This window comes from Brachyistius frenatus, unplaced genomic scaffold (genome assembly GCF_029030835.1).
Source record: "Brachyistius frenatus isolate BFR_SWC_R1_liver_20210118 unplaced genomic scaffold, ASM2903083v1 Contig_21, whole genome shotgun sequence".
NCBI classification, from domain to species: Eukaryota; Metazoa; Chordata; class Actinopteri; family Embiotocidae; genus Brachyistius; species Brachyistius frenatus.
Window position 1 is genome coordinate 3,613,134 of NW_027210620.1, and position 122,859 is coordinate 3,735,992.

The following is a 122,859-nucleotide window of genomic DNA, read 5'->3' on the forward strand; positions in this document are numbered from 1 at the left end:
TACTATCAAACGCAGAGCAACAAAAGGTAGCTTTCGAGGAGGGAGGAGGACACTAATGAATAATTTGACTGTCAAATTCAGGGACTTTCTCAAGGACGTGTCTGCAGGCTATAGAGGGGGTGGGGGTGGGGAGGGAAGGGTGGTGCAACTCAAAAGTCTTTCCAAATGAGCGAATGTAAATGTGAAACAGGTGCATCAACATGTGAAGGAGCTCATGAATTTTCAAGAAAGGGAAAGGAGACGGATAAATGGTTGGAGGGAGCAGAGCGGAGGAAATGATCCTCGGTGGAGGAGTCATTAAGTTTTCCTCACACAGCAGCAGAGGTGTGTAGGTACCCCCCCTCCACACACACACGTTTTCTCTTGTCTCTTCATCACACACACACACACACACACACGTCCTGGTTAAATATCTTCTGAGAATACCCCCCCCCCCCACCTCCTCCGTATCTGCATGATGCTATCGCTCCACAGGGAAATACACCGTACACGTGCGCGCGCGGAGCCACCCACAGGGCGCGTGCACGAATTAATCATATCTGGAGAGAGAGAGAGAGGGAGGGAGGGAGGGAAAGAGAGAGAGAGAGAGAGAGAGAGAGAGATGCTACCGGGTGTTAAGTCCGGTGTGACTTATCTATCCTACACTGCTGCTGTCGGTACCGGAGCGGCTGCGCACACACCTACACACACTCACTCCTCTCTATCACACACACACATTCACCGGGAGCACAGGACCGGACTTGGTGCACTGGGAGGAAGGGAGGGAAGAAACACACACACAGAGAGAGAGAGAGAGAGAGAGGGGAGGGGCGACACATGTCAGACCAGCTCGAGCAGGGGAATGTACCGGATCCGCTGCGCACACGCCCGGGCTGTCCCGCTCCTGAAGGCTCCGCTGCGTTAACGGGACTCGACACCGGGCTGAGACAGAGGCGGGAGCAGGACCGGACCGGGATAGTGTAAAAAAAAAAAAAAAAAAAAGAAAAGAAAAGAAAAAAGGAGTCACCTGGCTGCGGAGGGAGGGAGGGAGGAGGGCGGGAGGGTCCGGGTGGGGGAGGAGGAGGAGAGCTTTGTTTTGGTTTTTTGGGGGGTGTTTTTTGGGGAGGGGGGGGGGGGGGTGGGCAGTAACGACACTGCTTGCGCGCAGTGGAGACTCAGCGCAAAGTTTCCTCGATGGCGCTGGTGATGGAGCCGGTGAGCAAATGGAGCACGAGCCAGGTGGTGGACTGGATGAAAGGTAGGCTTGTGCAAACACAGACGCGCGCGCGCGCGCACGCACGCGCACACGACCCGTGCACACATTTCACAGACAACAATCTAATCAATTACACACACAGACAGACACGCACACTGATCATGGGTTGAACATTAATGCAGGGGAGACAGAGGCTGACAAGATGATGCTGCGTGGGAGGTGTGTGTGTGTGTGTGTGTGTGTGTGTGTGTGTGTGTGTGTGTATTTTTGTGCGTTTGTGTGTGTCCATGCATCATCCTGGCACCTGATGATCGGTGTGATGATGTAATGTGTGAGTGACAGCAGAGTAACCAGCCAAAACTTTACTGCTGAGAGCAGGGGCGGGTTAAAAAGTTTTCACGTTTTTTTTTGTGTTAATTTTATCCATTTGTAGTTGTTTTGCATCAACTATTTAGCATCTCTGCTACATTTCGTGCCTCTACATCACTTTGTGTTTTGTTTTTTGCATCATTTCGACTTTGTTTTGTGTTTCTCTGTTGATTATTTGGCTCATTTTGTGGTTGTTTTGAACGTAGACTGCAGAGAAAGATGGACAACATGACTAAATCTCCATCGCCCCCTGGTGGCTGGTCGCAGTATCAGTCATAAACACAACCCACCCCAAATCAAAGTCCAATTCAAATATGATTTCTTTCGTTTCAAGTAACTCTCATCACGTTGCTGCTTTTCAAGTTGGAGTTTTTCTGATCAGTTTGTTTTCAATTAGTTATTTGATGGTGTATGTTGTTATGATTGAAAGCTGTTTCATACCAAGTAATCGTAGAGGCACCTGTAGACCTGTACAGGAGTTGTAGATAAGGGCGTAGAGTGGGTGTTAGTTCCCTGAACCGTGAGATTTATTATCATATCGTGTGTTTCAAACCACAAAATTCGTTCTTCTGTCGTAAACTGATGTTCTGAAGAATCTGGGGGAACGCTGCAGTTTAAGTCTGCGTCTTTAAGGCCAACTTAATTCATAAAATAATGCTAGCCTTATAAGATGTACTTAATGACTTGGCTTCGTGAAGTTGAAAAAGAAATGTGCTCACGTTTGGGCAGGAGGCAGTATCACAATACCATCTTTATATATAATAACAGATGAAGCTTCCGGGTCCTGAAAGAGAACCCAGTGCGAAGGTGCCTTAATGCGCATTACCATGGAGGACCACTAGGGGCTGGCTCTAAAAAAAACAAAAACAACTCTGGCTCCTATAAACTCCCGGTCAAAAAAGTCATCACCTTCTCTCATGAAATACAAAGTCACAGAATTTTTTTCCCCCCGTAAGTCGTCATGGTGTCGTTCGATAAATTCACCGACGGGACTGGTTGCGACACCAGCGCGAGACAGCGGCTCGCATTTCCGAGATATTTTTGGCTTCACTTTTTTGCAGCGGGAGGAAGCGGCGACGCGTCCTCCGAATCTTTCAATACGGTCGACGGGATGCACCGCTTGTTTAAAACCAGCTACGGTTTTGGTGTTGTCAGCGGTCGATCGCTACGCTTCAGAGACTCCATTCACCCGTCCCTTTTTCAACACGGCTGCGTTAAAGACGTGAATTCCTGCCATTTTTCAGAGCCGTTAAAAAAAAACGAGATGGGGAATTAAGCAGAACAGGATCTCTAAGAAAATAACATCAATTAAACACGGGCACAAACCTAAACCCAAGTATTTACCCGAAAATGGAATTGAGTTTTGTTTACGCGAGTGCCGCTGATACCGTGCAGTGATTGGACCGGAGATTATTGTCATGCATAATTCAGCGGCCGGGCTGATTAGGTCTGTGCCCCGCGGGCCTCTGTGAACATTGTAAAACTCTTTTACTTATAAAGAAATGTCTGTAATGTGCTTTCCAGATTCCACACTTTTTTAATTTCATACATTTCCCGCACAGGCAAAATCACACGAAAAGCTTCCAAGCACGAGGGATAAACACTACGTTTCACTGCCAGTCCCCCTGCAGCAACTTCCCTTTTTTGTTTTTATGTTTTTGTACCAAACATAATTCATTTAACTCTCATATAACACAGTCAGAAACATCCTATGCATTGGTCACGACTCATTTTAGCTCCACGTGCAGTGCCAATATCAGCCGGGCCTCCCCAAAATCACCTGTCAAAAGAAGACCTGCCGCACTGAAACACTGAAGACCAGTCCATTTATCACATTTATTATCTCCACTAATTTACCATAAGTTAACAGCCGCCTTTTAGACGGGATGCCAACGCTTTAAGCTACATTTAGAGAATGACGTATGTTCAATTTGACAAAAAATAAAGTACAAAAAAAAAAAAAAAAAATGTGAATGTGAATGTTGTTCAGGACTTTACAAACAGGCCAGTTGGTAAAAGCGTTTTGGGCTCAAAGTGGGCCGTGAGTCTCGAGTTTGGTCGACCGTGTCGTCATTTGGCAGAACGTTTTAACGCTTCGTACAGTTCGCACCTGAGTTTCGGGGAGGTTTGTAGGATTTGCGGGTGTTTCTGGGCCCTAAAACGAAATGAGAGATGTTATCCTACTCCACCCAAAATCTCTATTTTTAGTATCAGTCAATAAAGGAGGCTGTAAAAAGTGTGCAGTTTGCTTCTCTGGCAACGGGGGGCTGTAACATGGACTCGAACAGTGGCGCGTTACCTGAACCCCATTATTTGAGCATAAGTAACAAGAACCCTCGACTCATAGTTGAATAGTAGAATTTTCTTAACTCCTTCCATCCTGGAGGTCGAATGCCGTATCGTTTTGTTAAGACGCAGCCTGACACTGTTTTTCAAGGGTTACTGAATGCGACACGTTTACTGAAGACGTTGCCTGCTACTACTTGGATTAAAATAGTTGGAACATTTGTTGTGCTTCTTTTTTTTTTAAATTTTCTTGGAGTTGCAACTGAGAATTTTCAGAAAAGGTTAAATAACATCAGTTGTTTCCTGACTCATTGTTATAAGGCTTTCATTTACTCTCTAATTTAATGTTGAATTTCTAATTAAAGTCTAATTTAGAGACTGCATTGTGGTCTGGTAATGGGGACAGACAGACTTGTTATTGTTATTATTATTATTATTATTATTATTATTATTAATATCCAAAGATCTCAAGTCTGTTCATTTTGTCCTCACAGCTGTGGAGCTGTTACTGGCTGAATTTCAGGGTGTTTTTTTTGTTTTTTTTCTTGGCTTCGTGGAGTTAAAGATGACATTTTCGACTTGCAGTTTTCCTTGCAGAAGTGGACTACCTTTCCTTCAAACGAAAAACAGTTATGATCGTATGATAAGACACCGAAAAAAAAAAAACAACTCTCGTTATCATCACCTGGATCTTCTGTTTGAGATGATGAAATAAGTTTCGTTGCGGTGACTCACGTTTCCTCACGTTGATTACGTTGTGTTTTTTTTGAAGATGTGAGCTGATCACATCAGTCGTGCAGTCACGAAACAGATATGTTAAGACGGCAATTTATTAACATTACAATATGATCGTTTTTGTGTCACGTTTTGAGCAGTCGAAGCTCAAATTTAAAACTTTTTTTTTTTTATGGATGCCACAACTATTTTGTGTATCAAATTATACTTTAAAAATAAATATATTTCCTTAAATTTTTTTATTATCTATAAATAGTGGTAGAATATAATGAAGAAAGAAAAAGGTTCAGTGAATTTTGAAAAGTTGACAAGTTTTTTTTGAAACTAAAAGCCTTTTTAAAATTCAGATTTTCGCCCGGGATGACGGTACCTACTGTATGAACTTCAAAACTGACCTTTTGACCTTTAACCGCAGCTTCTTCAAGCCGATCTGTGACATTTCTCTCCTGCTTAAATGCCACGATGCATCATCTTGCTCCTCGTTTCATCAGGCTTACATTGAAAAAAACTGAACTGTGGTAGCTAACATGAGCAAATACTTGTCATTCATCATGTCTGTTTAAGGCATAAAAAGCAGGTCAGCGAGTCTTGAAATGGCGACAATGATTTATTTACATGATGCACCGAGTCGGTTTCTTGGAGGAATCATCTTTGGATGTGTTATCGGTTGGTCATGTGCATATGGCATGTGTTTATATGTGCCCCTGTGTGTTGTGTGTTGTGTGTGTGTGTGTGTGTGTGTGTGTGTGTGTGTGTGTGTGTGTGGGGGTGGATGGATGGTGACTTGTTCGTCTCAGACCGTCTGTGCTCAACAGCTGACAGTCGCACACACCCGCTCTGAACAGAAGGCTCCACCCGAGTCCTCGGACATTTGCACGCACACGCACACGCACACACGCACACGCACACGCGCACACGCACACACACACACACACCACACACACACACACACACGGCATGCCTTCGTGTGGTATTCGGTTCTCGGGGTCCCTCGGGTGAGTCTGGCGACAAAAGGGAAACATGATAGGCTATAGTGTGTGTGTGTGTGCGTGCGTGTGCGTGTGCGTCCAAAAACATGTACCGATCACATATGCCAGAGGCGTTTGGGGCCAAAAGGTCCGGGTATTGTTGACTTGGCAAGAGTGCAGCAATTGGCACGGCCGATGCTAAAACAATATGGGAGCGGTGCACGTCAATCGTAATGTGAGCACTTACTGCACGTTGGTGGGGAATGCTGGGAGTTTCGTTTGCCCCACGTCGTGTCGTGTTATCATCTGCTCGCGCACACACACACACACACACACACACACACACACACACACACACACACACACACACACACACACACACACACACACACACACACACACACACACAGAGAGAGAGCCGGGCAGAATCTCACCTCGTTTCCCTCGCATGAATTTGATTGCCAGACTTGAAAATCAGCAGTGAAATTGCCGTGACAGCATGCGAGCTCATCTGATGACACCACTTGCCACAAGAAAAAAAAAAAAAAAAAAACCCGCCAGAGTGATAGTCGCAGCCTTCAGGATCAGAGGATCAGAGGATCAGAGGATCAGGGGATCAGGGCTTGATCTGTTTTAGGTTTTAAAGTGTGACACATGAAGATTTGGAAAAGCATTCACCAGGTCGTATCAGAAAACGTCAAAACTCTCGTGTTTATGGGTTCAGTTTCTGCGTTACTGAGTGAACATGTGGAGCTCGGATAAATCGTAATTTCAAGTGTTTTGTTCACTCGGAGGCCGATGAGTACAGGAAGGCCAAAAAACACCAACCTTGATTCAGCTCGGGTTACATGCTGAAAGCGATGACGAATCTTGATTGGTTTTTTTTGTTTTTTTTTAAGCATCAATTAATGTTTCATTCAAATATTTTCTTATTGTCATTTATTGGGATATATAAAGCTGAATGAGAGTTAAAAAGACAAAAACTAGACATTTAGAAAGCCACTTTTAATGGCCGCAAATTCATGCTTTTACAAATGCATTTTACCACTAATGCACAAATGTAACATTTGGAGGTGGAGGCTCATCATAGCGCAAAACTGCAATTAGGTTAGGTTAGGGTTAGGGTTAGGTTAGGGTTAGGGTTAGGTTAGGTTAGGGTTAGTTTAGGTTAGGGTTAGGGTTAGTTTAGGTTAGGTTAGGTTAGGTTAGGGTTAGGTTAGGTTAGGGTTAGTTTAGGTTAGGGTTAGGTTAGGGTTAGTTTAGGTTAGGGTTAGGTTAGGGTTAGGTTAGGTTAGGTTAGGTTAGTTTAGGTTAGGTTAGGTTAGGTTAGGTTAGGTTAGGTTAGGGTTAGGGTTAGTTTAGGTTAGGTTAGGTTAGGTTAGGTTAGGGTTAGGTTAGGTTAGGTTAGGTTAGATTAGGATTAGGTAGTTACTTTATTAATCCCCAAGGGGACATTTTTTTCCCCGCTACAGCAGCATACAGGAAAGCAATAAAAAGCAATAAAATAACAGTTAAAAAAATATTAAATATAAAATGCACAGTATATACAAGAACCATCAACTGGGACCCAACTTTCCTTGGCATTAATTTGTAGAGCTAATTCTAGCTTAGTTAGCCAGCTTGTTACAGTAGCAGCTGGCAAAACTAATTGCTGCTTTTGTGTTCCTCTGTCCTGAAATCAAAGGGGAACTGTGTATTAGCAAGTCAGATTTATGTTCAATATTTACTTCCCCGTTTTTGCAGTCATTGGACAGTTTTTTTTTTCCATTACAAACTGAAATGCCTTTGTTTTGAACTTAAATGCTTCATTTTTACAAACTATAAACCAGCTGCATTTTAAGTTTTCAGACGAATGTACTTTCCCCTTAAAAAAAAAAAAATGGTCATCTGCATATTCATAGTTTTGTCTCATCAAAGCCTCATTGTGTTGGTTGACACTTTGCCAGGAATAATTACAAGATGGAACAGAAATTTACAGACATCTAATGTCATGCTGCTTGACTCTAATTGGTGTTCTGTTTTTAAAATTATAATTTTTTTTAATAAGAAATATCTGACTTAAGCAGAGTTTTATCCTCCGGGCTTCACTTGACTCCTTCTCCAGACTTTTTTTTTTTTTTCACACTTTTTGTGTCGTTTTTGTTCGCAGCATAATTATATGAACGCAAGACCGGTTACGATCGAGAAGTCCCGCAGTCGACATTTCTTTAAGCTCGTCTCCAACCAGAAAAATCCAGAGATAAAACACCGACGGTAAAACGCCGACATCGTCACTCGGTCAAGTCAAGAAAATGCACGGCGAGTGCGGCAAAACCGGTTGTTTAACGGAGGAATAGAGTTTCCCCGGTTTATCCTCACTCCTCCTCCCCCTCTACCCTCCCGTGCAAAAAAAAAAAAAAAAAAAAAATATTCCCAGACGACATGGGATTCAAACTGGCAGCTTTACGGTCATAAACTCGCTTCTAACAGCCGTCGGGTTTCCTCACATCCCGAAGTTACAACATCCCGGGGACGGAGCGGGCGCTCCTCTTAACTTTTTTTAAATTTTTTTTTATTGTTACCGAAGCTTCAGAGCGCTTTGGAACAGATGACACACAGCCCGACTGGGAGGGCCAACTCTTTTATAGGACTCTCGAACATCCCAGAAGTCGGTGAAGAAAAAAAAAAAAAAAAAAAAAGTAGTTTTATTAGACGTGTGCGTGTATGACACAGAGAAAAGAGGGAGTTTGTGGGAGTTTGGCTCGCCTGCTCTTGTGAAAAGTGTGCCTCTGTAGGAGTTAAGTGTGTGAGTCAGCTATGAATCACACTTCTTTTTTTCTTCTTTTTTTTTTTGTACCAGTCAAATCACAAGCACACGCACGATCCCGCACATGGACGCACACTTGTACGCATGCGCAGGTACGAGTGCACGACTGTACAGATCGACGCCGTTGTACGACAAAACCCACGCAGACGTTTACACCGAACATGCAGCTGGCAATTTATAATAATAGATCATTATAAATAATTAAAAAAAACTTTTAAAAAACTGACGAAGTAAATTTACATTCAGATTTGAATTATATATATATATATATATATTTTTTTTTAAATCCAATTTGACTTACAAGTGGAAACATACACACATGGATTCAGCTGTAACAGCTGTGCAGTTGAAAAGTTTGTGAATAGTAGTTCTGACGAAGGACGACCTTAAAAAAGTCGTGCAATGCGTTAATGCTAAAAAGATGCCGTTGGTAATTAAGAGAGTCGATTTGTTTAATTTGTGTTTGTTGTTCCCGGTAAGGGAACCTAGAATTGATGTGGTGTAGTTTGTTAATCATGTGCGACATGTTGCTGTTCATTTAAAGCGACGGGAAAACTAGTGAGAATATACGGTCCACTCTATTCAGTGTAACGGCAGTATTTGGAAATAGCGAGCTGAAAAAGTAATGGACATGCGGTTGAAATAGTTGGGTAAAAAAAAAAAAATTGTCTAACGGTTGAATTGATTAGCTAAAAGTAATGATTATCAGCCGTGCTGCTTCGCTAATAACTGAGGATAATGGCTAAAAAGTTCAAAATTGTTCACTAACAGTAAAAAAAAAAAATGAACGGTTGAATATTTATATCAAAGTAACGAGGAAATGGACAACATTTTTTGCCAAAAAGTATCGGCCGGGCGGTTCAAATGAAAGAAATTATTGAAATGGTTGGCTTAAAAGTAATGAAATGTGTGGTTAATAATTCATCAAAAGTTATGAATAAACCTAATGTACGTATAAGCGGTTACCGAAAAGTAACGGTTGACGGTCGACGTGATTTGCTAAAAGTAACATAACCGTTTCATGGCGAGCCAAAAAGTAATCAGTTCAAACAGCGACAGCGTTATTATTTATTTATTTAAAATGAACGCTTGAGATGGTTAACGAGAAGTGATACGTAAGCTGAAATATTTTGCTGAAAGCCGGATGGTCAAAAAGTGGACTTTAGACTTTATTCATCTCACGGTGGGGAAATGTAGTCGTCACAGCAGCGTAGAAACAACAACAACAACAACAACAAAAAGTGCACACAATAAGAAAAAAATTACAAATACGTATCCAACAAAATAAGATATATATATATATTCACTTTCTGTTTGGTGCCGCGTGGGCGTCTGTGCTCGCCGATGCCGCTCACGATCTGACTCATCAGAGTTCGGGGCGTTCACGCTCTCCCTCGCTGCCAGCGATGAGCGATGCTGATCATCAAGTGAACTTTTTTTTGCCACACAGTTCATCTCTTCCCCTTCTGCTGCTGTGCGTTCTTGCTCTCTCTCTCTCTCTCTCTCTCTCTCTCTCTCTCTCTCTCTCTCAGCCATAGTAACACTCGGTCGGCGTGAGCCAACATTGTTTTAATCAGCATCGACGTTTATTAGGAATCGGCTCTGATTAACACTCTATAAAAAAAATAAAAAAAAACACACAAAATCTCTCCTTGGGTGGAGACGGCGCTTCAGGTGCCTTAAGTGAGTAAAAAAAAAAAAAAAAAAAAATTCTAACATCAAATTTAAAGTAAGGCGCTTAACTCTGTATATTTTGCAGCTTCGTCAGTTGAAGCTGATATTAACTACATGCTGTTTGCTAATAATTGCTGTCTTGTTGAGAAAAGAGAAGATTGATGAAACTCTTCAGTAAACCTCCAAGACCCGTCTGAAGCTAACAAATGAATTCAAGACAGTCATTTAATTATGTGAAGTTAAAATACCAACACAGACAATTATTATTGTTTTTTTTTTTTTATTTTTTATTATCTCTGCATTTATTTATTTATTTATTTATTTGTGCTTCAGCCATTTTTCGTCCGTCCTCCGTGTTACTGAACATCAAACTATCCTAATAACTAGTTATTAGAAGTTGAATGCAGTTAGAAAGGACAACATTTAACCTTGAAACGGAAGCATTTCGGAAGAGTTTGTGGCTAATTTACCAATTTACTTTGCACCACTGGACCCGTTTTAATCGTGCGCCACCACCTGAACATATAGACTCTCCCTCTTTCTGGAAGTTTTCATTTAAAGTTTCTCCACGAGCCTCAACTGTACCCCGAGTGATCCGAACCCGGCATTATAGCACGAATCCCATCCGAGCAGTGTGATGTCTTTATTCTTATCGAGTCTTTTCATGCTTGTCAGCGGAGGCTGCTCGTCGAGATATCGCTCGTCGACTTGAAGTGTTTTGGGTGTTTAGATAGTGGAATCAATTTGTGGAGTTTTCTCCCAAAATGAGATAATGGTGGAAAAAAAAAACGTTTTTTTTTTTAGTCTTATCTTCAAAACAGACTCCTTCCATTTTATTTGAAGGCCACAAAACCTGCATGTATTTAAATCTTTTTTTTTTTTAAGAAATAAAATCTTGATAGACTTCAGGCTTATATTCCTTTTTTTTTTTCTTCTTTTTTTTTGTTTCCCGAACTTGACACATGTACATTTTGGGACTGAATGCTTCATTTAGATTTCAGATTTAGCAGCTGAGGCGTGGAGGGGTGCAGGAGCAGGCAAATGCAGTTTGCTCGTCGCTGATGAGAGAAGGAATGTGTGTTGTGTGTGTGTGTGTGTGTGTGTGTGTGTGTGTGTGTGTGTGTGTGTGTGTGTGTGTGTGTGTGTGTGTGTGTGTGTGTGTGTGTGTGTGTGTGAGAAATAGTTTGCATGCAATTTAGCAGCTGGCTTATGAGTTTTTTTTTTTTTTTTTTTCCTCTTTTCCTTTTTTAAATTTTTTTTATCCTTCTCTTCCACCCCATCTTTGTTAGTGCGGTTATGATAGATGAGTATATTATAAAGTGGGGACTTGAAGCGGGGGAAATCAATGCTCATTCCTCTGAGGTGTGTGTGTGTGTGTGTGTGTGTGTGTGTGTGTGTGTGTGTGTGTGTGTGTGTGTGTGTGTGTGTGTGTGTGTGTGTGTGTGTGTGTGTGTGTGTGTTTTCCAGCTGGCTGTTTGTTAAGAGGTTAGAAGCTTGATGCATTCATTGTTTTGGGAGCCAGGGGCTGCAGCTGAACTGCTCTGTCTTGATCTGCTTTCCTTTGACTCAGCAAACGCACTACAGCCAGACAAACACACACACACACGCACGCACGCACGCACGCACACACACACACACACACACACACACACACACACACACACACACACACACACACACACACACACACACACACACGCGCGCGCGCTGAAACAATGCACGCATCCGCCCACTTGAACACTCGCGCACTAGCAGATCTGGAGAGACCGTCCCACACATAGTCACAACACAGACGTTACACAATCCAACACAGAGTCCAGTCGTACCTGGATCGCTGCCTGATTGCCCATCCATTACTCCCTTTGTTCCAGTCTCTTCACTCTTTTATTCAGGTACATCGTTAAGAGACTCCGAGCTGGACATGAACCCATAAATAGGACTGACCTGAAGCCACTTTGTTTCCCAGAACTATAGTTAAACTTAAAAGGCCGATACTTCTGCTGGCATTTTTGGACACAGAGACACATGAAGAGTTCATTTTTAAATTTTTGATGCCAGTACCAATACCTTGACTTTTATGGTGGTTCCTTGACGACACTTTGTTTTTGATACCAATTTTATTCAAATCCATTTTAAGAGAAAGAAAATTAAGTCAAGCGTTACGGTAAACATCTTTAGTTTTCATGCAGTTTAGAGGGGGAGAGTGTGTCTCAGGTTGTTTTCTGTAGTTCTGGAGGACATTGACCACCACTAACCTGCAATGAACAATCAGCTTTTCTTGTAAAAACAAACCATAATCAAACCCTAACATAAACTATGCGTTCTAACAGCTGACCCAAACCATATTTTATTTGACACTATCATGCCCTGATGATCCAATAAAAATAAAAAAATCTGTAATCCAAGTAACATTCAGGCTATAAGACAAAAGGAAGCTATGACATAACAATTTCTGATCCAACTCCAATTGTTGCCATTTTGTTAAACGTATAAACACATTCGAATTGTCATATGTCCTCTGTGGATTTAACCATACTGAGACTCTAATTTGTAGTTATGTAAGAGAATGGAAAATAGACATTTCAAATCATTCTTTTGTTTAATGGATGCAACAAAAGTTTAATTTGGGGAAAATAAATACTGTAATTCAGGCTTGTTTAGCTTCTTGGATTAATTTCACTCTGTTATGATTTAGAGTTATTTAAAATAATGAAAACCAAATGTTTCGGATGATGTTTGAAACTGTATCGTGGTTCAAATGTAAACATGTATAACCTGCATTTGAAATTAATGTGGAAAAATATGAAGTATGACTTCCAGTTCGGGAACTAAAACTAAAAAGTACACCGGATCGGGTCGATTTTCTTCAGCAATGTAGGAGAAAAAGAAAAACTCCTTTTTTTCCTTTCTCTTTCCATTCGCTCTCATTGCGCAATAAATCAGGTCTCAAAGTAACACATTTACAAACCGAGTGCTAAAATGCCTTTTGTGGCCCTCGGTTGTCTATTAAAAACAAGCTGTATTTCATACTTTACCGTACGCTGTTCTGGGTTTAAAAGACCCAATTGCAAACAAGCTGAAAACTTCTCAAAAACATGACACAGCAGCTGTTGTATTATCTGAATCAAACTGGAACAAGCAGCAGTATAAAACCGCCATTTTTCTCTGCAGCCTAAAACAAATCCGTGGCTCCCTGCAGGCGGACTTTTAAAGAGGGAAACTGCTGGAGAAACTGCCTGAAACCTATCATTTTAAAGTGGGCGTGCGTGTGGTCATCGATCATGTTTCGCAGCGTCTGAGCTGTTGGACGGGTCGTGAAGAATGATGGCGGTGTTGGAACGAGAGTCCCCCTCCAGGGACGAGGGCCCCATCACTTCTAGCAACCGTTAACGTGAACTCTCATAAGTGCCGTAAATATATTTATATAGTTACAGGCAGAATACAGTAGTAGAAGTGAGAACTAACAGACTAGCCACGTTAAAGCGGTATAAAAGAGTAAATCGCAGTGGAGTATCAGGGCCATGTTAAGGAGGGGGGAAAAAATAGAGTGGGATTTTGAGAATGAAGTCCAAATGTGGAGGTTAAAGTCGAAAATCAGGTCCACGTTTCTCGATTTTTAAAGTTGGACTTTTTGAGAATAAATGAGACGATAACTTTATCTCATGCGGCTGCAGCAGCGATGAGCTAAATACGAACACCAGAGTGCTAACATTTTCATGCTAAAAAAAAAAGGTCGAAGGGAAGAACGCGTATTTTTATCCCCTGCTCTCGATCCATGAACGGAATTGGAAATGAGTTTAATGTGCGTCACGTCGATACTGCGTGTTTGGTTTCAGGTCTGGACGATTGCTTGCAGCAGTACGTGTGCGTCTTTGAGCGCGGAGGCGTGTGCGGCGATCGGCTGCTGAGGATCAGCCACGCCGAGCTGGAGGAGCTGGGAGTCTCTCGCATCGGACACCAGGAGCTCATCCTGGAGGCCGTCGACTTGCTCTGCGCTCTGGTGAGTTTTCTTTTTTTTTAGGCTTTCGATAGCAGAGCTGGACTCTCATTAAGAACTTCTTTTTCCATCTGCAGCTTTAACGTACGCCGCTCCGCTCGCACGCACGGCGTAATAACACCGAAGTAAATTGCCCTGGATTAAATCCGGGCATCTCCTCGTCACCGTCACAAATTAAGAATATTTTCGCAGTGGGAAAATGTTGGAGTTTGAAAAGATTGCTTTTGTTTTTTATTATTTTTTTTTATTTCACCTTTAATTCACCTGATAGGGACCCAAACTTAGACATGAAAATATAACAGCGCTTAAAAAAAACAAAAAAACATTTAAATTTGGAAAGCTGATAGCTAAAAACCATTGACTTTTACAAACAACTCAATACCAAGTGGAATATATAAAATGCCTAAAGAGGGACTGGGACTGTTTTATTGACAATTATTGAATCAAATGTAAGAATGCAATATGAAAAACACCAAACAGAAGAAACGAGTAAACTCACCTTCCTTCTGTGAGCAGCTTTTTGTCACTATTATATTGTTTATGTTGTTTCTGTGAAGTCAACACGTCCGACTCCAAAAGTCGTGATGCCTCAAATAGATTGAAACATGAATATTCACATCGTCACGTACTCATTCAAATAATGTCTCCTAAAAAGAAAAGAAATACTAGGAAAATGGATAAATGTCATCATCATCATCATCATCATCATCATCATCCCCCACACACACACACTGCATTCTTTAAATAGATTAAACGACAACTTCAGTCACTGTGACTCATTCATATCCACCATGTCGGCCGCGTCATTCAAATCAAACCAAAGTTTCCAGAGTAAAAGACGATAAAAACCCAAATGATGCCGTCTTCTTCTTTTTCTTTCTTTTTTTCAGCGTTAAATTATTAATACGCGACGGACTCGTGATAAATATTTCACGTTCAAGGTGCTTCCCTGTTTGGCGCTAACCCGTGGTTGTGTCTGTGTTTACGCGTAGAACTCGGGTCTGGAGACGGAGAGCGTCAGGACTCTGGCTCACAAACTCGGCGCCTCGGCCAAGAACCTGCAGAACTTCATTTCCGGGCGCCGCCGGAGCAGCCAATCGGAGAGCAGGAGCTCGCGGCGGCTCCCCAATGATCTGCTGACCTCCGTGGTGGACCTCATCACCGCCGCCAAGAGCCTGCTGGCCTGGCTGGACAGGTGATACCTTCTCCAAATATACTCTGAGTCTATCTCGTGCTCGTGGATCTGTTGCTACTTTTTTTTTTTTTTTTTGGGGGGGGGGGGGGCTTTCTTGCCACAGAGTTAGATGAGGAGATTAAAATATAAATGAAAGTGATTTTCTTCATACATCAGGGAGCTTTTGTCACCTGGCTGGTTCCACCTGTTTCCAGTCTTTGTGCTAAGCTAAGCTAACTGCCTTCATCTCAACTCTCAGCAATTAACTAAAAGTTTCAGATATTAATTTATTTGAATGAATTTATCCATCTTTCTTTCCTGTCCTAAAGGGGGGGGGATGCTTTGCCGCCAGGTGACATCAGTTAGTCCTGAATTAGAGGAAAATACTGTGAAGTAACTTAATTGTCGAGGATTTGACAGGACTTGTGTTTGCATTTCATTCCCCATCTCTCTTCTCCTCATTTTCTGTCTATATCTCCACTAATAACCATCCAAACAGTGAAGCTCTACGAATACAAATTAGAGTCTTATTTATAACTGACACCAACAAATCCTAAAGCAAAAAAAAAAAAATCATCCAAAGCTTGAAAAATTCTCCCGTCCAGTTTCAGAGATCGCACATAATCGTACTAAAGCTTTCACATGCTGTGACACTAACGGCAACATTGAGCCGGGATTTTTCTAGTGGACTGGCATGGATATATCACAGCTGAATTGTTTATTCTGGAAACTGGTTAATCAATTAACAACAACAAAGAAAAGCCCAATCCACAACAATTCAATTAGATTTTTAATGAATGTTTTTATAACCAAAAAAAAAAGGACAAAAACCCATATTAATGTTTCAGTTTTTCTCTGTGATGTAAACTGCGTATCTTTGTGTCACGTGCAACTGAGGACATGACGCTGACGCCGGTTTTCCATATTTTGTGACATTTTAAAGACCAAAAAAGTAGTAAACTAATCAAAAACTAACATATTTATGCCTAATGTGGAAACACGAGTTATAAATCTTCCCTCAATTCTCCTCTTTTTCTTTTTACATGTTACAGCTCCAGTCACCAGAACATAAGCTCGTCTCCTGAAGCTGGTTTATATGGTTGTTGTTTTTTTTTCCCCATACAATGTCAGACCTTTTTCTCACCACGTTTCTCTACTCTCGTCTCTGGAGCTTAATTTATTCATGACTCGACACGATCTCCGGCGCGCGCGCACACACACACACACACACACACACACACACACACACACACACACACACACACACACACACACACACACACACACACACACACACACACACACACACACACACACACACACACACACACACACACACACACGTCAGATGCAGAACTAAAGTCCTTTGACATCGCTTCTCCAAATGCCAGGCACCCACACCTGTCCTCGGGACATCCAAGACCACAAATGCGCTTAAACGCACCGAGCCTCAGACCCATAGAAACACCCACGCGCCCGGACAAAAACGCACACTCGCAGACCACACACACACACACACACACACACACACACACACACACACACACACACACACACACACACACACACACACACACACACACACAGAGAGAGAGTTATGCAGGCGCACACGCGGCCGCCCACGCACAATAATCCACCTGTAAATGGCAAAGCGACATTGAGGAAAGGGGATCGAGCTCTCTGTTCTTCATTCCTGACACACAGTGTTCAGCCGTTTGTCAAAGACATCTTTTTTTTTTTAAATTTATTTTTTAACGTTTTTATTCTCAATATTATACAAAAGAAAAAAAAGGAACATTTTCCCTATGTATGTTAATGCGCGCCGATAGATTCAACATCCCACCAGAGCTTTTTTTTTTTTTTTTTTTTTTTTTTTTTTTGTCTTTAGAAGAAATCCCATCTTCAAAAATGGATTTCTGCAGCCCGGGGAACAAGAAATGAGCGAGTAAAACAGGGTGAATTTAAATTTGAATTATTATTGAAATCAGAGCTGCGCGTTGGACGGTACGAGTGGATTCATTAAGGGGCCCTGACAATGTGGAAAAGGTTAGCATGTTGGGCTCAGGAGCTGTCTTGAATTCGCACCCTCAGGACGACTCCCGTCTTAAAAGCTGTACAACGGAAGCAAATTATCATAGCGAGCGTGTTAAAACTGAACTTTCATCCGCCTCGTGATTGCTGGCCATTAGAGCCTAGTCATTAGAGGGAAAGTGCAGCAGCAAACGTATAACATCTTCTTGTTCCTTAAAAAAAAAAGAAAAAGAAAGAAGACGTTTTGCCACCTTTTCGTGTAGAAAAGAACAACATGGCTGCATTGCAGATGATTTTAATTTTCTGTACTGCCTCTAAAACACTGATATATATGTGTACTTTAAATGTTTTGTCCGATCAATGAAATTTCTCGCCATGTTTCTGTTTCTTTGAAGTCCTCATTTCCTCTTGGTGTGCCCGTTTTGAAACCCACCTACCGATGATTTAATGACACGGTCGCAGACACTCCAGTTTATGCGTGATGGATTTTGCTGATAGCTTCAAAATGCAGTCGCAAGGAAAAAACTTCTTTTTTTTTTTTCTTTCTATTTCTAGCCGCTGTGGTGAAGGCTGTAAAAATATGGAGGATATTACTGGGTTTGTTATTGAGAGAATTGCTCATAACCGCCTTTTTAATTTCACATTTAAGCCCATTCGGCCCAATTAAATCAATCCCGAATTACCTATTCGCGGGTGCTGTTGGCGGCGCACTTATAAATGTGCAGACATTTTATCAGCGGATTAATGTGACATGAAAGAAAACTTAAAAAAAAAAAAAAAAAAAACACGTTACGATTCTCAGGCAACTTCTGGAGTTGCAAAGACTGTTTTAACAGACGGTTTCTTCGCAGATTTATTTTGATGTCAGAGTCGGTAATATCCCTGGAAAGCGCGAGTCACACCGAATCTAAAAGAAACGTGTCTGATATCACGTCTGTGTGTTCAGACTTCACTGAGTTATGACTCTGGAGAAAAAGGAGCAATGAATAATGGATCTGAGGAGTTGTAGTATCTTGAAGTCGGCCGACGTCACGGCGTCGTCGGGAACACACACACACACACACACACACACAAAAAAGAACAAAAAAAAAGTGTTGTTTGAGGGCGGGAGCCTGGTGGTTAGCAAACAGTCTGCGTAGCCTTAGGTGCTGCATGTATATATAGCGCTCAGCCTCGATACTGATGACCCAAATCACACACACCACAGATAAATCATACACTAGAGGCTGCGGCCGGATTTCAATCTGGGTCTTTAGAACAAAAGAAGCGAGTGCGCGTCTCTCTGTTCATTTCACTACATCGTATTGATAATGTATGCGATGAACGCGCGGCAACTTTTCTCTCTGACACGGTATGTGAATTGGTTTCGTCCCTTTGTGTGTGTGTGTGTGTGTGTGTGTGTGTGTGTGTGTGTGTGTGTGCGTGCGCAGTGATTAGCGCCCCATTAGCTGCAGTACGTTCCTTATCGTTAACACTTTGTTCACACCTGAATAGTCTATTATGCTCCAGCACGCCCAGGGCTTCATTTAGAAGCATTGTGTTTGAGCAATAAAATAAAAAAAAAATTTAAACCGCTTTAAAGACCCTCTTCTCACTGGAAAATAGGTTTTTATTAAAAAAAAAACAAAAAAAAACAACAAAAAACTTGACATCAGAATGTTTCACACGAAAGTGGAAACTCTGACCGAGCACACAAACATGTGGGAGACGTTGGCGACTTGGACGATGCCAGGAAGCAAAACAGCGTAATAAATGCAAAGTGGTCTTAATAACCCCTCTCACACAGTTTATCTCAGCCAGACAAAAAGTTTTGTTTTGTCCGTTTTTTTTTTGTTTTTTTTAAAACACCCAGACCCAAACTGAGCTTTTTTTTGTTGTTGTTGTTTGTTTCCAAAAAAACCTGGATTGAAATGACAAATAGTCGGCATGAAGTGTGTAAAATTGGCGCACTCAGAACAGGGTGGCCTATTTACCTGCTTCACTAAATGCATCCTTCTTTCATCCGTCCACCGGAGCTGTGTCCCCCGGTCCTCTGAGGAGGACTGTTGACGCTCTGCTTTAAGGAGCCGACTGTCCCCTAAACCTACCTGGAAACCAGGAGCACGTTGCAGCCTCTTTTAAAGCCTCTTTTTTTTTTTTTTTTTTAAACCTTTTGCCGCTTTTACTCGGCAGTAAAATCTCATCAGCGTCAGTGACATCCTGCATTCATCCCTTGGAGCCTCCGCTCGGGAGGTAGATAAAGAAAATCATTTGAACATTTTATTTCACTCTTCTCATACACACGGTTTTGAGTCGCAGTAAACTGGAGGCTTCTCTCAGCATCCACTGATAGCGCGTGAGGCGTTTAGGGGACATTTGTAAATTGCAGCAACAGTAAACAAACCTGTGTTACACTGTCCACCTTCAAACTGCATTGAAACTGAATATTTGTACCAGGAACTGGTATCAAAAAAAAAAATGTTTAAATGATGCGCAGCCCTGATCTTAAGTGAATATCTGTTGGGTTTTGGGCTGAGAAACTATAAAGTTAATTTTAATTAACTTTCTGTCGTTTAACAGACCAAACAACTATTAATTAAACCCCCCAAAAATAATGCTTGGGTGATGAATAAGTAATGTAAATAATCATTCGTTGCAGCTTCACACCGATGTAAGCGCCTTTTTAGGTCATGCCAGCTACACGTTGCCACTTGAGTGATTTGTTTACAGTGCGCGTACAACCTCACGGTTTCATTTACATATGAAGGGTCGTAAAGCTTCTCCCTCTCTCTCTTTGTCTGTGTTTTGCATACGCTCGATGTCTGTGGCGTTTTTTTTTTTTTTTTTTTTTTTCCCCTCACTACAATACTCCTGTCCGTCTTCTGTGCACATCACCTAATGTAGGCGGAAACACGCTGAGACATGCTGCTGTGTTATCTGTTCCTCCCAGGTCTCCTTTTGCTGCAGTGGCAGACTACTCAGTAACCCGAAATAATGTCATTCAGCTCTGCCTGGAGCTCACCACCATTGTACAGCAGGTGTGTGCAATTGTTTGTGCGTCTCTCTGTGTGTGTGTGTGTGTGTGTGTGTGTGTGTGTGTGTGTGTGTGTGTGCGTGTGCGCGTGTGTGTTTTTGAAGGCTGATAGCTGTTATTCTCCTCTACTTGAAGTGCGAGGCCGAGGGGAGCTGCTGTGGGTTTGTCATAACCCCCCACCCCCACCCCCCTCTCAGAGCAGTGTGTGTGTGTGTGTGTGTGTGTGTGTGTGTGTGTGTGTGTGTGTGTGTGTGTGTGTGTGTGTGTGCGCGTGCGTGTGTGCGTGGGCGTGATGCAGCAGCCTCCGACTCTCGCAATCCCCCAGCGAGACTCGATTCTTTGCTATTTATGTCCTTTACAGTCTTTCTTCGGTGTGACTGATGTGTGTTATAAATACGTGTGTCTTGTTTGTGTGGGCGTCTTCATCTCAGGAAGGGTATAGATGAGCGTGCAGGTGGCGGGGTTCAGTTAATGCGAGGAGGCCTAGACACAAGTATACAGCGGTTACCGTAGCAGCGTGAACGGCATGAGATGGTTGAGTGTTTTTACTTTTTATTTTTTTTTATTTTGCGAGACAGGATGTTCTGCTCGCGCTACATTAAATTTTTCTCGTCCCCCAGGACTGTACAGTGTTTGAGACGGAGAACAAAATCCTTCATGTGGTGAGTCCTGCTTCCTGAGCCAGCTGTCTCTTACTTGCTCTCTGATGATGGGTATATAACGTCCACCCCCCACCCCCTCTACCCCACATCCCCCCCCTCATACATACTGATAAAATACTCCACAAAAAAACATAAACTCAAAAACTTTGGCTGCAGTGTACTTTAATGCCGCTTCCAGGAAGTGATGCTGCTTTTTTCCCTTTATTTATTTATTTATTTATTTATTTAGTACTTTTTTTTTGCCCTCCCAAGAAGATCAACACCACCGGAGCGATGACCAGGAGGCGATTAGCTTAGCTTAGCATAAAGACTGGAAGCAGGGGGAAACAGCTAGCCTAACTCTCTCCTGGACTTCAGACCAATGAGTCCCGAGGAGATGAAACTGTTTTAAACAATTTTAAACATTTCAGGGGAAAAGTTTCTGTTTATTAGAGGAGACGCCGACTAAAAGACGGAACAAAATTTAAAATTAAAAAAAAAAAAAACCAGGTTAGATATCTGGTCTCAGGTTCACCCTCTGGGTGTTCTGTTGAAGCACTGATGGGCGCAAATGAAAATTTAGACATATGAGATTTAAAGAAATGTTAGTTATGAGCCTCAGAGGTGCCGTGTAGTTATATTTTTTTGTAACTTTTGTTGAGCTAAGCTAACTGCCTCCTGACTCCTGCTTCATCCGTACCGTTAGCTTTGCAAGTCACACAATTTGAATACTCCACAGTTTGCAGGGTTATGTATATATATATATTTTTTAAAGTGAAACCAGATACAAATTCCTGATATCTCAGTCTCATTGTCGCCATTATCGATTTTCTCATCTTCTTCTCGGCAAGACAGCAGACACACACATTTCCTATAATGTTATATTGATAAATGACAAAAACACATTTTGTTTTGTTGTGTCCTGCTGAGCGACGAGGTTTGGAGTGTTTTTTTTTTTGCCCGGAGGTATCGTCTCCACCCCTTCATCGAGTCTGCGGCGCTCGCAGCATTACAAATGACATTTGAAAGATTGAACAGAAACATTAACTTTCACAAAAGCGTCCCAATTACCGTACTTAGATCGGTGGTTCCCAAACTTGGATGGCAGCTAAAGTTTAATTAACCTTTTTCACAGCGGACGCTGTGATTTGTCAAACGCAGGTGTAACTAATGGCGTCGCTAATCGCTGGAACGGAGCCATCGTTATGTTATTAGTTTCACTTGGGGCTTTCCCTGTTGTGACAAATCGACGTGCCTGCTGTGAAGGAGACCTACGAGTCGGATCCATTTGGGAATAATTACAAAACAGCGGGTGCTCTGACGCGAGAAACGCTGTCGAGATTCAGGTTCAATTTATTTGACAAAATGACAACAAGTTACAAGATGGAACGGCTTTTTTTTTTAAATTTTTTTTTTTTTTAAAGCAAAAAAAATCTATTATATGTCAATACAGTAGGAAACGTTGTCTTTTTTTAATTTTTTTTTTTTTTTTTTTTTTTAAATGTTCTTGCAAAAGTTTGGGAGCCACTGCTGCAGATTATCCATGAAAAACCCAGTCAGCACTTTTTCTTCCAGCTACTTTCTAGCAGGGAAATGATCCCTGAAACTGTTGACAGCATATTGAATGGAGTCTGGTGTCTGCCAAGAAAAAAAACAAAATTAAATCTACCTCCCTTATATTTGAGGGGAAACAATTATTTCACAGATAATGAAACACAAAATCAAGCCAAGAACAGTGGCTGTTTGCCCGAAATCAAACTTCAATCTGACTCGAAATCAAATGGCCACCTTTGGGATTTAATACAAAGGGGGCAGATTTAGTCATTCATTGCAGGCTTACAAAGAAAATATTGTAGATATAATAGCTCCCGCAGTAAATACACCCAAATGCACGCTTTTTAATTATCAAAAGAAAATACTAGTGACGACTGTATTTGTGTTATCACCTCAGTGAAGCCAAAAGAAAAAGCAGCAGCAGCCTTTTTTTTTTTTTTGTCGCAGGTGGCGGAGAGGTCTCTTAGAAAAACAAGTTCTCTGTTGTCTTAATAAAATCCCCGTTTGTTTTGCCGTCCTCCCTTTCCTCTCCTCTGCAGTGTAAGACTCTGTCGGAGGTGTGTGAGCACATCGTGTGCGTGTCGTCGGACCCGCTGGTTTCCCAGTCGGCCCACCTCGAGCTGGTTCACCTCACCAACATCAAAACCTCCGAAGGCCTGGTAATGACTCCGTTTATCTGACGTGGGTTTTGTCCTCCCTTTCAGTTTGTCCCCAGACAGATGAAGAAGAAACGCTGCAGCTATATTAAACGCTGTGTGTTACTGTCCCTTTAAACTATGAGGTCACACAATATTTATGGCAATAACATACATACTGTAAAATCGATGTGCTTTTCTGCATTTGAATGACTTTCTGAGGGGGAAAAAAGAGACAAGAAAACTGTTCGATGTCTTGATTCATTTGAACAAATATGGATGAAAAACATTTCCACGACGGAACGTTTTCATACTTGAGCAAGAGCACTGGATGTCTTATTAGTACTTCAGCGACTTAAAAAAAAAAAAAAAAAAAAAGTTAAGTTTGTGGCTGTGGATTGAATTATACCTAAATCTTGAGAAATCCTATTGTCAGTCCTTCGCATTCGGCCAAACATCCTGCAGAGACACACCATCTGGTTTGAGCTCAGTGGGGCACTCGTTCGTTTTTCAACAGGACAAAGACCCCGGAACAGTTTGTTGTTTAACATGTTAAAAAAAAAAAAAAAAAAAAATCTTGAATGAGTCGATCTCTTCAAACTTTTGACCGTCTTTTTTGTGAAACACTTTTCTGTCCATCAGGGAATGTACATCAAGTCGACCTACGACGGCCTCCACGTGATCACCGGAACCACCGAAGGGGTGAGAGACTCTTATAATCCCATTTTTCACACCTTGAGCTGCAGCAGGCGGTTCACTTTATCTGCAGATTTCCCAGCATGCCCGGAGTGAGTGTGCATGTGTGTGTGTGTGTGTGGAGAGCAGATTCTTCCTCAGAACAAATCTGACACTTATATCCATAACAGCATATCTGATTCTGTATGGATGACTCTGACTCTGCAAGGCTTCCCCTCCCTGTTCTACAGTATCTTGTTTAAAATACAGTTTGTTGTGAAACTTCTCCACAGCCGGCGTACAGCGATCGATACGCTCAGATCAATTCATAGTCTCTCTCTCTCTCTCTCTCTCTCCCACTTCTGTCTTCTGTGTCTCTGTAGTCTCCGGCTGACCGCTGTAAGAAGATCCATGCAGGAGATGAAGTCATTCAAGTCAATCACCAGACAGTGGTGGGTTTCTTATATCCTTGAAATACATGTTTTTGTGTTTGTTTGCGGGTTTAGCGTGCTTAGATCTTACTAACGTAAAACACGTGAATCTAAATATATTATCTGAATTGGATGATATGCGTATTACAGTGCCGTTCTGTCTGTTTTGATCCGTTTTTACCCACATATAGTGCATAACTAAAGAATTTCCTCTGCTGTTGATGAAAAATCTGCAGATTTTTTTTATGTTTCTCAAATTATCATAATTGAAAATATATGCCTGTTTTTTTTGTTTTTTTTTACAGCTTTTCAGATGTAAATATTCCTTTTAAAACCTGCTATAATCACTATTTTTTATAATATCGGTGGATCAAATACAAATGTTCAGCATGCGAGGGGGGGTCATCCGTAACCATAATTCAACAGATAATTAGCTCATATTTAGAGCATTTTATTGTCTTTTACGCTCATTGTTTTGGGTTTTTTTCGCAGCTTTACTGTTTTGGTCATTTTTGGCTGCAACTATTGTCTGTTTTCAGCAAAACATTCTCTAATAAACCTTCTTACACGCCACCTGCTCGACACCAACAGCAGATGGATACAGTTATCTGTTAGCTGTTGAACATGGTAGCTGATTTAGCATCTGAAGACAGGCTTGTTTTTCTTGGGAGTTGGTGGAGAACAAAAACAGCTTAGAGGGGAGTTCAAATAAAAAATAAATAGATTTTAAAAAAATTGTCAGCTGCTTCAAATAAACGCTAAGGTTGCTTAATGTGTAAATCCGAAACAGTTTGCAAACATGATTGTCACGTATTCGTAGTTTGTTCCTGCTGCCCCCAACTGGCAAAATATGGCATTACAGGTTAAATTTAATGGAAAACGATTTATATAAATAGTCATTTTACAGTAAGATTCACTTATTGTTTTTAAGCCTGTCGTGTTATCGAGTCCTTAAAAGGAAGTTCCAGGTCTGTGTTTTGTGTTTTTGTTGTGGGACGACCTCTTAAGTGTAATCAGATCATTCACTTTTTCTTCGCAGCCTCCTTTGGCATTATGATCAGATCTCAGGTCAGTCCAGTGAGTACAATTTTAAGATGAGGCCTACAAGCAGAAAGCATCGCATCCCGGTAGCCATTTTGTTTTTGTTTACAAAATCTCAGACGAGAGATTTCAGCAATGGATGTGAAAATAGTGGGTAAAAAATTTTTTTTTTTTTTTTTTAAATGTGAGAAGATATATGCTAAGATTGCATTTGTTTTCAAATTGAGGGCAGGTTACATCACACGAAAGCTCTATAGATAGAACTTACCACCTCCACACCCACTCGCCTTGCACAGAAGGCTCAACGAGCGAGATCCAACCACTACGTGGACACAATTCAAACTTTCAGGCTGCTTCTGAACGCTCGTTAGTGTATAAATCAGGGCGTGATTGTTTGCTGCGTTTTTCCAGGTAGATGATTTAATTTTTTTTTTTGTATTACTTTTTTATGCCCCTGACGCTCCCGTCCGTCTCCCGTCCGCAGGTGGGCTGGCAGTTGCGCAACCTGGTCGGCTCGCTGCGGGCCGATAAAGGCGTCGTGTCCCTGACCCTGAAGAAGCGCCCGCAGAGCACGCTCAGCTCCGCCCCGGCGCTGCTGAAGAACATGCGCTGGAAACCCCTGGCTCTGCAGGTGGGGACCGGCTCTACCTTTTATAGACTTTATTAAAGAAACCGTGCGCTGGCCCACATAATTCCCCCGCGGTGGTCCCTCTCCCCCGTACGGACGCAGCCAAAGCGTGTAATTAGGTCAGGGAGCTGTGGCTCGGCGTAGTTTTTTTTTTTTTTTTTTTTTTCTTCTTTTTGTTTGCCGGCCGAAACACCCTGGAAAAGTGAATGGGGGAAGGGAGAAGCGACGGCACCCTCCGCCCACATTCCCACAGCTCCCGCGAATTATGAAATGGTATCTCCCTAATTAGCACTGATCCTCTGCACAATCAGGAGGAAACACAAAGGAAGGACGTGTCAGTTTTATCACAGCTTGGGTGTTATTTTTGTGGCTTTGCCTTTGTCCCTATTGATTATAATAACATTTGTGTTCACCAGAGTGATTGCTGAGGTCTGGGTGAACGCTGACCACTTTATTTGTAAGGTAAAATTAAAAAAAAAACTCAGAGGTCTGGAACCAGGCTAAAAGTAACTGAAACTGTTGGTAATAAGTGTAATATGGCAAAATCTTTATCAGGAATTTTTGTCTACAATTCAATATGATGCTATATTAAATCATAGTGCAGAGTTGGTTAAGAATTTCATATTTTGCCTGCGCTTTCTTTCTCTAAAGAAGTTTTGTTTAACCTGTTTAAAACTTATTTTAATCCATTCCAATTTTTTTTTTTTTCTGATGTGTCAGATTAGAATACAATCGGGAGCCGTACAAGAGAAATTAATCCAGATAAGGATTTCCACTGGGTGTTGAGTTCAACTTTTTAGAAAGTGCTTTTACTATTTCGTTGTCATCGAACCTTTCAACGGTTGGAAACTCCACACACACACACACACACACACACACACACACACACACACACACACACACACACACACACACACACACACACACACACACACACTGATCCTCGTTAGCATCTACGTTACAGAAGTTGGGTTTACAACTAGAAAAATAAGATTCATAACAAACATTTAAGATACAAGAGACCTTTAAAAAAAAAAAAAAAAAAAAAAAAGATCTTCCTAATCACATCTACTTTCTTTAGCCAACCAGAAGCCCGGGCAGCAGTTCGGCCACGCCCTCAGGCACACCCACCAAGAGCTCCGCCCTCCAGGACCTCTTCATCCCCCCTCCGCCCGCTGAGCCGTACCTACCCAGGTGTGGTTTTTTTAAAAATTTTTTTTTATATAAACCATACAAAGAGCACAACTGGTGACAGTAAAAGATAAACTCGTGACTTTGATTTACATTTTGAAAATCTGCCTCTGCTGTTGCCATAGAGACGAGACAGGAGCCCTGTCTGGAGATGAGCCACCCCGTAACCATGGTGGCATCAGCGTCGCTAAGCGCTCTGAATCACCGAACTCCTTCCTGGATCAAGAGTCTCTCCGGCGAGAGGAGGAGGAGCCCGTGTACTGCACCACGCCCACATACGGTGCGCTCTCGTGATGATTGAGTGTGTGTGTTAATCTCATTCTGCTGAATTGAGCCACTTAGAGGGAAACGATTGTGAGAGTCAGTGTCCACCTGCAGCTCCGACAGAAAGAGACGAGGCCCGTTACATCGCAGGTAAAAACACATACAAGAATCCTGCAGGTTAAGTAGCTTTGAAGGTTATTTAAATCTGACAACATCAGCTCGATTCACGTCTTGGTTAAATCTGTAATATGTGAAACACTCAAAGCAACACACAGACACAGTTAGTGAGTTCGTGTTTTTTTTTTTTCATCCGTTCATTCACTCGACACAAACCACGCAAAGGTGGACATCTTTCTTTGGAAACTTTGGGATCTGCAGCAGAGGTTAAAACTCCTGGACGCCCAGCATAAGTTTGTGTCGACCGACCCATCTGGCGAGGCTGATATTAAGTTTTGTAATTGTGTGTGTGTGTGCGTGCGTGCGTGCGTGTGTGTGTGTGTGTGTGTGTGTGTGTGTGTGTGTGTGTGTGTACACACTTGTAGGCAGGCTGAGGCCCATCTCCATGCCCGTGGAGTGTAACTGGGTGGGCGACTACGAAGACCCAGCCAAGCTGAACAGAGAAAACCGCAGAGGTGAGCGCCGGCGTGTGGAGCGCATATGTGTCTCCTGAAGAGGCTGTTAGGTTATTTGTTTAAATGTTCCTGTCACTAAAGACATCAGTGTGTGTGTGTGTGTGTGTGTGTGTGTGTGTGTGTGTGTGTGTGTGTGTGTGTGTGTGTGCGTGTGTGCGTCTCCATCCCTTTCTCTTAATTCTCCCTGTGATTAGCATCACAGAGGAATGAAATAAGAGGGGATGATAAGAGAAGTAGTAAAAAAAACCAAACAGGGAAGATAAAAAAAAATAAAAAGAAGAAGGTAGAGGGTCGGCACAAAGGCAGAGAAAATGAAAGGCGGCCGTGAAGGGAGGAGGAATAAAGAGGGAGGGAGAGGAGAAAGAGAGAGAAAAGGAGGCGTGAGAGGAGGCATAAACGGAAAAAAAAAAAAAAAAAAAAAAAAAAGACTGTTCTCCCTGACCTCCACCTGAATCACTCTCAGTTGCCATGGCGACGCCGACAGCAGCTCTTCTCGGTGTCTCATTTTCCTCTCTGGCCGCTGCCTAGCAACCAGGGGGAGGACAAGAGGGTGGGAAACGTGGAGAGGCAGAGAGAGATGGAGAGAGAAACCTGGGTTTCCTCCCTCGGCGGAGAGGTGAAGAGAAGTTGAAGAGGTGGAACAGACGCCGGGAGTCGAAACGGATGAAGTCGCGCAAATAAGCGGCGTCATAGCGTCGGGGAATTGGACTGCCAGCACGGAAATAAAAAAAATTTAAAAAATGGCATCTCAAAAAACTAGGGGTTTCATTTCGATGTGACTTTAACAGCACTTAAAGCACACAGGAAACAACCGAAATGTTTCCCGACGAGCAACATTTTGTGACCGAAAGGTTTACTTTACCTTCTTCGGAGGCAAAGGCTGAAAGGCTCCGAGTCCTCCGAACAGACACGAGTCGGACTGTACTCTGTTGTTATTGTGAAAATCACATTGTTTACATTTACGTGCCAGCAGCACGGTTTCCAGGCGTACGTTAATATTTTTCTTCGTCCGATTATTTTTAGCCGTTTGTACGATCGATAATTCTACAAACCAGACTGACGTGTCTTAAGTTTTGACATAAGAGTTAAAGCCGATTTGAAACCAGCCCGCACAACAACAATTTGTCTCCGTTTCATTTTCCCCCGACGTAAGCGCTGACTTTCGTCTACTTGTTGACTTTGTAAACAAATGCATTCTGTCTAAAACGTTGGTTTTGTTTACTGTTGATTGAGATCTTTTGTCATTAGTTTTTTTCGCTAAATACCAATCAAAACGCCGGAGAAGCGGCGGATGGAGAGAGTGGTTTTTGTAACGGTCGTACGGGCGATGATCGGTGACCTGTTTTATCGATCGGGGGATTAAACGCGATGCACGATTCTGCCTCTGAAGTCTCCCTAAAACAACTTTAATGAAACCGATGGAGCTGCTAAAACTAAAGGGCCAACAAATCAGACCGATAGATTCGATCCCGTCTGAAGGCTCTGCAGCGCGTTCAAGATTGTTTTCGCGATAACTGATTCTCCCGGTGATGATGCTCTGACTAAAGGTCAAAAACTCACCTTTTATTTATTTTTTTATTTTTTTACTCAAACTGCCCTAATTTTTCAGAATCCGGATGATTTGACCTTTTACTGTTTTATTTATATATTTTATAGTCTCTTGTTAACCCAGAAAACCTCATCCTACGCACCAGTGACGAAGACGGGTACAAACAGAAGATCAATACCTCTGATTGATACTGCATGTTGGCGGGTTTATTTATTTATCTCCTGATCGTGTTTCGCAGAGGCGTCGCTGTTGCGTTACGTGGGACTGTCCTGCGCCGAAGAGCGGAACGCCTGCGACGACTACTCCTCCCACACGGCTCGTCCGGGCAAGCGGACCAATGACACGGCCAAGCGCGCCAAGAGGCGGAGCCACCACAGCCAAAGCCCCTCCCACTACGTCCTCCAGACCAATCAGAGAGACTCGCCCCCCAGAGACCCCGCCTCCATTTATCATGTAAGACAGTTACTTTGTTTGTTTAGGTTCTGTCTCTCGTTTGTTTATTTATTTTCAGTTAGTTCATTTCGACATGACTGAAACTCTCACCTTGAATTCTGTGTACAAATCCAGATGTCTTTCTTTTGGGTCCTTAAGAAAACTTATCCCAATCATCCGACTCAAAAGATGTCCATACACAACTACTGGTTTTTTTTTGTTTTTGGTTGGTTTGTTTGGGGGTTTTTTCCACACGTTGCGGTGGTTTTCCTGCACTTGTCAATACATGTTGTTGTTGTTATTGTCTAGAACCTGCAGTACATACAGCATCTACGGTACTACAGTCACTTTTCTGAATTTTGTCATCAACTTGATACTAAAGTCAGCTCCTCCAGGACTTCATGGAGTTTTTTTGTGTTGGATTTTGCTGTGGTTTTTCCTCAAAAAATTGCGATGTAATTTGAGGAGTTTTGAGGTTGTTGGTTTTTTTGCGGTAAAATTGGAGTAAATAGCAAAAATTGCCAGTCAAGGAAAGTTGTGATTAAAAAATATATATATATATTTTTTTTAAACTACTACTTAATAATAAGTCATATGTAATCACTTCCTACAATAATAAGCATGCTGCAGAACACAGAAATTTGTTGATCTAATGTTATTGTGTAAAAAAAAAAAAAAAAAGTTGAACTTGTAAACAAATTGCAAAAGTAATGGAGCTTTACAAAGCAGTCTGTGACTCTAATATAAAATACAAGGGCTTCATCTTCTGTAAAATGAGGCTTTTAATTACTTTTTAAATCATATGAATTCAACACGGACTGTACAAAACCAAAATGGAGTCTCTTACAACTGGAAGTGTGCTTCAAACTAATTTAGCATATTCCTCGTTGTCATGATAACCACTTTTAATTTTTGTCGGTGTAATTCAGGCGACAGAACAATCCGATATCAGCGGCGTGTCACCGCAAGGAATCGGCACACGTGGCTCCAGTTACCTGTTAACCGTGCAGACATGAACGTAGCGTCATGATTCTCGACACGAAGGACAAAAAAACAAAAACAAAAAACGCATCATTTTAACACGAAGTTAAAGGAATACAAAGTGTGATTGACAGGTGTTATCTTGGAAGTGTGGAGCAGGAAAGCACAACACTTGGCTCGTACCGTCAACGCAGCATCTGAAGTGTTAAAAAAAAAAAAAAAAAAATTGAAATTCAAAGCCGAGTTGCAGTTACTTTCTTCACGATTGCATAAAAACAGCTGCAGGCTGCGGATCAGAAACCAAACCGGAGAAGCAGGTTCTGAAACTCGTCTGACTTCCCTTCGGTTGCCTCCTCTTTCCGATTTGTTGTGATACTAATTCGACAGTCAGAGACTCAAGAGACTTTAGAGAAAGGAAAACACGGGCTTTTTTTTTTTACCCCTGGTGAGAAAGTGAAACGTGAATCTGAGCGAATGCTGACTCGTCATTATCCCCCCCTCCTCCTCCCCCCTATTCCTGTCCGCCCCGCCTGTCCATCTTAGTGCAGGGCGCTCTGCGCTCCGGGCAGTCGGTTCGCCCGGCGGTGACCTTTCGTACGTCTTTGGAAAATTAAAAGCGCTTTCGGTGTGTGTTTACAGCGCGCACGGGCGCTGCGGTGGCAGATGGCGTGTCAGTGGGAGTGGGCGGCGACCGTGTCATCCGTCCTGCCGAGCGCCGGGGCTGCGAGTGGCCGCGCTCCAGGCTCGGACACGTGTAATGTTGTGACATCAGAGCTGGTCTGTTGCCCCATCTGACCCGCCGAGAGAGGTCACGTCAGAGTTCGGCCGCTCCGGACGAGGCGACGGGTCTGAAAGGGAAAATAAACACGGACTGACTCTTCTGAGAGGCGTCACTCAAAGTCAAATCTGAGCACGACGACATGATGCACACCTCGTCGGACGTGAATAAATGTCCGAGAGAGTTTCGATGGAAATACGGTCAGATATATTTTACAACAGAAGTAGTTAGTAAGTCTAATGTGAGGCGGAGAACGTGCAGGAGAGCCTGTGGGATTGAGAAAGTGAATCACTGTGTTTTTTTTTTTGGTTTTTTTTTAGGATGATAATCAGAGATAGCGTGGAGAAGGTTTTTAGGTCACGTATTTGGGCGAAACGCCACGACGACTTCTCGGTTTCTCGCTAAATATAGAACCTCAGCGGCCGCCCGCGCTATCAGACCGTGTGTTGGAAAATTTGACATTTACTTCGCGAAACTGAGAATCTTCACATTTGTAGGTTTCCTTCAGTGTCAAAGTGACTCTCTGTAAATCTACATTGATGACTCGGCGTTATTAGCCCGTCGTGTCACACTTTGGAAACCTCTGTTTCACATGTTTGTCCTTCACATTTTTCCTGCAGAAGTTTCTGTTTTAATCCACGAGGCGACAGAGCTCTATCTTTCTCACACGTTACCTGCATGTCCTGTTGTGCCACCTGAACCCCCACCACCCCTTTCCCCCCCCCACACACACACACACACACACACACACACACACACACACACACACACACACACACACACACACACACACACACACACACACACTTCCCCCTCCCGTCGCTCCGTTCTATGTTTAGAGGTGTGAAAGGTGCTAACGTCCTCCGTGAGGTCGATTTTTCCATCCCTGTGTGTGTGTGTGTGTGTGTGTGTGTGTGTGTGTGTGTGTGTGTGTGTGTGTGTGTGTGTGTGTGTGTGTGTGTGTGTGTGTGTGTGTTCGTGCGAGCGAGATAATGAGAGAGGGGAGATTTGTCTTTGTGCCTCCTCTCATCGCTCCCTAAGAGCTGTCATCTTTTATATCCCAGGATTCATTGCAGCAAACAAAAGGCCACTGATTCATTCTGACAGCCTGTTCCCCTCTCTTCCTCTCTTCCTCTCTTCCTCTCTTCCTCTCTTCCTCTCTTCCTCTCTCAGACATACCAGCAGTCTTCATCTCTGCAGTCAAAGACCAGGAAGAAGAATAAAGGTAAGCGGGAACGCCACCTGTTCGGTGGGAGCACACGCTGCCAGTTGTGGTCACTTTTTCAGTCACTCGAGCTGATTCATGCTGCGAAAAATGGGAGAGCAGCTGCTGCTAACCTCAGGAACACTTCATTTTACACATCTGCAACTCGGGTCATTTTCCTTCAGACGTAATGGAGAAAAGTTGGGAGAATAAAGCACAGGTACAACCCTGGTTTAACACTATGGGGGGGGGGACAAGTGATGTAATGAATATTCATTTTCTTATTCATTCATTCGTTCATTGTCTTGTGTGATGACTTATTTTGAGAGTTATAATAAGTATAATAGTCTTTGAGCCGTAACGACAAACTATTTACATCATCAACTAATTAATGAATCAATCAATTTGGCTTCAGATTGTTTGTTTTGCTCCACTGACAGTTTAAACTCCACAAATATTAAGTTTGCAATCATTTATAGAAGAAAAGATTTTTTTTTTTGTATTTTTGCTTCATAAATTACTTAAATGTCTATTAATGACTTGATTAATTGAGTAATTGTTGGTGTCAGTGTCATTTTAATGCATTTTCCAAATGTATTTGATCTTGTATTGTTTATATGTAGGTGAAGGGACTTTGGTTGTTGGACGCTAAAGAAATCTTGACTTCTGGTTTGTTTTAATCAGTTAAAAAAAAAAAAACTGTTGTTTTTTTGATCCCATTAATAATATTAACAGAAAGAACAGAAGCAGTTTTTCCTCTTTGTAATCGTGTCGTGCTCTCGCTGTCTGTGCAGAGAGCTCCGTATTTGCATTTGAACACATCGTGCTCGTTTCACAGATTTTGATGAGCTGTGACTGGACCGCCGGCGACGCAGCCTTCGGTCTCTGTGCATACATCTCACAATGCAGTGTTTCATCATGTCAGACAGGCATCACTGTACAGATGAAAGCTACCGGTGTCTTGTTGAAATGAATGAGACCACGGTTCTTTTCTTTACTGTGGTTTTTTTGTTGTTGTTGTTGTTTTCTTTAGCTGATTTTACTCCCCGTCGTCAGTGTCGTTGCCTCTTTGACCAAATCGTTTTTCTTTTTTTTTTTTTTTCTTTTTCGATCGACATGATGGAAGTGATTTCTTGTTTTGTTTTTTTTCTCCACCGGCCTTTCACTCCGTTCACCATCTGCCATCTTGAGAAACTCTGAAAGCTTTCGCTCCATCTGCACGTTTCCTCGGCGGCTTTGTTTGTTTACAGCAATTACATCAAAGTTAAAAAAAAAAATGAATGTGATAATTGATGATTCACTGACCGACTGGCACTCTCATCAAACATGTAATGAAATGTTAGTTACTTTTTTTGGCTCCAGTGGTGAGAGAACAATAATCCTCTTTTTTAAAGCCAAATTCGTGATGGTATCAGTTTTATAGTCTGGAGCTGCTGCTGAGAAACATTATCACTCAAGAGCACTTTCAGGATGTGTAGTTTCTCCGGTATCAGGGTGTATAACTTATTAATCACCTGTAGACTACAAACCTTTCCACATTGCATGTTTGAGCTTTAGTCCTTTTCTTTTTTTTGTGTCCGGCACTGTGGAGGAAAAGTTGTTTCCTTTAGAGATACGCCGCCACAGAAGTAAAATGAAATATGGACTCACCGGCTTCGTTAAAAGACTTTTCATACAGCGCAATTTTCCTAAATTGGTAGCCAAGTTTTCTCGGTAATCTTTAACGAGAGGAGCCTGCTGTAAAAAAAAAAAAAATGTAACAGGGCTTTTATGCCAGAAAAGAAAAAAAGGTAATTTTTATGAAACACCTCTTACCTTCCGTCAAACGCTCAAAATCCAGACTGAATTCTCGCCAAGAATTACCGCTACATTAGGACGTGGCATTTTGTGACAAGCTATTTTTCACACTTCTATGAAAGACAAGGAGCGAGCACTTACAAGCAGCAGTTAGCACGACGCGTTACATTTTGAATGACACATTTTCCCCCTCTTTGAGTTCATGCTTTCTTCCAGTTTTTTCAAATTATTTTTTTTTTTAATTTTTTAATTTTTTTTTATAGTCTTTCTGTTTCGCGAACGTCGCCGCCTTCACGTTTCCTCCCGTGTTGTTTCCAGGACGAGCTTTGGCCTCGCTGAGTCGGAGGCGTGTTTCCTGCAAGGCGCTGGGCAGAGGAGACTGCGAGGGCTGGCTGTGGAGAAAGAGGGATGCGAAAGGTTACTTTTCTCAGAAGTGGAAGAAGTACTGGTTCGTTCTGAAGGACAACTGCCTGTACTGGTACATCAACGAGGAGGTACGTCTCCCAGCCTGAATTTGTCCTTTTTCCCCGACACAAAAAAAGTTTGAGTTTCCCAGAGTTTGGAACGTATTACAACACATTTTAGGAAGTAGGGATCTGAAAAGTGAGAAGTCATGATGAAATTTGTCAAAACGATGCTTGGTGTGATTTCAATGGAAGCTACGCAGGGTTTTGTTGCTGCCGGGTGACAAAGACAAAGAGAGAAGTTTCCATGAAGTCAGACTTGTTGCTAAGAATATTACACAGTCAGGATCAATAGTCAGGTAAAAGGATTTCAGCTTACATTTGTATAAAGTATACGTTTTGGGAATTTTTCTGGACATGTCGATGTACGTTTTTCTCTGTGAAATGGTCCAGATTGATATATCTCAACAGCTGAGATTTAGTAAAGATTCATGGTTCCCCCCCCTCCCCAAAAAAAATGTACGTACTATCTTACAACTATTGTTTAGACTCCTACGAATTTCAGTATTAACAGTCATGTTTCCCAAAAGATAAGTTGCACTCGTTATAATTTGGTGATCCTGACTTCTTTGGGGGTTTCTTCTGTTGTTGTTGTTGTTGTTGTTGTTGTTGTTTTTTGGAAATAGCTCAACAACTATTAGTCGAATTTTCATGAACCAACATTCTTGGTTCCAAGAGGATAGACCATACTGTGTTTGATGTACCCGCAGCTTTTGCTCTAGCACCACCATGAGATTGACATTTTTGTCATTTTTAACGATATATTTTAGCAACTGTTAGTCGAGTTGCAGTGAAATTTTGTACGAACATTTACGGTGCCCAGAGGATAAACCCTATTTAATTTGGTGATCAAAACCAATCAGAAGTCGTCAAATGGTTTGATTGACGCTTAACGAAAATGCATCCGCAGCCTGAGGCATTGAAAAAAAAAACGAACCGAAAGCTTTTGAAACGATCCCTGAAAGCGGCGCGTGTTCGGAAAGCCACACTGAAACAAACCGCTGTCCTTTTGGCCCTTTACTTCCCACGAGCTTCTTCCTCATGTCTCTCTCCCGTCCGCCGGTTCAGGACGAGAAGGCCGAGGGTTTCGTCAGTCTCCCGGAGTTCAAGATCGACCGGGCCAGCGAATGCCGCAAGAAGTAGTAAGTGCTCGAAGAAAACGCTTCTGTGTCGCAGTCGTGTGCATTTCCTTCGTGTGCAGTTCACGTACTGTCGTACGTATGAACGTGCGCCCGCAAAAATAAACCTGCCTGTGTCTCTCCAGTGCTTTCAAAGCCTGTCACCCCAAGGTCAAGAGTTTCTACTTCGCGGCAGATGGAGTGGATGACATGAACAGGTAACGCAGCGTGCGCTAAACACAGATGAAGGTTACGCAGCGGGGCAAAATCCCAGCTGGGTGTCAAAACACACAACTTCCTGTTTTTTTTTGTTTGTTTTGTTTTTCCCACCACAAAAATGTGTTAATTTTTACTTGGGGAAATGTTTCTGTTTATCAGTTGTCTGTGAAAATATCGGTGCCAACAGGTTCGTGAGTTTGTTCAAAACGGCTGAAAGACATAATTTCCCTCGTTTTCCAGTGACATTTAGAGGCAGCAAGGTATAATAACTGGACTCATTATGTAACTGTTGTTGTGGTTAAAAAAAAAAAAAGAAGAGATTGCACAACCTTAAATGCTAAAGAGAGGTTGTTACGTAACCGCAATTCACCTCAAATCTATCGCTGGTCTTCGTTCTCGCCGCTGAAGTGACATGTAGTTCTTTTTTCCCTTTTTTTTTTTTTTTTCACGCTAATTTTGTTTTGAGAACATCATATCCCTCTTTAAAAGCTTAACACTGGCTTATCAGCTGGAGTGCTTTTGGAAAATTGATGCGTTGACGGTGTTGACGTCCCTTTTTTTTTTTTTTTTTTTTTAATACAGCGCTGCCCACCCGAATACAAAATAAAAGTGCAACAGATGGAAGTTTGTTACATAATTTGACCCATAAAATAGACCCAGAATAGAATCTGCTCGTCGAGATACACATTTCACACGCAAGCCTAACGGGATAAAAAAAAAAAAAAACATGCGGCGATGACATTTTGTGTCCAAAAGGTCAAAAGTCCTGCTTCGCTCTGACATCAAAATGTTCTGCAAAAAAAAAAAAAAAAAAAAAAAAATGTTCCGTCCTAATTCAACGCCGTAACTCGGGAACAGAAGGCGAGACTGTGACCATATTTCACATTTGATTTGACACTGAATTAATGATGCTCATCTTTCGGCGATGCGCTCTGTGGTTATAAAGCTCCTCGGTGTTGGCAGGTTGAAGATGCGTGTGAAGCATCATCTTTTTAGAATTTGTAGTTTCTTCGCGGTGACGTTCATATTTGAAGCATCGTCTGTTGTCACGGCTACAAATTTGCGTTCGATCAGAATCAGCTTTATTGGACAAATTCCTTATATATATATATATATATGACATGAGTTTGAACACACATGAATGTAAACTGCAAAGAGTGTCTTCTTGGTAAAGAATAAGTAATATATTTTTACATAACGTATACATCCGTCTCTATTTCCTTATTTGGTGTACTCTCAGCTCACTTTGTGTCAATTTCAGGTCCTCTACTTTTATACCTTTTCACATATTGGGTTTTGATAAGGTAATAAAAAATGAAAACAGTTCAATTTGAAACCATTATTTGTTTTATAATAACAAAAAAAACCAAATCCTTCTTTCTGCTAGGTGGCTGAGTCGTCTCAACATGGCCGCCGTGGGCTACGCAGAGCGAGAGAGGATACGCCAGGAGCAAGGTGAGGGTTCATTCAGTGGCTTGCTGAAGGGCACGTCAGCAGATGGCTGCTGCAGGATGATGTCTTTACCCACCGAACACACCGATACTACTATTCTAATTGAACTTGCCTATATTTTCCACGACACGTGTCGGTTTCATTAAGTGTCCAGACACCAACCGCTATTATCTGACAGTAAATTCGAAATGTTGTGTTTTTAACTGTTTCCCTGCTTCATGGATGTAACAGACGGATGGCTGGATACATACAGTATATACCGTGGACGGATGCAACCTGTAGAAAGATGGATGTAACAGATGGATGGCTGGAAAAATAATCTGCAGATGGATGGATGAACACACGGATGTTGTATTTCTGACAGTATGCGTGTGGGTTCCCAGCAGATTACTGGAGTGAGAGCGAACACGAGGACGAAACCACCTCCAGCCCCAAACAGGACAGCCCTCCACCTCCCTACGATACCTACCCACGGCCTCCATCGGTGAGTCACACGCACATGACTGTATTCCTGCTCGTATAAACTACGTACTGTACTCGAAGGCACAAATCAGGCTCGCCTTTCCTCCACAGTACATTTGAACAGTTAAAGTTATTGCCAATTTTAGCCCACAGGGAGCGGTAGGGATGCATTTGGTGTAATTGTTGCTATAATTGAACCTGGAACTGGTTGCTCTACATTATGAGTCTTTTTTAATCCTGGTATAAAAAAGAAAAACTGAAACAACAACAGTGGCTTTTTAGTTCAGATAATCAGGGTCACCAGAAACAGAGCCTGCTGAGATAATAGTAATAAGTCTGTGTCTTCCCATCTCTTCCTTACCCTCTCACACACTTTTTCAATCATCACGCCGCCTCGCTGGGGGAAATCCTTTTCTTCTCTCTGTCAGATGAGCGCCTACTTGGAAGGCCGAACCACTCGACTGTCTTCCACGGAAACGTCTCGCTCTCGCTCGTCCCAGGAGGACTTCCTGTGCAGCGAGCCCCCCGTGGCGGCCGCGGAGCCGCAGTACCACCCCGGTCCTCTAGGGGGAGGCACCACACACAGCGGGAGAAAACCAGGGGGCAGCAGCAGCAGCGACGTGCAGTACAGATGTGATCCTGTAGAGGTGTGTGTGTGTGTGTGTGTGTGACGGTGTTTAACGCGGTTTTAACAGATCCTTTAAAAGTCTGAAAAAGAAACAATTGATCTTTTAACAATTAAGGTCATAAAATGTCATAAAGTCTTTTTTCAATTTTGTGAAGTCTGAAAGATTTTATCTGATCGTATTTTTATTGTGTCTCCATGAACAAAAAAGCGAGCTAGAATTAGTTAACTTGTCTCGAAGGTGAGAAGCAACAAGAATGGTTGTAAATATCAGTTTTAAGACGACTAGATGTGCTAAAAAGAACTTTTAAACTTGGGTTAATTGAAATGAAAGCAGTCGAGTCCCATATTAAGTTAGAAAACCACAGATGGTATGTGAAAAAAAATGTGCCGCCAATGAGCTCATAACCGTCCTGAAACACGCTTTAACAATCTGTTCGTCTCCGTGACTGGTTCCTGCAGTACCGCTCCAGTCCTGCGGGGGGCAGCAGCGAGACGGGGTCACCGGGCCGCTCTTCGTCGTCTCAAAGACGCTCCTGGCAGGACCTGATTGAGACGCCGCTGACTGAGGCGGGACTACACTACCTTCAAACTGGACCACTTGGTAACGCACGAATTTACCAGAAGCTTTGTCCAAAAAAAAGTTGTTTATTTATAATCGTGATAAAAAAAAAAAATCAAAATAAATCAAAATCAAAGAAGCCTCAAATAATTTGTCCCTGATGTGGTTTCTGTTACATTAATCGCTTCTTATCACCTTGATGTTTGTTCACGTGTTAATTTATCCGACGTTTGTTTTGAATTGGTGATTTAACGCTCTAAAAAAAATGATAAATTAAATATCCTGTAGCGTGTTGCACAGTTTGTCCTCCTGAAGAAATGAGTCACGCCGTATTGATTGCTGCAGCTCGATTGCTCTCGCATGAACGCGTTCCTTCTTCTCGACGTTGCAGAGGACGCCGTCTTCGCCGAGCCGGGCCCGGGCGGCGGGTCGATGACCGCCGGAGCCGTTTACACCCTTCCGGCGCAGAGGAATGTCCCGTTGCCCGTGGCGATGCAGAGGCTGATCCCCACGACAACCCAGGGAGGGAAACCCCGCAGCTTCACGCTGCCGCGAGACAGCAACCTACACGCGCTCCTCACGCCGCCGGCGAAAGAAGAACCGCAAACACACAACGGTGAGTTCAGGCCGGGAGCGTCACGCGCCGTGTGAAACACGAACAGCAGCTCAGAGGGATTCAAAGCTGATCCAGCCACGTTTTATTTATTCAGCAGGTCGGAAAACAAAAGAAAACCCTGCAATAACACCAAGAGGAGAAAGACGTCCGTATACTTTTAGGCACCAAAGTAAAACGAGGGTACCTTCAATAATAATGGTATTTAGTTGTTGTTTTTTTTTAGGTTGTACTCTAAACAGTAAACGTCTAAATCAAATCAATATTTGTCTTTAAAGCCATTTTTCTAAGCTGTTGTTCCCAATTAGGGGGAACTTTTGGATACGTGGAAAGATTTTAGGGTTATAAATTAGGATTTTATTTGGAAGTGTGTGCACTCATATTGACTCAGCTGTAACACCAGAACACTGCTGCTGCTGCGAAGGTGTAAAAACCAACAAGGCGAGCCGGTTCCCATACAGAGTTTAAAATAATGAAGAAAACCTTTTATATAATTGAATGGCGAAAAATAGCAGTTAAAGGAAATGTCTAAAATGATATAAGAAACAGCTCAATGTCACTGATTGATGATGGAAATATCCATCATCACAGCAAACTAGACAGACTAACTACCAAATCTATGTTTATTTGTGGTTTAAATGTTCACTTTGAGGGATTTAGTGGGATCTACCAGTGGGAATTTAATATCCATAATTATGTTTTCATTTGTGTATAATCAGCTGAAACTAAGAGTGTTTGTGTTGTTTTTTTTTTGTTCTTCATATCGACATAGTTTCTACAGTAGCCCAGAAAGGACAAAAATCAAACTGGAAATAAGGACGTGGTGAGGTGCGTTCAGGTGGTCGCGGTCTGCGTCCTCACCACTAGATGCCGCTAAATCCTACACAAGGCTCCTTTTAAAAGAACCTTTTCCAATCAATTCGAAAATGCTGACGCGGCAAGTGCGATGACTTTGGAACAGGTGTCACGTGAACTATTTTATTTCTGTCCTCTAATACGTTAACGCTCAGGTTGAAAATTCAGCCGTTTTTCTATATTTTCAACGAGATCGACTTCAAATATTCAACAGTAGCAAAACGGTAAAAGTCATTCGTACGGTCGCGTACTTGTTGAATCAGTATGTGCTGCACATACAAACAAGCGAAAGGCTTCGACGCTCGTAGTCCTTTCTAGTCAAAAAAAAAAAAAAAAAGGGTGGATGTTAAGAGTTTAAAAGCCTGAGCTGAATTCTGAACCAGCTGTAGCCTTCGATATCAAAAGAGAAGCAATAATTTAGTGTGGTAAAAAAAAAATAAAAGCCTGCATGACCTTCTTTGTGCCACTGAAAGACAGAAGAGGTTTTATTTTGGTAGATGTAATTGTGTGAAACAAGCTAGAGCATCTCTCTTTGTTGTATTTCTTGGTTAAGAGGGGAAAAAAAAAAAAAAAAAAAGTGTCTCTTATTGAATGACCGCCACCAGAGACTGGAAAAAAAAAAAAAAAAAAAAAAAAGAGGAAGATCTTTTAAGGTGAAGACGTCAGTACGTGTGCCAGATATAAAAACCGCTCTCAGGCAGACACTTATCCGTTTAAATCATCATCATTATCTGGTAACACACGCCGCAGTCATACGCCGATCTAATGAGGCTAATGAGAGCCGCTCCTGTTGCCGAGGTGAGACCGGCGGCGTGCCACAAAACGAGAGTGCCAGACGAAAATAGTAAGACGACGTGATTTGTGCAATCGGGTGATTTTCTTTTCTTTTTTTTTTTTTTTTTTCTTTTGAAGATTTGTTAGAGAGTTGATTGAACAATGAATAATGATGTGAAAGGAGGAAGTAAAGCTGCCAAAGTGGGGGACGGGGGACGGGAGGACGTCCCTGAGGCTGACAGAGAGAGAGAGAGAGAAGAGTGTTTTATCATTATTAATAATCTGTCTGCGACTAATACAAGTCATTGCGGTCCTCCGGCGGTCCGGCGGACGCGTGACTCGTCTCCTCTCGGCTTCAGGATCTCGAGAGCGAGTCGGAGAGTTTTCGGCTTAAACGTTTTGTGCTTTTCTGTGTGTTTTTTTTATTTTTTTTATTTTAAAGGCGGCAGTGAGGGCGCGTCCCTGGGCGACCTGTTTCGGGCGTGCGAGCAGGGCGGCGTCTGTCCTCTGGGTCGGGGGTCGGAGGCCAAAGGTCAGACAGAGTTCAGGCAGTCCTTCCTCCGCCGGGCGGCGGACCCTCAGCTCAACGACCGCCTGCACCGCCTGCGCATACTGACCTCAACGCTGAAGGTTGGTTTCGCACGTCACGAAACACCCGCCCACAAAAAAATGTGACCGTCCAATCAGAGCGCAGCAACCGTAACTAGGCGTAGCGGGCCCGTCTGGCTTTTGTAAGCTCGACTCGTAGCTAACTGCACTTCGAAGGCAGTTAGTTTTTTTTTTTTTTCTTTCTTTGTGAGATTACTTATAAATAAATACAAAAATAATTTTTTTTTAAAAAGCACCATATTTCAGTTTATCTTGACGGTCCAGTTTGGTCAGATTCCTCGGCAAGCTTTATCGAAACCTGTTTGTTTGTTTTGGTTCGCAAACCTTTTAAATTGTCAGCCTTATTTAGAAATAATAACAATAATAAGGGATTTATTTTATCGCAGTTCATATGAGGTCGTTTACTGAAATATCTCGCTTCAATTTGACCAACATTTTCTGCTTCTCAACACAGAAATATTGCTTATTTTTCTGTCCAGAATGACCTCTTATCACTCGCTGGCCGGCCGGATTACCTTAATCGAATTCCCACATGAAGGCGGCTCCCCGTTGATATAAACGTCTCTCTCTTAATTATTTTATAAAGATATAATTAAGATATTTATGGTAATTTCTGACCCTGCTGCCCACCCCCCCTCCCCCCACACACACACACACACGCTGGAAAGTGTCTGTCTCGTTGTTTTTTAGTGCCGTCCTCTTGTCTCAGTCTGTGTCCTCGGTTTTGGTTTGAGTCTCCGGCTGTGGATCGGCCGTCCGTGGCTTCGTGTCGTCCGAGGCGGCGGCGATGCCGCCTGCGACCGGCTCCTTTTTTGTTGTTGTTGTTGTTGTTGTTGCTGTGGCTTGTGTTTGTGTCTCTCTGGAGTTTGTATCTCTGTTGCTTTACCTCCGTGGTCGGCTGGCGAGGACACGGGGTCTTGATTTATTTAATTTTTGCGAGGATCTGTGGCGTTTGGCTGGAGGAGCTTACATGTTTGTTCCCTGTCTGGCGTCCCTTAAAGGAAACATACCAAAGCTTCTTTTGGGGGGAGGTGGGAGGTGGGGGGGGGGTGGAGGGGGGGTGGAGGGTTTTGGATTAAAAGTTTCTTTGTGCTGTAGAAACCAAGGTGACTCTGGTAGATCCTACACTTCAAAACTCTATTTACAAAGGATCAGGCTGGATTTGTTTGCGTTCAGGGAGCTTCAGTGTTCTCTGTGGAAACAACAAAGTCGTGCATATTATTCTTTTTATGCATTTAAAAACTGCACCGCAACAAAAGGAATACAGTCAAGAAGAGAAGATGAAAGCGATGCTGGATTTTTCTCTGTTGTGGCAAACAAAAATAACGACAGAGGAGATCCACGCATGCTGTGTTTAGTATTATTTATTATCATGTTATCTACAGAAATAAAGATGGTAAAGAACCTGAATCTGTTTTCTGGACACGAAGCACTTTACTCAAATCTAGTTTTGTAAGTACTTGTACTTCACTGGAGTATTTCTACTTACTATTTCCTTAATGGACTACTACAGTTTTAGTTGATTTAGAGTGTAATCAACGAATACTTTTGTGATGTATTTTTGATAAAGATTGAAGCTCAGCAGCAGTATGTAAAGTGATGTTTACACATTAATGCAACGCCATAATATACAGGAATATTCTTCATAATGAATATGCTGAATGGAGGAATGGTTTCGATGTCCACATCTCTTAAACGAGCAAAAAACGCTCTCCCCCTCCAAATCTTAGTGTATCCCCGTAAGTGTGTGTCTTGCCTTTCCGTGTGTCTGCGTTTTTTTTTTTTACAGAAATAGTGGCTTACGGATATTTTCTTTTCTTTTTTTTTTTTTTTAAAAGTGACTTCGCCCCTCCTGTGTTTCTGCATCCCCCCCATAGGACAGGGAGGGGGAGCTAGCGTTGATTGACAGGCTGCTGGCCAGTCCCCAGCTGTCGTCGGCCGAGTTCCAGGAGTGGAAGAGAACCTATCAGGAGCTGTTCACTCAGGACCCCGACTCGCCCGCCGAATCCGACCCCGGCCCGCCCCCCACCCCGTCGCTGTCGCACACGCACTCCTACATCGAGACGCACGTGTGACGCGCAGAAAAAACCCCCAAAAAAAACAACAACTTCGCACTTCACACACAAAAAAAAAAAAAAAACTTTAAAAAAAAAACCCCACACGCTTTAAAATTAAACCGCTGCCATCGCCTGATTTCCCGGGATCGAGTTGAACAAGACTGCAGCCGACGGGTTGTTTTTTTTCCCTTCCTGCGACCGAGCGTCGGTGCGGACCGCGACGGACGGACCGCGTCGACGGCCGACGGGGGGGCTCGGAAACGCTCTCAAGCAGCCGCAGCGTAAAACGAGTGCGACGACGACAGCTTGCCCAGGAAAAAAAAAAAAAAAACCTCAACGATCTACGAGCCGATCGGGTTGTGCCACCGCAGCCGGGGGGGGGAGGAAGAAGAGGAGGAGGAGGAGGAAGAGGAGGGGGGGGGGGACGCAGACGCACCGATTTCTTTAAGTATTACATGTTAGCTTTTTGTGCTCTGTAACCTTAAAAAAAATAAAAATAAGTCTCCATGGAAACGCCACGCGAAGAAGCGCCGACGCCGACCGTGGGACGACTTTCACCGTCTCCATGACTCCCCCGTCCGGAGGCCTCGTTCGTCCCGCTTCTGTTGTGCTCCTGATGTCTGTACCGACTGCACGGTGTCTTCGTAGACTTTTTAGCCAACAGGCGACATCACGTTTGTACTCGATCAAGCCTTCTACTTGATGTCTATGATGATATTTACCGTACAGTGAGTGTTACAGCTGGCGACGATAAGCAAAAGGTCTTTTTTTTTCTTTCTTTATTTTTTTTAAATCCACTCGTCTCGCTTTCTATCTAGTTTTAGAGACGTTTGTTTGTGCCGGTTCGGTAGATTGACGTACAGTGCTGGGCTGGACCTGAAGCATGCACACTTGTCTCGGAGTCGGACCCATTTAAAGGGAAAATAACCCGCCCTGAGATGCTTGAACTGATCTTACCCTTTTAGGAAGCCCGTCTTTTAGTGTGTTGGGTTTTGGAGTTTATTCCACCTGATTTGACCAACCTGCGTTTAACACTTCATAATTTCTCTCGTGTGCACGTCGCATGTCTTAACGGGATCGATTGGGAAAACACTTGTGCCGTTTAACGTCAAGAAGCTTTCGACTTGTTTCACATGTAAACAAACAGTAGACGCCGGTGTCTCTTCAACTGATAATAATAATAAAAGTGGGTTAAAAGCTTTTTATTGGGAATATATTCAGGATGAAAACTGGTTTTCCCCTTTGCTATAACGTCATAGTAGACGATTTCAAAGAGTTTTTAAGTGAGCGTTCGTTGTAATAAAGACCAGAAGCAGGTTTGAAATCGTTTTGTTATGAATTACAAAACAACGTCAGCCCCTATAAACCTGTAATTTTAGCACGTGCAGTCGTGGTTTTTAGTCGTCATCTTTTTGAAAGGCTGTAATCTTTGTTTGACGGTCGACTTGTTTCACATGTCTCGTCGCAGGTGGTGATTATTGATGCGTCGCCACGGATACCTTTCATTCACTCGAGGGATTTTTTTTTTTTTTAAACATTTTTTTATCTGACATCGATGACGAGTAATTTAGCGTTTGATCGACGGAGGCTCGAATGAAAGATGAATCGTGGAGCTGAACCCACGTCACTGAATTACTGCAACACTCGTTGATTTTGTCCTTTTAAAAGTATTTTCTGTTATCCGCATCCCAATAATTCGTTATGCTTGACGTTTATGTTTTTCGATGCACATGCAGCGCATTGCTACGTTAACGTTTCCAACTACTGGCTTTTATTTCAACGATGCCTTCAGGGCCCGTAAAGGCTTTTTAAGAAGAGGGTAAATCATGCCACTGAAAAGTGATTACTTATTCTGTTGATGAACAGAATCAAACCCCCTTTTTTTTTTTCAGGAATCTGGGTTCGCACAAATGTAGTGACGCAAATGTTTCTTGGCTTTTTAAGTCGTTAACACTTCTGGTGTTCAGACGGTCGGTCTATCACGTACAGAAGAAATGATCTTTCTGTTTCTGGACCTGTTTGCTCTTCTTTTTTTCTCTCCCTGTTTTCAGTGGCACCCTCCTCTTCAGTAATCACACCTGAGATACGATCGTAACGACTACAGGTGTATAAAAGTGGGAAATTTGTTCTGCTCGCCCAAGAAACACAAAAACATCTTAAATGTTTTTTTTTTTTTTTTTAATTTATTTTTTTTTTTTAAAGGCAAGCAAAGTACAAGAACATCACAGATTCATTCTGCTTTGTATAATCGTGTTAAAGTTTCCACGGGTGGATTTTTTGTTTTGTTTTGTTTCCCTCGGAGACCATTTTGGCTCTCCGCATCCTGCATGTAACAGAGAATATGAAGAAATATTTGCATAGGAAATGAAATATGGATCTAATAAAAAAAAAAATTATAGTTTGTTATTTGTACCGCTGCTGCCAAACGACTTAATACTCAGAGACACTGCACAAAAACTATGAAAGCAATCGTACGTACACACACACACACACACACACACACACACACACACACACACACACACACACACACACACACACACACACACACACGCGCACACTAATAAGCACACAGTACACTCAGTTTGAATGCTCTTTCTATGCTGCTGCCCGTGGTTGGTTGTAGTAGCATGTCTTTGTTGTAGATATATATAAAGAAAAAGAAAAAAAAGAAACACTATTCCTTTTTCTGTTTTTGTGTTTTGAAATCTCTAGATACAGTAGATCTCTATTTATAGAGCGCAAAACTAAGTGTCTCGGATGATGTTCTCGATTTCTATCAGGATTTGTTTTTTGGGTTGTTTTTTTTGGACAGACTGTCGTTGAGTAAAGATTGTTTAATGTTGAATCTATAAATTATAGTAAAACAAAACAGTATTTATTTACGTGATGACTCTACGTGTTCTGTTGGAAGATGAGGGTGGCTCAATAAAGTTTTGGTCATTTGGACGACGGGGTGTTGTTTCTTCATGGTGTGTTTTTGATTTGTGGGCGACGAGATGACGAGCTGCCGCTGACGGCTGCTGCAGGCTTGTGTTTCTGTCGAGGGGAGAGAGAGAAAGTCTTCAGACCCCTTACGTAGGTAAAAGCACGAATATCACACTTTCAAAACACTCACTGCAAGAAGCGGTACGCAGATTTAAAACGGCTCAAATTTATGCCAAAGGACCCGAAACATATTCATGAAGAATGAATTCCATTTCTGCCCTTTGATCGTACACACTGGACCTTTTAAGTAAAAGTACAGAAGTATTGTCGGCAAAGTATTCCTTTCATGAATTATTGCTGTGATCTCATATTGCAAAAATGCGAGCTGGAAATGAACATGAGATGCTGCTTTATTCAAAGCTACTCAAATGGAGACACGATAAACAGACACCAAAGCAAACGCATCACATTTCCAGTTCTTTTCTTTGCTCTTTATAATTGAATTCATACATTTTTATTGTTACCAATTGGAATGTTTAATTGTTCCATTCTTTAAAGAATTAAATTCTACCGTTTGACAGTAATGTGAAAATGATTTGAGTACACACCAAATGTCGTGATTTTTGCATGTAGAGTCTTTGATGACACTTTATGCACCGAGAGTTGAGCAAATTGTTTTTCAAACATACTTTCGTTGGAAACAGTTAATGCAGGATATATTGAGGCATTCAGTTAATCCAGAAGGCACCATGAAATACATTAAATAAATAATATTTATGTACACAGCACATTATGTTTTCAGGATTAGATGGAGGCGGATGCAAGCACAAAAAGAACATGAATAATGAACTCCAGGAGCCTACCTAGCTGGTACCCACAAATCATGCATATGATTTTTCACCAATGCTTTTTTTTTTTTCTTTTTCTACTCTACAGCAAAAAAACAACAACTACTTTGTCCATTTAGCTGTCGGTGCAGATGAAGTGGGCGAAACAAGAAAACTAAACGGGGAAAAGAGGGTCACGCCGTGTCCTTGGTTTGCTTCTATTTCTTTATCTATCATATAGAAAAACCTAAATTATTCAGCACTAGTAAAATAAACAGGAATGTCACACGCACTGAAACTTTTCTCTGCAACTTCTGTAAAATATTCAGCTTAGTATTGCTGTTGTTTTTTCTTTTTCTTTTTTCTTTTTGGAAGATGTCCTCCCGCACCTTCATCACCTTATCTCCGGTTTGGACTTCTCTGTTAACCTCCACTGCCGCCTTTTCTTGAAAACTCATCTGTTTAAGAATGACCTTCTTTCCAGCGAGATGTCTTCACCTCCACTTGTTCTGAAATAAATCCCCTTTATTACTCTCTTTAGCTTCCTTTTTTCTTTTTTTTTTTTTTTTTTACACGCAGTTTCCTCGCGCGCTTTTACGTTCGATCGTCGGTACGTAAGTGCGACACCTCTCATCGTTGGTCGTTTGACATTTTGCTTATTTCGCTGTTCTGCACGCTATAATTGGCTTTCACAAAACCGCATCAGCTTGATACTTGAAAGTGAAAAAAAATGAAACGACTGCAGGATTCGTCTTTTCCAACAATCTCAAATGCCCTCGAAAACCTCGAACAGGAAAAATTCCCAAATTCGTTCATCCCGCTCCCGGCTTCATATTCAATACGTGAACGTGCGAGCGGTATTTTCTCTTCCCGTCCAACTCTCTGCAAAACCGCCCGTTCCCCAAAATGTTCACGTAAGGCTGCGAGTAGCATTAAAAACTAGAAACGCGGAGAGAGAGGAAAAAAAGAAAAACGGCGCGCTTAAAAATGGAATACACTTTATCGCTCGTTTGGTTAACCTCGGGGAAACTTGTGTTTTATGCTTATAGCGAACTGTCTCCTGGTTCCAGCATCATATTCAACAGTCCGGATATGAAGATTATCTTTGGTATCTTCTTGTGTGACGTTCAGCAGTTATTATTATTATTATTATTATTATTTAGAAACGATGTGTATTTTCCTCTTTATGTCGAAATTTGGCCTCGTTTGAAATATTTTCCTCAATAACCTGGAATAATACACATCTTGTTTTTTCCTCCGGTCAGACGGGACTGAAAAAGAAAGCTTGAAATCCTCAGCGAGGTGGAAAGTAAATCCTTCGAGGCCGAGGAGGTCGTAAACATTTCCTAAACAGTTCCTAACATTCAACCGTGAGGGATAGTTTTCCTTTCTGTTGTTTTAGTCCCCTGAAATCTCTCCGCTGTAAATGAAAACGGTCGGATCGTGATTTTGTTGTTGTTGTTGACGTCGCTCTTCAAAGCGTTTTTTGGCGCCCGCGTCGCGCCTCCTCGACCTCGCCGACGGCGCTCGTCAAGTCTGTTCTCGCGTTTCGACGCCCTTCAGTCCGGCAGAGGCAGCAGCGTGCACTCGGTGCCCGTGAGCGGTCTGGGGAGCTGGCAGATCTCCCTCCAGCGGTCGTTCTTCGTGTCGTACTCCAGCACGCTCCTCACGACCTCCTCCCGCCCGTCGCTCCACCGCCTCCCTCCGAACACCAGCAGGTTGCCCGACGACGCCTCCGCCGCCGCCGGCGTCCCGTAGTCGAAGGAGCCGGCGAGCAGCGGCCGGAGGCGCGTCCAGTGATCCGAGCGCGGGTCGTACCGCTCGATGTCGCAGAAAGGTTCGTACTTCCCCAGCAGGGCGTAGATGAAGCCGCGGGCCGTCGCCAGGCGGTGGCCGAACCTGGCGACGGCCATGGACGCCCTCTTCTCCCAGACTCGGCCTTCGAGGTCCCAGAACAGGACCTCCCTGCTGATCTCGCCGTTTTCATCCCGGACGCCCCGGTGGCCCGGGACACCGCCCGGGACACCGCCCGGGACACCGCCCGACACGTAGACGCCGCCGTCGAGCGCGGCGGAGGCGTGGCCGTGGAGGGGGCGGGGCAGCGTCGCGCCTCTCCTCCACGCGCCGGCGGCCATGTCGTAGAACTCCACGGAGGCCGCGGAGGAGGCGTCGGCGTCCGGCCGCCCGCGTCGTCCCCCGACGGCGTAGATCACGTCCTCCGCCACGCAGCAGGCGAACTGCGCCCGCCGCTCCAGCATGGACGCCGCCCGCTCCCAGCGGTCGAAGCGAGGGTCGTACCGCCACACCCGGTCGGATGTCGCCGCGGCGACGGACGTCTTCCCGTCCCGATCTCCCCGTTGCGCTTCCTCTCCTCCGATCACGAAGAGGAAGCCCCCCACCGAGCACACGCCGGGGTTTCTCAGCCGCAGCGGGAGGGTGCAGCGCGGGGATGAAAACTTCCCGCTTCGGGGATCGAACGCCAGCACGTGCCGTTCCGGCCAATCGGCGCCGGAGCCGCCGCCCACGAGCAGCACGCGGCCGGGCGACGCTCTGAGCGTGGACTGTCGGCTCTGTCTGATCGGCTGAGCCGACCCCAGCCCGTGGTACTCCAGCGCCCGAGTCAGCTGACTTCTGATTAAAGGCGTGGCCGTGGCTTTGTGGGCGTGGCTGAAACGCGCGAGGTCGGAGGGGGCGACCAATCCGAAGCGCAGGCGGCTCAGCAGGAGATTTGATTTCAGCAGCGGGACAGGCCCGTTCGCATCCAGCCAATCCAGAGCCAGCTGCACGAGCTCCGCCTCCGCGACGCCGGGTATCTCGTCCGCGTCGAGGACCGCCACGAGCGATCGGACGTTCAACCCGAGAAGATCGTCCCTGCTCCGTAGCAGCAAATTCCCCATCTCCGTGGCGACGGTTCGATCGGCGGCCTCGAGCGCGTTCGAGAGGGCGTGGCGCTCGGCTAGGTTAGCGTAGCAGCAGCAGTTCTCAGCGTTTAAGCCGTCGGTCACGAAACGCTCACATATGGACACGGCCGGCTCCACCTGCAGGTACCGGGCCGCTTCCAGGACTACGGGAAGCGTGGAGGGTGACACGCTGAGCCAGCCTGAATACAGGAAGTCCAAGATGGCGTCCAAGCCCTCGGGGGTTAGCGCGGAGAGGCTAACGGTGCCCGCTAATCTCTCCGCGGTGGTCTCTCCGAAAAGGGCCCAGAAATAGTCGCTGGAGCTGGCGAGGAGGGCGCGATGACACGGGAAGGATACAGCGCCGGCCTCCAGCACGACGTCGCACATCTTCCTCTCGGAGCGCAGGCGCTGGAAGCCGGAGAGAAGTCCGGTCCGGTGGGAGGAACTGTAGAGGAGGGAGTAGCTATCCATCCAAAAAAAAGATAGGAGGCGAGGGGACAAGCAAAGGAAGCGAGGAAGGAAGGAGAGAAAGCTTGTTGGAAAGAAAGAAAGAAGAAAAAGCGTCGTAAGGAAGGAGCAGAGAAGAAACGTTAAGAGCAGAGAGAGCAGGGAAAGCAAGCAGGAAGTGAAGCTAAAAAAAAAAAAAAAAAGGTGTTTGCACAAAAGACATGAAGAAAATCAGAAGTTCGACGGGAGCAAGAAGCAGGAAAGAGAGGAAAGTGCATCTCCTTAGTCGAGCTGTCTCCATCTGTGGCTTTTGCCCTGTTCGGTCTGCAGCAGCCGGCCACGTGACACCATGATAGGAAGGTCAATGACTACACACACACACACACACACACACACACACACACACAAAACAACATGTCCCGCCCCCCCTCCCCCCTTCCCCTCCCCTCCCCCTCCCCCTCCTCTCTTTTGGCCCTCAAACTAGACCGTCTCTCTCGGTTGATACTCTGTTGGCTTCGTGTTTGTCCGCAACCCTTTCCCCCGGCGTCCGGAGGGGAGTCATCATCCAAATGCGTGCATCCGACGTACACACCGAACCGACAGGCGGGCAGATGCATGGATAAACACACTGTACACACACACACACACACACACACACACACACACACACACACACACACACACACACACACACGCACACACACACGGACGAGGGAGCCTGGCCAGGGCTTTAGTGTCTATCCCGGCAGGATGAACTCATCGGTAAATACAGCTGCTTGTAGTATGCGACCAAGATTCCGGGGCACGGTTGCCACGGCACCTATCGGCGCCCTCATCGCCATGGCGACAGGAATAGAAACACACACACACACACACACACACACACACACACAGACAACACGGCTCGACGGATTCGGAGCAAAGGTACACATCAAACCCGGGGAAGTTTTTTCCCCAAAGCTGTCAAAGATTATTTTTTTTTTTACAAACGTCAAAAGGAGCTCTTAGCTTTTGGTATTCGAGTGAACCGTGACCTTTGGAGGAGGCATTTAACCTCGTTATGACCGGCGGCGTTTTAAAAATCAGGGTGTCATGCTATTATTTCTGTGCAGTGCCAGGAGGAGGGTGGAGTTAAGGGGGGGAAGGAGGGAGGGAGGAATAGTGAAGGAACGGTATCAGGCTACAAGTTGTCGACGGTGTTTACGGTTGTCTGAGTGATGCTCGAGCTACTGTGTGTCGCTGCCGCCCAACCCGTCACACACACACACGCGCACACACACACACACACACGCGCACACGTGCGCGTCAATATGCAAACGACATGACTTTATTGCGAAACTTCTCGCGGGGCACATTTCTGCTGTGAGTTATGATCATCATCTCCGAACAGAAGCTGGCTCACTCACGCCGGAGACGAGCGTTCGCCGGTGTGTGTGGGTGTGTTTGTTTTATGGAAGGGGTTACAGTTGCACCGGTTCAGGATTCAGCGCGCGGGCTTCTCGCATGTACGTTGTAATTCTTTTCCTCTCACGATTTTGGATCGTCCCGTACGGCCGATTAAAACACCGGCGAAGTGTTTCGGCTGGATATTCCACCGTGACCCGATGGAGGCTAAACTTAGCTACAGCTGCTGTGTGTGTGTGCTTATCTGTGTGCAGGAGGACATGTGACGTGATGATGGACATGCGCTGTAATGGGTGGTCGGGTGGTGCTGGTGGTGGTGCTGCTGGTGGCGGTGGCGGTGGCATGCGTGTCTGGTAATGCGGCATTCCTCTGATGGATTTGAGGGCGTGGGTCGTGTTCACAGTGACTCCGAGCACGGAGACGCCGGCAACTTCTACCGGAGAACGACCCAATTAAATATGCACATAATACAATAAAAAGAAAATCATTACTGGAGATGCCGGGGCTCATTTTGTGCTCTTCGGGCGCTGCGAGTGATGCGAAAACAACTCTTCCGGTTGCATTTTCCATCACAGTAAACAAGAAGTTTCAATTTAGTTTTATTTAATTTTGCCTCTTTTTATTTTTTATTATTATTTTTTTTTAATACAAGTGTCACACTCTGTTTACTGTCGATCTCCTGACACCCACACGAAAAGACTGCAACTGGGAAAAACATCTATTTTAAACACCTCGAAAACTTGTGATGTCACCTCCCGTTGTCGTATTATGGAGAGTATTTGTTGGCGGAAACAGCTGTCAAGGCTGACATGCTCATGTTTTTAGCAGGTACAATATTCACTGTGTTCACTAACTTAGTTTAATTGTGTTGGCATGCTAACATCTGCTAATTAGCACAAAACTCAAAGTACAGCATCTTTAGTTAACGCAGGTATTTAGCCATAAACCAAAAATCCGACACTGGTGAACCTGGAGGGGAAATGAATGTATTTAGCAAACTTCCATGGAAGTCCATCCAATAGCTGTTGAGACAATTTACAACCCCACCCTCACCCCACCCAAAAAACAAAAAAACAAAAAAATCCACCTTCTTGTTGATGCCTGATAAAAGTTGTTAGGATAACAAAGTCATTAGAATAATCTAAGTCTTTACGGTTCATCCTCTGGGGACCATAAGAAGTCTGCACAAAGATTTTTCTTTTAAGATATTATACGGGGGTAAGCGGAAACTGACCTGCTGGGGATGCTACAGGAAAAGCCCCAGTATCTCAAATATTATGAGGATTCATCCTCTGGGGACCATGAATGTCCGCACCAAATTCTATGGCAATGCATGCAATAGTTGCTGAGATATTTTACGAAAAAAAAAAAAATGATTCAACCGAATGTTGTTGCTAAAACGTTGTATCGCAAGAGTGTGAAGGATTCATCCTCTGGGAACCATCAGCATCTTTACAGATTTGTTCCGTTCATATATTAACTGGATAAGTAAAGTCTCTGACCTGCTGGTGGAAAACCCAGAAGATCTCAAAAGTGATCAGGATTCATCCTCTGGGGACCATAAATGTCCGCACCAAATTCTATGGCAATGCATGCAATAGTTGCTGAGATATTTTACGAAAAAAAAATGATTCAAGATTCAACCGAATGTTGGCGCTAAAATGTTGTATCGCAAGAGTGTGAAGGATTCATCCTCTGGGAACCATCAGCGTCTTTACAGCTTTGTTCCTTTCAGATATTAACTGGATAAGTAAAGTCTCTGACCTGCTGGTGGAAAACCCAGAACATCTCAAAAGTGATCCGGATTCATCCTCTGGAGACCATGAATGTTTGGACTAAATTTCATGGCAAAGTTGTTGAGACTTCTAACTGGTGGGAAACCTGAAAATATTATAGCAACCCATGTAATAGTCATCGAGACATTTTTCATGAAACCAAAAATCTTAAACCCAACGACACGGCCAACGGAAAAACTGTTAAGATCACAAAAGTCATTTGAATTCATCCTCAGGGGATCCTAAATAATTCCACCAATTTCCATACCGATCCGTCAAAAAACAGTTTCGATATTTTCACAAAAAAAAACAACAACATTTGAACCTCCACCTGTAGACGGCAAGAAAAGAAGTTTGGACTTTGTGATTGTTTTTTTGTTTTTTTAGAACCATCTCGATTTATTGAAGTGGTTTTCTGAAGATATTTTGGGAATCATCACAATAAACAAACACACTTTAGTTTCCCGCCCAAATAGTAGTACAGTTTCTCTTCAAACCCCATCGGTGCCTACGACCGACGTTTAGAAAGGAGCCATCGAACAGAAAGCGTCAGTAAAAATCAGTGCTGAAGTAGCCGAAGTGTCTTCAAGTTCGTCACCGCCGAGTTACGAGAGGAGTCACAGTTTTTTTTTTTTTTGCTTTCGTTGTGGATTCTGCGACGTTACGTCCGTCCCTCTAAACTTATAAATACCCCCGAAACAAATAAAAGCAAAGAATATATTGAACAATATGCAGTCGATGCAACACAACTTCTAAAAGTCCAAGTAAAGTCTTATATACTGCAGAAACAAAACGTGTCTTAACTTTTTCTACAAATCGGGATTTCGGTTTTGGATTCTTGGATTTTCGATGACCGATCGCTGGAGAGTCTATAAAAACCTAACTTCACATCGAGCTGTCGGTGTTTCCAAACGTGTTGGGGTTGCAGTTTTCGCTCGTCTTCGGCGGCCAGTCGGCGAGTCTTTTGTCTATGAAGATCATCCGCCTTCCTCTCCGCCCGGCTGGAGGATCCTGGAAGGAAAAGACAGATAGATAAGAGACACTGTGAGGAGTTGTTGTTGTTTTTTTTGTCTTTTTCCATCTCAAGGAGTCGACTTCGAGTTCAAGTTTAACATTAGCGGAGTAGTCGTTACAAAAAAATAGGTGCGAGTCTGATATTGGTAGCTGGGAGAAAAAAAAACACTCTTGTGCTGGTTACCTTAGCCGACCCTTCGAGTTGTTAAGATAGTCCGCAGCTTTTATATTCTTCAAATAGTAAACAAGGAAAAACTTTGAAATTTCAGTTTTATTTTTTTGAATTTTGTCTTCCGGCTGATGCAGGTTAAAAATATGCTTCCTAGTAAAAAAAAAAAAAAAAAAAAAAAAAGTATGTGGATCCAGGTTTTCATCCTCCTGTTGTGATCGCTATACAGGAGATAGAAGCACTTTTCGACGCTAAAGCCAAAAGTATGCGGACGGCGCTGCTTCCATTACTTTCTCCGTCCTCCTTCGTTCAGTTTAACCGACGCACAAAATCACACCGACAGAAAATTGTTCTGGTTTTGTGCGGACGAACTTCCCGTCAACGATTCCATCCAACACTTTCTGGGATAAACTGCGAAGCAAAACTCGAGAGCCAAAACAAAATGTGCGGCCGACCCCTCTAATCGGGGAGAACAGAGCAAATCTCTGCAGCTGGCTTCCAAAATCTGGTGGGAAGCCTTTTGCCAAAGCGTGGAGGCTGTTATCGCTGCAGATTAGTGCCACCAGTTATGGACAGAGACGTTAAACAATCACAGATGGGCGTCATTTTTCAGGTGAATACTGGATGAAAAAAAAGGATCCGCACATCCAATAAAACTTTTATTTGCGGGTGCCGAGCTCAGAAAGAAAAAAAATCTCGGCGGGCTCTGTTGTGCTCCGACGTCGGTTCATTAATAATTGCCGTGCGACATTTCGATCGAGATCCTTATCAGTGGGTTTTTTTGTTTTTTTTTTTTTGGGGGGGGGGGGCAAATATTAACTTCAAATTTCATATAATCTATATAGATTCTCTAACATTTTTTTAGAGAGGTGAATCAAGTCAGAAAACACAGAAATGTGTCTTAAAAAAGTTGCGGCCAAGTGACACCATCAACCCCCCCCTCCCCCCCCCCCCGAAAAAGATAATAACAAAAATCTATAAAAGAAAGAATATGAATTAAAAAAATATATTAATTCTCATTTTTGCAATTAAAAATTCCGCATGTTTTTTTCCAATGAAATATATTAGAAAATAAAATAATAATTGTCGTGACAAATAATAATCCAAAATATAATTTCGGGGAGTTAACGAGACAAAATAAATGAACAATAGAAAATGCTGATGCTCATTTTAAAATGATGAATCACAAACATCATTTTCTGACGTCCACATACTTTTGGCCGTGTCGGGCCACGAGCTAATGAGCTGACGAAATCTGCAACGAAGAAGGAATTGCAGCCCAAAGTGAAACCCGCAGAGTTTATTCTGCTGCTCCATCCGCTGTGTTGTGATTCCTCAAATCCTCCCGGAGCTACTTGTTGTTCTGTTTGTTTTGCAGCCGTGTGTAACGTCTCTATTGTTTTCTCTTCCATACGTTTCGAGGCCAATTTTCAGCACGCCGCTGCTGGTTTCAAGTTTATTTAAGTGTTCGTAGCTTCAACTCGCACCGGCATCTGCTTTTTTTTTTTTATTATCTCTCTCTCTCCGTCTCTTTTTCTTTCTCGTTTTGTCTCCCACACAGAACACCCACATTTTTTTTTTTTGCTTTGTTTTGTTTTTGTTTTTTTTTTTTTTTGGGGGGGGGGGGTCAGAGCGGCCGCAGTGTTTGGATATCGTGGTTTTTCTGGTGTCCTGCTGAGAAAAGTCACAGCTCAGACTGCCCCTCTCGATGTGCACACTCCTTTTCTGAAACACACACACACACACACACACACACACACACACACACACACACACACACACACACACACACACACACACACACACACACACACACACACACACACACACACACACACACACACACACACACACAGCTTGACCCAAACGCGGGCTGAGCGGCCCACAGTGACCCCCTGTGGCGAGCTGCAGCCACTGCAAGTCATCACTGCTGGGGGGAGGGGGGAGAGACGAGTCTCACTAAACAACATCCGTGTGTCTGTGTCTGAGTTTAACACTCAAAAGCACCGTTACAACATTTAATAAATGACTTATAACCGACTATCACATCGGTGTCAGCAGCTATAACGTCCTTTTTGACTGTATTTGTAGAGTCGGAGTATTTTTGTTGTTGTTTGTTGTGCACACAGACTGGATTTGCATCCTTCACAAAATGCCTGGAACTTGTAAACTCATCTTTGTGCTTCCTTTCCTGTTGTTTCATTCCGATTTGCATCTTTTTCTTTGGACTCTTTAAAAAACTCGACCTGCTCTAAAGATCTGCATCAGATATTTCCAAATCAGCCGTTGTGACGAAGCGGCAGTGGAAAGTTTGGCGCGCATCAATAATCGCATCGCGTAGATACGCAAATCTTTTAAAAGGTGCTTTTAGTTTGTTTCTGTATTGATATTACTCACTTTCATATCGGCAGTATTGATACTTCACCATTAAGCTGTATGTAAAAAATGCAATATGTCTATATTATTTATTGGGATTTTCTTTTGTCTGATATTTGTACTGTTACACATGAATCAATGGGGGGAACCACGTGAGAAAAACCTACACGTTAATCCTTGGTGACCCATCGTAGTTCGCTCTTGACGTTTTGCAGCTCTGATAGGTTAACGGGAGGTCCGGGCAGCTTCACTGCACCCGGCAACGCTTTCTTCTCCTCCGGCGTCGGAGCGGCAGCGCTGGTCTGTTCAGGCGACTGAGCCTGAGCGAGAAAAAAAAAGAATCATACCGACAGCGGTAGAAAGTTGAGGTCGTCGTGGTTACGGCATCATCAATTTGAAGTTAGATTTTATAAAAAAAAAAAAAAATAAAAAAAACTTCTTCAAATCTCATGATTGTTTGTACATTGAATATTGTCTTAGGTATCATGTTTGTGTGAAATCTTTCGTTGTTGTTGTTGTTTTTTTTACTACCTGAAAGATGTGTTACTCAGTTACAGTCACTTCATGAAAAATGTTCAATGTAGGATTTACTTCTTGCTACGAGCTCTAGTGTGGCGCTATTCTCCCCCACCAAGCCACAAACTACACTATAAAAATGTGTGTGTGTGTGTGTGTGTGTGTGTGTGTGTGTGTGTGTGTGTGTGTGTGTGTGTGTGTGTGTGTGTGTGTGTGTGTGTGTGTGTGTGTGTGTCCTGCACAACATTCACACCCGGTATTATCATGCAATTTGAATTCCCATTGATTTGGATGCATTTGCGTTTGAAACGCATGCAGAACACGTGGCAATAACATCAGTCCCGCCGGGATCTTTACAGTCTGAACGTGAGCTCGCTATGAAGAAAAAAAAAACATCAGGTAGAAAAAAAAAAAAAAGTCGGTTAAGTCCGATCTCGATGAGCGTTTTTTTTTTTAGACCTGGTTATTGGTGAGGTGGAGGTCGGGGAAAATGCACTCGAACACCAGATGTAAATGAAAAAGAGCCTCGGGAATTGGATCTCGTTGCCCGGATTCAAATCACATGTTAATGGCAGATGTAAATGTGTCATCTCACCTCTTCTGTGTCTGCTGTCTCCTCTCTCCTCTTGACAGGATGTCCCGCCCCTGGACGCAGAGCTCCCATCGGGATGTTCAAATTAGCCTGACAGACAAGCGAGAACAGCCAATGAGAACCTTTCTGACACATAAATAAAGTCACCTGTCTCTGTGTGTGTGTGTGTGTGTGTGTGTGTGTGTGTTTGTGTGTGTGTGTGTGCTCCTGCTGTTTCCTCAAAACCCCCGTGTTTTGATTATGACCACTACTTCCTGGTTATCATCGCATCCCTAAAAGGGGCATGTGTCTTTATGAAAATTGGGACACGCGCGCACACACACACACACACACACACACACACACACACACACACACACACACACACACACACACACACACACACACACACACACACACACACACACACACACACACAGACCTGCCTGCTAACTCGATGTTCTCCCGCTGCCTGCCCCGACGTGCCGTCACTCGGGTTCGATGTGTTCGTTGTGTTTTTGCACCGTATTGTACATAAGCTCGTGTTGTACAGCTGTACAGAGTGGCAGTGTGCCGTGCCTCAAACCGATGTCGGTGGACGTTGTTCTTGGAGAGAGAGAGTTATATATATTTTACAGAGATTAAAAAAAAAAAATTATAAAAAAAAGGGGGCGGAGGGGGGGAGGGGGGGAGGTTTAATGTCGGACGGGAAGGTTTGCCCGGAAGATAAAACGGCGGAGGCCTCGTTCGCCGAGCACGTTTGGCATCGCCGTAACGTCGCTCCGGCTGCCGTCTTTTTTGCGCTCGGCGTGCCGTCGGCAAATCGCCTCACGACAAACCGCCGGCGCGACCAAAGAATCTGAAGGAATGTTTCACCCCGGGTCGAGAACGAAGCCGCCGGTATGTTTCGGAAATCTGTTTTTTTTTTTTTTTTTTTGTTTTGTTTTGGTTTTTTTTACAAGAAAACACAGAAGTTTATCGCGGCTCGGGCTTTTCGGTCGCCGAGCGGTCACGTGGCCGGAGAGGTTTGTGAGCAAACCCCGGGGCGGCTCTGTCCGATTTATTTGGAGGTAAAAAAAAAAAGGCCGGATTCTGACGTTGATTTCACGAGGAGGCGACGGCTGAAACAATTAGTTTATTAATCAATTAGTCGACTGGCAGGAAAAAAAAAAAAAACAACAACCTGGCGCCGGACATGACCCACAATGCACCACTTTAGTTTGGAGATTTTCCTTTTATCTATGCTTGATGCCTTCCCTACTTTCATCTACATCCTGCTGCTTCTGTACCAATGCAAATCCCCCCTCCCTCCCCCCCTCCCCACGTGGGATTAACAACATTCATCTCACCTTATCTCAGGTGCAGTATGCTAATAGAGGCTAAGGTAGCCTCGAGCTGCTCGCCACCAACCGGTTGATTTCTCATTTTCAAACTCGTGGTCACCGGTCGTCCACAACGCATGAAAACAGACTAAATCGGCGGCGTCCTTCTTCAGAAAATTAAACTCGCAATGCGGACGAGAAGTAGACGCCGACATTTTTTTTTGGGCGGCAGATCTTTTGCCCGTACATTTTTAGCGGCGCGTTTTTGCGACCGGTGGTTGGACGGAAAACGACAGCTGTCTGGGAAAATACCTCGTGACGACGTGATGCCTTTTGGAAATGTTTGAAACAAAGTGAGAGATCTGTTGTCGATGGAGTCAGATATTTATGACGTGAAGCTGTGTCCTGCTGTTTCTTTGTCTGTGATGAACTGATGAAGGAGACTGAACTGACAAACCCCATGTTTGTACCGTACTGGTGTCTGGAAGAAGAAATAAAGAATCCTGATGCCTATCCCATGGTTAGACGTGAAAACGAGCACAACGAGAGGAGAGACACGCACACGCACACACACACACACACACACACACACACACACACACACACACACACACACACACACGCACACGCGAAGCCATCAAAGCGCAAACAAGACAACTCTGCATACGTTCGCCTCGCTGAAACTCTGCACTAATAAAGCCTTGATTCTGTATATGCACAGCTGGAACTCTGTATCTGCCTTCGCCAATAAATACTTTAATGTGGTAACTTTAATTCCTTCTGGAAATCTTCATTTATTTTATTTTATTTTTCCAAAGCTTTTGTCCTCGCTGTACTTTTTTTTTTTTTTTGTTTGGGGTGGGGGGGTGGGGGGGAGGCTGTTCTAGCCTTCACAAGAAGTCACACTCTCGTGCAGGAAGCCACACACGAAGCCTTTGGAGCCACGCCGAACCTTGTACGAGCACACAGAGGAGTCTCTTTTACCTGGAGGGCCTTCACGTTGGACGAAGGTTTGGACATAATCCCCTCCGGTGAGTCCACTGACCTGCAGGAAGCACAGATCACAGGCGTTCAGCTGTGTGTGTGTGTGTGTGTGTGTGTGTGTGTGTGTGTGCGTGTGTGTGTGTGTGTGTGAGTGTGTGTCCATGCATGTCGGGGGGCACCGGGGCTCTGATCCTGCGGTTTTCAAGGCCCGCGGGATACCATTTCAGTTGCTTAGCGACTCTTATAAAAGAGAAGCAGGTGGAGGAACTATTCCTCTGAATCATTCATGAGACGGAGACGGAGAGAGACCGTCAAAATAAAAGTGCCTCGATTTCACCGCTCGCGAGGCCGCGTACGCCGACGCCGACAGGCAGGAGATGAAAAGAAGTCGCCTTCTCCTGTACTTTTCTCCTCGCCGACACTCGTGAGCAGCAACACGCTGTCGACTTTTTAATCCCGCTCGGCCTCAGTTTAGATCAGACAAAAACACCTTTTTTTTTTTCTTTTGTTCTACAGCAAGTAAGTTACGTGTTAAAAGTTTACAGCATTTTAACTATTAATGTCGTCAATATGAGGAAATTAATAGAGTTCGCTTAGTGACATTAGTTGCGCTATTAGTTTCCACTGGTAAATACATTTAGTTTGAGGTCATTCCACAACATTAATGTACGTATGTACTTTTAAAAAAAAAAAAATCATTACTGACCCTACAGTATTGTTACAAATATGTAATTTGACTTTTGACTTGGGACATTTCGCTCTTTTCTGTCATCTTTCAGCATAATATCACATATATAACCATCATGTGTATATTTAAAACCCTTCTATAAGAATATTGTGTTAAAATGAGTCCAAACATTAAAAAAAAAAAAAAAAAAAAAAAAAATCACCCAGAGGAGCATTTTAAACAGACTCATGCAGCTATCATTATGCTCATAAATAAAAAAAAATCTTGATAAGTTAGCCAGCCAGCTACAGCTGAATAAAATCTGCGAGCAGCTGTTGGTTTCCATAATTGCGGCAGTTTAGTCAACAGTTAGCTTCTGGTGCGTTTCTGACGTCACCCGCTGGTTTCTGCTGATACAGCTTCTCTCTGACAAAATATTATAAATATTATATATCTAAATTTTGCTAATAAATACTATTTGAAATAAGGAAAAGTAAATATGAGAAATAGCCAAAATTGAGCTGAATTCATTCCCTGTAATTCCTCCTTCTTGACCCGATCCATGTATCGGCATGTGAATCCCAAATTGCGACGACAAAACTACTTTTATTTATTTATGAAAAGAACTCCAAAAAAAGCACACACAAATTATTTTTTTTTAAATACCGCTTTTTTTTTTTGTACTCTCGATTTAATTTGATTTCTAACGAGTCAAAAATCGACCTGACTTGCGTTGAACTCGATAAAGTTCAGCGAGGGAGACGAGACTGAAAAACCCGAGTCGTGCGGTGAAGTAAGTCAGCGAACCGGTATTTGTTTACGCAGACTAATTTGTTTTTAGGAATCGGGGCCGCCTGGGAAACGTGCTCATTTCATTTGATGGCTCGATTTCCAATCACGCTGCAGTAAAAGTGTCCTCAGGTTGCCCATTAAATTCACAAAATAAAAACATTCGGGGACCTCCTCTCTTCCTTATTTCTCTCAGCTGGTTTTCAGTTATAACCCCCCCCCCCCCCCCCCTCACCAAATCACACAGATATCAACACTTGCCCAAGTGGCTCCTAACCGTAGAAGTTTCCATGGCCTATATATCTTATCTGCGGGGTTGCCCGGGGGACCAGAGGACCAGATATCTCCACCGGTTTCCAGGGTGTTTGTTTGCGCAACAACACGCGGTAAAAAAGCTTTCGCTGTCCTTGACGTAAGCGCAAAAGCCCGGCCACTCCCAAAATTACCCCCCACACACGCCCGCCTGTGTAATGAGGTGATATTTATGTTGGCCGCGAGCAGCAGCTGCTCTCCTGACGCCGCAGACGTCGGGCCCTTTCGATTAATATCGTGCAAGCACGTGCGCCGTGTTTCTCGCGCGCGCGGTCACAGGTGGACTCAGTCTTTACACCCTCAGTGAGGCCAAAAGAAGAAGACTCTCTTTGAGGTGTCCTTTTGTGTACGTCAAGTATGTTAATGAGGGTCTTTTGTCATTTTGTTGATCTGTAAGATATAGCTGGAAATATTCCCGTGTGTTTCGCTGAACTCATCCCGTCTAAAGCCTCACAATAACTTCTTGATATTTGTTTGTTAATATAAACCGTAGGGCAAAATATATATATATATATATATATATATACCCAAGCTATATAAAATGATGTACTGTATTTGTGACCTGTTTTAAAGAAACAAATTGAACATTTTATAAAATCCAGTTTCTCCAGAGCTCTTTGCTTAGACTTCAATTAAAAGATTAATAACTTCCCTAATGCCAATTGCCAGTGTTTGCTAAAATAAGATAAAGTGAGCTAAGCTAAGCTAATCATCTCGTGGCTTTAACTTCATATTTAACGAACAGTCAACTCTCAAAATCAAGCGTGTCAATCTCACTGTAAAGTTTAAGGCTGAATACCAAAGATTTTGAGATTTTCATTGGATTTGTTTACAAAAAGAATAAATAGTTTCAACAAAAACTTCTTCTTTTAAAAAAAAATCAAAACAGAACCAAGTAACACTTAATTTCTCCATTTCTGAACTCAGTTTTGTTCCCAAACTTACGGATTGCTCCTTTAAAAAAGTGAAATGAATACGACAGTACCGGCCTGAACCGCTTCTGCCCGTTATAACACGGCACATGAACATGACACAAATATAAAGCAGGTGTAGCTTACCAGCTGATGACAACAACAACTGTATCGTCTAAAGCTTGTTGACTTCTACTTTCTATTCCCTCACACACTTTTCGCGTCTGTCCTCTCCATTGCTTTCTTTTCCTTTCTCTTTTCTGCCTCTCTCTCCGTCCCTCTCTCCGCCGCCTCGTAAGTGGCAGAAGGATTCCTCTCATATCTGGGATTTGTTCTCACTATAAATAGACCGAGTGATACACAGAAGGGACCTGCTTTCTATCCACACACACACACACACACACACACACACACACACACACACACACACACACACACACACACACACACACACACACACACACACACACACTACCATGGACACACGCAGAGACGAACCAAAACAGAGTCAAACAGCAGCACCGACCATTTGAAGTAATTTAAGCACCTTTTTTAAGTTTTTTTTTTTTTTTTTTTAATTACTTGCAGTAGAGTGCACCGGTGAGGTAATTCATTTACTCTCCCAGACCATACTTCATTCAAAAAAAAAAAAAAATTCTGCATTTAAGAATGAAACATTCAAACACAAAAACCTGTCTGCTGATATGATGCTCATGAATGTTCCACTTTCCAACTTCTTCTTAAGGTTTTATACAGCTGCAGGTACAGTGAAACGTTTCGGTGAATGACGTTAGCCTATTTCCCTGCTGGACCAAACTTAATGAAAAAAAAATTAACATTTAAGCGTAAGGCATAATATTGTCTATTTTTATGACATTTATAAACATTTATAATGATGAAATTGATCCCTGATTTGAACATCTTTAAAAAAAAATTAATATTAAGCTGCTTTTAGTCAAATGTTCGAAGTGAAGAATGTACTTGCAAGACCAAACTTCATTTACAAAATTGAGCATTTAAAGCGTCAACCACTCAACTACAGAACTGTCTGCTTGTTCAATAGCATTTCTAATGTGTATACAAACTGTGATCCCTGATTTCAACTGATTTTAAAGCTTGCTAAGCTGCAATTGCAGTAAAAGACCGAAGCCTCAAACTTCATTCAAAAAATGTGACATTTTACCGTAAACCAATGAAACACAGTATTTGTCTGTTCATGATATTCACAGATGTTTACAGACTCCCGTGACTCTTGTGAGAACTAGATTTGAACATCTTTTAAAAGAAAATGTTTTAAGAAGTCATTATATGACTATGTTCTTCGGACAAACTGTTTTGCTGCAGGACCAAACAACATTGCAAAAAAAAAAAAAAAAAAAGAGGCATTTAAGCACAAATGATTATATAGTTTGCTTGTGTAGTGTTCACAAACGTTTAAGTCAAGATTGGTTCCTGATTTCAACATTTTTTGAAAATGTTTTTTAAGTTATAATTACAGTACAGTGTCCCTGTGAGTGAAATAATTTCCTGCACATGACCAAAATTCATTCCAAAAAAATGAAACACGTAAGCATGAACCGCCAAGTTGTTTGCTTGTATGATATTCAAAGATATTTCTAAGTACTTCTGTGGTCATTGTATTGCCTACGTTCATCCAACCCTGAAAACACTCTTTCTAATCTTAGTGACTAAAATGGCACTGGCCTATTTCTGCTGTGACACTACACACACACACACACACACACTCACTCACTCACACACACACACATTGATGTAGTCACGCTGTAATATCTACAGTATGCGTTGATGCACAACCACGAGCCCACGGAGGGGAACTATGATCTCACAGAGTTAAAGGTGTGTGTATGTGTGTGTGTGTGTGTGTGTGTGTGTGTGTGTGTGTGTGTGTGCTCTCTTACCTCCTGGTGTGCGTGGCTGCTCTGCCCTGCCTGCGCTCTCTCTGAGGTCCTCTTCGGCTACCTGACCTGTTTCCGCTCGTCCCGATTGGCTCAGAGACACCAAACTCCTCCCAGAGTGGAACCCGACCCAGCATGTAGAATGAGTTCTCAGCCACTCTGAGTGTGTGTGTGTTTCTGTATATATACATATATATACGTCTGCATGCTGGATTTCACCTACCTTTCTTCCAGGTTTTTAAAAAAAAAAAAATGTTCTTCCTCAAATAAAGCTGTCCATATACATTGCATCAAACCACAGAGATCCTTGTCGGCCTCACCTGTGAAACTGATCTGCTGCACGAGTCCAAGTAGTAAAATTCAGCGCCTCAAATTGTAGGCTTGCTTCTGACTACATGCAAATACAACCCACAGACACTGGTCTCACCTGTTGGCACGGCGATCCCTGACACATTACTGATAAACACCTGCACAGCTCAATGTGTTTATTGTATTTGACAACGTTGTGTCGCTGGCGGGCCGGACTACTGGCATATATTGTTTTGTTGACATAATTTCTATTTGAGTCCGGTGAAATACAAAAACAAGCTATAATGGGATTAGTACCTAATTTATTTTTGTTTTGTTTTATTGTGGTCTTTTAAAGTTGTGTTTCATCAAATTGCTTTATTTTCTTTCTGTCGCAACACACTGAAAACTTGTGATTAGTAAAATGACTCCACTATATATATATTTTTTCAATCGTCAGTCAGTCAAAAGAAAGAAATCCTGCTGGTCTCTAACTTAGGAATTTTAGTGCCGACCTTATGGACTCTTGTCGCTACCCTACAAATGGTATTTGCTAGCCTATGGATGCTAGCTTTCTTCCTTTCTCTTTTTTAAACAACCAGACTAATCTTTTGATAAGGCTGTGGTTTTTAATATTTTTTTAAATTATTGTTACAGATTTGAAAAAGGAGAACTGTAAAAAAAAAAAAAAAAAAAAGATTGTGCAAAGACACAGAACAGTCAAAATCATGAGAATAAATCAGAGTAAAATAATAATTTGACTTTGAGCCTATATAGTTAGTCTACCTTTTAAAATATTTCGATTAAAAACGCTACAGCTGAAAATTATACAAAGATTATGCTGGAGTTCAACGCGTGGTGGCGGTAGCGCGCTTATTTGGTTAAAAAAAAAAAGAAGAAGAAGAGAACGAAGAAACCGGAAGTGTATGTTGACGCTTTTTTTTTTCCAGTCATAACATCTCCTGAAAAAATAAAAAATATAAATCCTGCGGTCTCTCTTTTAGACATGGAGACGTTTCACTGCCGGGGTTTTTAAAAGGCGAATAACGGCGACTAACTTTGTGCGTGTGTTAAACGGCGGCGAGGGGAGGGGAGGGGGACCGGAGGACGTGATGTAGGCGGCCCGGTTCGGTTTGGAGAGCCCAGTGACCGCGGCACCATGATCCCCGTGTCCCTGCTGGTGGTCGTGATGGCGGGCTGGTGCGCCGTCTATCTGGCCGACACGCTGCTCCGGGTGAATATTTCCCACTTCTTATATTTCTCGTTTTGAACAGGCCGTCTGCATTTATTGTGTGATTTTTTTTTTTTAGCAGCGGCAGGAGAGGCCGTGTAATAAATGTCCATTTATTTATGGTGTCCTCCCATGTCCCCGTCCCCCCCATGTCCCCCCCGGTGAAGACGTTTTTGAGGCTTAAACCAAAAAAAAAAAGAAAATCTGTGAAATGAATGTGAGCAACTGTAGTAGCAGTCTGGTTAAAAATGGTCATTCAGACACCCTCCAAAAAGAAAAGTAATATGACACCGATATGTTTATGATCCCTCCTGGATGTTTTAATTCAGGTTAATTTAACACATGTTCAAATTTGGCTCAAATTTGTGGATACTAAAAAAAAACAACAACAAAAAAAACACCAAAGGAAATCACAGCTTTTCGTTACAACATTACTGTGGATGTAATTTTGTTGTTGTTGTTGTTGTTGTTGTTTCCGTCCTGCAAGACGTCCTCGACGCACCGGATCAGATACGAGTCGTGGCTCGCCAGCCGAGGCTTCATGGTGTCCCCGTTCCACGTGAGATGGCAGACCACCATGTTCAACCGGCTGTTCGCCTACTGCGCCCGCATCAACCCCCGAGCCCTCTACCTGTGGTACGGATTCACGCCGCGTCACCAGAGCGTCGGTCGTCGCAGTGGGAAAGGTCCCGGGTTCGAATCCGGCGTCGGCTTCCCTCCGGGTTCTCCGGCTTCCCTCCGGGTTCTCCGGCTTCCCTCCCGCCGTCCGAAAAACGTGCATCTCGGGTTTAATCGCCGACTCTACAAAATTGCCGTCGGGCGCGAACGAGAGCGTGACTGGTCTTTGTTTGTCCGTCCGTCTCTACGTGTCCAAAGTGAGCTGGGACAGGCTCCCCGTGACCCTGTTCAGGATGAAGCGGGTATCGATGATGGATGTGCGACGCGTCATTATCGCTGCGTAGTTAAAAAATATACCTGATTGACTATATAAACACGTGGTTTAAAAAAAAAATAAAAATAAACCTCCACCGTTCACTCTTCGACTTCCCCAGGTGCGGGCGTTCTTTTCGGCGCCGGCGTTTGTTTTGGTTTATCTCGTTTTATAAAAGTCCGATCTAAACGTCCGTCCTTGCGTCCTGCCTCCAGGTTCAGCAGCGGTCTGGTGTTCGGTATCGCCGCCATGCTGGGATCGGTGGTGCTGCTGGTCAAGACGCTGCAGCAGACGGTCGCCCAGATGACGACGGAAAACCCCCGGGTCGGAGTTCAGCAGGCCCTGCAGGTGGTGGTGCGTTGAGCTTCTTCGGGGTTTTTTTTTGTGTTTTTTTTTTTCATAAGGGCGCCATATCAACTTCATGAGAATTTAAATACGCTTAAGTTTTGCATGCTTCTTCTCTGTGCTCAGGGTTCAGAGATTTAACTTGAAAATGTATACAAATCCTGAGAAAATGAGATGCAGATGCTCCGCCCACCTCTGAGCCTGGTTCTGTCGGAGGTTTCTTCCTGTTAAAAGGGAGTTTTTCTTCCCTTTGTTGGAGGTTTTTCTCCCTTAAAGAGGAGGTTTTTTTCCCCTCTTAGTTTATGTGGGAATTGTTGAATTGTTGGGTTTCTCTGTGTGAATCTATAAAGTTCTGCTGTAAGAACTTTAATGTGTTAAAGTGCCGTGAAATAACCTGTGTTGTGATTTGGGGCTATATAAATAAAATGTAATTGAATTAATGTGAGGACTATAGCACCTCCCCGCTCCTTCCTACCGAGGACCCTCTGCAGGTGATTCATGGGAAGCTATTAGCAGGCCATTTATATCCTGAGACCCTCCCCGAGCCGGGAGCGGCAGAATATAAAAAAAAAAAAAAAAAAAAAATCACGCTCGACGCTGCCAGCGGTAGAAAAAACTGCTGACCAGACAGAAAAACACCACCGCAGCTTCAGCAAAAACACAAAACAATTAATATAAAGAGTGTGTGCAAGGCAACATTTTACAACACGGTTTAAATGTCTTCTTCTTAGAGGATGAAAATACCCTCATTAAAAAAAAGTCGAGCTGTTCTCCCCCCCCCCCCCCGAGGACGAGCTGCTTGTGTTCACGTTGTGTTTGTTGTTCTGCTCTCCGGCGTGTCTGCAGGTCCCGGGCGTCAACCTGCCCACCAGTCAGCTGGCCTACTTCTTCATCGCCCTGCTGCTCAGCGGCATCATACACGAGCTGGGCCACGCCGTGGCAGCACTGAGGTAACACAACGGTTGCACCGTAACGCTGTGGGGTTACCATGAAGACCAGGGGGGCGGGGCGGGCGGGGGGGGGATATTTTTCTGTTTTGGGGACACTATAGGATGAATTTGACAAATAGATCCTACAAGTCGCCCACTTGCGTGTTTTTCAGGAGGTTTCCATGTTTTTCCAGGTTGTTGGATTCTAATTTCACTTCAAAAAGTTTTTTATTTTGCGTATTTAAAATCCCAGACAGGACTATTACGCTGTTATTTTTCACCTCTGGAGTTTCTCCGGTCCACGCCGACGTTAAACGTCTTTGTTTTCTCTTTTGAAATCTCTTGTTGCATCTTTTAACGTGAAATGTGTTTTTGTTTTTTTTCTTTCTCGTCCCGCAGGGAGCAGGTGCGAGTGAACGGCTTCGGGATATTTGTTTTCGTGCTGTATCCCGGTGCGTTCGTGGACCTCTTCACCACTCACCTCAACCTCATATCGCCGACTCAGCAGCTCCGCATCTTCTGTGCTGGTAAAACTCTTTATTTATTTGTTTATCTTCCCCCAATCCAAGTCTGTTCACCAACCCGTTACGGCCGCCAGATTATTTTTGCCAGCTGATGTGATCACGGCTATTAATCAAATTTTATTTTGTCGTTGGCGGGTCACTCCGAGGAGCTTTATGGCGGCTGCATCTCGTCAAATCATTTCACTGCAATTAAGAAGATTAGAGTGTAATGAATTGAAGTGGCGGCAGTTAGTCATGCGTGGACGGGACTGATGTCTGCCATCGTAGGTGAGCAGTAAACTGTGTTTTTCACTGCAGTCTGGTGCAGAAGCGAAGAGCAGGTTTTCGATTTGGAAAGCGGTCGGGTAGCATAACATACAAATTACTGCAGATGCAGTATTTTATGAATCTCACAGAGAAAGAAAGAGACGTTAAAACAAGTCTTTGGTTAAATCGCAGACATAAATCAGTTGAGCCCGCTGTAAAAAGTTCCTGCCTTTGGACAGTATGATGTCACTGTTGGTTCATTCATGCATTAAGTTTGTTTAATAATCGGGTTTATGTTACACACGTGTTGTTTAATGATTTGTTTTGGTTACTTGAGAGAATTTGAATTGTTCTTTGTGTAGATTTTATTTAGTTTGTCTTCACGTTGGAGTCTCTGTCAGTTTCTACTGTTATTCCACATACAAAAAAAAAAACCACATTAAAAGTGCATTGAAAATAGGTTGAAATATTCTCACTGCATTGTCAGATTTTTTTTCTCCACTTTTATTTAAGAAAATAAAACCTTTGACGATCATTAAATGACTATTGGAAGGATATTTTGACATTATTATAGGATATTATTTTGAAAGCTGCCAAATTAATGATGTGGAGTAAAAATGAGTTTTACTAAATACGGTATCTGAGTGGTAAAGTAGAGGTATGAAATACAAAAAAAGAGTTAGAGGACTTCTTCCACCGCTTGGATGATGTTTTTCAGAGGCTGACGATAACGCAGGCTGTCGGATATTTGCAGCCTTTAGAGGGCAGCGATGAGCTGCTGTGAAACCAACCTGCATCTTTAGTGGTGGGAAGAAAAAGCAAAAAAACTCCTCCAGGCTTTTCTTTCAAGAAAGGCAGAGGGAGGGAGGGAGAGAGAGAGAAGGAGGGAGGGAGACAGACAGAGAGATAGAGAGGGAGGGAGAGAGAGAGAGTGAGAGAGAGATGGGGAGGGAGGGAGGGAGATCATCCTCCCATCAGGTGGTGGTGACATAACGGCGTGCTGCGTTTATTTATTTCTCTCTCTGTCTGTCTCCCTGTATGCGGGGGAGGAGGGGGAGGGGGGTTCTGACATAACATGTTTGTTATTTATTCCTGTAAAGAAAGGACATGCAACTTTAATTGTTTGTTTAAAATAACCGATATAAATGCAACTGTTTTTTTTTTGTTTTTTCCTGTATGTCAGAAAATAAAACCCTCTTTTCTTTGATTTAGGACGAAGCACCTTTTTAGAAGTTTCTATTTTCCTCCTTCCAATATTTTCCTCAAAATATCTCCTGACCTGTTTCAGGAATAAAAAAAAAAAAACCCCGCGGTGATTTGACCTCGTCAAGGCGACGAGACGTTTCCGCCCGCGTGTTTTTTTTTTTTCTCCCCCCGGAGGCTGACTCCGAGTCTTCTCGTATAATTGAGATGTCGCAGACGGTTATTTTCTTTAGTGAGCGGTGGTTATCGTTGAGCCACGACATCCTCCAGTCGCAGCACGCGTGGTGAACATGTAAACATGTAAACAGCTGTTTTACACGGAGCGATCCAGACTGTTGATGTTTTAGTTGCTCCCGCCTTCGTGAAAGTTTTCCGCCGTACTTGTGGACTTTGAAAGGAATAAATAGACTTTTTTTTTTATCATCTGATAAAGTGGCGGCACAGCAGAAAAATCAAGAGTTTCTCTTTTAATATCCATTAAAAAACTTCTATAAATGCTTTTATTGCTTGTTTTCTGTTAATACAAAGCTATTTCATCTGTTATTTACATTTCAAGTCGTCTTTTAAGCAGAAATGAAGCTTCTCTACTGTGAATTTTTTTTCTGGTTTTCTTAATTTTCTATGAAGGTAAACTGAATATTTTTTGGGGGGTTTTGGACTGTTAGCTGAACCAAAAGAGACATTTTAAAGCGTCTTGATTAAGCAATCAATAAAAAAAACCAAATAAATCTAGTCGATAATAAAGATTTGCAGCCATGTTAAAGTATAAGTTCCTCATTTTAAAACATATTAAACAGGTTTCCCCCCCCCGTTCATATTTGACGTTGGCAAATCCCTTTAAGATGTTCTCGGGGTCTTTTTTTTTTTTTGCTGTGTTGCTGCAGATCAGCACAGAAACTTAAAGAGTGAAGTTTGTATTTAAACTCGGGAAGATCTCCACTTCATTTGTTCACAGAAGTACGATTCCAGCCGCTGCTGTCGTACGAAAGACCTGAACTATGATGAAACCTGTCGTTTTAAATCAGGGTTTTTGAAAAGTCGGCGCAAAAACAAAACATTCGATTGAATTTGGATTGATTTTTCTTATTTTATTTTTTTTCTCCCTGCAGGTGTGTGGCATAATTTTGTTCTGTGCGTGGCAGCGTTAGCCTTCCTCTTCCTGCTGCCTGTTTTCCTGTTTCCCGTGTACTCCACCGGAGGCGGGGCGCTGGTCACCGAAGTTGTGCAGGTCAGTGCTGTAGCGATATATATAACTTTAAAGGAATAATTCGATTAGTTTGGGAAATAGATTGATTCTCCTTCTTTCTTTTTTTCTCCTCCCCCCTCCCCCGCTGAAAGCAGATCGGTAGCACAGACGTGTCTAATCTGAAGCTTCGGGCAGCAGCAGGATAATTTAATTCAGCTGTAAAGACTGGTTTACATGCACAAACACACAAACGGGATACTTAGAACAAAAACACATGTCCTACCACACACTCGCTGCAGTAAACACACTCAGTGGAGCTCTTTGGCTCGGAGGAGTAAACGCAGGGTGCTTTCACACCTACCTTGTTTGGTCTGAACCAAAATAGCAGGTGTGACAGGAAACTCGAAACCAAAGGACCGACACTCGGTCCCGACCCCACGAGGTGGCCCCGGTCCGGATCGAACTGAACCAAACCACGGATCACACTTTCTGCGTGTCATCTCCCATTAAACAATAGAAGAAGAAGAAGAAAGGAGGAAGAGGAGGAGGAAAAAAATGAGCCGCTGTAGCACACGGAGAGAGAGGGAGGAGTATTTCATTGTAATTTGGTGCGACGAAAGAAATGAAGAAGTCAACTTTATAAAACTGCATAAAATTGTAGACACTTCTTTGAAAATAACGCCACAATAATATTATTGTGACAACAAAATGAATCTCTTCATTTATTTATTAGAATGCCTCTAAAAACTGTGATCGAGGCCCAAAAATCGGCCCCATATTTACAAGTATTATTATAAGTATATTTCCTAGTCCTACATAAAGCCATCATTTTATTTTCAATGAACTTCTATTTTCCATCTTCAACACACACAAACAGCTTTGCTTGTTGACTTTAAGAAAAAAAACCATAGAAAAATCACTAAGTTGTCCTTTTTAAGCTGAAACACTTCAGCCTCCGTTGGGAGTTATTTGTTGAAGTATTCTGTTGCTCAAGAAGTCGCCGGCAGCAGTTGACAAATCAAGACTGTTTTTTATCAGTCCGTGTGTCTTACTCAAGAGTTTCCCAACGACTGCCGGTTTCGTAAAGGATCGAAGCATCAGTCGACCTATTGCCACATTTGAACAGAGTTTTTACTTATTTTTATTTTTTTTTATGTCGTTTTCCAAGGGCTCTGCAGCTGACGGTCCCCGGGGTCTGTCGGTCGGGGACATCGTGACGGGCCTGGAGGACTGTCCCGTCGGGGGAGTGGAGGACTGGACCAGCTGCCTGTCTCACCTCTCTCACACCCCGCAGACCGGATACTGCGTCCCCGTCGCCAGCCTGCAGCCCAGCTGGGCTCACGGACGAGGTGGGTGCAGGAGACGCTACTTCTAATGAAAGAAATACAAATCGTGCTTTATTTCCTCATCCTTGTGTCTCTGAAGGCTTTTTTTTAATTATTATTATTATTCATAATCACTTCACAAATGGCCACATCCCTATTATTAATTTATATTTAATTTGTTTGTTTTTTATTGTTTTTTTTATTGCGTCTTCACTACAATGAGCCGCTTAAAGCTGAAATGAGGTCACACCCACAGAGTAGCTACAGGAGCTCCGATTGGCCAGCTGTCACCTCCTGTGGAAGGTTAGAGCTCAACAGCTGGCCAATCAGAGCTCCTGTTGCTTCTCCGTGGTCTATAATTACTCTAGTGGGACACTTGATTCAGCAATAAAGTCTGAATGGCTTAATTTCTTTTAATTAATATCCCAGAATTTCATTGACAGATCATGAAGTACATTTATTTTGATTCTTGCTCAGTCGTTTTTCAGCCATTTCTTCCATCATTAATACAAAATATTCTGCGAGTCCAGCTTCCTAGATGTGAGGATTTGCTGTTTTGTTTTTTTATTTGACACATGATAATCCGTTAAAAAAAAGATTTAATGTTTTGGTGGTTGGTTGTACAAACATACAAATCAAAGGCATCACTGAGGCTTTTTTTTTCTCATCAGATTCATAGATAATACAAATAATTCGTAGTAGAAGCCTCAGTTTCATCTCAAACAAGATAACAGTTCACGTGGAAAAACAACAGGTTAATGATGTTATCAGCAATCTGCAAGGTCATTTATAAACTAGTATACGATGACGTGCGTGGCACTCTTGTGATTTTTCAACCTGCCATCTGAAAGTCGTGTTTTCAGAGCTTGCGGTACATTTTCAGTCTCCTCCGTTAAATCTTCTTTCTTTCTTTCTTTCTTTCTTTCTTTCTTTCTTTCTTTCTTTCTTTCTTTCTTTCTTTCTTTCTTTCTTTCTTTCTTTCTTTCTTTCTTTCTTTCTTTCTTTCTTTCTTTCTTTCTTTCTCTTGCAGCTTACAAACGTTTGGATGGAACGATGGACTGCTGCAGCAACAACAGCCTGACGGACCTCTGCTTCACCTACATGAAACCACAGGGGAGGAGCAGCAAAGACAGAGAGGTGACACACTGACAGACAGACAGACAGTCAGGAGCTTTTTGTGGCTGATGCATCATGACAGCAGGTCTCCAACCCCTTTCAGACAGTCAGACATATTTATATTCCTTCCTTAATTCCCTTCACTTCCTTTTATTTTTGTTCAGGATCAGAAAAAACTTGAAGCTACAGTGCTGTGCAAAAGTTTTTGCCACTTTGTTTTTAAATGTATTTATCAGTGAACAAAGAGCCGTGTTGTGAGCATCTTTTGTCTTTCAAACAGCACCACTTCTACTTTTTCGCTCCAGTTTTATAAAGGTGTCATCTGTCACAGGAATCCAGGATGTTCACATTATGAGCTGAAGAGGCTCAAATCTGATCTTGTTTTTCCGCCTCGGATCAGATTTTTTTTTTTTAAATGTTTCCCCCCACAGAAGTGTGAGTAAACCACGTGGGACGCTTGCATGATGTATTTCTGGATCCGCTTCATGTCTGATCTCTTGGCTGTCAGGACAGTCACATCCAAATTCATGTGCTTATTTTAATGTCTCAGTTCTGCCCGTCATCAGCCTCTTTGTGCACTGAAGCAGCTGCTTAACAGAGCGGCAGCTTTCACCTTTTGTCCCGTCGTTGTTCTCATCAGCTGTAAACGTGGAACGCTGCCTGATGGGAAGAGGTTCGGATTAACTGGAAGGCATCAAGGCTGTTGACGCTAAACTGATGAATATACATGAAGCTAAACAATTCATTCATTCAAGCTTTATTAATACTCTCGCAGCGATAAGACAAGTTGACCGAGATGAGATCGTAACCACAGTCGAGCTTCTAGTTAAATAATTTACTGTCAGATGAAGGAAGATTAACCTGAAAGATGAATTCAAATCAACAAAAAGATCAAATAAGAAGGTTACATGAGAAGCATTAAATTATAAGTTATGTAGTTTGAGTAGATGAAACAGATTAAAAAGTACAGTTATATCAAACAATTTACAAGTACCGGTTTGGAGATTTAAAATGCAGCTTCAGGAAATTTGTGAACCGAGGAAGTGAATTGATTTTAAGGAGATTCTGTATTTTGTTCCAGGAGTTCAGATGCAAACTAACTAAAGTTTAGAAGCAGACTTTCCCAGATCGGTCATGACGTAGTAAAAGCCACTTGGATAAAGTAAATGTAAAATACAGGAGAAATAATCTTGGTTTATCTTTGCTGCCACATGAAATGATTTTCTACAACAGCTTTTTTATAAACAGGTCGGCGTGAAGGAACAGACGGTGGCGACATAAAAAAACAAACACTCTAAACAAGATGATAGAAATTGTGAATGGGACCAAAGAACAGAAAAACAAACAATAAAAAAAGAAAAGAAAAAGACAACATAGCCATATCAGTTGAGCATTGTTAGAGAGAGCGAGCTCTCCTGGTCTCATTTCCTGTGTTTGGTCTCTTGTCTGCAGTTCGCCTGCATGCCGGTGCGCAAGATGGTGACGGGGACGCAAGTGTGTCGCACCGACGGCGACTGTCCCGCGCACTCCCACGTCTGCGTCACGCCGTCTCTGGAAAACCAGACTCGCTTCATCCGCGTCACGCACCCTCCCAACACGCACATGCTGTTCGTGGGGTATCCGCCGCACCTGCAGCACGCCGGTACGTACGCGCACGTTTTTTTTTTCTTCTTTTTTTTTTTTTGTGTCAATCATTGTGTTTTACTGCCGAGTTTGAAACTGTAGGAAAAAAATAATTAGATAGAGCAAACGTCTGTTGAACATTTGGAGGTTGATTTTGAGTCATGAAATTTTGCATTTTCAGTTTAAAACCTCGAACAAGATACTTTTTGTTTTTTCCCACCCTTTAAGTAAAGCCCTCAGCTTGAATCCCTACCATCCGTGTAATTGCTGTTCACGGTGTTAAGCCGACTCTCCGGGGAAAGAGGCTCGCTGTCTCGTCTGTTTACCTCTAAGACGGATTCATGAAGTGTTGAGTGACCTTCTCCGTCTCCCGTGTCGTCTCTTTTCCAGTCAGTCTGACCAACTTTGTCCCTCGCTTCGGCTTCCTCCACCTCGATCTGCCCGTCTTCTTGGAGACCTTCTGCAAGTATCCTTTGGTGTTTGAAGCGCTCGGATCCAGTCGTTGTCGGGACGTATAAAGACGTGGCTCCAGAGAAGTCGAAGGCTACTCTTGTTACACAAAATTTAAACCAATGCCACTTTCAAAGTTCCCATATTTCACACTTTTTACAGGGTTTCATTTGTAGTCTTTATTTCAGTAAGAAGATATTTGTTGTCATTTTAAGCAACAAAAATTACCTTAATATAGTCGTATTATTATTATTATTATTATTATTATTATTATCTCCTCTTCTCTCCTCTCTTAAGCTTCTCTGTGGAACTCTACCAACAACATATTTTCAGGTGGTTAATATACCCATCCATTTTCTACTACTTGTCGAGGTACCAGTTGCGCCTCTTTAATTAATTATATCATTATGAATTATTGTTTTATACCACCGGAAAATAATAAATAATAGATTATTCTAGGCCACGCTGTGCCTGCTGGCTTTCCATCTTGCTTTCAAGCTTTGGCTGCCGAACTAGTATTAAATAGAACTCTATATGGTTATAAATATAAATAAATGCAAAGTTAGATAAATAATTCAAGAAAATATTTTTGTTTAGATGTCAAAATGATATCGTCACGTCAACAAATCCACATTAATTCTGTATTTCTGTATGAAACGTGTCTGTGAACGGCCGCTTTGTTCGTCCTGAGCCGCGCCGCCCTCTCAGATACGTGGTTTCCCTCTCCGGCGCGTTAGCGGTCGTCAACTCCGTGCCGTGCTTCGCCCTGGACGGCCAGTGGATGCTGAACGCCCTGCTGGAGGCCACGCTGGTTTCCGTGGTGACAGACCGTCAGAAGCGCGAGCTGATCGGCTTCTTCCTGCTGCTGGCGGGCAGCGCCCTGCTGGCGGCCAACGTGGCGCTGGGCCTGTGGATGGTCACGGCGCGGTAGCAGGTAAATGAAACGACGCCCACGCGGGACTGAGAGACGCCGTCTCGGGACGTGTGGACCGTTTAAACTGTGATCACGCGCTGGGACTGACCGCGCCACCCAGCCGCACAACCTCCTGCTTTTTCTGGAGACTGATGCCTTTTGATCCGTTACTGGACCTCCTTGGAAATATACGACGACTTTCTTCCACCGCGTTGCCGCCACAGATACAAAAAAAAAAAAAAAAAAAAAAAAAAAGCACACATATGAAGTAAATAATGCACTGACCCACGTTGACTGTTTACAAAGACCGCACACATTTTACTATCCGTCTTGCGTTTGTGTTTTAAAGTCTGAGCGGGGAAAAAACATCTTGGATTGTTTTTTTGTTGTTTTGATTCTAAAATGTTGTTTGTTCCCGTTTCAACAGGACGGCGTGTGTCTTGACTAAATGAATCCAGTGCGTCTTGTCTTTGGACAAACAAAATGAAAAAAAAAACGAAAAAAAACAACAACTTTAAAAAGCCTTCATTTTCTCGCTGAACGAACGCATGGCAATATCTTGACCTTCTCCTCATCACTGCTGGGAAAAAAAAATGTTCTACCTAATTTTCATGTTCACGCAAACACATGAATTATTCAGCGGACTAAAAGGACTTCTGTCTGTTTCAGCTTTGTTTGACGGTGGGTCAAATCCTGCACATGTATTCAGTCCAATCAAGTGTCTTTCTCTTCCTCGGGCATTGCGGCAGGAAAAAGGACTTTCTTTATTTCTTTATCGTCGTTTTTATTCTCTCGGCCTCACACTGTCTGCGACCTGGTGGTAAATGTTGATTTGTCAAAATTGTGGAATAAAGGACTGATTTTCATTTAAATGCTCTTTTTCAAGCTGGTTAATTAGTGAATTAGTTTTATTCCCCGTTTTGGTTATTTTTGCTAGTTTTTGTTTTTGGCCTGTCACAGACGCTCATTTTACCTTTTGATTGACGTTGTGTGTTAAGTGTTTTCCCCTCGTTTTACTTTACACCCAGTGGAAAATACTCGACTACATTTTTCTGCCATAGTAGTTGGATTATTGTTTATCTACAGACAAAAAAGTGATCAGTATATAAACCATGACGTATTTTTCCAGATATAAAGTAGTGAACATGAGCTCCACTACTTCTACATGCTGCTGACATGTTTAAGCATTACAATAGAACAAGATCAATAAGTAGAGCAAAACAAACAACCAAAAGAACAATATAATGTTAAATAATACAAACATTGTCAATAATAGACTTTATTTATCAACTACTTTATACTTTATTTGCATTAAAAACAAAGTGCCTCACAGAAAAATCATACATAAAATAAAACAATAAAGTCAGGACACTAAAAGGAAAGAGAACTAAAGAAATCCCAAAACATTCATGAAAAATAGAATTAAAAGTAAAAAAAAAAAGAGAAATTATTGTGATTTAAAACTTTAGAAACTGTCTTTTTGCATTATAATAGTTTAATTAATTTTTGACGTTTCTTTTTTTTTGTACACGAGGCCTCTGATAGGTCACCGGCAGCGGGAGACGAAGCACTCCGACCTTTGACAGTAGTGATACGATAGCTTTTCCGAAAGTACTCCGGTAAAAGTTCACGCCAGGGTTGAATAAGTGGGAAAAGGGTCTGGTGTTGGCAGCACCTTTTCTAATTTTACACCCGACATCTTCCCGGCACATTGTCTTCCCCCAGACGCTTCAACAAAAAGCACACGGGCTCTCCGCTTTTAGCGACGGCTCCAAACCGCCGTGACGCTTTCTCCGCGTCGTCGAGGAGTCGTGCGGTGATTACGCTTCCCGAGTGTGTGAGCGAAGGCGGATGACGCCTTGTAATTTGGAAGGGTGTTTCCCGCAGACGTGTAAATACCGAAACGGCCTTCGGCCCGGGCCGCGGAGGTGTGTTTACCGGAGATGAGCACGCGCCTCCGTCAGCAGGTTGGAGTCGGTGCCTTTTCAGGGACTTTCATCGTAATTAGCGCAGCGCGTGGGAGGACGGGGTCGTGTCGGGTCGGGTCGGGTACATTCACCGCAGAACTCGGCGTCCTTGATGTTTGTGCGTTCGGGGGTTCGGATAAGGCGCCTCTAAGATCGATGTTCTCTTTTCCAATCTCTGCAGGTGGATTCGCTCGTATCCTCTTACACTTGTGTGTCTGTTGCTTATCTCGCTGCCTTCGACAGCCCGGAGGGATGTTTGGGTACACAGACATGGGAGGATGAAGAGGAAGGGAGGCAACGGGGAACAGAGGAGGCATGCTCTCTGGGCTGTCTGCCTCGTGTTGAGAAAGCGGGGTTCAACTCTTGCGATTTGAATGCTCAAATTCAGCTCGAACACGGATAAAGACGAGTACTTTCTCATGATCATCGATATCCCACTTGCTGGTTGCTAGGGGATCAAATACTTATTTCCAACAATCAAATGCAAATCAGTTTATAACTTTTATATGATGTGATTTTCTGGATTAAAAAAAAAATTGTTTTTTTTATTCTGCTTCTGTTAAAATAAACCTACCATTACAATTTTAGACCGTTCATTTCTTTGTCAGTGGGCAAACTTACAAAATCGACGAGGGATCAAATAATTATTTCCTTCACTGTGTAGTCTATGGTTCTGCCTCATTTGCTCTTTACACAAACTGTTTAGCTCGAACGTGATTGGTCGATACAACTCCAACTCCGAACGGTGACCAAAACGTTTCCCGTAACAAACTTTTGTCCCATTGCCACAGATTCGGTGTTGTAGATATCTTGAGTGTGGAGATTTACTCGATTGCCGAGGGGCTAAAAAAATTAGAGGCTGAAACGGGAGCAGGACCAATCGGAACGTGAGAAAAGGGGTCCCACTTGAGATTTTAAACAATGAGATGTAAACAGGACACGAGTGATTGTGAGTCGCAGTGGTGAACAATGGTATTGTGGTCTGCACTTCTGCTTGATGAATGGGTGTTTTTAGTGCCACAGGAAGTCACGACTATATAAGGGCTCTGTGGCCGACGCCCCCAAACCCTAATTGGCACGTGCAGAAAGACTTCTGACCGCAGCCACGGGGTGAGGTGTGGGGGTGTTTAGAGGCCAAAAAACACAGGAGCTGTGGTGTCACCGTCCTCGCCACCTCACGGCCTTCGAAGGAAAGAAGAACGTAGCACCTGATGTGTTTTTACAGGCATCATCATCATCATCATCATCATCATCGGATTAATCTATTGTAATCGCCGTCGTGTGCAATTTGGTTCTGGTCCGCTGACTGTCTGATCTGATAAACGTTTTGGAGCAGAGCACCCCCGAGATTAAACACCGCGTTTCACATGTACGCTGACGCCCTTAACGAGCGCTGCCTGCTGCTTAATGCTTCACAGACGCACTCGCAGATCAGGTTCTGGGTTTTTGTTCCAGTGATTTTGTTTAAGTCCTTTTCTTATAATAAAATGACCTCTGCTCATCTCACCGGGAGGACTGATGCTCCTGTTTCCCTGAGGGAGGGAGGGACGGAGAGAGGGAGGGAGGAGTGCTGGGGGGAGAGGAGGAGTGATGATGGATGGAGGGAAGAACAGTTCGAGGCTGAAGTTAGAGTTAGAGGCGCTGCAGACAGACAAATAGCAGCAGAGAGAGCAAGACAGACTGGGAGAAGTGAATCAAGTTAAATTAGGTGAGAAAGTGTTGGAAAAGTACCATTTTTTTATTTTTTTATTTCAGAGATCTTACTGTAACTTTTTGGATTTAATTTTGACCATAACTTCGATTTATGTTCATTTATTTTTTTCTGGTCAGATTTCTTCACAGTTACTTTTGGTCTTTTTTTTTGGTGTTTTTTTTTCTCTTTATTTGATTTGCTCTGTGCCTGCTTCCACACTTTTAGACCTGTGTGTGTGTGTGTGAGTGTGTTTTTGATGTGTGTGTTTGTGTGTGTGTGTGTGTGTGATATAGTAAACCATGGAGCTGGACCATTTAGGTGGCAGCGGGGTTAAACCCGAGAGGGGCAGCAGTCGTCTCTACAAGATAGCTCTGGCCATGTGTGTGTGTCTCTGTGCTGCTCTGCTGCTTGCTCTCATACTGGGTAAGTTCACACCACACACACACAAATACACATTTTCCCCTCATGCTACATTATAATTTGTAAGGAACCTGATGTATGGTACAGTCATGCAAGCCGTCCTCAGATTATAGTACATGCAGACTGTAAATAACCCACCGAGCACCCCGGCGGGAGGAAAAAGGTCTTGGAGGAGAGCTCGCGGGTAATTTGTGTCAAACTATTTTTGGGTCATGTAAGGTTTCGCGAACGCCCACGTGCACACGCAAAGAGCCTCGTCGTCTCCCCGAGTGCACGGTGGGAGACAGACTGGACTCTGGGGGGAAAAGACGGAAAGGACTCACTCGGGTGTTTGCGGCAGAATGCAAAATTAAATTAGCAGGGGAAATGTGTGGCAGAGGGTAAGCTGCGTCTGGTTATTTATTTATAGATGGCAGAGCACATTAATTAAGTCTTGACTCCTTCAGAAATGTACAGATCACGTAGAGACAAGAGACCCAGTAGTCCAGCTAGAAAACAAGATATTCACATAACAGGTGACGTGTAAGTCAATGTTTTTTAGCACCCTTTAACCAGAAGGAAATATAATTATGTATAAATGAAGCTCAAAATAATGGGAAAAAAAACAACAATTGCACTTTAGGAGTGCTGTATGCAGTGCACTTCATTATTTGCAATCAGTGTTTTTTCTGGATGTTTCCTGCTGCCTAATTGTTCGATCCGAGTTTGGCTTCCCCTCCTCTTGTTTTGTAAGTATAGAAATGAGAAGTTGTGTTGTTTTTTTTGGAGGCGGTTTGGTGCGGAACTTTTTCTTGGATGGAACAATTGGTTTTTTTTGTATTTATTTATTTTTTTAATGCTTTAGTTTCAGATTATTTCACATCTGGAGTTTGTTTTCCAGATGTTTCCTGCTGACCGATTGTTCAATCCAAGTTTTTCTTTTCTGTTACTAAACAATCGTGTTGTTTCTGGCAGCTTCTCTTATTTTCCCGGAGTTGTTTTCAATTTTACCTTAAAGCACCTCTGTGGTGGAGCCACATTCCCAACAGAGAGATTACTTTTACCCGATCAATCAAAAAAAAATTAAAAAAAATAAAATCTTAATTTCAAGATAAAGTCAGTACCAGGATGCTAAGAAATGGTTCCGTCCTCCGTATGCTTGAACGTTGGGTTTGTGAAGAAATAATTTTGAGAAATATGTTAATTCACTCCGTCGTCCATGAGATCAATGAGAAGATCGATTCCACCAATCGAGGCTCAAGCCAGGAGACAGTTAGCCTAGCTTAGCATACATACACACTAGTCTAAACAGCTGGCCTAGCGGTTTGGTTGCTGAACTGTTTCTTGGGTGGAAGCAGTGACCTTCTTTTTTTTTTTTTTTTTTTTTGTATTTGTGCTTTTAATTTCACGTGCTAATTCGTGAGCTTTAGAGGTGCCAGTGAGCAGATTTTGAAAACTTAGAATTGATGCTAAGCTAGGCTAACTAACTTTAGTTTCTTATTGTCAACCACTCAAATTTCTCCAAAATGTCCAATTACTCCTTTAAGACTTTTATGTGGACTGATTCAGTGGCTTCGATAGCGTCGGTATCTTCAGTGCTGCGAGGATGGTCGAGGCCTGGGAAGGGTGCGTGTGCTTCTGGGGTGGGGTAAGTATTGTTTTTTGTTTTGCTATTGCGGGAAGTCAGCATTCTTGTGGTGGCATTGAAGTGTAATTATGTTACGTGCCTGTGTACGCAGTCCCCCACGCACTCACCCTCCTCTCCCGTCTCCAGCCATGCGAACGACCCAGACACAGGAATGCCAAGTGGTTTCTGTCATTCTTTTTTACTTTTTAATGACTTTTGTTTCGAGTGTGACTCTGAAATGATGCGTTTGTCTACACGTGTGTGTGTGTGTGTGTGTGTGTGTGTGTGTGTGTGTGTGTGTGTGTGTGTGTGTGTGTGTGTGTGTGTGTGTTTAAACCCCCTGTGTATGGGTGTCTGATGGAGCCATCATGGAGGGGGGAGTTGTTGAGTTTGTTCCAGGCCAAGCATATCACTCAGGGTTGACACTGTGTGTGTGTGTGTGTGTGTGTGTGTGTGTGTGTGTGTGTGTGTGTGTGTGTGTGTGTGTGTGTGTGTGTGTGTGTGTGTGTGTGTGTGTGTGTGTGTGTGTGTGTGCGCATGCACGCATTTGTGCAAAAAGTGGCCTCAAACGTCGGGCGACCCTCACATGTAGCTCTCAACCAGACAGCAAGACCAGCGGACCGCAAAGGTCAGACGTTTTGCGTCGCAGCTCCGTAACGCTCCGCTCATCCGTTCACAATGGGGGATGACGGTTTCTAAATCTATCAGCCGTGCGCAGCCACAACGCACACAACGCTGGTTTCCACCCTGGCGGTTCGAGAGGCAGGCCTCTGCTCACCTTTGCGGAAGTGGAAGCCGGATGAGTAAACCTGCGTTTTCACTACGAGTAGCGTCAACAAGCGGGTGGTTTATTCTGCCTTTCTGTGGTTTTCTGATTACTCGCGACCGACAGACGTAGTTGCTGCTCTGGAAAGTTCTCAAGATTTGCTTCTGACTTGATAAATAAACTTTATTCGCAAGGGATATCACATTTTTAATTTCTGACATGCCTAAGTGCAGACAGGCATATCTGTTTACTGTCCGAGCGGCCGCCAGCTGTATCAGCCGCACTTCGGTCTGTGTTTGACCCGTTTTGATGAAGTGTGGGATGTGGGAACGTCTTTTACTTCACTCCCCTCCGATAACCACTATCATTGTGAGTAATTATTGCATAACCAGTGGCGTAGGAGGTATTCAGAGTCTTTCCTTTGGTAAATGTAGTAATACCGCACCGTAATTGTAAGACATTGCAGTGAAACTATAACTGAGCTACTATCAGCAAAAATTCAAACCTTAAAAAGTGCTTATTATGAAGAACAGATTGTTTATACCATATTAATCCAAACTGGCTTTTTATCACACATGTAAAATGTACATTTTATTGTTTATGTTTCTGTCTTATGAGCCTTCTCAGAGACTTTTTAATTTTGTTCATTTTCAATGTGAAACTATTTGTTCAGAAAACATAATTGCATTGTTTTTCCCAGAGTTGAGAACAAGTAGCCGTTCAACTGAAAATGTAACCCACAAATGACAAACATTTGTTTTCAGCCTCTCAAATGTGCAGATTTTATTTGGTCTATTATAACATTAAACTGAATTATTTTAGGGTTTAATTTGATGTTTAAACAAAATATGCAATTTAGCACATTTCGTCCCCCATTCTGGTTGAGTTTCTGTCGAACAAACCAATAGGTTGCACAAAATAACATTCACAGTTCTGGTTGTGGAACCAGTTCTGTTGGAACCACTCGGGTGAACCACTCGGGTGAACCACTCGGGTGAACCAGCCTGCACTTCCACTATTTTGTAGGAGATCGCAAACAGTTCTGCGTCGGTTGGAAATGCTCTCGGTCGTGACTTTACACTTCGGTCCTCGAGCTTCAACGTCGGCTCTTTTCCTCTTCCTCAGTCTCTGAAAAGTCCAGTCAGGAGGAGTTCTGTCTGACCCCAGAATGCATCGAAGCAGGTGAGGAAATACGTTTTCTTGGGTTTGAGTGTAAAATATATGAATTGTGGCGCGAGTTATTTTGGCGCTTCAAGGTTGTTATTGAAACTTCTTTTCTCGTCTCCGTAGCGGGGTCTGTTCTAAGTAAGATAGACCGGTCCGTAAACCCCTGCCAGGACTTCTACAGCTTCTCTTGTGGAGGTTGGTTAAAGGACAACCCGATTCCCGAAGACTCGTCCTCGTACGGCATCTACCCGTGGCTGCGGCAGCACGTCGACATCCGACTCAAAGGTGCGCTCGGCCTTACATTTCTCATCGACGCTCGTCCTCGTCAGCCCTCCGTGAGAGTAGACGTGAACAAAACTTGACTCAAAAGAGGTTTTAAACATAACGAATGAAAAGCCAAAGAAGCGAGCTTTTCCGTTATCGGTCTGTCAATAGACGCCGCTTAACGAGGTCAAAGATCTTCATCTATTGAAAAGTTGGGTTTTTCGAAAGCGCAGCACTCCAGATTCATGAAGAGTGTTTTAAAAGAGGATAAAAATCAATGCAGCAGATCCAGGCACATAACCTTTTTTTTTTTTTTTTTTTTTTTTCGTACATTCCTCTTGCAACTCGACAATACGGTTGAGTTTGTTGTGATAGCAGCGGCTAATGTAGCCTTGAGCGGAGATGATGAGCAGGCTGCAGGGGTCAGCTCACTTCTTTCTAACTACACACCTTTTGGATTTTTTTAAATGGTAGACTTTAAACCAACTAAGTCCCATTTGTCAGATTTCATGCAGCTACCTCCGGAACCACTAAAGACTTTTTCTTTTGAATTTTTTCACATATGCAGTAGCGCGCAGGCTTTTGTTCGTAAAATCGTTCTTAAATTATTATTATCACTTACTCACCAGGCAAGACTTCACTTGTGTCCATTTCATTTCACAAGACCAACCCGGGCGCTTGTCACAACTGAAACAAAAAAGAAAAGCACATAAACGCTAAACGTCCAAACATTTTTTCATTCAGTTAATTATTGCAGCTGCAAAACACAGATTGTTTTTGTCTGCCAGAGTTACTCGAAGCTCCTTCAGACGCTGATGAACTGCAGGCTGTGACCAAAGCCAAGATCCTCTACCGCTCCTGTATGAATGAATGTAAGTCTGACACATACACACGGGTTTGTATATGGGATTTGCGGGAACTGTGTTTACATGATGTCCCAACTAGCCCCAAACCGAGCCTGACTCCAACACTTAAAGCAAAATCTAAATAAAGTCCGACCCTCAACCCCTGAAAGCAATTCTTATCCAGTCGAAACGTTCTCACAGAGATACTGTAAGCACACATGATAGTGATAGTACGTAGTAGAGATTGGTTTATTCAACTGTATGACAGATTCAGGTCATTGCAGAAGCAGCAAGATACGCGAGGGGAAAAATTTTGAAATAGCACGCCTCAACAAAAAAAAGTCAAAAAATAGGAAATATCAGTAAAGACTGAATGTAATCATGTTTTTTTTTTTTTTTGTGCCTGTTAAATATAGCTGTGCTGGAGGGGATGGACGCCAGGCCGATGCTGAAGACGCTGAAGCAGCCCGAGTTTCGGTGGCCGGTCGTGGGGGATGGGCTCGGCGGGGAGTACCAGTGGTCTCAGAGTAAGTGGAGCCTCCTGAAGACGCTGGCCGAGATGAGGAACCAGCACAGCAAGAGCGTCCTGATCCGCCTGTACGTTTCCCCCGATGACAAAAACTCCTCGCTCTACATCATCAAGGTCAGACATCCGGAGATCACTCCTTGTTGTTAAAAGACTGGATGCGAGTTGACATTTACGATTTGACATTTTGATGACTAGTCAGACTCATAACCCCCAAAGTCCAACCGCAAATCGTCCATTTGACATTCTGATTTCTGTACCGATAAAACTAAAACGACGTGTCATGTTGATTAGTGAGATCGGGAAGATTTTGTTGATTTCTATAGATATGTGAGGGTGTTTAAAATAAGTGCGTTTTCAGTCTCTTGTGGAAGGCAGTCATGGTGTGTTGCTCTTGTTATTGCTGGACTCAGAAACGTACAGAAATTGGTCCGAGTGCTATAAAGTGCAATACCACCCAGGGCCACTAGGGGTCGGCTCCAAAAAGCCTCTGGGCTCCATGGGTCTCCCATTTAACTTCTCTCATGAAATACAAAGTCAATCAAGTTTTTTCTACAAGTCACAATGGTGTCATTTGCCAAAGCCAGTTCTGCTTATACATTTGTTGGCTGTCCATCTGGAAATAATCCCGTCATTATTTAGATATTAGGCCTAAAACAAATGCGTTATTTTGAGGGAGGGTCTGTTTGATTGACAGGCCTGTGGCGCACTCAGGTTTCTTTTAAAGGTGGGCGGGGCATAGTGCCCTCGGGTTCCCAATCGTATGGAGTCAAATCTCTCTCTAAGCTCGTTCAAATACGGTCACTTCTGGCTCCAAAGCGGCAAAATGCCGAACTTCAGGCTTCAGAACAGCAGTTCACAAGCTGTTAGCGTCACCGTTGGAAAAATCAAGAAGATGCAAAAGATAAACACGCAGAAAAAGGTGTAACGGAGGTTTATTCCATCATAAAAACATTGTGAAGCACGAGATGAAAAGAACAAAACAAAAACAAAAAACAGCAGTATTGACATGTAGGCAGAGACGGATTCAGTGTCAGTGCTCGGTCACATCTTTTGCAGGTTTCTTTTTTTTTTTTTTTTTTTTTGTTGCTGCAAAAAGTTACACGGTCAACAAAGCATGAACAGCAGCCAAAGCTAACCCGTGTTCTCTGTCTCCATGCAGCTCGATCAGGCGTCCTTGTCTCTGCCCTCCAGGGAAGACTACATCACCAACACTTCCTCTGCTCAGGCGGTGAGTTTCTGCCTCACCGTTCACACATCTCACACTAAAAACACACTTCCTGAAAAACAAAAACACTTTTCGGCACTGGTATATCTCAACATTACCTTAAATGGCACACAGTTATAATTAAAGCTTTTAATTGTAGAAGAGGCAGCTGAGACTGATTGCTCCCGTAATATCTGCTTCATTAAGTCAGAATAACAACAAAAAAAAGCATCGAGTATGCGGTGGCGATTCATTTTTCTCAGCTGGAAACTCATTGTCATGCTGTTAACACACACTTTCAGTTTTACTCTTCTATCTAACAGAAAATATTATCCTTCATAACTACAGATACATACAGTACCGTTGGTTAATTATTAGCTTATGCGAATATTTGATAAGTGATCTTGGATAATCAAATAAAAACTTGTTATTAATTTTCACAATGACAGACTTTAGCGTTTGACTAACTCTTGATATTTTTACAAAAGTTAACAGTACAGTACGTTGGAAATATTGATGATTAGAACCGCTTTTATTCATTTTTCTATTCTGTGTTTTGAATTAACTATTTAAAAAAACAAACTTTTTTTTAATAACCTTTGAGTGTTTCTGTTCGGTAATTATCCAGTTTCACATTACACATTTGCACTGTTATTCAGCTTAGTTTTCTTGATTTTAGTTAAATTAGTTTTCACATATTAGTTTTTACTTTTAATAAAGAGTTTTGGGTTTCTTCATTTCTAGTCAAGCTGTAAGTGTTAATAAAGAATTTAGAAATGGATGAAGTCAAGAGCTAAAGAGTGGAGGATTATCCAGCAGCTGTCAGCACAAAAGTTGTTCTTATTTAATCTATTAATTAAAAACGTATGATCCCTTTAGAAATGCTGCCCTGTCAGAAAGTGGTACAGATTTTGATTTACCCATATGACTCTATTTTGAAGCCAGTGTTTGAACTTAAATACAGCATTTAAAAAAATTGTACTTCTTAATACATACATATTTGAGGCAGTACTGGTGTATGTGGGTGCAAATATGAGGGCTTGGTTGATGTCCGGTGGCTTACAGCGATGAAAGAATAAAGGACATTTTTCTTTTGGGTTTTTTTTTCTGCCTCCGTCTCTCTCTGCAGTATCGCGCGGCCTTGCTCAGTTTGATGGTGGACGTGGCTGTCATGCTGGGCGCCCCGGAGAAAACAGCTCTGACCCAGATGGAGAAGGCTCTCGCCTTCGAGACCAAAGTGGCTCATGTAAGCGCGTCACGTCGGACAGATCCTAATCTCGCTTAATGTGTGTAAAATTAATTATCGGGCCTCCGCGGGTCGGTGGGCCGGTTAAAGCGCAGCTTCATCGAGTGTGAAACACGATGCTGATTCACCGGCTTCGACCACAGGGGGGGAAAAGAAAAAAAAGGGGGAAATAATTTTCATGTGCCGATGACGTTTCTCGCTGTGTCTGCAGATCCTGATTCCGTATGAAAACCGCACCAGCGAGAACATGTACAACAAATACTCGCTGTCTCGCCTGCAGCGCTCCATACCGCAGGTACCTCAAATACACCAACGACACGTCACCAGAAAGAAATCAAATCCGTTAACCTTCGTTCTTTTTGAAAAACACATCACGATACCGTACGGTCTTGTTTTTAGAGGTCTGCGTAAAAACAAAAGTGTGTATCGGTTGAATATTACATTGTGTTCTTCTTTTCATGGACTCACGACTGGACCACAAACACGACTGGACATTTGCTTTCTTTACAAAAGTTAGAAGAGAAGATCATGATGTCATGTATATATATATATATATATATATGTCAGTACTGTCGGCATTACTATGCTTAGCTCAGCACAAAAACTGAAAAAGGGGACACAGCTCCGAAGTAACACCTTAAAGCTCGTAAGTAGCTCACTACTTGTTTAGTCACACTTTAGTCAAAGTGTGAAAATCAGAGGTGTTGATCTCCTCATCCAACTCTGCAAAATGTAGTTAAAAAAAATAAAAATCCCATTAAAACTAAAAAAAAACCAATTTGATTTCTGTAATTATGGTACAACTAAGAGCATAGAAGTACATTTTAATAAAACTTTATATAAAAAAATAAAGTACAACGCTAAAGGAGATCCTGAAGGAGACACAACAGGTGATTTGGATCATTGAAAAATATCATTCAACAACAAAAATTCATTCCCTTCATTAAGTTCTCCTCCGTCTGTCCGCAGTTCGACTGGTTGGCTTTCGTAAAAGCTGTGGTGGATTCGAAAGGCGATCCGGTTCGGTCCGTCTCCTCGTCGGAGCACGTCATCGTCCGAGCTCCGCAGTACTTCAAGGACCTCGTGAAGCTCATTAACGCCACGGATCCCAGGTACGGACACCCACTTCCGTCTTTGTGAAATAACAGCTCATAAAAGGTTTCATAAAACACACCAAGCACGCAAATACAAATGAATAATCCTCTTCTCTCCTCCTCAGTACTTTAAAAAAAACACACACAAAAAAAAAAAAAAAAACGTGAGTAAAGTTATTATCCTACACATGCATCGAGTGAATCCGGCCCTGTAATTACAGAAACACTCAACAGGAACGACGTCTATTATGCCGGAATTCCCCAAATGCCTAACGTGTCTTTAAAATGTTAACGTCGCTATTTTGTTTCGGCAAACAAATCCATCAAATCCTCACGACTGAATATTTGGCTCAAAATAGCAAACTGCTGGGTTTTTTTTTTTTTTTTAGTCCTACAAGCCCCGAACAAAATGTCCTCAATCCCAAGGTCTGAAACTCAGCCTGGTCCTCACAGAGATACATGTACAGGCACACACACACACACACACACACACACACACATGGAAGCTCGAGGGCTCCCGTCGCTCAATATAAGTATTTTATAATGTATAATGAGATTATATTTAATTAATCTCTCTCTCTCTCTCCAGGACGGTAGCTAACTACGTCCAGTGGAGAACAGTCTTTTCTCGGATCACGACTCTGAGCCGTCGTTTCCTCTACAGATACCTCGACTACGCCCGGGTTGGTGCACAAAGCCTTTTCCAATATCTATGTCCATATGCGGGTCACGTTTACATTCTTACGTTAAACTGAAAGGATTTTAATTCTCCTTCATGAATTGATAAAAAAAAAAAAAAAAAGACTTGTAGCTGTTCCAGTTTCTCTTATTTTACTTCTTGTGTGCAAATTAAACAAATCCTGTCTAAATTATACCATCAAGTTCCATATATACTTATATTTCTTGCTTGCTGTTGCTTTAATTTTAACATTCACAATAGTTTTATTTCATCCTGAAGTTTGCTATTACTGCTATTCGCATTTTTAAGAGGAGCTGACGTGAGTGAATATATACGAGGGACCAAATGTTTTTTTGCTCTTCTTTTTGTTGGCAGATTTATTTCTTTAGTCTATAACTACATAGTTTATTCACCAAGCTATAAATCAACCACAAAATTAATTTCCCTAAATGTGCCCACAGACTACACCAACAGATGACTGTTTAACTGGATGTTTCCCAACTCTATACAGTCTTCAGAAATACAGGATTGTGTTCTTGTCTTTATAATATCGTGGGTTTTTTTTTCAGTCAGTTTATATGTAATTTGATGTATTTGTACTTGTAGCTGAAGGTTTGGTGGATATTCTATAGGCAGAATATTTTTGCCTCTATATTTAAATTGAATTACTTTTTGTCCAACAAATAAATACAGTCTTCAAGGATTCAGTATTTTTGGATGAGATTGTTGACAAAGGTCCATTTAACGGAAAGGAATTTGAACATCCAAAAACAATAATAATAAATTAGAGGGCGTACTTTTGGTTTTTAGTAAAAAAATAAAAAAAATAAAAAAAAAAGACTTCAGGTGAATTTCAAGTTTTTTCAAGGTCAATCACGAGAAGTGTTTTTGTGTATGTGCGTAATGTCACTTCAACAACACAAGCAAGACGACTTCTTCATACCCTGCTCGAATTAGTATGCCGTGTGGAACTGGGACGCAGTTTTAACCTCATAAATATTCAGTTTACATCTTCTTTGCTTGACTAAATCCAAATCACTAGAACTTGAAGATTTGTCAGTTTCTTCCAAGCTGTTTTTTTGTTGTTGTTTTTCTTATTGGTCCCCAAACATGACTGTAATCATGGAGCGCTGAGATGTGAAGTTGAGTACGACTTTATAGTTTTTCTATTTTTACCACCATGTATGAATTATGAAGAGATCGGCGTCCCGGTCTGAAGCGACCCTACGTGGGGTCCTAAACAAAGAGTTTGTGGAGGAAGAGGACGATGTCACCTTGCATCTCTCCCCCCCCCCCTCCCCACACTTCCCCAGGTAACCACGGGAACCACCTCTCTGACCCCGCGCTGGGATAAGTGCGTTAACTACGTCGAGAACTCGCTTGTTTACGCCACCGGGCGCCTCTTCGTCAACACGCACTTCCAGGAGGACAAGAAGCTCATGGTGCGTGTGGTTCTCCCCCGACACGACAATCGCACTCTTCAATTTCGGGGTTTTTTTTGTGTCGCAAATGCGCGCGTCGAAGCGTATTTTGTCCGTGCCACCTTGAGACGATGTCAGGCAGTTAACGTTGTGTTTCTATGGCGATGACTCCCGTTTGAATCTTGCGTGCCTTTAATCCGCTTCTCAGATGGAGGAGCTGATCGACGGCATACGTTGGGCGTTCATCGACATGCTGGAGAAGGAGAACGAATGGATGGATCAGGAAACGAAGGAGAGAGCCGTAGAAAAGGCAAGAACCGACATCACCGTGTTCATATTTATCTTATTTCCTCACATTTCCTCCCTCCCGTCTCATCCCAGCTGCTCTCAAGGTCTCAAATATAAAAAAAAAAAAACATTTTCCTCTCAAATCTAAATTATAACAATTAAACCTAAAATGTTTGAATTCGGGACACAATTTTTTTTTAACAATTTCCTTCATCGATAGTTGGCCGTGTTAATAATCTATAGTTAATTAATCGTTGAAAATAAATGCAGATGTTTTTCCATAACGTAGTAGCACAAAAACAGCTGCCCAACGTCCGGGCATAAATTAGATCAAATTCGATGTTTAGCTGACCCCAAATTTAAATTCAGCTTAAGCCTCCATTTTGTTTTGGGGGCCAACAGGGGGGCATCTCCGTTTCGCTTTCAGGTTTGAGTCTTTTTCGAAATATTGACTTAAAACAATCCGAAGCGTTCTTTGTGGCCTAAACCTAAAGAGCTGCAGGGTGCAGTGTGTAAACGGCGGTTTTAATTCGTTAAAAACCTGCGCAATGTTTTTTGCAGTTTTCAGGGGACATAACGATGTTTCCTCCAAAACATATTAGATTAAACCGTGAGTAGCATCTACAGTAGGAGACAACAGTCGGGCTGGGTCGCAATAACAAATGTGACCACAGTGACCTAATTAGGAAATCATTTATATTTTGGCCTCATAACTCAATACTTCTTATCGCCTTCAGCTCCTGTCATGTTTTAGGACTTGCGGGATAACTGCTCTGAGACATTTTGGATTTAAAACAACAAATAAAAAGTCAAAAAAATTAATTTTTACATTGGAGAACAATTCTGCTTCATTTATCTTCATCATTAATGGCTAATTTACAGGAGAGAGTCTTTAAAATATGAAGTTTGTTCTGTCAGCGTTTTTTGATTTTCATAATGGCACGTCACCGTATCTCTATATCTGTCTTTATATCTATTTATGCTGTAACGGAATAATGTACTTCAACTAAAGAAAAGGCTTTTGATGTTTATGTAAATAATCCATTTAAAAAAAAACCTCTGTCTCTCTCAAGGCTCACGCGGTCCTGGCGAAGGTTGGCTACCCCGAGTTCATTTTGAATGACACCTACCTCAACGAAGACTTAAAGCAGGTTCGTATGGCGGCAAGTTCTTTAAATGTGACCCAAAGACATTGGTGTGCTGGAAGATTGTCGCCCGTTTACCTACGACGCTGCCGTATGTTTAAAAAAAAAAACTATAAAACTCCTCCCAAAATTGAGCTTAAGCTTCGGGTTACTTGCGGAAAAGTAAACTGTGTGCATTTGTGTCCATGTTTTTAGCTGGAGTTCAACGAGAAGGATTACTACGGTAACGTCATACAAACGTTGAAGTTCATCGCCCAGTCCGACATCTACTGGCTCCGAAAGAGCGTCCCGCGAAAAGAGTGAGTAGCAACTCGCTGCGCGAGTTTTTTTTTTTTTTTTCCACGTCTTTCGTCGACTCATCATAACGTGTGTGTGTGTGTGTGTGTGTGTGTGTGTGTGTGTGTGTGTGTGTGTGTGTGTGTGTGTGTGTGTGTGTGTGTGTGTGTGTGTGTGTGTTTTGGTTTCAGGTGGTTTACAAACCCGACGACCGTGAACGCCTTCTACAGTTCGTCCACAAATCAAATCAGTAAGATATACGATGGATTTCTGAGACGCATGTTCATTACATTATATATGAATCATTCAGTTATTTGTAGCCAGAAGGGTAAGTATCCGACTAGTATACTCACCCCCGCCCCCCCCCCCTGGATTTATTCATTTCTTTATGAAAATGACGCAACCTTTAGCGGGGACATTCTGTCTGGCCAGAGACACGACCATTACATTTTTTTTTAATTTTTTTTTTTAAATACACTATTTTGATTTTCCTGTTTAGGATTCCCAGCGGGAGAACTTCAAAAACCTTTCTTCTGGGGAAAAGAGTATCCGAGGTGAGATTAAAGAAATGTGACACGCTCCACTGGCAGACCAAAGAAGTGCTTTGCTCCGGAGGAAGTGTGGAGCTCTGAATTAATTACAGGATTTTTCTGCCGTGAGCCTCCTGATAGAAAAACTACATCCTCTGCAGAGTAAAAAAAAAAAAAAAAAAAAAAAAAATTCTTACTTTTGAGCTTCACAGATCCTGAAACCGACAGTAAATCGGCAAATAAAATACACGCCCACGTTGGACTGGACTGTGCTAAACCTGCTTTAAATAATAATGAAGGAGGGTTGAAATGTCTTTTTGTTAAAGTCAGATCAATGCTGCTTAGAGTATTTTATTTGGATGTGTTATTTAATCTGTAGTATTTTTATTTATTGCAGCTGTGAAAATATGAAATCGTCTATTTTTTTTTTTCTTTTCAAAAGGGTGTTCAAGCAAACGTCTACTGTGTGTTTCTAGTGAATGCGATGACGGTACCTGACTCGTACAGATGTGTCTGATTGACGTCACAACAGCACAGTCAAATTCATACAAAGTTTCTTGAGGCTTCGTGAGAAGCTCAGTCACGACAGCTTCTGAAGCTTCTTTGTGTTTCCTTTTTATTGTATTCTTTAATCCGCCTGCCGATTTGTTGTCAACATTGCACTTTTTTTTTTGTTTTTTTTTTTGGATCATTTAAACAAAAGAGTTTCTGAAGGAGGAAATTAGCCTCTCGGGCCGGCGAACTGTCAGCGACGGCGTTTCTAAGCTTGATTGCGAACGTTATAATAAGTTCCCGCAGCGATTTCACCGAAATGGATCATTTCTTTTCCACATTACTGAGCTGATTTAAATGCCGGTCTGACCGGAGTTCATTTCTAACCGCCATCCTCTTTGTTTCCAGATCTTTAAGCTACGGCGCCATCGGCGTGATCGTCGGACATGAGTTGACGCACGGCTTTGACAATAACGGTAAAAGCACGACAGAACGGTTGTTTTATTTTTTTTTTTTTTATTTAACACGCTAAATGACGCGGTTGGTTCATTGTATTGTGCTTTTTTTATTTATTTTTTTTTCCCCCGAACAGGTCGTAAGTATGACAAAAATGGCAATCTGGACCAGTGGTGGAGCAACTCGTCTGTAACGGCGTTCAACGAGAAGACCCACTGTGTGATTGAGCAGTATAACAACTACTACTGGGGGGAGGCGGGCCTGAACGTAAGAAACCAGGAAATTAAATCTGTCCAATTTTACATGACTGAAAAAGTAGAAGGATTTTCCGCTCAGAAAAAAAGCATTAACAGTGAAAAATGTCTTTTCAGAAGTCAAGAGGTCTTTGAATAAATCCACTCCGCACGTCAAATTTTTCAAGCTGTCTTTGTCACTTTTTTTTGTTTTTGTTTTTTTAAAGCGAGAGTCTCTGCTTTGTGTTTTGTTCTGTAGGTGCGCGGTAAGAGGACTCTGGCAGAAAACATCGCAGACAACGGAGGGATTAGAGAAGCGTTCAGGGTAACGATCCGCGATCCGAGACAGGAACTCCAAAAAGGAGTCTCCGAATAGAAAAACATTTTTCTCAGGGAGGTCCTTTTGACCTAATGTACAAGAACCGACTTGTTACCTGTAGTCCGTGACTCACAATGGGTGGGTGTGTGTGTGTGTGTGTGTGTGTGTGTGTGTGTGTGTGTGTGTGTGTGTGTGTGTGTGTGTGTGTGTGTGTGTGTGTGTGTGTGTGTGTGTGTGCCTCTTTCAGATGTCACATTTTTAAAAAAAATAGTCCAACTGAGAAAACTTTTTGTGTTTGTGTTTGTGTAGGCGTACAGGCGGTGGGTGGATGAGAGCAGAGGTGGTGCGGAGGAGCCGCTGCTTCCTGGAGTCGAGTTGAACAACAACCAGCTCTTCTTCGTGAGCTACGCACACGTAAGGACACGCACAAGATATCGGGTTGTTGTTTTTTGTTTTTTTTTCTCGATGCCACCGCCCGCTCGTCCGATACGAGCGATTTCCGTGTCGTTTCCCTGGAGGACTCTGGCATTTTGTTTGGGCTGAGTAGGGGAAAAACAAAAGGCTGATGTTTCATTTGACGGTTTAAATGACGTGTCGTGACGGATCTCGCGTTTTGCCGCCGCCGATACGCGGCAAACTGACAAGTTATCGGAGGGGGGAGGAGGGGGGGGGCCTCGCACGAGCGAAGCGAAGCGGTGTTGTGGGCGGATGAATGATGCCGCGCTGATCTAATTCAGGGCGATGAGGTCGGACAGAACGATATCCTGGGTGGAGATCCTTAATGCATTTGGCAAAATGGGAGGCTGCTTTCAGTGTTTACTTTTGGTTAAAATGTGAAAAACTAAACGTCAAAATCTCTTTTTTGGGGGGGGGGGGGGAAACCGGCCGGGAAGTCGTACCGGTGGCCCCGTTACGCAATAATACGACTCATAATAACCACATTGAAGGTAGAAATGAACCGGACGCTTGTTTTGTACTCAATACGCAGTGTTTTCCCCTTTTTTCTTTTCTTTTTTTTTTCATGTTGACCGCTCAAACACAATAAACTAATAATAATGACAATAAACTTTATTTGTACAACACATTACATACAAGAAATGCAGCTCAAAGTGCTTCACGGCAAGAAAATGACGTGCAGTGTTTCACGTGAAAACAGATATAAAGGAACATTTCAAAATATCGGAATGAAATGAGATGCATAAGAAGCAGATAAAATGAAACACAAATAGAGTTCAAATATAAAATAAGCAATATGCATCTTTAAGGCGCGATAGTTGAAAGTGCAGGAGAGCTTCAAGAGGAACTAGTTAAAGGCTAAAGTAAAGAGATATGTCTTTAACCAAGCAGCTCTTCTTGCTGGCAGGATACATAAAGGCTGTTTGTTTGCTTTTACAGTCAACCAGCACGCGGGTTTGTTTTGATGATGATGATGATGATGATGACGACGATGACGATGATGAGGATGATGTGTCGAGGTCGAAGAGTCGTACTTGACTGTAAATGAGGAGATATTTTTGTAATGAATACGTTTAACTGCAGAGAAGTTGCAGGAATTTTGCCAAATTTTGCAGGCAGGGACGAGATGATGTACTTTAACACACACACACACACACACACACACACACACACACACACACACACACACACACACACGGTCAATTTAATATGTTTGTGCGGTGCAGGTACGATGTAACGCGTACAGACCAGAGGCAGCCAGGGAGCAGGTCCAGAGTGGAGCTCACAGTCCACCGAAATACAGGTGACCACACACACACACACACACACACACACACACACACACACACACACACACACACACACACACACACACACACACACACACACACACACACTTCCACGGCGCCCTTCTTCCACACTGACCTCTACCATCACGGTTACCCTTCAGGGTTATCGGAGCCATGAGTAACTACGAGGAGTTTCGGAAAGCGTTCAGTTGTCCCGAATCGTCCGCAATGAACCGAGGAGCAAAGTCCTGCCGGGTGTGGTGACCTTTGACCTCAACTTGATACCGAACCGGGCTGTTAATGCTGGACGTGGTTATCACGACAAGGGAGCAATGCAAAAAAAAAAAAAAAAAGAAGAAGACGCATAACTGTCCCCGTTTGAAACGTTTACATCCCTGAAAACGTCGCGTTTGGGTCGGAGGGGAACATTTTTGAGACTACGGCCATTTTTATTTGGCTAACAAACTCTTGTAATGTTATTCACAGGTATATTTACTGCACGGCCTGCAGTCGATGCATACATTAAATGACCGAAGCCATTTGTAAAGGACCCTAGTTATGGGTTATAGAAGCATTTGTAAAAAAAAAAAAAAAAAAACCATTTTTACAGGCTGTTTTTTTAGTGACTCTTATACCACAGCAGAGCTTCGTTATTAGCATCACTGCAAATGTACAACGGCTCCAACTTTTTGTACTCATCAGGAAAATATATCGCAGACGTTACGGCAACTGTAGGACGCAGATACGTCAGGTCGACCTGATTACTGAACACTGTAAACCAAAGATCAGTTCATATTTTCAGCGTGAAATCAAGTAAGAAATCAAACTTTTTGTTCTTTTTTTTTGGGTGGGGGGGAAGGGGGGGGGGATTGTGATTATACGTTTTCAAAAGGTAAAACGTCAACCTGCTGGAGTATTTGTGAGACTTGATGACACGAGATACTTCAAAGATCGGTGTTCAAAGTTTTGTTTTATACATATTTAAATAATTCTCACCAGAAATAGTTTTTCGTTAGTATTTATTTCCCCGCCCCCCCTCAGATTTACCCGATTAACTATTGTTTTATTTACATCTATCTGCCGGGCGTGCGATAAAGTTAACTGATCTAGCTGGGTTACATAGAGCTGACGTTACAATATGTATTTCACGAGATTTGATCAAATAATTATTAAATAAAACAAAATCTTTGGCAGGTAAATTTAATTATGACTAAACTTGACTTAATCCTTAACTGTTAAATTGAGAGTTTCTTCAATGTAAAATAACTTCCAATCCGTTAAACTGGAAGATAAACAGTAGATTAGTTTACTATTTTACACAAAAGTCTTAACCGGCAAAGATATTCTTAACATTTTCATGGTGCAACCTGATAATAATGTCCACCGATGAAGATAGTAGAATAAAAAAAAATAGCATTATTTTAACATCACTGGATTATTACCCGCCTATTTGAACTATAGTGCTCGCGGGTTATTTTTGTAAGGTGCGGTTGTCGCGCCGTCTTTTCGGATAAAAAACTAAATCAGGAAATGTATGAAAATGTGCATGAAATTCCCCCAAACCAAATGTCCCGTGTATTTTCCAGAAAGTGTTCACAACGCGATATAAAATGACAAAAGGCAGCAAATTGTCAAATTTGGATTAGAAGGGAGCTTTTTCTGTTAAACATACACGGCTTTAGGAATTTGTCAACGATCATTATTATTCTCCATTTCTTTCGATACCACGGTACATTATAACGTGTCTTTATCAGCATTTTATTGTTGTTGTCATTACTGTTATCTGCTGGAGTTTATCTTGAAATATAATATTTTTGAAACTTAATGTGATGGATTTTTTTTTTTTTTTTTACACACAACTTTTCTATGACATAGTTCTAGTACATTTGTATGCTGTGATCATCGCTTGTTTCTGTTGTTTGGTTTCTGTCAAGTTCTAATAAAAACTCTTGAGAAATTACGCTGTACCTTTTGTCACCTCTATAACTTTTGCCGTGATTGATAAGGGGAGTTGGAAAATGTCAGCGAGCGGTGAGAAGGGAGTTGGCAGAAGGTGGATAAAGAGGCGCTGATGGATGGCGGACAAAACACATAAAGAGATTGTGATTGCGACTGAAAGCATGTCCATTTATTGATTTATTTATCTCCCCCCCCCCCCACCCCACCCTCTGGACCGCGCTATTAGACACGCGTACAGCGCATGCATCACATCTCATTCATTTATATCAGCAGTTCCCATGGCAACGTATCCTGTGTTACAGGCGCACGTCCCTGCGTGTTTGCACGTGTGGCCTCCAGTTCATGGCACCCAGCGGGGGGGGGGGACATTAATGACTTGTATCTGTGGCAACACCAGCGGCAGTCTCATTAATTCACACCAATTACAAAAACAGTCCAGTGCCCCCCCCCCCCCCTCCTCCTCTCCAGTCTATTATGGGGTGTTCGTGTGTTGGGTTGATTAACAGAGAGAGTAAGTGAGACGGATGATAATGAGCGAAGATCTGCTTTTACCAGATGTGTAAGCAACATCTGGCCCCCGGCCGCCATTCTTCGGCTTTTACGTTCATCGTCAGCTTCGATCGCTGACGTAGACAAGAACTCTAAAACGACTCCAGTCCGCTTTTTTTTTGTTTTTTTTGTTTTTTTTGGTCTTTCGCTTACGGTCACCACGGCCTCCTTCTGCCCCGTCTGACATTTTGGCTCCACGTTTGAGTTCGAAAAATGTTTTGCGCTGTTGTTTTTGTAAATTTGCATGTTAAGATGTGAAATATTAAAGCAAAATAGCATTTGTTCCAAATGAATCGGTGCTCAGTCCAACTTTAGGTTGTTGTTGTTTTTTTAACAGGTTTTCTGAGGAATTTTGTAAAGTTTTAAATCATTTTCAAAAACACAAATATGTTGGACGAAGTTTTAACCACATTTATGATGTTGATTTTAATTTTTTTTTTTTTTTTTTCATTTCAAAAACATCCAAAATATCTTTCGTGAACGTTTCAAATTTGCACTAAACAATAAAATCAGGGCTGAAAACCTTAGTTCAAAATGGGGGAAGCTGGCTTATCATAGCTGTATGATAAGTTTATTTTAACTGTAAACTCGACCAAGTTTAGTGAGATTCAAGCTTTAAAACGTAGATTTAATTCATTTCTCGTGTCAAACATCACGCTGTTCTTGAAATCGCCCAAATGAGCTTTTCACTTGACCATTTTGCCGAGTCATACTGTGAAACTGACACAAGCTGGGAATTTGTTAGAGTTAATGCTTAATGCCACATATTAAGTGCTTTCTAATGCTTGTGATGTAAAATATCACTTCCTGTTATTATTACTGAAGGTTAGCTCGAAACATTTTGTGGGGGACCAACGACGAGGAATTCAGATGTTTGCTTGCGAAAAAAAAATACAGAATTATATTAATACGTAATATAATACTTTCAATTGCACTGAATGTTGATGCAGCTTACTTGAAAAACTAATATTATACATAGCCTCGTATAAAACTAGTTCAACTTCACATTTGTACTATTTTCATGTCATTAATACTCCGTTTACAAACTTGCATTTCAGAATTTGAGTACTTCCAAGCATTTCACATCGGTCACTATGTTTCGATCTACATGTGATTTGAGCAGATTGGTTTTTATTATCAGGTCGCCTCCGTATGTTCGTGTGTGCAAACCAAAAATCGTGCAGTCATGCCCGCTCGATGCTCCGCGACGGTGAAGCAGTTAATAATGAGCTTGTTGCCTGTCGCTGTGCCATTACATCATCGAATTCTGATAAATCTTACTTTAATGGCCTCCTTAAAAATGACACCCCGGGTGATTAAAGCGCTGATTTGTCGCCCGCATCGCTTCTTTGTTAAACAAAGCCGCGCCGAGTCTGCACACGCGAGTAAATCAAGTCGCAGAGGGGCAAAGATCGAGGCTGAGAATCACTGGAAAATGCAACATGTTTCATTTCTTACTTAACCACAATTGATTTGTATTTTTATATTGTTTCTCAAGGTTCCACGGAGTCAAAACATTCAAAGTGGAAAAAAATGCATTTCTTAATATTTTTTTTTTTGACGTGTAATACAATTTTTTTTTAAAAAGCTTTGAATGCGACTGATTATATTGGGTTTTATATCTATTTCCTACCACGGAAACTGCACTTGTTATCGCCGAGACAAAGCACAGTTATTTTCAGTGACGTTGTTTCTCCTCCCCTGTCAAACATTAACTCTGATAAAGGTCGAGAGACCGAAAGCTTCATTACACTAATTTTCTAAAAGCACCTCGATTGATGTTGAAATAAATCGAGGCCACGAACAGTCAAGCGCTTTTGCCGGCTTAAATCTCTCACTCGTCGGTGTGCAAAAGACGATTCTGCCAACAAAATACCATCCAAAGGGAGCGAATCCTGCCAATCTGGGGTTGGATGTTCTGAGAACTTTCTCGATGTTTCATGATAGTACTGCAGAAATCTCGCTACAAGAAAAAGCTGTAATATATAATTTCATGCACAGTGTTGTTGCATCGATATAGGAACTGAATTAGCCACAAAAAAAAAACAAAAAACAGACAATCAAATTCCCTTATTTGAACAGTTTCTCAGTCGAACTTAATTTTTTGGGGATCTTTATTTCCCACCCTTACGCGCCAGGATATAAACCACGTCAAACCCAGCAGCAAAGGGCTTCTGAGTGGATGTCAGTTTGCAACATCGTCAGCTCGAACAGCTGCAGCTATTTCTGCAGCCGTGAGCTCAAACATGGACCGATGATCAGAGCAGGGGGAAGAAGAAGAAAGAAACCTTTGTCTTCGGTGTCCGCAAAAATTCTCCCAAAGTGGAGGTGATGGAAAAGGTGAATGATCCTATTAGTCAAAAGAAATCACAGCAGTTGATGCTGCTGGTAGACAGATTGTTTCCAGTAATGCAGTTTCGTTTCTGTCCAATAGAGGGCAGGGAAAATATGCCCAAAGCCCTTTTTTCAGACGGTGTTGAGATTAAATTTAGGTTTCTTTAGAGGTGAAAATAGATAACACCCTCTGACCTTTTAGTTAATTAGGTTGTTTTTTTTTCTTCTGGTACTGTTGAAATCATTGGGCCCCTCCCAGTAATGTTTATATCAAGCTGGTGTCGCCCAGCTGCCTCAGTCATTATCTGTTTCTGGCTCCTCAGCCTGCAGTTGTGAAAGAGGAGCGCGTGATGCCGCATTTATCTGCATTTATCTTCTCTGTTTCTGGCCGGTAACTGTAATCAAATCTTCGGGTCTCTGAGAGGCCATGAAAACGACTTTACTGCCCCCCCCCTCCCCCTCCCCCCAATCATGACCTCCCTCCTCCATCACAGCATCCTGCCTGGCCTCACGCACTAATGTCCAAATGACATTTAGGAAATTACAAACGCTGCCGACCACCGGGTGGATGTCGGGACTGGACGGACCGAAGCAGCAGAGAAGATAAAGACGGATAGATGGGAGGAGACGGAGAATAAATAAAACAAATGAAAAGGTTGAAATGAAAGACGGTGAAGCCGAGGGCCGACGGGACTGACGCGAGCCGAAGCAGACGGCGTGATGGCGCGAAGCGTGACGCGAAGAATGCGAAACGCTCCGCTGAGAATGTTTCTTATCAAAACTGTTCGTACCAGCAACGATTTTTCCACAGTTGCGTTTGTTTTAGCTCACTCTTCTGAAAAAAACAACAACAAATATGGACACTGTTGACTGCTTACAACCAACTCTACTTCATCTAAACGTTAATTACGTAGAACTATCCCGATGGCCTCGTGGTGCAAATTACACTGTTATCACTCGTGGAAAAAAATTCTTTGATTTTTGTATTTCATGAGAGAATTTGAATGGAAGTCTATGGAGCCGGAGGCTTTTTTTGGAGCCAACCCCCGGTGGCCCTCGGTGGTATTGCAGTTTGAGGCTCTTCCCGCGTTGGCCCCACTTTATTAAACCTGGAAGCTACGTCCACTTTTTTTTTTTTATATATTTTTTATACAGCCTGGATTTGACGTCCGTTCCACTTCCACACAATGTGATTCGTCGATATCCTCACTCAGAAAATCGTCCTCCTTCCAGAAAAAAGTAGCTTTTCCGCCGTTTAATATTTGTGTTTTGTGTGGCCAAACAATTTTTGAAATGCAAATGAATCGCACTAAAAAAAATTTTTACTTTTATACTGCAACATAAAGTTTTCATTGGACGGAGAGTTTTATATTTTTTTTCTTGGGGGGAGGGGGGGAATCAAACGTTCTTCCAGTAGCTTCTATCGTCTTCAGAGGACGGTGGATCTTCTGCATCCCAATCGGATGACCGTTGCTGCCCACCAAAACTGGGGATAGATGGTTAAATAAATAATACACAAGGAGGGGGAAATAGAAATGAAAGGACAGACTCTTTATTAATGGATGGCCTCCACCAAAACAGATGGACTGGGGAGTGCGGAGGGGCGGGAGAGGTGGGAGATGAGGACGGTTGGGCGACGAGCCTTATTCATGAATATCTGCTCCGGCGTCCATATAGATCTCTTTAATAACGGAGGGGGGACGATGGACAGACATGAGGGCAAATTAAATGCACCCGTCCAAAGATGGACAGGCACCAAATGACAGCCTGTCCCCGGTGAACTCTTAAAAAGGTGCTCTCCTCCCGGGCTGCCCATCCTGCTCCCCTCATCTGTCCGTCTTGCGTGTGCCGTCACGGTGCAGAAGTGTATTTGTTGGCTGCAGTTTTTCAACCCCGGGAGGACGTTCATCTCCTTCGACTCTGCAGGTGCAGAAAATAGCCTGAGCAAAAAAAAAAATTAAAAAATAAATAAATAAGTGGACCAGCTTTCAAAGAACTCGTTCATTCTCTCCACCTTCTTCTTCCCATCCTTCACGCGCCCCGCTCTGATTTCTATAAATCATTTAGCGACACTAATTAGTACTTTTGTTATCAGAAACTGCCCCGAGCCTCCCTATATCTCTGCAGTCTCTCATTTTCTATTCAGCTCTTCCTTCCTCCCCGGGGAGACGCTTACTCATTCACTCCTTCGCCACTCATCTCTCCCTGGACTGCTAATGGGGATTAAAGGCTAATTGAGGCTTAATTGAATAATGGATTAGAACATGCATGTAGATGTTGTTTCCTTGCATTTTTCCTTTTTTTTAAATTTTATTATTATTATTTTTTTATGGGAGTTCTTTTTTGGAGGGGGGAGGGTGATCGCGGGATGTGTTTTTTTTTTTTCAGCAGGCGTCTTCACATCTTGGTTTACCACTTGTGGATTGAGTTGGTTGAACCAGGACATTGTACAGTATCTATTTAAAGGATAGCGCTGATGAATAGTCCTCAAACTGAGTGTTTTCTGTTGGTCCATTTAAAAAGAAATCTTCAGATTTCTTAAATCTGTTTAGTCATCCACAAGTTTATAATGTCGGACAGAAAATACACCTTCTTTACAGACTTGGAGGGGGAAAAAAAACAAACAGAGACATTCAGCGAAGATGCCTCACGTCACAATTACATCATCTTTATTAAATAAATCAATTACGTTGACTGATAACCATTGCGTAATAGAGATGCATGCGTGTACACACTGAAACGTAAGATTTTTCTGCCACCGCTCTAAAACACGCGAGCTGTGAATCGATGACCAATGACAGTGCAAACAGTTGTAGTAGCTGAGACCAAAGCACATTAACCTTTTTGTTTTTGTTTGTAGTTCTTCTGCAAAGCTCGTTGCAAAAGCTAATTTTGTTGGTCCTGTATCATTTCATTTCAATCAATCCAAACGGAAAATCGAGAGAGGGAGAGTGTGTGTTTGTTTTTAATCCAAAACAGCCTTGATTTATGATATCTGGGGAGAAGAAGGAGCCATTAATGGTCCCATAAAAAACAATAAAAAAAAAAACAGAACAAAGCCGGTTTGGCTATGAGATCGCGCAGATCCAAACACACAGACAGACACACTGAAGAAGAGTGTGATGTTGGTCTGTCTGCACTCATTATAATCTCCACATCTTCTCCTCCCTCTGCCTTATCCTCTCTCTCGCTCTCTCTCTCGCTCTGTCTCCTTTGCTTTTTATGCCACGGTACAAGACACCTCCACACCACAAGCAGATTGGGAGTCAGCAGGTGTGTGTGACAGTGTGTGTGTGTGTGTGTGTGTGTGTGTGTGTGTTTTTTTTTTTGGGGGGGGGGGGTGGATGGGTGGCATCATCATTGCCATAGGAACGGGAGCTTGTGAGAAAGAGCAAAAAAAAAAAAAAAAAAAAAAGACAGTAATTTGTCTGGTTTCCGTGGCAACAGGCTACACAACAGCAAACCTCAGGGATACTTAAAGCATCTGCGACAAGGACATGTAATATGAATAAATGCGCCAAACATGAAGAGGGTTACACCATCACATGCTATCAAATCAAATGTGCATTTTTTTTTTTTTTATATATCCTGCACGAGAAGATACAAATATGTTGTCATGCTTAATCCATTTTATATTTCAATTCGTTTAAAGCTGCAAACATCTCCAAATATTGAGGCTGTGGCATCATAGAGCAACACGTTTTTTTTGTTGTTTGTTTGTTTTCCTGTAAATATGATAAAGATCATAGAATCAAATCTAAAGCAGACAACGTTAATGTCACACACACACACACACAACAACAACCCCACTTTTACATGTGCCATGTCGAGTCAACGCTCTCCGGTACGGTTCGCGTGAATGTGGTTTGTTTCTCTGCATCGTAGCGGCGCGGATAAGCGAGAGGCGGGGCGGAGACGGGGGTGGGGTGGGGGGGGGGGTCGTGAGGGCGGTGCAATCAAAAAGGGAAAAAGGCAGAGAGAGAGAGAGAGGGGGAGGGGGGGGGAGACGGTCCCCGGTTTGAAAGCCGGTAATTACTGACAGATGAATAGGGGCTCCGCCAAAGGCACCGGGGCGATGAGGAGAGGAGAGGACGGACGACAGAAAGCCTTCTGCCGCAGAGGAAACCCAGATTAGGCTGGTTTGACACGCAGCTCCGCCGGCATCCCCCGGTGCGTGCACGGCGCGTCACTTATCCTGCGACTTCTACCCAACCCACCCTAACCCAACCCACCCCAACCCAAACCAACCCCACCAACCAACCAACCAACCCATCCAAGCCGACCACCCATCAGGTTGTTTTGGCGACTTCGAGATGCAGGGCGGAGCTGGGCGCGCGGACAGCCGGCAGGATAACATCTCGGTCTGAATGCGTCTTCGAGGACCTCCGTCATCGCCGGGTCGGTCCCCCCGCTCCCTCTCCCTCTCCCTCTCCCGCTCCCACTCCCTCTCCGTAGGTATGTACAGCTCCGGCGGAGTCCAACTACGGTGCGTCTTCCGTGTCACAAACAGAACTAACGCTGGGGGTCTTTAAGGCAGTTTTTGGGGGAGAGGCTTAACAAGTGTAATTATGAGACTACTTGAGGATTTTTTTTTATTTATTTTTTTTAAATTTATTTATTTATTTATTTAGTGTCTGTTGCGCACAGAGCCATGCAGCTTGCAGAAGGCGCGGAACGCAGCGGGGTAGTGGCTGTTAAACCTGAAGTAGGCTACCAACATGCTCTCTAACCGCAGAGCAGATAAATGCCGGCTCATTTAGCAGCTTTTCTGTCTTTTGCGTTACTCCAGCGGATGAGAGAAGCCCGGGAAAAGGGGCGCCCCCGTGACAGGAGGAGGGTTGGATTCTCCCCGGCTGGTGACCTCCTGCTCAGGGGGACAAATCCTCCCCAGCGCCCGGCGTCACCTGCCTGACTCCCGGCTGACAGCGGCTGAGCCCACCGATGCGTCCGGCAGCCCCCGATGCTCGGCAGTGCTCCGGAGCTTTCCGGTCGGTGGGAGAGGCTCGAGCCGCGGCCGCGCGCTAGGATGCTGCGCCAGGTGTTGCACGCGGGCCTGAGGACCTCCTTCCACGCGCTGGGCCGGTTCGTGGCGAGCCACCCGGTGTTCTTCGCCTCGGCGCCCGTGCTGCTCTCCATCCTGCTGGGGGCCAGCTTCAGCAGGTACCGCGTGGAGGAGGACGTGGAGAGCCTGCTCGCGCCCAAACACAGCCTGGCCAAGATCGAGGGCAACCTGGTGGACAGCCTGTTCCCCGTGAACCGCTCCAAGCACGCGCTCTACTCCGACCTGCAGACGCCGGGCCGCTACGGGCGCGTGATCGTCACCACCCGGAAGGGGAGTGTGCTGGACCCGCTTCACCTGGACACCATACTGAAGGTAGACGCGCGCGCGCGCGCAACGCGTGACACATTCGGAATAATCACTTCTCCGAAGAATTTTTTGTGAAGTTAACGAGCGTGACTGCAGATTTTTACTCACAAGTTACCTCATAAATGAAAAAATTAAAAAAACCAAAAAAACAACAACGAACGGAAAGTGCGTAAAAGTAACGTCATGATCAAATAAAACTGATTTAAAAAAAACAAAAAAACAAAGAAAGGCAAATAAGCAGATGAAAAATACATATTTATTAGAGGGAGTCTACTTGAGGAATGACCTCGTACCAGTAGGACATTTGAAAGATGACCTGTAATCTTTAAGAGGTTTTTTTTTTTTTTTTGCACACACACACACACACACACACACACACACACACACACACACACACACACACACACACACACACACACACACACACACACACACACACACACACACACACACACGCGCGCAATAAGGGATTCAAGGACTCAGTGAAGCCCCCGGGGCAAAATGGCAACTAAAAACACAACACTTGAAAGGTAGAATATTTTCCTATTGGGTGCCCTTTAAATCACAGTAAATTCATCACAGAAAGAGGCAGCGGTGCATCTGCAGGATTTAGCATTTAAAAGAAAGAAAGAAAGAAAGAAAGAAAGAAAGAAAGAAGGAAAGAAAGAAAGAAAGAAAGAAAGAAAGAAAGAAAGAAAGAAAGAAAGAAAGAAAGAAAAACACACTGAGGTAAAGGTCAGCATCCGCAGGTCAGTGCACATATGCGGGCTGTCGTCATTCTCAGTGATTGATGGACATTAACGAAGCAGAGCATCTTAATTACAGAGTACCTCTGTCTCTATGTTGATACACCTTAAGTGGAGTTAGGAGCATTAGGTTGACTCCCCCGGAGCAATCAGCCAAATGATTTCACCAAGTTACGGAGCCCTAATCGGAGTTTGCAGACCAGGCGTGGAGTTGTATTATTTAGGCTGTGTTTGTAAATGCTGCCGGTCCATGAATGTTTCTGTGTTGGGGGGGGGGGGTTTGTCAAACATTGTTGTTGTGACCCACTTTACTGTAACACAGCCTATGGAGGACTGCTACATTTAGCGACAGGCTCGGTCCAGGGATCTGCATCATTTACTGGCAACAGGCTGCGGGAGAGAAACGGCTTCGTGCATTAAAAGAGAAGGGGGTTGTGAAAGGAGAAATCCACTGTTGCGTAATCTTGCACGGTTACGTATCGTGTTTTTTTTTGTTGTTGTTGTTTTTTTCTCGTTTCCTTACATAGTCTCTCCACCTCCCTTTGGAGGATGAACTTGTTGCATGCAGTAAGCTTTACAGTATGTGTTCGGCTCAGAGAGAGATATCAGTGATCAGAGGGAAGAGGAGGACCAGACAGGATTTTTTTTTTTTTTTTTTTCCATTTTGAAATAAGTGTAAGAATTGTGAGTCACACTCATTGACTGCATTGTGTTGGAATATTTCAAGTCATGATCTCGTAGATTTCCACTTGTTTAAATGTCTGGTAAGCCACTATGTGAATCTTGCGGTGAGTGAGCCGGTCTGATTGAAACCCCGTGTTTGCAGTATTATGAACTGAATGAGGGTTGTTGGGTGTCGACAGTCCCGCGGAAAAAAAATGACGAGCGGTCCACAGTTCGGCTCCGCATTTTTTTTTTTTTTCCATCACCCAGTGTTGATTAATTCACCAGAGAGGGCAGGAGAAAGCTATCGCAACAGGATGTCTCTTTTACTGCCAACTGACTGATGTCACACGGGCAGTATGGTATCGGATCCGTGAAAGTCCAAAAACCACAGCTGCAGTTTACTGTTTATCGCCAAATGGGGAAAAAAAATAGAGACCGTCGAGATTGTAATTTTAAGCTTTTGTTGGTTTTGTTGGTAGCTCTTTCACTGTCGTAAAAATATTAAGTGTCAGCTCAAACTAGTCCGTTTTAGATGACCTTTCTCTTTGATTCAGAGGAAGTAAAAAAATAACCTGACCTTTACCCCTGATGTTTCAGGCACCATCTCCATCTTATAGATTTCCATTGCTGCAAATGTGTTGGTATCATGTGACACTGTATCCAATTAAATAAAGAAATAAATACACCACCCGCAACAGCAGGGACTCAGAAATGATAAACTAACCACCATTTTTTTTTTTTTTTTTTTTTTTTTTTTGCTATGACAACTGCTATCCAACACTTTAGTCCAGTCTCTACAAATATGGGATGGATTGGGATGCATTTTGGTACAGACATACATGAAACCCAGAGGATAAAAAAAATAAGGCCTTTCATGGTCCTACTACGTTTTATCTATTGGCAACAGTTGGATAAAAGTAATGACATATCCAGTAAAATATCTCTACATCTACCAGTTGATTTGCACACAAATTGGTGCCGATAGTCAAGATTTCCAGAGGATGAATCCAAATGATCCTGTAACTTGGCCTCCAGTGCTGCCGTGTGAGTAAATTTCTATGAATGTAGTGTTTGATCTGACAGTAATAATGACATAATGCAATCATTTGGCAGCAGTGTCTGCATCTTACAATAAATCTTTAAAAAAAAAAAAGGGGATTGGTGCAATGAATTACAAGACCTTTATGAAGAAACATTCCTGCAGACACACTCTCCTTTTTCTCAAGCCAATGCAGCACTCTGAGGTGGGAGACAGCTCTGCCCATGTTCACTGTGGCAGAGACTGGCATCAGGCCTGTTGCTTAGTAACCAGCACTGGTGGATGCTGCCAGTGTTGTCCTCTCGCCATAGAAACGGAGGAGGATTCTGAGACGACCATTGTTACTCTGTTGGGTGAGACGCACTCCCCCGCACATCTCAGCCTCTTTCTCCTGCAAACAAATGGCGGAAGTGGAGGCGCAGGACGAAGGCGAAACAGAAGGAGAACTTTTGCGCTCTCCTACAGTTTACGGTGGATCTCAGTGAAGACACAACTCTTTCTCTCTTGTTTTGTCTGCTCGCAGCTCCACAGGCGGATCTACCAGATGCAGGTGACGGTGCCGGCCACGGGCCTCAACAGCTTCAACTACTCCTTCTCCTACCTCTGTCTCCCCGACGACAAGAACGTCTGCATCATCGATGACATCATCCGCGCCATGGAGGACATCCAGACGGCTCGCGCCTCCAACCGCTCGGTCCCGATCCTGCGCTACCCGATCACGCAGCTGGTAGACGGGCGGCAGGCGTACATCGGCCACCAGCTGGGCGGCGTGCAGGGCTGGGGTCCCGGCGGGGCGGTGCGGGGTCAGGGGACGGGGGCCCGGGGGGAGGGCGTCCGTTCCGCCAGGGCGCTGCAGCTCACCTACTACCTCCAAGCCCGAGGCAGCCTGATGGACCGGGTGGCCGGCCAGTGGGAAAAGGCCTTCTGCGCTGAGCTGCAGCACTTCGCGGCGTTGCACCCGAAGCTGGGGCTCTACCCTTCCACGTCGTCTTCTCTGAGGACAGACTTTCAGTTCTCCTCCGTGCTGGCACGACGCCCCCTGTTGGCAAGCTTGGGAGTATGCGGGGTGCTGGCCATCCTCTGCTGCTCCATGAGGGACTGCGTGAGGTCCAAACCCTGGTTGGGACTGCTGGCGCTGCTGTCGATCACACTGTCGGGCCTCACCGCTGCTGGGATACTCAACCTGACCGGGGCCACCTACAACTCCACGTACCTGGGCATCCCGTTCGTCATGCTCGGTAGGTTTAAAGCTCATATTCATACCGATGACATCACAAACTTCACTGAGTCATTGTGAATCCTCCCATTTGTCTGAAAACCGGTCTTTCTGCAACGTTCAGGTCAGACACAGCGACGGTAGTCGAGCGCAGGGAAGTCTTAGCAACGACAACAGCAGATAAAAGCACAGAGGAATCAAAGATAAGTGATGCTAATGCGTGGCAGGTGGGAGCCACGGTGAACGCTGCCATCGCTTTTTTTATCACAGGCTGCCTGTGTTCACCGGCTGCTCTCGGTACCTGTTGTGATGGATTTTGGCAGATGCCCGCCTGAGGCTGAGTGCCTTTTCAAAGTAGACAAATCATCAAAATGACTGGCAAGTAGTAGGGCATGAACTTGACTTACTGACAACACAATTTCTGACTAGGGGCCAAAAACTAAAACTAAACTAAAGGTTTGTAGGGAAAGTTTTTTTTTTTTTTTTTTTTTTTTTAAGTTGGAGTGGAATCGGGAACAAATCTGCTGAAACCCGAAGACTTCAAACTAAGTTATATCCTAATAAGTCTTCTAAATTTAATAACAAACTACCTCGGTTATCATTTCCTTCATGTGCACGACACGTGAGCATCGAATGTCTTCCAAAATTGTTTTAAAATTACAGCCATCCAAATGATGAAATACTGTTTTTGATACGACACCAACTGCGGTTGAGATGTCTTGAGGTTCAGGCACAAACGCAACTTGATTGTTTTGTATTAGAAATAACTACTTTTTATTAGAGAACCTCGGTAGTCGGTCAATGTTGACTGTTGATAGGACGTGAGAATCAAACAGCAGTCCTCTGTTCTAGAGTCCAACACTTCGTTGTCCCGTCCATCCACCCCGATCTCCTCATCCTCAGGCTTTCAGGTTTTCTAGGAGCACCACTCATCTTCCACCAATGATTTTCAATAGTTTATTAAAATCATTCATCTATGTGCACTGCAGCCACTTCCTGCAATCTGTCATCCACCGATGGTTGAATCTAATCGGTTGTTTGTTTTTTTAAATAGGCTTCGTTGAAGATTTGGTGACTTTGGTGAAGATTTTTCCCAAAATATTCATAGTGATGGCAACATTACCAGCGTTGCCAAGCAGTATCGGCTTACAGCAATTTATTTGTTTCTTTCTCAGATCTTTATTTCCCAAAGTGAGAAAATCCATCAACAGATTAACAAACCGACTGTTTCAACAGTTTAATTTGTTTGCCTTGCGCATCCTTAATTCTGCTGCAGCTTGCACATTAAAAAGGGGACGGTGAAGTTGTATCCGTGTTGGTGTATTCATTTGTTGTTGTTGTTTTTTTTCAATGCTAAAATTGTTTCGTAAATTGGTTCATTTGTTTGGACGCAGATGAAAAAAAAATAAATAGAAGCAATGAGGAGAAGACGAAACAAAGTGGGGGGGGGGGAGAGGCTGCAGACTGGAACAGAAAAGACGGAGAGGGGCTCTGAAACATCACTCCAAAGGCAGGCTGAGATCACAGAGTCTCTTAGTAGAAAATGAATTTAAACTGTAGTTGGAAGGGAGACAGGCAGACATACAGACAGACAGGCAGGCAGACAGGTAGACAGGCAGACAGACAGACAGGCAGGGAGGGAGGGAGGGAGGGATTTTCAGAATGCAACTGGGCCGACAGAAAATAAAAAGGTGGGAGGAAGTGTGAGGAGAGAGGGAAGGTTGTGGCGGTGCTACAGAAGAAAAGATAGGATTAGGAACAGGGAGGAAAACGCAGGATATTTCAAAGCAGAGACAACATGGAAACGTCTTTCGGGATCAGAAAGACGACCCGTTAATATCCTGATCCATTAACTCACCAGCTGTGCGATTGTGTACAAAGGGGGTGGGGGGGAATCCATGATCTTAAAGGATTATTCCGGGTTATTTCCCACCTGTTTCCAATTATTGTGGCTCTTCTTGGGTCGCGCTAACGTCGCTCCAGCTCCGTTGTAGAGATTCGATATAAACGAGGAGCGAATACCACGAGAATTTAAAAAAAAAAAAAATTATGTGAATTTTAAACATTTATTTTCAAGTCCGACAGAAAGTAAACACAGAAATCAGCCATTTAAGGCCATTTTTGCCACCTGCTTTAGGAGACATCATCATCAGAGACATCTTGCCTGCACTACCTCGGGAGACTTTATGAGGAGGATCTGAAGTCATCGGCGATAATATAACAACCTGCAAAGCACCTGTGTTTTGATAATTGATTCATCAATTTAGGTCAGTTTTGAAAGAAAACACCTGCAGCTCCTCTGATTGACTCATTTTTCTGCTTTTCTCTGTTTTATAATGTTGTGAAGTTAAGTTTTTTTGGACACAACAAAAATATATCTTTATGGGATAATTTTTCACTCTTTTTGTTTGATATTTTATAAGTAGATAACATTGTCAGATGAATGAAAACAAAAAAAAAGAGTTGTAATCATTCGCATCGCTAGCTGACTCATCTGAATCCAATTTTTAGGCACCTTTTCATTTATTTTGTTAGGTTTAGGTTTTGTTTACTTTAAGTAGAGAGAAATATTGCTTCTTTTTTTTTTTTTTTCATGAACTTGTTTATCTTCCTCAGTAGGAGGCAGAATTGTTTGCGTGTTTGTGTGTTTGTGCGTCTTTCCTGCCGTAAACCGACAAACCAAACCCTGATTTTTTTTTTTTTCAAAGTTTCCCAACAGTCGTGTCAATTACTGAAACCACTCTCAGCCAAAGGAGACATCTTTGTGTTTTTCTTCATGTCTTTGCGCCTGGACCTGTGTGTGTGTGTGTGTGTGTGCGTGCGTGCGTGCGCGTAAGTGTGTGTTTGTCTTTGTGTGTCTGTCACGAGCTGGTAAATATGAAAATCCTTTGAATAGTTCTGTCCCCAGCCTCTGTTTTTTGCTCTCATGTTCTCTTGGCAACGTTAACCTCCCCACCTTTTTCTCCGTTAGTCACCGTCTAATTACCTCTCTCTCTCTTAAACACACACACACACACACACACACACACGCACGCAAACATGCAAACGCGCACACGCCACAGATCTGCAGACTTTCTCCGTCGCGCCCACGCCTGAAGTGTCGGTGCGTTGCGCCTCTGCTAAGGTGTTAAGTGTTCCGCCGTGGTGAGGTCACTGAAGGGGGAGGGGGGGGGGTGTGTGTGTGTGTGTGTGTGTGTGTGTGTGTGTGTGTGTGTGTGTGTGTGTGTGTGTGTGTGTGTGTGTGTCGCCGGTGACTCACGGGTGCCATGGCAACCATGGGAGGAAAAAAAAAAAAAAAAATCCATTGAAAACCATCTGCTGCACATATGAGCGTGGACGCGCGTGGACGTTCATTAGCTCACGCACGGACGGAAGCGTAATACCTTCACATTTAATGCAAACCGGTCACTGATTGGGTTAGTAAAAATAAATCTATCTTTTCAACCGTGCAGCCTCTTCATTGAGAGCTGGCTACGAGTTGTGTTCCCGGGTGACGATGCTGCTGCTGCTGCTGCAAACCGGAGTTGTGAACATCACAAGAAAACTGCATTTTCATGGTGTCTCACATGTGCCGTTTCATCCATCTCCACTTCAAACAGGACGGAGGTGCGACTTTATGCAGAGAGGGGAGCAGTTATTACACTTCCTTGTGACAACGCCGGGATTCATCATAATGAATAAATTGAAGCAACCCTGGTGCAATCGCACGGCCTGAAGGGAGAGAAAAACGGATCGGTCGGAAAGTTTTTCTGTCACGTGACTCTGTGACTTTGTAGTTGCAAAATCGGTGCTTCTTTTAGCGCTCCGTTTTCGGTGTCCGCCAACTCTTAAGGGAAATATCCGGATATTAAAACTGCGAAATTCTCCTACTACGTTCACAAGCCGGTCGCCGCTTGTTTCTTCGTGTTGTTTGGTTCTGAGAAGGGTCGCGTCCAATCAGTTTAAAAGAGCGTTTTTAGTCGAAATAGCTGCTTTCTGCGGCCGAAAACGCAACATGTGCTAAATCTCTGTGGCTCCATCGCTACAAAAGAGCCAACGTACGTCGTCCTGATAGAAAAACAGATTATACCGGCGTGTTAAATGGGCCTTTTTAAGCAATGACACGTAAATCATCATCGTTGAGTCATGTAGTGCGTGTAAATATTAATAATCCCTTCAAAACCGAAACTATTGTTTCATGGTTTCTTCCCTGTTCTGATTCGACTCGCTTCTGTTTGTTTTTTTTGTTTTTTTTCAGGTCACGGGCTCTTCGGCTCCTTCGAGATCCTGTCCTCGTGGAGGCGTACGCGGGAGGACCAGCACGTGAAGGAGCGCGTGGCGAGCGTCTTCGAGGACGTCATGCTGCGTTTCTCCGGCTCCACCATGCTCCACCTGATGACGCTGGGCCTGGCCGCCTCGCCGCTCACCAACATGGAGGCCGTCCGGCTCTTCTGCCGCACCGCCGCGCTGGCCGTCACCATCAGCTACGTTTACATGTTGTCCTTCTACAGCTCCTGTCTGGTGTTCACGGGCTACCTGGAGACCGGCTACCGACACGGCTGCTTCTGCCGGCGGGTCCCCAAACCGGACCGGCTGGACTCCAAACCGGCCTGGTACCGCTGTTTGATGTACACCCGGTACCAGGACGAGGCCCAAGCCGCCAACCCGCCGGAGCACGCGGTCGGTCACACTCACACGCCGAACCCCAGCCTGACGCACCCGCACGCCGCCGCCAACAGCGGCAACCCGGGCGTGCACGGACACGCCCACGTGGCCAACTCCACGCACCCGCACCCTCTCGCGCTCTCCACGCCGAGCGCGGACCCCCACCCTCAGGACTCGCACCTACTGCTGGGGTGCGTACGCCGTTGCTACGGAGACTGGATCACCAACACTTACGTCAAACCCTTTGTGGTCCTGCTGTACTTGGTTTACATCTCCTTCGGCTTGATGGGCTTCTTACAGGTGAGACACACACACACGCACACGCACACGCACACGCACGCACACACACACACACACACACACACACACACACAACGATGTACATAATCAGTATAACAATCTCTGAAACAAATGTTAATGAATTTGGATTTATAAGGGGCCCAAAACTTCCTCATGATGTCGCATCAACCTCTTCAGCGGGCCTGTGAGCTGTGATTACCCATAACACCAAAAAAAAAAAAAAATATATTTTTTTTAATGATGAAATTAATATCTCAAAAGTGCAATGACTGGCTTCGCCATTAGCTGACTGGTATATTCCTGATTATATTTTGTCTTTACACCCGATGCAAGACGCCCGAGCGTAACGAATGCGTTTCCGTTGTCAACAGGTGACCCAGGGTTCCGACCCCAGCGCCCTGGTTGCCATGGATACAGCAACGGTATTGTACACGCGTGCCCAGCAGCGCTACTTCAGCTCGTACTCCCCCGTGATTGGATTCTACATCTATGAAAGCGCCCCCTACTGGAACGCCTCGGTGCAGCGGGACCTGCTGGAGTACGCCAAAGGCTTCCAGAGGATCAGCTGGCTGGAGGCGTACCTGAGCTACCTGTCGGACCGCAACCAGTCCACCAGCCAGCCGCGGGAGAACTTCACCCGCACGCTGCGGCACGCCTTCCTCCGCGAGGCGCAGTTCGCCCACTTCGCCGACGACATCATATTCGCGGAGCGCGGGCAGGGCGAGGAGCCCGACGTGGCGGCCTCGCGCATCTTCCTGGTCGCCAAGACGACGGAGAACAAGCGCGAGGAGATGTCAGTGCTGCTGGACACGCTGCGGCGCCTGTCGCTGACCTCGCGCGTCCGCTTCCTGATCTTCAACCCCTCCTTCGTGTACCTGGACCGCTACGCCGCGGCGGTCAGCTCCCCCCTGCGGCACTCACTGCTGGCGGTGCTCTTCCTGCTGGGTCTGTCCTCGCTGGCCGTCGTGGAGCCGCTGGTCTCCGTGTGGCTCGGCCTCACCCTGCTCTCCGTCCAGTTCGGCGTGCTGGGCTTCATGACCCTGTGGGGCGTGGAGCTGGACTGCATGTCCGTGCTGTGTCTGATCTCGGCGCTGGGGCACTCGGCGGACTGCAGCGGCCCCCTCCTCTGCGGCTTCGCCTCGGGCCGGGGCGACAGCAGGACTCGCTGGGTGAGAGTGGCGCTCGAGAGACACGGCGTGCCGTCCCTGCAGACGCTCGTCTGCTACGGCGCCGCCCTGTTGCCCGTGGGCTCCGTACGCTCCAACCTCACGCGCACGCTGTTTCGCTGCCTCGCCCTCACGGCCGGCTGCTCGGCCCTGCACACGCTGGCCTTCCTGCCCACCCTCCTCACCTTCCTGCCCCCCTCCAAGAGCGAAGGCGACCGGACCGGGGGGGAGGGCCAGAGGCAGGAGGTGGAGTGCGTCGAGATGAACGACAGCACCCGAGTGGTCGACCAGATCACCACCGTCTGAGCGTAGGATGATGTTGTTGTTTTTTTTTTTCGGCCCCTGTGTTGCCACGGTGACTGCCGGCCGGGAATCAGTTCGTTGTGGGGCGGGCGGGCGGGCGGGCGGCCGCTGAGCGTGCCGCTGACGAGAATGCCGATAGTGGCGAAGAGAAGAGGGAAAAAAATGGAGGGTGTGACGGAGCAGAGATGGGAAGGAAAATAGGAGAAAAAACAAGAGCAGGCTGATGAAGACCAGGAGAGAGGAAGACAGGTTTCCGATGCAGCGTATCCATGGTTACCTGCTTGTTGCTAGCGCTGTGTGGCATGCGGATGAGGTTTTCTTCCCCCAAACAGCCAATCAGAAGTTGAGGATCAAGCCTGGATGCGATGTCATCACAGAGGAAGTGTCACACTTTCTTTCACTGTCTCCGAGACTTGCTTTCTAGGTCCAATCCCGTCGTCTGGCTACCGCTATCTGTTCGCCATATCAAGTTGCACAAAAACAGCTCCAATGACATGAGGCAATCATCTGTATGACCCGAGTATTTCTACTTTGATGCTGGACAAATAAAGTCTAAGGAAACGTGAGCTGAAGGGTTTGTGGTTTGTAGTTTACGGCAGAATTGCGGTAACGTAAATGAGCAGAGAAACTGTTGATTTGAACACTTTTCTGAAGCCTGTGAATCAAATAGGTGTCCAAATGTGGCATTTGAACCGTAACTGCAAATTTGGGCACCAAAACGTCCACAAAATGCTTTTAATTTTCAGTTTTCTTTTTGAAAGATCTCGACGCGGATGCTTCACAAGTTCGGTCGCTCAGAGCTGACGTGACGAGGAAAGGTCACGCTCTTATTACGCTTTGAGAGCCAATTCATTCAATACAAAACCGTCTCTGCACCTAAACCAGTGTGGGTTTTTTTTGTCTTCGGATCTGTACGTGAGTTGGAATGAAAGTGTTAATCTCTTTCAACCTCCCGCGATTCTTCCCCCCCCCCCCCCCCCCCCCCCCGAAGGGAAGCGAGCTTTTTGCTTTTATGCTCCTGAATTCATCTTTGGTAGTGGAAGGTGTGTGGGAGTGTTTGCTATTGTTAAATCCGTGCTCCTTTCCGACAAGTGCCTGAATGAAAGTATTGTTGCCGGCGCCTCAACCATCAGTAAGGACAAGGACACGAGCTGCCCACCCGGGAGCGCCGTGCACGAGCTGGGAGGGAATCGCTAACTGTGACGGCTGCGTCGTCCTTTGTAGAATACGCTACTTACACAATTACAGGGTGCAATATGGTTCTTTCTAAATATAGTCTGTGCTCAAAGCGCCGCTGCTACTTATTCCATAGAAAGAGGCAGACTGTCGGGAAATTATACCTTTGTGGGAATTGCATCTTTGGCGCGGACGTCGCGCTAAACTTAACTAAAAGCAATGGTTCATTTTACAACACAAAACGTCCTTTTTCCTCCAAAACGAACTGCCCATCGGTTCTAATCTAAAATTGAAGACCTCGGGGAAGAGATTCACAGGACTCGGTGAGTCCGCCAGAAACCAACAACACCTCCCACACTCGATTGCGCTGTCAATCCAAATGTGTTTTGTTTTTCCTGCTTCCGCTGCAGTTTAATTTATGGAGTAAAGTAGGACACAGTATGGAGCTGCAGAGTTTCATGTCAGAGACAAAGCTGCTCTGGAAATTAAAGGGTTTGCTAAATCAATGTTTTTTAGCCTGCAAGGCATCTGAAAAATATATGATCTGCAGTAAAGTGTGAAATTGAGATATATTTTTCTGCTTTTACAATTAATATGTCAAGTTTTCAGTCACCATCTTAGTTACCGATGTTAGCGTAATATTTGGGCTGGTGCTGCTGGCAGTTAAAGGTCCCATATAGTAATAAATGACCATTTTTATTTAATTATAAATCAGGTCGAGTTGCTGTATAAATACTGCGAAAGTGTCAAAACTCTCATTCACACGGGCCGGATTCAGCTACTGCACCGTTTGGACGAGTTGTCGGGAATTCCATAAGTTTGTGATGTCACAAACCCCTGCGTATATCAAATGTCCGCCCGTCCTTCTTTTCAAACTTTCCAGCCTTTTTACGTGGAAGAAAACAAAGAGCGCTCATTCGGTCGTGGAGATCGCCAGCTACAAGATCACAGAAAACCTGTGGTTGGCGTCAGCCAATCAGAAAAGAGGGTCGTTAATATCAACCAGTCGTAAAGAAACAGCCTGTTATTGGTAGACATCTTAAGTAAAACTATAGTTACTTGATCTGTACGGTTCTTAAAACCACAAAATGATCTTCTTGTGGATATAAAGACTGCAACTAAAACACCAGAGGTGTAAAAATGTAGGACCTTTAAGGCCTGTGTGCTGCTGCTCGCTCCCTCATTGCACATGGATGAATTATAAATGACCTGAAGACATGGGATCACCAATTCCCCCCCCCCCCCTACATTGTGAGTGGACCGTGAATATCTGCTAAAGTTCATGACAGTCCTTCCACTGTTTGTTGAGCTATTTCACCAACAGCCAAAAATGTCACTGTTGGAAAAAAGTCAGATAATCACATCGTGAAGTCTTTTTCCCGTCGCCGTACACCCAGCCGTCCTTTTCCATTTCGCCCTGCAGACAAAACTTTAGTCATCGGACCATGAGTCATAAAATCTTCTCAGTGGCTTCGTTTTTTTATTTTTTTTATTCTCAAAGTAACAAAACTAGAACATTGCTGGATTATAAATTACAGCAGGACCAGCGAGCTAACTGGGATAGTTGTGAAAAATTTCCCCACATGCATACTCTGGCCTGGATTAACAACACCGCTGATGCTCCACCGTCTCAAACACACAGTCACGAGTGACTGCATGTGTGTTGATAGGGGAAAAGAAATGGGACGGGTTTAATGCAGCAGAAGAAAATAAATAAATAAGACGAGCTCGCCGTCGGGATTTCGACTCACTCGAGCCTGACGCGTGCTCACGCTCACACGGTGACGAGAAACTCACCCTCAAAGTGCTGCGTCACCGAAGAGGAGCGGCAACGTGCTGCGGTTCTGCTCCGCTCCACTGATCTGATTCCGTTTTGTTATCTCAGTAAAAGTGAACAAAGGCTGACACTGGAGCCGCAGTGGAAAGAAAAGCCAGTGTAGTCTTTCCTGCCCCCTTGTGGTAAAGGGCCAGAACGTACAGTAGATTCCTCTTAAAACACACACACACACACACACACACACACACACACACACACACACACACACACACACACACACACACACACACACACACACACACACACACACACACACACACACACACACACACACACACGCTGAGATTTGAAGAGCCGTGTCACCCTGAGGCTGCTCATGTCTTGTTTGGGTTCATTTTACATTGACGTCAGATGCCATTCCTCAAATTCACCACCCATCCATCATTGTGTGTGTGAGAAGGTGTTTGGCCGGTTTGTCTTCCTGAATCCGTTGTTTCAGATCCAGAGCGTGTAATTAATTGCCTGTTTGTTGCTCATCTTCCACACTTTTTTTTTAATTACACACACACACACACACACACACACACACACACACACACACA

General features: G+C 43.4%; 6 protein-coding genes across 11 annotated transcripts; 4 read left to right on the forward strand and 2 right to left on the reverse strand.

Moving 5' to 3' along the window:
* Positions 1 to 1,114: 1,114 nt before the first annotated feature.
* On the forward strand, positions 1,115 to 60,349 carry cnksr2a (connector enhancer of kinase suppressor of Ras 2a). 5 transcript variants are annotated; one of them, XM_069696471.1, is made up of 24 exons: positions 1,115 to 1,237; positions 13,870 to 14,033; positions 15,023 to 15,225; positions 20,165 to 20,252; positions 20,869 to 20,910; positions 22,983 to 23,102; positions 23,721 to 23,780; positions 24,137 to 24,205; positions 25,710 to 25,856; positions 26,935 to 27,047; positions 27,170 to 27,324; positions 27,851 to 27,940; positions 29,728 to 29,942; positions 32,854 to 32,905; positions 35,000 to 35,175; positions 36,214 to 36,287; positions 36,410 to 36,481; positions 37,870 to 37,937; positions 38,318 to 38,418; positions 38,825 to 39,043; positions 39,484 to 39,625; positions 39,975 to 40,199; positions 42,268 to 42,455; positions 59,481 to 60,349. In XM_069696471.1, exons 1-24 carry the CDS (start codon positions 1,174 to 1,176, stop codon positions 59,526 to 59,528), a joined length of 2,895 nt encoding a protein of 964 aa, XP_069552572.1. In that variant the 5' UTR covers positions 1,115 to 1,173; the 3' UTR covers positions 59,529 to 60,349. The 5 variants fall into 5 exon arrangements, with proteins under 5 accessions (XP_069552572.1, XP_069552569.1, XP_069552570.1 ...); XM_069696468.1 differs by lacking the exon at positions 59,481 to 60,349 and adding an exon at positions 44,312 to 44,890; XM_069696469.1 differs by lacking the exon at positions 59,481 to 60,349 and adding an exon at positions 44,312 to 44,890 and having other exon boundaries at positions 38,321 to 38,418.
* LOC138619764 (kelch-like protein 34) lies at positions 49,691 to 51,790 on the reverse strand. The gene has a single exon (XM_069696502.1). It carries the CDS (start codon positions 51,615 to 51,617, stop codon positions 49,806 to 49,808), a length of 1,812 nt encoding a protein of 603 aa, XP_069552603.1. The 5' UTR covers positions 51,618 to 51,790; the 3' UTR covers positions 49,691 to 49,805.
* smpx (small muscle protein X-linked) lies at positions 54,065 to 66,360 on the reverse strand. Its single transcript, XM_069696565.1, has 5 exons — positions 66,323 to 66,360; positions 61,725 to 61,785; positions 59,443 to 59,529; positions 58,499 to 58,651; positions 54,065 to 55,783 (listed from the first exon to the last, which is right to left on the reverse strand). The coding sequence occupies exons 2-4, from the start codon at positions 61,758 to 61,760 to the stop codon at positions 58,502 to 58,504; spliced, it is 273 nt and encodes a 90-aa protein (XP_069552666.1). The 5' UTR covers positions 61,761 to 61,785; positions 66,323 to 66,360; the 3' UTR covers positions 54,065 to 55,783; positions 58,499 to 58,501.
* A 1,195-nt stretch (positions 66,361 to 67,555) lies between these two features.
* Positions 67,556 to 81,138, forward strand: mbtps2 (membrane-bound transcription factor peptidase, site 2). Of its 2 annotated transcripts, XM_069696427.1 has the most exons (12): positions 67,556 to 67,841; positions 68,326 to 68,474; positions 68,985 to 69,123; positions 69,961 to 70,064; positions 70,443 to 70,570; positions 73,126 to 73,244; positions 74,371 to 74,551; positions 75,558 to 75,664; positions 77,096 to 77,285; positions 77,657 to 77,732; positions 78,425 to 78,650; positions 80,778 to 81,138. In XM_069696427.1, exons 1-11 carry the CDS (start codon positions 67,767 to 67,769, stop codon positions 78,645 to 78,647), a joined length of 1,491 nt encoding a protein of 496 aa, XP_069552528.1. In that variant the 5' UTR covers positions 67,556 to 67,766; the 3' UTR covers positions 78,648 to 78,650; positions 80,778 to 81,138. The 2 variants fall into 2 exon arrangements, with proteins under 2 accessions (XP_069552528.1, XP_069552526.1); XM_069696425.1 differs by lacking the exon at positions 80,778 to 81,138 and having other exon boundaries at positions 67,557 to 67,841; positions 78,425 to 79,501.
* A 1,051-nt stretch (positions 81,139 to 82,189) lies between these two features.
* Positions 82,190 to 99,952, forward strand: phex (phosphate regulating endopeptidase homolog, X-linked). Its single transcript, XM_069696570.1, has 23 exons — positions 82,190 to 82,304; positions 82,583 to 82,712; positions 86,207 to 86,263; positions 86,372 to 86,533; positions 87,301 to 87,384; positions 87,774 to 88,000; positions 89,046 to 89,114; positions 90,220 to 90,336; positions 90,548 to 90,631; positions 91,306 to 91,448; positions 92,020 to 92,113; positions 93,423 to 93,551; positions 93,739 to 93,840; positions 94,892 to 94,969; positions 95,159 to 95,262; positions 95,431 to 95,489; positions 95,739 to 95,793; positions 96,670 to 96,737; positions 96,854 to 96,984; positions 97,210 to 97,275; positions 97,579 to 97,683; positions 98,952 to 99,028; positions 99,176 to 99,952. Exons 2-23 carry the CDS (start codon positions 82,589 to 82,591, stop codon positions 99,276 to 99,278), a joined length of 2,238 nt encoding a protein of 745 aa, XP_069552671.1. The 5' UTR covers positions 82,190 to 82,304; positions 82,583 to 82,588; the 3' UTR covers positions 99,279 to 99,952.
* Positions 99,953 to 108,305: 8,353 nt separating this feature from the next.
* ptchd1 (patched domain containing 1) lies at positions 108,306 to 119,870 on the forward strand. Its single transcript, XM_069696473.1, has 4 exons — positions 108,306 to 109,230; positions 112,199 to 112,913; positions 117,129 to 117,835; positions 118,207 to 119,870. The coding sequence occupies exons 1-4, from the start codon at positions 108,817 to 108,819 to the stop codon at positions 119,305 to 119,307; spliced, it is 2,937 nt and encodes a 978-aa protein (XP_069552574.1). The 5' UTR covers positions 108,306 to 108,816; the 3' UTR covers positions 119,308 to 119,870.
* Positions 119,871 to 122,859: the final 2,989 nt, after the last annotated feature.

Bases quoted from the DNA above. Each gene is read 5' to 3' on its own strand.
- cnksr2a (XM_069696468.1), top strand. From the start codon at position 1,174: ATGGCGCTGGTGATGGAGCCGGTGAGCAAATGGAGCACGAGCCAGGTG. The intron at 36,288-36,409 runs GTAAGTGCTCGA...GTGTCTCTCCAG, and splicing joins AGCGAATGCCGCAAGAAGTA to TGCTTTCAAAGCCTGTCACC. The intron at 38,419-38,824 runs GTGAGTCACACG...TCTCTCTGTCAG, and splicing joins CCTACCCACGGCCTCCATCG to ATGAGCGCCTACTTGGAAGG.
- ptchd1 (XM_069696473.1), top strand. From the start codon at position 108,817: ATGCTCGGCAGTGCTCCGGAGCTTTCCGGTCGGTGGGAGAGGCTCGAG. The intron at 112,914-117,128 runs GTAGGTTTAAAG...GTTTTTTTTCAG, and splicing joins CATCCCGTTCGTCATGCTCG to GTCACGGGCTCTTCGGCTCC. The intron at 117,836-118,206 runs GTGAGACACACA...CGTTGTCAACAG, and splicing joins GCTTGATGGGCTTCTTACAG to GTGACCCAGGGTTCCGACCC.
- smpx (XM_069696565.1), bottom strand. From the start codon at position 61,760: ATGTCCAAACCTTCGTCCAACGTGAAGGCCCTCCAG. The intron at 59,530-61,724 runs GTAAAAGAGACT...CTTGTCTGTCAG, and splicing joins CCAACGTGAAGGCCCTCCAG to GCTAATTTGAACATCCCGAT. The intron at 58,652-59,442 runs GTGAGATGACAC...TTTCTCGCTCAG, and splicing joins AGACAGCAGACACAGAAGAG to GCTCAGTCGCCTGAACAGAC.
- mbtps2 (XM_069696427.1), top strand. From the start codon at position 67,767: ATGATCCCCGTGTCCCTGCTGGTGGTCGTGATGGCGGGCTGGTGCGCC. The intron at 77,286-77,656 runs GTACGTACGCGC...TCTCTTTTCCAG, and splicing joins GCCGCACCTGCAGCACGCCG to TCAGTCTGACCAACTTTGTC. The intron at 77,733-78,424 runs GTATCCTTTGGT...CCGCCCTCTCAG, and splicing joins TTCTTGGAGACCTTCTGCAA to ATACGTGGTTTCCCTCTCCG.
- LOC138619764 (XM_069696502.1), bottom strand. From the start codon at position 51,617: ATGGATAGCTACTCCCTCCTCTACAGTTCCTCCCACCGGACCGGACTT.
- phex (XM_069696570.1), top strand. From the start codon at position 82,589: ATGGAGCTGGACCATTTAGGTGGCAGCGGGGTTAAACCCGAGAGGGGC. The intron at 86,264-86,371 runs GTGAGGAAATAC...TCGTCTCCGTAG, and splicing joins CCCAGAATGCATCGAAGCAG to CGGGGTCTGTTCTAAGTAAG. The intron at 89,115-90,219 runs GTGAGTTTCTGC...CTCTCTCTGCAG, and splicing joins ACACTTCCTCTGCTCAGGCG to TATCGCGCGGCCTTGCTCAG.